We start from the raw sequence: 127180 nt of genomic DNA on the forward strand, positions 1-127180 counted from the left end.
AAAAAGTGTTTAGCACATTCTAAAATTATTTTAAAGCAGGAAACCGACCTCTTTATCTTCCTTAGGTCTCCATAAATGCAAAGCCTGGGTCAGGAGTGAGATAAGGTACATAAAAATCTGAAAAAGCAACACTAAGCCGTTTACACTCGTGTTGATCTGGCAACCTTCTCTCCTATTGCTGCTTATGTGCTAGAAAAAACAGGCTCTGGGTAGAAATTTAACTTAGAACAATGGGAAACAGGAAAACTACTGAATCTGAAAAATCATCATCTAAGAATTAAAGACTATTTAAATAACCTGGAGTGACCACTGCAAAGAAGAAAAAAGTCTGGGTCAGCAGCTGCTTCTCCACACGAATGGAACCATTCGAATTATTTGTCCCACCGACCTCAGAACAGGGACACACCACTTCACTCGCTGTCGAGCTCCTTTTCAGGGGACCGGCCTTTCTACATGAAGTTTTTATGAAGGACCCAGGTGCTCGTCCTAGAAAGTAACTTTTGAAGTTTAAGATGCAGGAACAGGTTTGAGAAAACTAGCACGAAGATCAGCTGAATTAGCTACTATTTCAGAACACGCTCTCCAACAAAAGCATCTCCAATCAAAAACCAGTTTAATGCCTCAGTTTATGCCCCCCTCCCTGACAAGTTTAAAAAAAAATCCATAACATAAAAAAAACCTTCACACCTGCGCAGCCCTCACGGAATTATCGCATGCTCACCTAACGGTGTCTGCAACCCAAAGCACAGCACGCGGGCACCGATTCTCCCTCGCCAAGATGAGAAATGCAGACACATGAATTACACCAGGGTTTTTCGTTTCTTTTTTAAAAGACTTTTCCATTTTTATAATAATTTTTTGCTACACAGGTAAGAAGATTTGTAAAATAAAATTATCAACCGAAAATACTTTTCCACAACAGCGGAGCGAGCAGTAACTGCCATGTGTGCGTATCACAGTACGTCACTATCTAGTACGAAGATGGACAATATCACAATCAAGATCAGATCCTCTCCTCTGCTTATCTGCTGGCCAACCTCATTCCACAGCAATGGAAGAGTTACCTTTGCAAACAAGTTGATAAATCAAACCTCTACAGCTTCTGAGGTCTGCATAGAAATCTCCATCCCTGCAAGACGGTAACAAGACTACTTCAGCACAGTTTCCTCAGTTGTTCAACTATTTAACACGTGGTCGCTACGATCGACACGGATTTGCACACAGGTACAGATGTCAGCACTGCAGCAGAGGGTCTACATTCGCAGGTGTCGGTCGCTTCAAGTCTCTGCTACACATGAGAAGATGGACACTGACCGATCGTCTCTGCTCTAGTTCCCTTGGAACTGAGTTAGCGCGCGGGCGGCAGGTGCGGATCACAAGCTGCTAGCAGCCTTTGAGCGTGGCGTGGAGCACACAAGGGTAATACCGATATTCCTTCACTACCTGCCTTTCCGCCCCCCACCCCAAACCAGACTTGCAAGTAGGAAAGAAGTACCTAACGCAGTAATTTAGTAAGCTAACTTTTCCAAGCCGACTCCAGACACCACCCTCCTCCAGCACAACGCACGCAGACTGGTTCTTCCCACAGCAAGACAAGACAGAGGCGTTTTCGGCAGAGGTCCATTCCTGTGGGCGCACAGCTGGCGTGCCTGCTCCTGCCCCCGTTCTTTCAAAAGGGAACTGTGGTCTGGTTCAAAGAATCTTGTCATCTTTTACCAAAGGCGAAAGCTACCCCTCCCGTCTGAGAACAATGGCTTCAATGACAGTTAAGTCCCGAAATCCAGCACGCCGGTCACTGCTTTGCCTTTTTCACAATGGTGCCGACAGCCGATATGACTGTAGTTTTGGATCCACTTGCGCTGGTTGTCACTGTGACGACACCTGGCAGCGTTGCGGTAGTGGTGAGGATGGTGGGCTGAGCTATCGTCGTTACAGGGATGGCCGAGTCCCACTTGCTCTTCCTCTTCTGGGCATCTATGAATTTGATGAGATCCAGCAAACGAGGATTAGCATTACGTTAAAGGTCATTAATCCCTTTGTAACACCCTGTCCTATCAACGGTTAATATATTACTGCTTAACTAGACAACTTTCCCTCACATTAATTTCAGAATACACTGGCAGTAAATGTTGAAGAAAAACAACTTGATAGCTCAAGAGTCAAATCCTACACCTGAACTCGAGCCAGATGGGAGGCAGGTTCGATCCGTGCCCCAAATCATGTTTAATTTTGACAGAGCACAGGGATGTCCGTTGCTCAGATACAGTCACAGGACACGCTCATCAGCCTCCAGTGCTTTTTCTCCCTTCCTCCCAGTTCAAAAGGCAGGCTGTAGGAAGGAGAACTATTTTTCAGTCTTTGCATATCTCTTGACACACATCAGCCCCAAGAACACTCTACAACCACAGGCATCAGCAGGTTTCATGACCCACTAATACATCTCTTCACTATCCTACTTGTCCTTAGCCTTTCATCCAGAAGGACAGCCAGGGGATATAAGGACTAGGGAAAAGCTAGTCTGTCAAGTCGTACTAGAAGGAACACTTTCTTGCATTCTATACACAATCACTAAGGAGCCTTCAGGGTTTCCAGGAAGCACTAATCCCAGCATTACTGCAGCTTAATAGGTGCAGTCACAACTGTTCTTTACCTCCCACAGTGGTACTGGCTGTTGTGGTCGTCGTAGAGGCGGCGCTTGTTGTCGTACCCTTCTTAGTGCCAGTCACAAATTCAATCTGGGAAGAGACAGACACACAGAAGAAAGGGGAGAAGATAAAAATGAAGCGCTAATAGACACAGTCTTTTTTTTAATCCACATCACCTCTCTATGTTTGTAAAGAGCAGCTTTAGTGTCATGTAAGAGATTGGTCTCCAAGCTGACTGTTATGCAGGAAGAAGGATGTAGACCTCAGGCCAAACCATACTGGAGTCACGATCATTAAGGATTCCTGCGACCCAGCTCCTAAGTCACATACGAAAATTGTGTTTGTTCACTGGTATAAGCATAGGAATTTTATATAGCTCGGAAAGGACAGATCCTGGTCATTAAAGATTGTATTTATACAGTTGGAAGTTCTTGTTGCTCTTCCTTTAAGAAACATGCAAGACAAGTCCCTACCTGCACAATTTACTGCGACTGCATCACAGCAGGAACCTGGCAACAAGAGCTACAACAGCACGCAGCCTCTTATTTTCAAAACTGCAGATATGGGCAAGGACGTAATCAGATACCTGGGTTATTGTGCAAAAACCAAAACAGGTAGCAAGACACAGCATGCACTACAAGAAAAAGATACCTCTATGCACTGAATATGGAAGGAGCCTTCTGCAAGGTTAGATGGCAATCTCTAACATTACACAGTTTTCTAATGCCAGCCACTGAAGGAGTGGAATAGAGACTTCCAAAGCCTGCTTGTGTTCTTTTTTGGGGGTACATAAGCTCAGTTAAAGCTACAATAGGCCCAGTGCTTCTGGAAATTAGATGCAAGAAGGCAATGTCAAGGAGAACAGAAAGCAGGTATCTCACAATGAGGTAAGGTGAGGCAATTAAGCTATAACTAGGCTATGCCACCAGGCAGAGTGTCATAGATTAAGAAGAAAAACATCTGTTCTTTATGCATTACCTCGCCCATATCTGGCTTACTGAATATCCTTTTAAGAGCTCTGTTTTAAAAACACTGACAAAATAGAAGGAAATTCAGTTGAATAAACAGCCTAGAGAAATAGACCTGTAAGGAAGGGCAAACAACTCTGTCTGTGCAGCTTGGAAAAAGCCAAGCAAGAAAAAAGGACAGAACCAGGGAAAAACCAAACAGTATCAGCACAGAGCAGTTCCTAAGAAACAGCAAAGAAACAAAATGAAATTCAGCAGGGAAGGAAACAAAAGCCCTGCATCTCAGTCTCTTCTGGTTTGGAATAGCTACCTTTGTGCGTTCCTTCTTGGCCTTCTCCAGTTTGTCCATTTCAATCTTCTGGGCTTTAGCTGAGAAAGATCAGAAGTTACAAGAAGCACTAGGAGCAGTGAAAATCCATAGTTCTCTCTCACACGCTTCCCATCACAAGCAGTCAAAAACATCAAATTGTGTACAGAAAATTGAACTGCCATGAAACTAACTACTGCTTTTTAATCAAAGCATCACTGCACTAAATTAATGATTTAAGAGATGAAAACATTGAAGAACCAGTTTAAATGAAAAGGCTTTCCACACTGATGAAGCATCAGGAACATTCAGGCACATCCAACCAGAATGAAGTCGTTAAAGAGCAGCATGGAATGACTTCTCGCTTATAAAGGAAGCGAAGACTCTAGTGCAGTTAATTAACTACAAAACACAAAGAGCTAAGTTAGGACAAAAAAAGGTTTCCTGGAATTACCTAGTGCCTCATAGTACGAATCCTCTGACCAGCCGTGAGGATCAAACATATCCTAAAGAAGCAAAAAAATGAGCCAGATTAGGACTATTTCCACATATATGTAAAACCCAGTTCAAAAATATTGTATGTGTTTCTCTTCACTGATGATATTCATTACGGATCTCTTTTTGTACCCCAGTGACACAAAGGTCACTTCAGGCCTTTTATAGGATCGTGTTCTGTTGTGAATGGAGAAACAGCTCTGAAGCCAGAAGGGTGCTGGGATAAGACATGCATTCTTCTACTGCTCAGCTTCTACCCCTCCAGGAGCTTCATGTATATCTACACACTCCAGCAGTTTTTGTTCAGCAAAGTTAGAGGCACCGGGGCTCATCACCACGTAAAACTGTTCACTTACACCCCCCTATATTCGCTTTTACCCACTCCCTTGCCAGTCAGAAGTATTGCACCTCACCTTTGGATAATTTGTACCAAGCTCATCAATTGAGCAAAACTGGATCAGCTTTTCATAGATGCTGCAAAGGAAAGACAAGAGTTCAGAACAGAGCCAGTGAGCTAGAAGTAAACGGAGCATTTCAGGTTTGTTAGCACCAAGAGGTTGTCACACCTCTTCATGCTGCAAGAGTAAAATCAGAACCTGGGAAGCTACGCTTGGTATGATGGGTGTGGCGCGCCATTAACCACATTATTTCCCACTTCCCCCAAATTAATCTCCTGGCTCCCAGAACAGACACATCATCCACAACCCAAAGCCCGTACATTTAAAATTTAACCAACACACCAACTCTAGTTGTTGCCTCACAGAACACAGGGAAGAGTTTTCCTGTTTCAGTTACAACCAAATTACGTGTTTCTCGTTTCTGTAAGCAGTAGTACTTCTTGCTCAGTATCCTGTTTCTGCTAAACTCCAACAAAGAAGAAAATTCTTGGAATTTGCTCTGTGGTGCTTTGGTCACACAGGAAAAGACGGTGGCTCACCTGGGATTGCGGAACTCCTTTTTTCTCTGAATAATATAGTTCATATCCATGCCCTCTTTTATCTTCCTCTCATATAGTTTTTGAATTTTATCCTAAGGGAGAAAGATTATGGGGTGAGTCAATATGAAAAGGAGGAACACACCAGCTGACTATCAAGCATACATGTGGAAACAAGCCAACTGAACCAGTGACTTCCTTGCAAGGATTCTGCCCCTCCCCTAAGGCCAGGCAGGCTGATTAGTACAGACAATCCCTCCTTTAAGGTCTGAAAGTATCTTCATGAACTGTCTGGATGGGTAAGGGAACTGATCTTTGTGCTTTCTGAAGGCTTCAGTAATAAGATTTGCATTTGAGGCAGCAGGGCACACTCCTCCTCCCCACTCTGTTGTTTCCCGTTACAGCTATGGCTGTAGAGAAGTAGGAGCCAGCTCTGAGAGGGACAGGAGAACCCACAGAGGTTGTCCCACAACTCACAGTGACCATCGCACCCACCTTCAGACTCAGGTGTGCACCTGAACAACAGCTGCTGGGCTACAGCGCACAGAAGTCAAGGCTGATGGCTATGCCTGGGTACCATGAGCAGAGCCAAGCTCTGCTGGAGAACTAAACCCAACGTGATCGCCAGGTATTGCTGGTGGTGTCTACTGGGAGCCAAACGCTCTGAGGAACAACGCGCTTGTGAACCCCTGCTTGGGCACAAGTGGCCAGTTCGATGCAATCAGCTTCTCTTTGCAGATCATACACAGTTATGAAGTCTACAGGTACCTTACTGAAGTCACGAGCCCCTGCAGAAGGCAACTTAACTGGCTCAGGTTGGAAACGTCAAGCAGTCTACGCTTGAAAAAGACTGAAAGATTTAAAAATAAACATGGTTTTTCTTCCTTAGCAAGGTAGCGGAAGACCTCAGGTGTATTTCTACCCTGGTGACACTGAAGGGATAGCAAAAGCGGAAACTTTCAGATGGAACATAAACTTCAGTGGTACTTTAGGAGAACAGCCTCAGTAATTCCCTCCATCTTTTCTTTTTGACACAAATTTCTCACATACAAGAGGCATACAAAGTAAGACCAGAGGCTAGGCTTTCAGGATGGGAGAGTTGAGTCAATTTTCCTTTGTTGCTTCTGGATAAGTCACTTCATGTCTCCCTCTGTACGGACAGTCAACTCAAACAGAACTGGCTATTGTCTAAGGGTTTGCTGATGTCTGAATAAGAGAGGACTGTTAAGAGCTGATACGCAACTTCTATTTCATCAACCTTAAAAAAAAAAAGGCTTCCAAGATAAATTTTCATCAGGTCCTCACAAAATTAGCAAGAAGAAATGCCACAATCTCCACATCCAGCACAGACATTGTGAGGTTTGAAGGAACAACTGCAAAAAGGTGAATTTGAGGAGTAGAAATGATTGAATAGGTGTTCCCTTTTGTCCCCTCCCCGTGGAGGTAGCAACATGGGTCACAAAATCCACAGATTTGGAACTATTCAGTTAACTTTATAATATGAAATACTCCCTTGGGCAGAATTCGAGATACAGTTTATTAGAGGAAGAATCTGACAAAAGGAAAGAGCAAATCAGCAGCAAAAAGCCTAGAACATTTTGCATCTCTAAAGAACAATCTCATCTCCTTGCTCAAAGTGCTCTAAGATGTGGTTTGACCTGCCAACAGAGGACAAGCTCTCCTTTGATTTAACATAGTAAACTGCTGTCAAAGGGGAAGAAAATCTGCTTTATTCTGTCTACTCTCTCAAGCTCTGTGCATTCCTCAGACCTAACGCACTCTAATTCATTGGTGTCAGAACAGTCAAATCCTCCTACAGCGCAAGAGGAGGAATAGGTGTGCCCAGGTACACTGTGCAGAGAAGAAAGCATGATCCGGATAGTGAGTCATTCTGAATCACCGTTGCACATTAAGAGCTTACTTTATAGAGCATCCCAGAGTGATTCTTGTTTTCCTACTTGTTTTCTGTGAGTTTTAACTGCAGTTCACAGGTTGGAAGGGACCTCAGGGATCATCTAGTCCAACCTTTCTAGGAAGAACCCAGTCTAGACAAGATGGCCCAGCACCCTGTCCAGACGACTCTTGAACGTGTCTGACGTGGCTGAGCCAACCCCTTCCTTGGGGAGATTATTCCAACGGTGACTGGCCTCAGTGTGAAAAATTCCCCTCTTGTGTCCAACCGGAATCTCCCCAACAGCAGCTTGTGTCCATCCCCCTTGTCCTCTCCATGGGACTCCGTGTAAAAAGGGAGTCTCCATCTTCTTTGTAGCTGCCCCTTAAGTACTGGTATGTGGGGATGAGATCCCCTCTGAGCCTCCTTTTCTCAAGGCTGAACAAACTCAGCTCTCCCAGCCTATCCTCGTACGGCAGCTTCCCAGTCCTCTGATCATCCTGGTGGCCCTTCTCTGGACCCCTTCCAGCCTGTCCACTCAAATGGGTGCTAGGGAAGAGCAGCCCCTGCTCTTTCATTTGCCCTCCATCAGGAGGAGGAAAACAGAGCAGAAGATTATTGCAAAGGTGGTTACTGCAATTATTTGGGCGTGCACCAGAGAAAACATGCATTTGTTTTCTTTTGCTCCCTCCAAGTTACTAGCCTCCCTCTAAATGTTTGTCATCTAGTGATATGTAGGTGGAAAAGGAATCCAGTCAATGCTGCCTCAACCATTCCAGTTAGGGGATTCTCAGGCCTAGATAGAAAAACAATGATTTGTTCTTTCCTACGGAGCTGAATTTGCTGAGGTAAGAGGATAACAGCCTTCACAGTAAACATTGCTTCTGTGTCACTGGCAGGATCGAGGGCCATTTGAAAACCTAAGTGACCCACAGAGACTGGAAAACAGCTTTAAGCTACTTTGAGATTCCTAAGCTAGAATCACTGTAAAGTCTAAAGCATTAACACTGTGCATTCATAAACTCAGTGTGGTAAAAAACCAGCTTTAATGCTGGGTTTCTGACATGTGCAAAACACCGAGCTGAGTTCCCAAATACATCCCCTTCCTACTGAATTGCAAGCCTTAAAAAAAAGGTGGACTGATACCAACCTGCAAGTGGTTAGAACATCTGCCAGGAGGCTCAGGAGGGATTTTGATCTCATCTGGAGACATGTTCCGCACTCTCTCTGAAAAAGAAGCTGTAAAGAGCAAACGGGGCATGAGTTCTTGCAATACTGAAGAGAATTTAAGCCATGCAAGTCATTAAACTTGTTTTATTTCCTTGCTAGTGCTACACTATCCTTGAGAACCGATGGGTAAAGGTAAGAGGGAACGCTGCCAGCTGGTACCTGTGGTGTTTCCAAAGTGCTGAGCATGAAGCAACTAACCTAAAGGTTAGATCCCTAGAAGAAGGATGTGATGCTTGCTTTACTGATATCTACTTTATACTGTGGCTCTGTCATATCCATGCTTAAAGCTTTATTTTCACTGCAGAATGGAAATGTGGAAAGCTAAGCTACTTCCCCCTCAGCTGCAATTGTTGTCTTAACAACATCCTCAAAGGCAAAGGATCTTCAGAGGAACAAAGGCTGGCTTGAGGAATGTATCTCTAAACACCTGCACTGCACACCACATACCAAGCCCGCCACTACTCCAGGTCTTCCATATGCACTTTAAAGCCCTGCTCTGAACAGCTCGGATAATCTGACAAAACTTCTGCCAGAATACTCTCAGAGAGAGCTGGACCGTGCACGTGGAGGATCATGGGATCAGTCTAAAGCGGCCTGGCTCATTGCCATTTTCAGGGAGGTAATCACTTTGGGTCCTATTTATTTCAAGACCTACCTACACGAACCCACATGGTTCAGGACAGGAACAACCCTCCCCAAGGCTGTCAGGAGTTAACCACAAGAAATTACATTTCATCCTTAAGTTAAGGTTTCCTTAACAGGCACTTTGATCTTTGCTTACAGAGTCAGACTCTTGCTAGAAAGAACAGCTTGTCCTGCAGGACTGAGAACAGACCAGTACAGTGCGCCAGATTTCTATAGCTGTTTGTGTTGGGATATACTGTTAGAGTACCTGATGGCCCTGTAAAGATTAGCTCGTAGAGTTATCAGCAAATGAAACTGTCGTGTTTCCCTCTATTGCTTGCTACTTTCCCACTATTATGGGAACCCCAGGCAGTTTTCTAGCCAAGTCTCGGAGCACAGATTTGTGCCACATCTAAACAGCTGGGATTCTTTTCAGCCCTAATTTGTAGAGGGAACACATCCCAGCGTTGGAGTCTGTAATGGATAAAAGAGACCTGACACCAGCACAGAAGTCGCATCAACCAGGCCATTCACGTTTGCAGCTCCTCAATTATACATTCCTCAGTAAAAGCTGCCTGAACCGCAGCTCCCGCACGCTCCAGTTCAGCTCCTTTGACTAAAGCCCAAAAAGGCCCAAAGGACAGACACCGGCATGTGAACGCAGTGTGCTCTCCTGCCTTCCAGCACAGAGCATCGGATAGCTGGGGTTACAAATAACCAACACTACCCATGTTCAGCACTACTACAGTTGCCATTTCCTTTGTAAAAATGTAAAGCGCTAAGGGCAATATCCTTTGTCCCTGCAAAGCCAGCAGGCGACCACTCGTTCTATTTGATCAAGATGTTGCTGAGGGTTAAATTCTTCGGTAGTTGCTAGTAATGAACAAAAAGTGTCCTTTGGCATTTAGTAAGAGGGTGCCTCTATGGAGGAAGGAAAGCTTGCCAGAGCCCCTACAGAAAGGCAGGCAAACTGGAGCTCCCTGACAACAAGGCAGACATTTGTTATAGGTTACAGCTGCTGGTGGGATGGGGAAACCTCTAGTTTAATTAGAGTTTCAGGAACCCAGAGAGACAGTAGCAAATAGACAGAAGTGCGCACAATAGACTGCGCACTAGGCTTTCTGGGAAAGGTGAAAGCTGATTAACGGCTTAAAAGATTCACAGCATCAGCAGAAACACTAAAAAGGAAAAAAGGCCGCCAAATCCAGACCTCGTAAGGCAAAGAAAGGACCTAAAAAAATCAAGCCTAGCTCCAGACTAGACATCCCATAGGCTCCTCAACTTCGCAGATGGCGAGATGAGCCACAGAGAAGCACCACATTTATGGGAAGGAGAAGCCTGTGCTTACATAAACTCAGGAGCTCTGGGCAAGAACTCTGGCCAGTCAGCAAGGAAGTCAAGGTCATAAGAGTATGTTCAGCAACCAATTCAAAGCTCCCTTGAAACAGAAACAACATTGGAGGCAAAACAAGACCTCCCAATGAAGCGATATATTTTGATGCATGACTTTTCAGGTTTTGGTGCTCATTTCTCTTTTGTCAAAGCCATGTGGAAACAATCGTTTATCAACAACGTACTGATGGGGGGAGGCATCTCTTAATGCCTTACAAGGAACCGGAACAAAGACCCCGTTGTCTACCGCAATCCCACCACAGCTGTACGCAGCCGAAGGCTGAGTCAGCAGCGAGGCTACGTGCACCTCGCAACCTGAGCGTAAATATTCATCATCAGTTATTTCATCATGTTGCAGCCAGACTGGGGTGCCGCGTCATTAGGAAGAAAAGGATGAGTTTAACCCCTTCAGGCTTATTTACAGTAAGGAAGCGCAAATTAGCCATGCCCTCGAGCAGTCCTCAAACTTCCTGCCCAGAGAACAGAATGGCTGATTCCACGGCCTCTTCCCACCAGCTCTTTCCCTAGAGGAAGGGGCAGCTGGGATTATCTTTCAGAATAAACCTGGAACTTGCACATATGGCCACTGGGTCCTGTAGAGAAGTTTTTGTTTTCAGAGTCCCAAGCACAGCTTTCCGCTGTCGATGCAGCGCTGAATGCAGATGGACAGCTAACAACAAGGTGTGTCCTCACAGGATACATCCAACTGCTTTGTGCATCCTGTTATTTCTGCCAAGATCAAAGTTTTACTTTTACATGAGTCATAGGTAGTGACACTGGCTGCAGTCTCTAATTGGGTCTGTGATATGCTGGCTCACAGCCTAGAGGATCTCCATGTGGGGATCTCAGGAAACTGGCTGTTGGCACAATTAATCACTATGGGCACACCCAGATTCTGGCTCACGATACAGTAAGTAAATATCTTCCCCATATCAGATATAACTAAGGCCATAAAGCAGATCCCGTGACTCAGATGGGGGTTCGGGAAAGCAGGATCCAATGCACTGCCAGGTCTGCAGCTGAGGCATCCTGCTGCTGAAGGACACCGCCACCGGCGCTTAGTCCGTGCGTTCTCCTGCCGCAAGCTGACCTAGAAGTTACCAATGTCATCAGCACAAGCAATAGGTGCTCGTAGCTTTTTGTGCAGTCAGTGCTCGCACTATGGCAAGGCAGATGTTCAGCTGCTCCCAGGCTCTCCGTAGCAGGCCAAAGCACAGCCAGCCATCAGGGTGTACCTAGCGAAGATTCACTATCTCAGTAGTCTATGGAGGATATTTGCTTGCCGGATCTTGGTGAGGCAGACAGTTAAGTGGAAGGGCTACATTTAATCTGCTTCAGTTTGAGATAGATGGGTTATCTGAGCAGTATATCCACTGGTACAAAGACACACTGCATAGCAGGAGAGAAAGTATCCCAGCGCAAACTGTGCGCTCAGTTCCTTCCAGAAGGAAACAACTGCTCACAGTCCAAAGGCTATGCTGGAGACATGGATGGGGGCACACAGGAGCTTTGTTTCCTACAGGTGGGTCAGCATTTTTTCCCAAGGCAGAGAAAACCAAAGGAATAGAGAGCTGGCGGTACCTGGACAGATTGGGGTGCGGATCACCTGAAGCCCGGTAAAGCATCCTGCCTCAGCACTCTCAGTGAATAACACTGCTCTCCAGGTAGGATTACAAACTCCTGTCCCTTTCAAGGTTCGCTTGTACGCTGTGTCTTAAGCAGCCACAAGGGATTAGCGGCAACATCAGGTGCCAGTTTGTCTATAAAGGTCACACTGTGCAAAAAACACACACAAAAACCTGGAAAGGGTAATCGGAGGGGCATGGCTCTCCGCCGGACACACGAAAACCAGCGGTGCCTGGTCTCTAAAACTACGTTCTTTGGCACTCTTATCAAGTCCCCTTGGCATAAACCAGGGTGTGTGGGTTTCTGATTTCCTGGCACTGGAACAGCCAAATCAGAGGGAAGAACTGGAGGCAACAACATGCCAGTGAGTCACCCATCCATGGAAGGACACTAGTTCCCTTTCTATTCTGTGGGCTGAGAAATGCAGAAAGAGACCTGCAACTCAGCCATATTTTCTGCTCTTATGAACACTGACTTTGTGCTTAGATATCATAAGGGCTGGGGATAACATTTCTTACAGTCCAAAAGGTAAACAACCATGCTACAAAGAACTCCAGGGCAAAAAAAATGCATCCTAAAAGCATTATTTTGCAAGGCCACATGAAACAGCAAATGCGATGCCTTGCAGCACCATGTACTCTTCAGAGTGGTACAAAAAAAACCCAAAAGGACAACTCTGATGCAGACATCTATCAAAATAAGTGTCACACATAACCTCCTCAACCACAGGGCAGTTACTGCTGAAACCTCCCTTCCCATTCTTTCAGGCTTTGATTATGCAATCACTACTTCAGCATCAGTCAGGACATCCGTGCCCGTCCCAGCTGCTCATCCCTACTCTTTCTTTGTGCCAGCTCTAGTGCTCACCTAGCATTCACTACGCAGACCAGGAATGGATCTAGCTGGAGCCCCACAGGACAGGGCGGGAAGAGCAGTGAAGGTGGATCTCAGCTGGCTCCAGCTCCCAGGCCAGCTCGAGGCACACAATGTGAGCGTGCGTCCGGGGGAGGTAAAACAAAAACGTGATTTTTGGCAGAAGCCTATATTTGTGCTGTACTTAAGCGACTGCATAACCACAGACTTTAATAAAGGTGATGCTGAACTACATAAGGTTATCTTCTGAGAAGGGCAGGCCCACAAACTTTTAATGCAAAAAGCAGTTGTGGAAAACTGCCTAAGGAAGACTTTGACTTCCACATACTGATATTAGACACAACTTTAGGTGTCCAGATTGGAGAAGTTACTTGCTTTGTCTCAGAAAATCCCACACCTTCTTCTATTCAAGAATTCCAACTCTAACCGTCCAATTTTCCAGGACGGGAGTGGTTCTCATGTTACAACAACTATAGGGCTCTTGCAGCAGTTGCTTTTCAACTAGATAAGATATGGTCTAATGCAAAAGACCTACAAAATCCAGCACGGCAGGTATTCTGACCTCTAATAATCTGGTTCTGCACAAAACTAGCCTACACGCTGCTCTGTATGTACTACTATTGGGAAAGGACATTAAAGATATATTGCAAACCTTAATCCAGGTCTTGGACTCACCAAAACTGTCCACTCACGAGTGTGCGACACTGTAGTAAGCACCCTCTGTGCAGCTTTTAAGCCTGCATTCAAGTCTGGGCTATCGTGAGCCAAGTGGGATTCAATCTTCTAATCTCCTGCGGATGGGGCAGTCCCTGGGGGAAGTGGAGACTAACAAAATTGAAACCTGAGCCTTACACCTGAACTAAGGAAGGGCTTCCCACTTTGTCACTTTACAAGGGTAGAGCTCCATCCATACGTAAAGTAGAGGGTATGAGGGCAGTTGGCTTTCAGATGTTGTTCTTTACTTTTTACCCTAAATGCTGTTGTCTCGTCTGTGTTTCTAGTGTGCATTCTTGGGGCAGATCAGTAGTTTGGAGAAAGATCTCTGCTGCATTCAGTGATGGGACTAGTTAAAGCAGTTTTGCCCTCTAAAGGCTGAAAATTCCATATAACAGTTGGGTTGGTGCAAAGCCTGGGCAGGCTGACTGAATAGGACTTAAGCCCAAAACTTCAGCGTGATGGCTGCTGTAGGAGTCAGCTCAGCATCCCAGTCTTCACTCTCTTATTTTACATTTATCACACTCCATGGCTGAAATATCATGCTTGAGCCTTGACATGCTGACTTGACAGATAACGAAGCAACTTCTAAGCTCTTTTTTTTTTTTTATGGTATCATTACATGCTACCACACAACTGTACTAGTAACCTCAGGAACAAAGGGTTAGTTCAAGACAGCCAGAGCTTCAACATAAAACACACTTTCTGTCGAGCTCCACAGAGACCACGCAGAGGACACTTTGAGCTGATGAACCTGGACTTTCCAAGCATTTTTTCCAAATCTAATAACGATGCAATGACGAAGTGAGATGTCACAAAAATCAAGTAAGTTTCAATAACCGTTAGAAAACATATGGTATGTTATGTCAACACAGCAGCTCTAAGTCACTAGAGGGTCACGTTTAAGTGGGGATATTTTAGGTATGTTTTTGAAGCCACAGAACAAAGTATCCATTATCATTCCTGGTTATAATGGCTCTCTCAGAGGTGCCTGGACAAAGCTACTGCTTTATTGTTTTTAAGCTCATCTAGAAAAACATCAACGCAGCCCTTTAGATACATCATATATTAAAAACTAGAAGGTCTAGTTTGAAAAATTATGTGACTAAATACTTCTGAGTGAACTTACCAACTAGCTCCTGAGGATCTCTCTTCTCCAGCTCTGAGAATTCCTGGGAGGAAGGGGGAAGAAACAGATTTTAGTCAAGGTATGCTTCCAATCTAAACAGCTATACTGTCTACTTGTTAGAAATTTACACATTACTTCTGAGACAAAAGGATAAAAATTAAAGAATAAAAGCAAGTAATTAGATAACAGGGCAACGTTTGTACCATGGAAAGTCCAAGCCTAACAGGATGCTCTGTTTCCTTTCAAAGCTAAATTTAATCAAAGAATTCAGGCTTTGCCTCTATGAGTCCTGGATGCTCAGCTGCTTTTGAATTCCACAAAAAAAAACTTTGGTACTTGAAGCCTTTCCTCAAAACAGATCAAACCATAGATTCTTCATTTTTGGTGACTGGACCTTGGCACCAGCCAAGAGTCAATGTTTCAGAGCACAGCTCGCTAAGTACAAGCTGGATCCAGCCCACAGAAAACTACTTAAGCCCTGGGAATGCCTACCACAGACCCGTGCAACCTGCAGTCTCTACACAGGGCCAGCAGGATGCATTCCCAGAGCAACACAAAAGCAGCTGAAACGCTCCCAGGGCCAGCGGCAGAGCAGCCCCTGATGGGCCTCTCTGTAGACACCCAGGGCTCCGCAGGGTCCCGGGCTGCAGAGGTTTGCTGTGGTGCCAGAATTCACTTCTGTAGTTGTGCCATTCAGGGCTTCAGCTGATGATCCTGCTACCAACCAAAACCAGGCAGCATGGCGGCGATGCAGACCCTGTGCTCCCATTTTGGAAGAACGCTGCCACTGTCAATTCTCTCTTGGCCGCTACTTTCCAAGAGCAACGTAGCCAATCTGCTCTACCAGAAACTCAAGGGCAACCTCGCTGCCATGCAGTGCACTGTTTGGAGATCTTTTCAATGCACCTAATCCCTCCTTAGCTATAAAAACTAAGGCCGCTTCAGTTGTGGGAGCACAGCAGATGTTTGCACCAGAGCCTGCCGAGCAGGGATGTCGGGTAGGATGAGACACGCTTCAATGCGCTTTCACCGTATTGAGACCAATGTTCAAATATTTTGGTGCTTCTGAGAGACCCCAGGAGAGTCACAAGTGATATCAAGTTCAGCACAAATAGTTTCTGAAACAGTATCAGCTGTATCCCGACATTGCCCTCTCCCCCCGCCCGCCTCCCAAAGGCCTTTTGTGACTCACTGGACTGTGCGTCCGAAATTCCTCAGTGCCTCCGAACACTGAAGCTATTCATTCAACCTGACACAGACATAATGCTGCCTCCTCGCTGCTTAGTAACCACTCTCTAAACCCCCTCCTTTACTCTGTTCCCAATCAGGTGAGAGATGCGTAAGTTGAGGAGAAATCAGCAAGGTCGCCGAGCCAGACCTGGGAACAGGCTGTGCCAAATTCACTGTGAAAACCCACCAATTTCCAGAGAAGCCAAAGACCTCTGGAAGGAGAAAAACAAATTCTTTGTGTGGCACTAACTGCTACAGGGCACTTTTTATAGCCATGCATAAAAGAAAAAAAAAAAACACCCCACTGTTTCTCCGTAAGTACACTCAGACCATAAAAAGACAAGGCTAAAGCTATTTTCAAAAAAAAAATAGAAGTACACAAAGGAGCACACATCTACGCATCTTCTTGCTGGCCAGCTGGCGAGGCCCCAGGCCCCTTTGTGAGATGAGCTGTGTGTAACAGCTCCAACCCCTCTACATTGATGCATTAATGCCTCTTCTCCCAGGGTCTTCAGAAAGAACAGCACAAGCAGAAAAAAATTAACACAGAAGCATGACATTTCAAAGCAGAAAACTTATGCCAAGAGAAAGAGCCCTCTTTGGCGAGAGCACTGGACAGGAATCCGGGGAATCTAGGCTGTTCTCCACAAACGTACACGGACACGGCATTAATGTGGTGAGCCTCAACCGCACCGACACGGCACGAAGATGGCGAGCATCGGTTTGCCACCAGGGAGGTGGGGGCAATTCTGCGGTAACAAATTGTGAGGACAAATTCATGTCAGCATGCTAACACTGCACGCGGGCTGGAGAAGCTACAGATACAAGGGAAACCTATGTCCAGGCAGCATACAGTGACTCATTAGGCAGTAAACCATGCGGTCAGAAGGCTGCTTTATTCCCTTTAGGGGGAGAACTTGCTAGATATGTAATTAAAAGTATTTCTCGCCTTGGTTTGAGACAACAAGCAAATGTTCGCTGAGGTGAAAGGAGGGTACTGCTTTTTTTCCGCCCTTGCCTGAATTACATCCTGCACTCTTACCTTTTGAAAGTTTTAAGTTGATTGAGAGGGAAGAGGAAGAGATGAGCTACGTCCCTGAGCACTTATTGATCCTTCCTCTTACCCAACACTGTATTTATTATTCCATTATCCTTCCCATCTTCTGCCCTCTTGTCCTCTCACCATCCAAGAACACAAAGGCAAGAGAAAAAAGTTCCCCCAAATGACCAATACTGCAAGCAGGCACTTAATCAACCCAGTGGCACAGTCAAATTCAGGTGCTTTAGACACACACTGTATGCCCTCAAGTAGGCTGCCCTCTTCTTTGGCCAGTTAACAGGGTTGCAAGGTTATTTGCTGTATTTCTGCAGTTTTCAGGAGCCCGTTTCCAAGTTTCCTGTAGCTGTTTGGAGCCAGCTCCAAGCGTAAGCACACAATTCCCAGGAAACAGAAACCGATATTCTGAGAGATAATTTGATAGCTGAAACCTCTCCTGTTATGTACTAGTATCATCAGTAAGTTTGCTTACCAGAAGTAAGTTTGTTCTTTAATTTGTATCCTTTGGCCCTAGAGGTAAAGCACAAGTCTGCTCTGTTTGTAACAGGCTCAATAAAGCCAGTCCTATCCATCCGCCACTGTGTATTTACCTGGCCTGATCACCCACACCCGTTTCACCACAGCCGCTCCAGCAAGTCTGGTCTCCACATCCTCAGGCCGTAGCCAAGATATCAGAAACCCTAGAGCTACACCAAGCAAAAGAAAACAAGCTCACTAACATATTATAGGCACACCTCACTGCCCAGAGGATATAGATTTTGCTTACTGATGAATTACTGCGTACCTACACCCACCGCTCTGTCATTAACAAGCTGAAGACATCAACACAGCTTTTCATTAAGCCAGGCTACTTTCAAGCCTCTTAAATGCCTTCAGAAAACAAAGGGATGACCGACTCCTCCTACAGTGCTTGTTCATATTGGCTCAGTTTACTAACACCATGGCGAGGCAAGCAGCAACAACTTGACTGAAGACATACAGTTTGGCAGATGCAAGATTTAGGAATCTCGTTCAAACCTCAGTAGATACTCAGAAGATCCAGGGACAGTCTAAAAGACCTTCAGTGCAATAATCACCCAACAAGAACTGTCCTACGCTCTCTTAAGGTAGTTTAAGTCTGGGACACATGCTGAATGCAATGAACTGATTAGAAAAGACAGCATTAAAAAAGAAAAAACAACCACCAAACAAAAAAACCCCAAACCCAGAGACCAAAACCCCACCATATTTTTTGCAGATCTAATCCAATATAACGTTGAATGAGGCAGAGAATCTCTAAGTACCGAGGTACAACAAATACTACATGGTTGCTATCTTTTCATTGTGAAATGGAAGAAATATTTACACACGGACAAGAGATCTCTACAGGAATTCAAACACATTTAATCAATGGAAAATTTGCAAGACAACTGAATTTTAAGTCGAGAATTTTCTGAAATCCATTCAGGGCAAGGTGATCCTTTTGTAGATTACAACATCATCAATACCCCCCATGCTATGTATCAGTATTTCACACAAACAGCACAAAATAAGCAGGTGAGCAGTTCCAAGCAGAGGGGATTTTGTGTCAAATCTGTTTATCTATGAAAGCTATTAGAGCCTCCAAGTATCCCAGAGCTACAGGCATCGTTTGTTGGGATCATTTCCATTCGGACCCTGATCACTGGAAAATAACCACATCAAGACTTCACTAGCTGCACCTTCCAGAACTGCCCAGGTTTCACAAGCCCGACCTCTGAAAGGCTCTACGGGAGCACCTCTGGGTTTACTTTTGCAGCCAGTCTCTCGCTACTTGCACGGTCAGCCTGGACACATCAGTTATGCTGAAAATTCTCTCTACCATCATGGAAATGCAAAACTCGGGCAGAAAAAGTGTCCTGTATTAATTCATTTTCTCCAGCCATTAAATCCCATCTAGTATTACATGATGGCCTCTAAGAGTGGTTAGACTGAGTTAAAAAAAAAAAAAGCAGTACTGTACTCTATTCCTCTCATGCACTTGGCAAGTTGACTTTCTGGCTGCTATCTGCTTTGCAGCCTAGATCTCACAAGATCAACTGTTTAAGAGCCTAAAGCCAGACGGCCTTGCTCCAACAGACCCACTGAAAGGAGTCAAGGGATGCCGTGGTGGTTCATAGCCAAGTTGGAAGAGGACTGAAAGACAGCAAGACAAGCAGGAGGCAGACTCCTTTCCCCTGATCCAGACACTAACAAAGAGCAGCCTCTGAAAAGCACAAACTGCTACAGGCAAACACAAAGTCTTAAAAAGCAACAAGGAAGAAAAAAACCAAGCTTTTGAACATCTGACTGGACACTAACATAAGTCACAATTTCTGTGCCTCTAAGAGCACAGCTCACCGATAGCAGAACACTTATTCTATCACTATTCCCGTGTGCATTCAGGAAAATTATTTCCATTTTTTCTACCTCCTTCAAGCCCTGGGCAAGACAACGCTTGATAGTTCAGTTTTCATGTACCATAATCAGTTAAAGAAGAGCAAGCCGAAGGGGGTGCGTGTGTGTGTTTGCGTACAGGCATAAGGAACGCACTGCATTTTGGCTTAAGATTTCACCTTGCTGGGATGAAATATAGACCATCTTTTCAGTCGTAGAGTGTTTCCATTCAGTTACATAAAACACAGTCTCTGCTCAGGTTCCATGGAAAATAAAAACAACCAAACACAATTCTTGGTGTGGAACAGAGATTAAAGGAAGGAAGCAAAAACAATATGAATCCGAGACTGATGAATTCAAGTTTGGAAAGGCTTGCCCAGAACAGCTTTATTTAATGGAAAGAATGGACTGACTTACAATAATGCTCGCTAAATCCTTCCTGAAACAAGATCTATAAATCCACTACAAAGCCCACATCGAACATAACTGTTGGCTTTAACTGTTGCCAAAAGGTATAATAAATTCAACCATCAATTTCTTGCAGAATGGCTGCACGGGTTAGCGCAGGTGTACTTCAACCTACACGAAGGAACGGTAGAACAGGGAGGCAGAAGAGATACAAAACCAGAAACTGATTGCTTTAAATAAGATGCAGGTTGTTGGAAGCAGAGGTTGATGCCAGATTTGTCGCCACTCAACTGTGTTCCCAGACTCGCAGCCAATTTAGCCCTACAGCTTCATTTTTCCACTGACCTCCAGTTAGTATTAAAAAAAAAAAAGTGGCTAGGAAGCTTCCACAGCACCCCTCGACAACACTTGCTTTTTTTTTTTCCTCAGAGAACACTCCTGCATTGCAGAATTTCTTCTCTTCCCCCAACTACTTCACCTGATTGCTTGCACATCAGGAAATTTAACACCGATTTAAACTGACAGCCACAAAACATGTAGGCGAGTCACATTGTTGTCATGCTAGAGGATTAGTTGGAAGATATTAATGCAGAGAATTTTTCCATGCAGCCCTTCCACTAGTAGCCAGCAGACCTGCTGCTGCAATAGTTGTTACAGTGGATTTCCCTCATCCGAGCAAGTGCCAGCAACAAGTTTTTGTAATTTCTCCTCCTCTCTACAATTCAGACTATCACCCACACTCCTAACAGACCAACAGCCTCATCTGGCTGAGCACGACGGAAAGAAATTCTATAACTTAGCATAGTCAGAAGAGTTATCTAGGCTGACAGCGATGATGGCCTCGCCCGAGCAAGCGGGTGAAAAGTTTATTCTCCAAAGACCTCTCCAAACCCTGGCTCATCTGCCTTTTTTATTTGGGGGGCCTTTTTTTTCTTTCTTTTTTCAGGAAAATGCTAGCAATTATGTTCTTGCTTTTCTACAAACATCAGAAGCGCTTATGGGAAGAGAACACCAGAAACTTCTCATTTAATACTGAAAGTGCCCAACAAGAACTATTTCATTTCTTGCTCACCAGATCTGCCTGCCGTTGGTGTGCCGCCGGGCTGAGGGCAGCAAACAGAGTGCGTGTCAAGGGTATTCAGAGTCTGAGGAACAGAAATACAGTGCTTTTATTCCTCCTTCCCCACCTTTTTTTTTTTTCTTGTGTTGTGAGAGAGGAGAATCCCAAGAGAAAGCTTGAAACAAGCCCATTTCCTACAGCCACATCCTGTTTGCCAGCTCCGATACATAACGCCAGGCAAAGTGCCCAGTACAGGATAAGAAATTTAACCAAGAAAAAAACATAGGGACCATGATCTAGATACTAAGAGAAGCACAGCAGCTCAGAAATAAGCCACCTATAGGAAAAAACTGATCCAGCCAACCTTCAGTGACCCTTATGTACAGTCTGTACAAGCCTACCTATTTTGAGATGCTATTGTCACAGAGGGAAGGAAGAAAAGTCAGGAAAGAGTCAACTCCCGAGACATTCCTGGAGCATCTTATCAAAACAAAGAATGTGTATAGCTGACACAGCCTTTTCATTTTTGAAGCTAAATTAAGTCTAAAAATCCATCTTCATTTTAATTTAATTAAAAAAACCACTGAAAAATCCCAACCAAAATCTGGCAAAACATTTCTGTGAGAAAATGCTCTAGAAGGAAAGCATTCATAGCATAAAAGCCCTTAAAAAGCTTCTCTGAAACTTGATTCCGTTCACCTGACATATGCTATCTCAATATTTGACAAAGATTATTTGTTAGAGGTAGTTTCCAGTCAAGGAACTGTGTGCCAGGACTCTCGCTTTCCAAGTGAAGGCACAGTTAATAACATCTGCCTCACGACAGCACCCTGCTCCCAAAGCTACCTGCTTCCGCTGGCTGCCTCCTCTCCCCCCGGGCTGCTAGGGGCCCCCCAAGCTTCGCATTTACAGATCACCCCGGGCACGTGCTTCACAAGACCACAGAGTACAGCCTCTCCACAGCACAGATGCCAACCAGGGCGCAGTGGTGTAAGCGCGAAACAGGCTGCACGGAGGACTGCCCAGCCGCGGGAGCACACCAGCGGCTAACGGCCGCCGCGCTCCGAGGGCGGCCAGCGGCTCAGCTCCCAGCAGTCGTCGCCCCCCGAAGCCACCACGGTCTGCAGAGACATGCCTTGCTCTGCAGAGCCCATAAATTCCGCTCTCAAGTCACTTTTGCGGCCTACAGTGAAGCAGGAATTAAGAGGTGAAATATCAGCACCACATGACAGAGCTTGAGGTGTCAAGCTGCTTTGATGACTTTTTTTTACAGACTGTTGCAGTTCAGAATCAAGTAGAAGGCAAAGCTGGGCTGTGAGAAATCCTAAGCCTCACAGCAGCAAAGGAAAGGCTCAGGAGAGCTGACAAAATTAACTTCTTGCACAAGCTTTCTTCCCCGGTATATAGTGCTAGAAATTCCCCTTCATGGTTTGGAGTAGAGGCAAAGTGTAAAAGTGAGTATTCTCACTGGGATATTGCTCCTCCATGAATGGATCCCACGGGGTTTTTGGTCCTTCTGTACCCAGAACGGGGAAGCTGGAAGAATCTATTTTCAGCTATTTGTTAGTATTTGAGGCAATCCTCCATCTGTGCTGACTGTTCAGACTCTCACTCTGACACGCACCAACATGCAAATTCATAACCGCCTATTTCAGCACAGCAGACAGAAATAATTGCAACAACAGAACTGGACTTGAAGAGCTTAGACCTTTATCAGGTGAAATATGCAAGGGGAAGCAGCTCCAGAAAGGACTTTTCTTCAAGTTTAAAACAAATAGAAAAAGCTTGGCTCCCCCTTTGGAGAAAGGCAAGCCACACCTGTGTCAATAATCTGTGGTATTTAGTACTGCAGGGAGCGAAGAGTCTGCCGCAGCATGTATGCCTGGCGGGGAGGAAGGAACAAGCATGTCCGTGGACATGCCTCATCTTCCAAACAGCTCAAGAGCTGGACTGAAGCCAGCAGCTCTGAAGCAGGTAAGCCAGTTTCAGAGACCAACAACGCTGCGATCCATCTCCCTTGCAGGCAGCCAGGGCTGGAGACACAGGAGTACACGGGGCAAGGGGCAACGTAATCAAAGATGCCCAATGCTATTTTGTTTCTTGTATGCAAAACTGTTTAACCACTGCTGATACGCTCTGGCAATAACTAAGGTCAACAACCCTGTTTCACAACAGGAAACAGATAACAGCTCTTCCAGCGTTTGAGCACTGACTGTGATAGTGCAGAGAACAGCATTAGAAGCTGAGCTAACTCTGCTGCCCCTAAAGGCTTTCTGCATGTAATGCTGACTGCTAAACTGCCAAACTCTCAGGTTCCCTCGACAGAGCGCTGGAAAACAGCATGCCAAACCTAAAACGAGGGAAAAATATGTAGAGTTGGACACACAGACACTATTTTACACGATCATATTAACAGGAAGCTGGAACACAGAAAAAGATTCATCTGAGACTGCAAGTGCTTATCACTGGCACCTTCGGGCTGTGCTCACAGGCAAAGGAATGAGTGGGAAACAAACCACTGGAGATCTAACCTTAACCCTGGAAACGCTTTGGAAGTGTTTACAGAGAGGTACAGAGCACAGCCATGCGTAGCCATTTTTAAATACAGCTGCTCTTTTGCCAGTTCTGCCCATCGGAGGCCAGTACTTGCTCAGAGAGCATCAAAAAGCCAAGGGGGGGCCAGAAAAAAAACATAATGAATTTTTTTTTTATTTCTGATGAGACATTGGGAGTGCTTTTCTGCAACACACTTACAAACCAGTTATATCCTACCAGATCCAGCCACTGCAAGGAGACTAATACACAGCCACTTCAGCCGTCGCTGTGTGCACTGGTTTTGGGTGGAACAGCAGCTTTAGTGTGTGTCCCTCAGTTCTATGACCTTTAACATTTTAAGTAGAATTTTTAAGGCTACCTCGCAACAACCAAAAGCATCAAGGGCTGGTATTTCCCAAGCAACCTTCATAATTTGCCACCGCCAAAGTAAAAGATTCAAATTGTTTTCTAAAGCTTACCAATACCAGCTTTGTACAGCTTGCTGGGTAATACCCAAACAGAGCACAGTGCTTTAATGATACAGCTTTTCCCAAACACTCTTCTTCCCCTTCTTCAGAGCAACACAGTTATACTTGAGGTGAGAGTTACTGAGCAGGTTCAGGCATCTTTTGAGAATCTGGCTTCATGAATGTATCTCAAATTTAGAAAAATTCATACACCTTATCAAAATAAGAGTTAATTACAGGGATTACATTACTTGACACACCTATTTACTGGTTCTTTGCTTTTACTTTAAATCAAGAGAAGTTTGGTGTTTAAACAAACATATTAACAGGCAGGCAAGATAAAAACCCATTGCAATCAAAAGCCTTTACCTAAGTATTAGTACACACCTACGGGTCATAACAAAATTACAGGTATGCTGGACCAATAAAAGCTAAACATAATAAAGCGTTGATGATTATCAAGAGGCAGTACTTGGACACGCTTAGAAAGAGAGTGTTCCCCTGAAAATCTGACAGCCTTCTGCTGGGTCCCGGTTTGGCTGCCCCTCCATACAATGCCACAAGGATGCAGAGGGGACCCTTAAAGCAAAACCAGAAAAGGAAAACATCAAAGTAGCCACCTGCTTTGAAAAACTGTTACCCTGTTTCAGGCATTCACTGGCCGAGGGAGCGGCAATATTTATCAGCTTTCCTGCACCAGCTAGTCCTGATACCACAATCAAGGCTCAGCAGTTAATGATTTCCCGCTGTGAAAACTCCAGTGAGCCAAACTGCAGGGCTGGGCTCTGTCCTTGATCAAGGCTTGCAACCGGTTATTCATCCAGCCCTGCAATATGAAGTACAGAACCTCTCAGGTGAGACTTGGAGTACAAGGTCAATATTTTCATTTAAGGTTCATTTTCCTTCTTCCTGCAAGGCTGGCCCATTTACTGAGCTCTGACGGCTTGTATCTCGTTACTGCATCAAGGCTGTAACCTTAGCCAGCTGCTGGCAAGAGCCCAAGCAACCTGCATTCACTGCACAGCCTGTTAACCCTCATCATTCCAAACCAACACCAGCAAAACACCAAATTTCACACCCATTTCCATGACGTCCTTTGTTTTGTACCCACAGCTCTATTTCCATTATCAGAGGAAAAAGACATAAAGAACCTGCCCAGGCTGTGGGATTCCATCTTTAACGCCACGCCTCTGCCAACAGCTTCTGTTGACCATTTCTTTTCCCTCCTAAGCAGAAGGCTTTGTTTCTGAAGTGCTTTTAAGACAGTTGCTCGTTTACAATCGGTGACTGTTCACTTAAAACCAGGGACCCCTGAAGTGGTTTTGGTCACTAACAAATACGTCCTGCTCCAGAGCCTGAGCACATCCCCCCAGAGCGAGATTTGGAAGAGCTATTAGCTTTACCTAGATTTGAATCTCCCATTTCCCATGAGTCCCTGATGCACTTCAAAATGCAGTTACAGGATGCAAGGTGTGTCACTATGCTAAAGATGAGAATCCTGCTTTCTGCTGCAAGCACACAGTGCTTGGGCCTGGTCACGGGTGCTCAGTAACAGAGGGAATCCTATGGGCCAGAAGCCTGCTCTGGAAGAACGCTTTCAGGTGATTGATCAACCAGGGCATACTCCCTGGAATCAAGACAAAATCCTGAGATAAATATAAACACCAAAGGGTGGGGGGAAAAACCATCTCCCCTTTGGGGCTATTTGAGGCACGCTCCAAATTCCACTCTCCCCACCAGTTTACCAGATGGTTTTTACATCATTCCCCACTTTCAGTCTCCTCAGTCTATACCCACAACTGACACTGACTGAGCCTTCTGGAGGTTTTGTGCCTGGTGCTACCCAAGCACAGAACAAGGCCAAATCACAGAACACACCAGCAGCAAGGGAACTCCTTCTCCACACAACCTGGCTCAGGTGTCCTGGCCAATTATTTAAGACATAATTCAAAGCAGATCGTTCACCATATGTACAAAGAGGCAAACACTTAAATGCTGAATGTATGCTCAGGGCTTGAAAAGACTATGGTTAACTGATGAATTGCAATGGTTTTACATCATTCGTGTGTTCTAAAGGATTTACCTTCTGTGTACAGTCAGTTTCAGACCCTTGAAAAGCTCCAGCCATATATAAAGAGCCCGTGATGTCTATTTAAACATGTTTCCAGGTCTGTAATATCTTACAATGAAACTGATAGAGCAAGAACAGCTACAGCACTCAGCTGGGACAAAACAAAATGAAAGTTATCCAAAAGCGTCAGCAAGTTATGATCAAGTGCCTCGATTTTTGCCACACCTTGGATTTACAGTAACTACAGCTCTTACTCACTAGTTGTCACAGATATTGCGAGCTCAAAGCAATGAGGGAGAATGAGGAGAACACTGCCACTCGGTGGAAGAGAGGGATAGGAAACATTTGCAACTGCTCCAAGTAAAACTACTTTTACAATGATGTTCCATCTCCCCCCAGTCCCGAGTGAATTTCTTAACAGCATGGCTAGTGCAGCTCCGCCAGAGCCCCAGAGAACGCCGTACGGCGGCGTGCCTGCTCTCTTACCAGCACAGCACTGGGCGGCCTTGAAGTCTGCTGTGTAGCAAAGGAGTGCTTCTACCCCTCCCCTGAGCGCCAGCTGGCCATTTAGCTAGAATTCCAAAAAACCCTAAAAGCCAGAGGAGGCTATTCCCTTCTTCACTTTTGGATGAAGATATCTAGTAAGGATGACATGGAAGTCTGAAACTGCTGACGTTCAGATTTGCCTCCCTGCTATTCTTCTCCTTGCCTTTCATGCCACGCTAGGATAGCAGGAATTATATTTTACTTTTTTTTTTTAAAGTTTCATTTACATTTTCAGTTCTTGCAGAATTCCTACTGCAGAGTGTCCCCAAAATACCAAACGAAGCCAACACTGCTCCATGGCCACGTGTAGCTCTTCAGAAGGGCAAAATGCCCCGGGCAGTAGCACATAGAACTCACTGAAGTCAAGAGGTTTTTTCAACAAGCCAACGTGAAACATCAGCAACACATTAAAGCAGCAGCCACACAATTCAGTGGTAAGATTTCTGTGAAGTGTCATTACTCAGACAAGAGCTAGCACAGCCTGATTTTGTTCCTTGTCTCTTTGCGAGTTCTTTTCTCCATCACCCTGAAGTCCTGGAGCCCCTTCAGAGGAGACAGGAGTGCATACAATAGCAACAGGGCCCTACTACAGAGGCTGTGGTGACGTACACCAAACTTCTCTTTTAAGGAAAACCCACCTATTCTTCCTTCACAGTACACATCTTGCTGGCATGCTCACCAGCCACAATGGCAAAAATTTGGAAGTAGAAAAAGAATAAAAGTAAGAGATTACCTTTTCCTCTCTTCCAAAAAAAAAAAAGGAAGAGCTTTTTTTATTTTTCTTGCAACAAGGAAAAGTGAGAATACATTCCATTTCCAAGTGCATCCTACCTGTATGCCAAAGGCATCAATGATATTTCACACACCGATGCAAGGGACTTTACTAGCTGCAGTCCAGCTGCCAAGCTTTTCAACTGTGTATCACTATAAACCCATAAAGAAGATGCTGCTATAAAACTAATTTAAGCAGAATAGGTGAACACATTCATTTGCCTTCATCTTGTCCTGTCAAAGCCCTATGCTAATTCAAATGCTCTGCAGAATTTCAGTTTGCAGCACAGTCCTCTGGTTTCCTTAGCAGAGCCTAGAGGCTGCCTGCATCCTTGGTGGAGCTACTGGATAGAACAGAGGCCCTAGCAATTGTTGTTTGCTCTGTACCCCACAAAATTGCTCATATTGCATGGGCGACTAAACTAGCATGAAAATTTTAGCACAGTTCTCTAAAATTTCAAATAGATTTGGTCTTCTGTCTGCCTCCCAGCTTTTAGCATGATGTATGTTCCTACGTGCTGTTTAAACACCTGTTTTTCAGCAGAAACAAGGTACAATCCCAATATGAAGACAACTTCAACTATTTATGAGAGTTGATCTACCTGTCGTCTGGGGATCTTTAATTTTCAATACGCCCTTTACAAAACTGCTTCATTCAGGACAGAAAGGGCTGGAGATAATCAATTCTGACACATTCCATGAACTCTAGGAGCATAAGATCATTGATTCATTAAGTTGTTCTAAATGAAGAAAGTATTCCAACTAACACCGGTCATAAGAGAATTCTATACTGAATACTGCATCTCCCAGAGCCCTGCAAAATAAGTGAGATGCTGTCAGAAAACCTACCTCAGATCTAATGCACAAGATGACCAAGTCCACAAATGCAGGTCTGGATCGTGACTCAGCCCAGAGCCTAACTGGTTAGCCACCTTTGGCAGAAGCCAGAACTGAAGTCAAAAAACCACGTTACAGCTACAAAAAGTACGAAACTAGCTACAGAAGATCACAAACGAACACCAAGCCATGCTGTTAAGACTTATTCCTCTTGTACTGAGCTTCCCCCCCCACCACCATACCACACTTCCAAATACCTTTAGGTCACCAGCCTCAGGTTTTTCAGTCTCTGAATCGTCATCTTCCTACAAGACAAGAATTTACAGGATTAAGCTTAAAGAGCAGGCTTGGCAAGTAACGGCACTTACAGCAAAGGGCTTGCATTCAGCAGCCCAGCAGTAGTCCAAGACCCTTTCCACAGAAGGTAGTTTTGCCCCACCCACTCATGACCAGTAAACAAGCCCTACAGTCAGGGAAAGAAGTGGTTGTTTGGGTTTTGGGGTACTTTTTAGGCAAAAGCATCACTTAGTAGCAGATGTTCCCCGCAAAACTCATGCAGCTCCTGAATGCTCAGAACTAGACAAAAGAAGCAACAGAACTGGGGGGGAAAAAGCATTTGTCATTTGGTAATTCTGCCTCTTCCAGTTGGCAGGGGAGCTTTTGCACTCACCCCTGTTCGGCAGCGCTCACAGAAAAAGCAGCATTTGCAAGCCCTGTTATACTCCCCAGCATACATCAGCCCCACACAGAGCACACACAGCTGGCCTGCCACCCAACCAACATGCAGGCGTGGTGAGGGTCTGCCCTAGCACCAAGCTCCAAAGATCCAGCGATGCCAGCTGACACCGCATCTTTCTCATTTGGGTAGGGCTCTCGTAGCCTCGTTTGCAGATGACGTGAGCTGGCGCAGAAGGGAACGACTGACAAATTTCACTGTTTTAAGTAACAGACTCCATTCAATTTTTATTTCTACCCAGAAATAAACTAAAGAACTGGGCAGATTTCTGCCCTGTGAGAGCTTAAAATACTGAACTCCGCCTCGTGTGAAATTCTACACTGCGCGAGAAGCAAGGTCCAGCTTTGGGCCCAACTGGTAGGGAAGCCTACTCTTCCACTACCCTGCAAGCTACTTCACTGGGGATCCTAGAGTTATCTATGTTTCTAGACTTAAATACATACTCTGGGTTCAAAACAAGGCTAAGGAGCAGAAAATATTTTTCAAGCTCATACAACTCATCAAAATGGTTTTTCTTCCAAACTTCACCACAAATTTCAACTTTGGGGGCAAAACAAGACCTCGGTGTTTTAGCTTCAAAAAAGAAAACAAAAAAAAAAGCAAGGTGATTAAATGCAGCTGAAAGGAGGAGTTTGCAACAAAACACCCACCTCAGAGTATTAGCACATGAGCAAGTTCTGACAAGGCAAGCTAGAGAATAACCACACAACAATGTCAGTATGTTTTAATTGCCTGAGCTAACATACATATCCAACAGAAGTGAGACATCAAACTCCTTCACTTCAGCTACTCTTCAGCTCACCTTTCTGAAACATGCACATATGCCAATAATTCAGTCTTAACTGTCAAAGTTTAATAACAGTAAGTTTGTAATTAGAAAAGAACCATAGTATCAAGTAACTTGGTGTTTATCACAAATGAGATTCCTCTCCCCTGCACAGTCCCACCTATATTATAAAAATAAAAGTCAGTTTCAACAAAGCAATGATGGGTTCGGTCATTCATGTCACCATTTCTGCCTTTGAAAAAATGGAGTCTGTTCAGTTAAGGTAGAAAAGCACAGAGGTGTTTAGATAAAAGCCCAGGACAACCTGAGCCCAGCTCACACTGCTCTCTAAAAACAACTTGTAACCAACAGAAGCTACTAGCACAAGCAATATCAAGGAGGCTCTGGATTCTGGTCAAAGAATACTTATTGCAAAAAACCAAGCACTGTTCTCCAGCAATAAGCCTGGAGAGAAGGCACTCTGCATAACCTGCACACATCTGTACAGTAACCGCAGGCACATGAGAGACCTACGGGCCAACACCAGAGCGATTCGCCCAACTGCCATTACTTGGACAGCAGCTTGTCCCTCCAGGTGACGGACAGCTGCAACCTGCACTGAAATAAAGTGTGTGCAATAAAGGCTACTCCATTGACCTGCCCGTTGTTGAGGCTAACTAAACACAGCTGATCTTGACACACACCTGATCTAGATCACACCTACACCTTTCTTTAAACTAAAGGGATATCATTAAAGAGGGATCTAGAAGTTTTGGATCTCAAAGGAAGAATTACTAAAGCTGTAAAAAAGCTTCAGTACTTTAGTAAAACTTTAGTTTACACTTAGTACTTTAGCCAGACGCCAGGAGCAAGTCCCAAATGCTACTGCTTGCACCTTCCCAGTTAGCAAAAGAACAAAACCAAAAGGAAGAACTAGACAAATTTCTTGTCTGCGACTTGGGAAAACAGATGGCAGAAGGAGTGTCTCAAAATAGACTGAACTAATGCACACAGAGTAGATTTCAATGAGGAAAAGTTATAGTAACATAACACTATTTCTTTCCTCTACCGTGTAGCCAAAAAACCCAAACGGGGACAAGATAACGAAAGCAAAATGTTGATGAGAAAGACAGGAGACAAGAACCTCCCTCCCCACTCCCCAAAACTTACTGGTTTGCTCTTGCAGACACAGGACAGAACTATATATCCTTTTGTGTACTACAGCCGCACTCGTGGGCAGTGAGCTACACGCCCTGCCTCATAACGTACCAATTACCTCAATATTTAGATGATATTATACACGTGCCATGCGCCTATGACAAACAATAGCCACTCACTTTGAGACAGGACACTATTACATCAAGATAACTTGATGCAGTGAGTGGGTTTAGTTACACACAAAAGAATAATTCAAGACATCACAGAACTTTATTCTTTTTCATCCTCCAGCCAACCATGCAACAGTGTGTTCGTTTTACAAGGCTCTCAGGCATGTCGACTATGCTTACAGAATAATTTTCATTTAGTGTGGCTGCTGACTCGTACCAGCCTTTTCCCATTAAAAAATTCAAGGAGCATCAACATGGTTAGTAACAAGCAACACAAGCTGCGCCAAGCCACTGAGAGGTTTCAAAGCAAATGCTTTCTACTTTAAAATGAAGCAAACAGAAGTACTTGGATAGTGCTAAAACCCACACCAGGAGTCAGATATTCCGAGTTCCAGCTTGGGCTGCCAGTCAGGGGCTTTCCTTAGAGGAAGAAAAGCCTCTGCGAGCATGGAAGGGAGTAGGGCAAGCCCTGGGAGCAGAGAAATACTTACTGACTGCCTGCTGTTCTCATCATCCTCCTCTTCATACCCGTCCTCATCCCCGTCCAGGCGGGTGAAGTCGTCGTCTCCGTACCCAACCGAGACCAGGCCTCCTTTCTCTCCTAAAGAGAAAGGGAAAGAAAACCGTGAGGCAGGAGGCGGCGGCAACGAGCGGGGCCTCCCCGCCGTGAGGGGACGGCGACCCGGCCCGGCCCGGCCCGGCGCCCTCAGGCCTCACCCGCCGCCGCTCCCCCGTCGCTCCCTGCCGCCCCGGCCTCGCTGTCCGACTCCGGGTCCGAATCCTCGGCATAAACCGCCAACGACGAGAGGACGCTACGCTTCGCGGCCGCCATCTTCCGCCTCCGCCACGGCGGGCTTCCGGCGCGCGGCGATGACGCGCGCAGCGCAGTCGCCATAGCAACGCCTCCCTTCTTCCGCCTCAAGCGGGCTCACGTTAAACCGGGAGAGGCCCGGCGAAAGGAGGGAAGCCCGCGGCAAGGCGGAGCAGGGTTCCTATGGTGGAGGAAGAGGAGGCATAAAAAGTGCGGGGCCTGCTTATAGCGGGGGTGGCTGGCCCTTTAAGAGGTGTTTCTGACGTCATCTCGCGGCGCCGCGGCAGCACCTGCCGGACCCTGACCAAGTGCGAGAGGGCGGGGGTCGGGCCGAGGAGGGGTGTGGCGGGCGGGGTGAGAAGGACCCCATCCCCCCCACCACTGTGTCGGGTCTGGGGGCAGCCAGGTCCCCTCAGCCCCACGGGGAGGCCTCAGCGGGGTCCGGCCCAGAATAGCCGATATCGGGGTCCCGTCCAGTGAGGGGCCCTGGAGAGCATCCCTTGGGGGGGGGCTAAAAAAGGGGGTGCCCCGGCAGGGCAGCCGTGGGGCAGCGGGGCGGGCGGCGGCGCCGGGGTTCAGCCTGGGCTCTGTCACTGTTCGCAGCTTCTCCAGGATGAGCGGCGAGGCTCCCCCGGGCCTGGAGGGCAGGGTCCGGACAGCGCTGCGGAAGGTCTTCGGCTTCGACTCCTTCAAGACTTCCCTGCAGGAAAGCGCGACCATGACGGTGGCAAGAGGTGAGGCTCGGCGTCGCAAGGAAGCAAACAAGCGCGTCTGGTTTTCCACCCTCCTGTGAGGGCGGTACTGCAGGAGCTGGTACCGCGCCTGCCGTGAGGAGACGCATCGCCTGGACCAGGCAGGACCACCTGGCCCTCCGAGCCCTCCTCGGTCGCTTCAGCGGTGTAGGAGCAGGAGCACGCGCTGCACGCAAGCTCTGAGCACGGCTTTGCCCTGCCTGTTCTCCTTTGCGCTTGTTTTGTAACTCCACTATTGCATCAAGCAGAAAATAGGAAACCTTGAAGTACGCTCTTGTTGGTATCTCCCCTGGAGGCATCTGCCAGCATGTTTATGGTCAGATGAGGTCAAAACTGTTCACATTTATACATTTTCAGAGCAAACCTGTCCTAGCTGTAGGTGGTGTTAGACTGAGATGATACTACTAGAAGACTTGGTTTCCTGGCAGTTTATATCTGTTCTCTGAATCACGTGGCCATTATCAGAAACATGACTTTGGGGGTATTGACGTATCCACTAACATATCGCTGTTGGTTGGACAGGCAGCTCACACATCCAGGCTGCCAACCGCCAGCTCCCCTGGCAGGTCTCACAGTGCGAATCAGAACGGTGTCAAACTCGGCCCTTGGGCTGTAGTTACAGTTTCCTGCTGCCGCCAGGAGCTGTGCAGACGTGCTGTTGACAACAGACCGGCCAAAAGCCTTGTTCGGTCAGCAGGGGGTCTCTGTTAACATCGCATGCGCTGGCATCTCCCTGACTTGAAGTGGATGCTGCTTAACGCAGCGACAGTCACTAACCGCGTGATATTATCTTTCTGGTTGAGATTTCCAACCCTTATTTCTGGATACCTTTCTGAGATAAGCTTTAAGAGGATGTGGTAAATACCTGTCATGGGGCTGGTAATTTGGTAACTGGATATCTGTAAGATGAGTGAAAGCAGCTCGTCTAGAAGAGGATTAGCGTGAACAACTTGTTTGACTTCTCTTTATCTTGGTTTCTGTGTATCTTCTCGTACTTTGGTAAGGCTGTTTCTAAATGCTTACAAAGCAATGGGAAATTCTTTGAAGGAAACCGTTGCAGGCGTGCAAAGTATTGCTACACTTTTAGAACCTAAAATGAAGTGTCTTTTTGTTGATATGCCACATGGTACACACACACGTATGCTGTTTCTCACAGATTACAAGCCTTTCAGCCCACCCCTCCAGTCAGAGCCCTGGGAACATGCCACCACTCAGTAGCCTTGAGCTTTCTTCTGTTGTCTTTGCAGGCAAGAAGGATGTCTTTGTATGCATGCCCACAGGGGCAGGGAAATCCTTGTGCTACCAGCTTCCTGCAGTTCTGTCAGTGGGCATCACCATTGTCATTTCACCTCTGATTGCACTGATTCAGGTAACTGTCTCCTGTTAGCTGTGGAAAAGCAGGCAGTGAAGGGGGTCGGGAGACTCTGGAGGCACAGCTGCGCCTTGTCTTTCTGTCCACGAGTCTCTGCCATCGGCCTGCCTCTAGTTTCTCATCCTGATGTCTCAGTGTGTTTTGCTTACCCTGGTGATAGGTGAAGAGACTGCAACTTAGCTGCAGAGCAGAGTAACTCTGGTATGATACCATGCAGTTCTCTAAAAGGAGGTGGTTCTTCTTTAAGAATAACCTGGTGGTTTTTATAACTGAGCCTTTGTCCATTTTCTCCAGTTGTCTTTTACCTCCTGTGTGCTGTACAGAAGCAGCAAAGTAGACAACCTCAAACGGACCAAACTGGATCCTTGCCCAGAAGAAAACTGCCATTTTACCCATAAAGTAATAACTCAGGGACTGATGAAGTTGCCTTTGAAGGCGCAATTTGTTCTGCACCAAAATGTGTTTTTGTTGCGGACAGCCTTTCTGTCGTGGGAAGAAGCTGGCTTAGCAGAGCTGCTCCTTGAGCGCTTTCATCTGTGAGACTTCCCCCCGCCCCCCATATTTTGCCTTTTCTACTGTTTCATCACCTGTCGGGAGAAACACCTCCTTGTAAGAGCAGCTGCAGCATTGCTTAGACTTGTGTAAAGCATCTGATTAACATTGCACGATATCTGGTGTTGTAGGCCACTGTTTTGGTTTTTGTGGTGTGTTGTTTTTTCCTATTTTACAGTCTTAATGTAATATATTTTAAGGATGAAGAGCAGGCTTGGTGATAGAAAGCTGTTACAAATAGCGAATTTGTTCCAAGGGAGAGGATTTCTAATTAAGCTCCAGCGCAGGCAGTATTTTATCAGTGAAATGGAGGTTAAGGAAGTTACCACTGTACAATTTGCAGGTGAAGCAGAATGTGTCAGAGTGACAAATAGGTTGAGATGGGCTCAGCGAGTCTCAGGGAAGAGAGCTGGAGTGAACCTGAGGCCTCTCATCAAGCCCGGGGGTGGGGTGGCTACGCCTCAAATGATCGTGATGTATTTCAGTGTAGCCAAGCTTCGAGAGCTTAGTCTGTAGTTTACCTTTGGGAAGGCTGAGTGCTGGCTTTGTGAACAGAAGAAGGTGGATATTAAATCAGTCACTGAAACCAGTTATTGAGTGAAACATTGAGATATACGTTTTTCAGGACTGTTCATATCTTCTGAAATGTTATGTGCTAGGCACGTGCAAGCGAACAGCTCAGTGTAGGGACAGGGAGGTGAATTTGTATGCCCAGGGTCCCTCTGGATGTGTCTGGACATGATGCCATGTTTTCCTCTCAGTTTTCATGGCACGATTCTCATCCAGACTTGGTTCTGCCGCAGTGGTGATTTGCCCGATTCTTGTACTTCGTCCTATCCCGGCTGTGTTTGTAACATCATGTAGCGATTTTGGAGTGAAATGCACTCTGTTGTTGTAGGGTGGTGCTATTCATTTTCCATCTGTCACAACCTGATTGTGTAAATCCTGAGACACGTTGGTGGCTTGTTTCAGCTCGCTGTGACCGTGATGAGTTATTCTGCACGGACCCCTGCTGGTGTTCCCTAGCAGCAGAAAGAATGTGAATGGACGCACGAAAATGCAGTTGGATGTTAGGGCTGGACAGATATGACAAAGGCATCTAGAGTTGAAGTTCTAAGTACCCTGACTGTAGGTGTATGTTGTCCTGAGTCTTGATCCTGGAGGTGGAAGCTGGGGCCTCACCTGGATCTCCCTATTAGTCTTTCTTGGTGATGGTGACTTTTTTATATCCATTTGCTTTTCATTTAATTTTAATATTGTACTTACTCTAGGATCAAGTGGATCACTTGCTGGCTCTGAAGATCAAAGCCTGCACTCTGAACTCCAAGCTTTCTGCCCAGGAAAAGAAGACCATCCTGGCTGACTTAGCGAGTGAGAAGCCCCAAGTGAAGCTCCTGTACATCACCCCAGAGATGGCGGCTGCTTCGTCCTTCCAACCGACGCTGAACTCTCTGGTGTCCCGAAACCTCTTGTCCTACCTGATAATTGATGAAGCGCACTGTGTCTCCCAGTGGGGACACGACTTCCGACCTGACTACCTACGGCTGGGCACCTTGCGCGCTCGCATACCCAATACACCCTGTGTTGCCTTGACTGCCACTGCCACCAAGCAGGTCCAGGAGGACATTGTGGCAGCGCTTAAGCTAAAGCAGCCGCTGTCCACGTTTAAGACTCCTTGCTTCAGGTCTAACTTGTTCTATGATGTGCAGTTCAAAGAGCTCTTGACTGATCCATACACCAACTTGAAGGATTTCTGTCTAAAGGCGCTTGAAGTGAAGAACACCACTGGGGTAGGTGTTACAGTTGGGGAAGAAAGCTAAACCGAACAAAATCTACCTTAATGGTCACTGACCTTCCAGTGGTTGGTCTGTGGCAGGGAAGGAGGAGGTCCCTGGAAAGAAAGTACTCACGTATATTCTTTTGCTCCTCTGAGAGTGCTCACATACGCTTTTTAGTTCCTCAAAAATAGGTAGAATGTGAAGGCCGTGTCCCTTTCAGAGGTGTCCTCAGAAAGGGGTTGGTCTAAAAGAAAATGGGTTAGGAATATGTGTCTAGCATTTCTGTCTTGGTTTGTCATGTCCCAGGTGCTCACTGTACGTTTGATTGCGTTCCACTCTTCTAGCGTGGCGAGGGTGAACAGAAGCGTTTGGAGTGTTGTATTGGATTTCCTGCTCTAACACTGATCCCCAAAATAACTCTCAGCAGCTCAGTTATGGCCTCTGCACCTGAGTGTATCTGTAGGGCGGAGGGAGACTGCGTCTTGCCTTGTGCCCACTGGGAGAGGATTGGGGGACTGTGTTTGGTTGATGTTAGGCCTTGTAGGACCCGTAAAGGAAGTCTTTTTGGGTCTGATATTTTTTCTGCAACAGTGTCTTTCAGTTGCTGGGGAATCAGCTTGGAGAAGAGATGAGCTTTAGGCATCCCTCTGCTCTCGCCATGCTGATGGTTGCTGCTTTGTTGATTGGCTTCAGGCAGTGTCACGGACTCTCTCTCCTGTCACCCAGGTGTACTCCGGCTGTGGCATCGTGTACTGCAGGATGAGGGATGTGTGTGACCAGCTGGCTATTGAACTGAGCTACCGAGGAGTGAAAGCCAAGGCCTATCACGCAGGTACTGGAAGCTGCATCTGCATCTCTCGGCAGCTGGTAGAGCTGAACTTTAGCACCTCTAAGGCCTGGGTTGGGGCTACCTAGAAAACAGCTTTCTAGGCATGGCCTGCAATGTGTGGGATGCTCACGCATCAGATATGTGAGGTCAGTGCAGGGCCTTCAACAGAATGGCATTCCCTTCACTCCAGAACTGTTGGTTTTGTTGGATCTTCCATGGCCTAAATATAGCAACTGCTTTTATCTCAGGAGGGATCTGAATTTTTCTCTTTGGAATAGGAACAGCTGCTGCTGACCTCTTGATCGCAGGCCAGAGAGGAGTGTGGACATCAGTCAGTTTTAGTGAGGGGGTAGACTCGCAATGGGGGAATGGAGGAGGAAGAAAATGCTCTTGTTTCTTTTCCTTTATTCTTGTTGTTGTTTCTTTCCCTCTTTTTCCCTTTCCAGGACTCAAGGCAGCGGACAGGACTTCCATCCAGAACGAATGGATGGAGGAGAAGATCCCTGTGATTGTTGCAACCATCAGTTTTGGAATGGGAGTAGACAAAGCAAACGTGAGGTGTGTGAGGCTGAGCATTGTGTGCACCAGGGCCTGAAACCTGAGCAGTGGGAAGGGAAAGCCTCAGTCTCTCTGTTACCTGATACACCTGACTCAAATGCCTCGTGAACACTTGCTAAAACCCACAAAAACAGAGCTGGAGGTTTTTTTATCTTAGAAGCAGCAACAACAAACCTGAAAGGGTTTTGTAAAGAAATTAAAAACAAGGCACCAGAGCTCCCCTTTGCCAGTCACCTTCAAAACCAAGAAAATTGGAGGAATGTTTGTTTTTTGCCACACCCTCCAGGGTTTCAAGAAGATCCATCTCAGAGCAATCACAGCTGTCCCTTTCACTTCTCTTAGTGCAAGAGTTGCTGTTAAAAAGCAGAGGGAAGAAAATCTGCACCTAAAATAATTCATACACCCTCTACTAAAATAGACAGAGCCAGATTTTTTTAGAGATCTCCTTTTGCAATGCAATGGGGAAAATAAATAGCAGTTCACAAATGGCAGTAACTATAAAAAAATACAGCTGTAGTCCAAGGACAGAAACTTTGCACGTGTTTTCAATTGCTGTTCCTCTGGGACTTTTGTCACCATAATCGCTCTGTGCTGTTAGAATCCCCGCACTGCGATATAGCTGTGCTGAGTTAGTGCTGTGAGCTGTGATCACTTCAGAGGGGGATAACTCAGGTGCAGCTCGCTCAATGCTCCACACAGACCTGATCTTTAAAATCCACATAAAGCAATTGCTCTGAACACTGGGAGAGGGGCAGGACGTCACCGAGACAATCGCATGGGTTCACAGCTGTGCCACCCTTCTGTCTGTGTCACTATGCTGACAGATAACAGGCTATTTTCCTGCTTGATGCATGTTATCCAACAGAGAAATGAGGGGTTTCCTAGGACAGCAGCAAGAATTAATGACCCGCTGAAACCGCTCTGCCCTGTTCAGGTCATTAAAAAAGGCAAAGAGTAACTGAAATGCACAGGGCTGATTGAAAGAGAAAGGTAGCTGAAACGTGCTTGTCATCTGGTTAGTTTCCAAGAGTGGAGTTAAAATGACTCTTTACAGGATGTTGTTTAGCAGTTTAAGGGACATTGACCCGAGCTCAGGCAACAAGGTGCTGCTGCTTAGCCTTCGCTCTGTGTTGGCAGAGTTCTGAGTATTCCTGCATATGTTACCGAGTAGGTAACCACAAGTTCTGGAGGTGATTCTTCTGGACAAAAGAGAAACCAGAGGCATTGTCTTTCCTTCTGATGGAATCTGCTCTTCTCTCTTCACTGCTAATTCAGTTTTGCTTGAGATTATTTACCAGTTCCTTCAGTAAACTTCCTGATGGCGAATAAATGTGTTAGGGCCCTGATGCTTCCTGCCTGGCCTGCTCCTGGAGTGTTTCTGTTTGAAGAAACATGTTTGCTTGCCTTTGTCATTTAATCTTTTGCCACACCCATATGCATCCTACCCGCCTCTGGGACACGCTGGTTTTGAGGCAGGCTGGTATTTGAAACGTTGGCACTGTTACTGTACTGTAAAATCTCAATGCAGGTGAATTGCTGAATATTCAGGTCCAAGGAGGTTTAAAGCAGCCATGCAGTGATGTGTTGAAAACCTTCCTTCAGAGATTACAGTTTAGTAATGATTCATAGTCACAGCTGCTGGCTGGGAGGGATGCCCTCATCTACAAGTGAGCTTGGTGAGACAGAATTTCCCGTGCAGACTTTGTTGGCAAAGAAGCGTCTTTTTCAAATCGAGTATTTAAAATTGTGTTCTGTAGCATTCAAATTGTGTTCCTCAAACCAAATAGGACTTTTTAATTAATACTCTATTTTACCGTAAAATCTTCCAAAATCCTTAAATCAATGTCCCTATTCCCACTCTTCACAGCTGTGCAGTTGCGTGCACGGTTGGGATACTCATGTGCCCATTTGTTTCCATCCGTGGGGTGACATCCTGCTCACGTGATGTTCAGAACATGAAAGCCATAAGAAAACAAAAAAATACATTTGTTTTCTTAGAGCTCGGCTGCTGTCCTTGTGTTTCGTGTCTTAAGAGAGCTTAAATTTCTGTGTGCAAAACCCCTTGCTCTGCTAAGCCCTCTATCTTTTATGCTTTTGTTGCCCTGTTTTTTTACTGTTGTTGATGTCCACCAACAACACAACCATGCATGTGGTGATCCGGAAACAGGCAGCCTTATGTTTCCTGTTGTCTTATCACATGCAGATTTGTTGCCCATTGGAATATTGCTAAGTCAATGGCTGGGTATTACCAAGAGTCTGGCAGAGCTGGGAGAGATGGGAAGCCATCCTGCTGCCGCCTCTATTACTCAAGGAATGACCGGGATCAAGTCAGCTTCCTGATTAAGAAGGAGCTCTCTAACATCCAGGTAAGATCTGCGGAATCGTATCCGCCTGCTTAGATAGGCTGCCTCTGCTCTGATCTGTTTGCCTCTTGCCTGCAGTGACCTCTGAATACGCAAAGGTGAAAGGAGCTTTTCTGGGTGTAGAGCTGTCTGTAGCCCTGCTTCAAGGGAGTGAAGCAGGAAGGGGAAGGGCTGCCAGACCCAGCTGCAGCTCTGTTAGAGAGGCATGGGTGAGCAGAAGCGTGGAGCAGAGACAGGGTCGTGTCTGTACCTGTCTGCTGTATTGAGCAGAAGGGTTGGATTCGGTCATCACTAGAGTTACTTTATCTGTTTATGTTTAAGCTGAAGACGACAGTTATTGTCCCCATCTACTTTCAGGAAAAAAAAGGCACCTTAAGAGAATCCGACAAAGCTGCAATGACAGCTTTTGATGCCATTGTCAACTTCTGCGAGGAGCTGGGGTGAGTGCACTTCTCTCAAACACTGGTTAATGTTGAGGAGAGCATGCCCTAACCCTTCCGAGGCACTGCTAAGATCTTGCATGTCCAGGAAAAAGAAAATACTGAATGAATCGTCTGACATTTTGCAGTCTGCACTGAGGAAGGTGTCCCTGAGACACCTCTCGCTCACTCCCACCTCTGAGTTAACTGAGATGTTGGTCTTGGAGCCTGACCAAGTGACACGGTGATGTTAAACTAACTCCTCTGGCTATGAATTTTACTATGTTCTATCTAGATGGTGGGTTAATTTAGTTGCATTGTATTTTTGTTTTGACTCTTTCCTCCTTCACTATGTCACCTCTCTTCTAAGGAGACAAAGAGACAGCCTGACCAGCATGGGCTGGAAGCATTTAGATGTAATGTTTCTCTAAATTTCAGAGGCTCCACTCTGCAAAGTACTAGGTATCCATGATTCTGATTGACCTTAGAAGGAGCTGATGGTGCTTAGAATGTTTCAGAAACGGGCACAAATGATGCTCGTGCCCACTCTAAATGCAGACTAGCAACCACAACGAACATTGTTCAGGTTTAGTTCATGACTTGTAAGCTGTAATTGTACTAATTGCTGTTCTGTGCTGGATAAGACATCAAAGCTATAATTTTGCCAGTAAGAGAGCAGTGGGTGTTCACTAAGTGCAAACGGTCAGCGTGTCTTGCTTTCAAGTCTGTGTTTTGTTCAGTTTTCACACCTGTGTCTAGGGCAACTTTTTGAGTGTGAATGTAACGTGCTTCTTTTCTGATGCCTTGGTGAGTGTGTTCCTTCCTTGTGGGCACTTCTGGTAAACAAATCCTGTTTTTACGGGGTTGCTTGGAGAAAGCCTTGCTTGTACTGAAGTATAGCACCACGCTGAGTCCTGGGGCACCTGAAGGAGCACTTCTTTGCCCAAAGCCAAGGTGATTCTAGGAAGTAGGTACTAGGAGGCTTCTTGCTATAAGAGTTATCCACTTACTTGGCTAAGCAGCTCTGCTCTTTCTGATGTGTGGTACCAGCTCACAGCAAGAGTGGCCAGATGGCTGTTGGTGTCTGGGTTTTGTATCATCAGAGAGGCAGCTGTATCTACCTCAGGAAACCTTGTCTCAGTATGAATGTCTCGGTTCCTAAGCTGGTTATCAGTAGAGTTAATTGTGACAATCATTTCTTGGAATGCACACTAGTGCCGTAAGAACTGGACTGGGATCCCTGAACTGATTTTACACAAGCCAGAAGCAGCCCCAGGATGTTCCAGGGTGGCGGCCCAGGGAGGGCATGGGTTAGGCTCCACATAACCACCCTACAGCATCTCCTCCTTCATGCGTGCTGTAGGGAGCCTGACTGCTGTCTGAAGTGAGGGCCTTCTCTAGAGCTGCACTGCAGCAGTGAGGCAGGAACTGAGCAAGGACAGAGAGAAAACACTCTCTCTTTTGCTCAGATGAATAGTAATGGAAATAGGATTTCACTGGGCACATAAAAGAGGTATTTCTGTAAGGGAATATCACTGACCTAATTAGAAATCACGTCTCCCATACTTTTTCTTCCCTCCCCCAGCTTGGTACATTCTTCTTACTGTATGTCATATGCATCCCAGAGCCACATATTGCGGCACTATTGACTGGCTTCCCTACTCCTAACTGTACAGAGACTAAGACACTATGTAAAGGAACACCCATGTTGCATTTATTTTTTACATTTTGAATTAATACAGTTCTATTCACTATCCAAACAGTGAAAGCAAACCTGAAACTCTGACCTTGCAAGGTTCTAAATAAGAACAAATAAAGACAGACTTGTACACTGGCAAGCAAGTTTTTGTACAGTATATTTAGGCTATTGTCCGAGTATGACAGGAGAGCAATGGTATAAGCTGCTTTTAGGGAATGCGTTTAGACAAAGCTTTTGCTGGTCAGAGTTTCCTGTCGCCCTTTTGCAAGATGGAGAAAGCTCCATGTAACTGCAGCAGCAGAAGACACCTTTATACGTGTTAGGTGGTGGCTTGCCACCTCTAACCAGTGGTTTTGCTTGAAAGACGAAAATCAGGTAGAGGTGAGTTGACTTTGGTATTTGGGTAGCTGTGCAGTTCCTGAATACAGATAGCCTTACATATTGAGCTTGCTGTGGACTTGCAGAACAACGTGCTGGCATTGGTGCATTGCTTGAGGCAGGAAAGTTGCATGGGGGGAAGGAGCCATCTGGGGAGAGGAGAGGAGAAAGCTTCCTGTGAGCAACACAATCAGGTTGTAGCTGGGCCGATTCTCACATAGCTGCAGGGCTCCAAGTACTGCATCTCAGCTTCGCTGTTTAGGCACCGCTCTGTTTGTGCCGTGGAGATGAGCAGCACCCGTAGATGGCAGCAAATAAGAGGAAAGCAACAAAAACAAGACAGAAGGTGCCAATCACCGCTAGCCCTCCAAGAGCCCAGTCACTTGTTACAGTCAGCCTCTTTAGGTCTTCCAGAACCGAGGATGCCTCTTGGGCTGATGACATGCTGGCTTCCACCCTGCTGGAAGTAGACAAGAACAGTATCAGGTGTTGGTGTATCCTCTCTATGCTCTGAGCCACAGTCCCACAACCAGTATAGGCATGTGCGCTCCCTGTGCCTGCAGGCATCCAAAAGGGAGAGTCACCCTGCACAGAGATGGGAGCGTAAACCAGAAGAAAGATAGCTGAGGCCAGTTTCACAATCAGATCTAGAGATGCAGAGGAAAGCTTCTGGCTTTACAAGATTTTTGGCAGTTGAGATTTATTTTGATCACAGTTTATCAATATTATTAATAATATCATATAGCGTCTCTCCCAGCATGTTCAGTATGAACGCTTCATCTCTGTCAGCCGTACAGCCTATGCATGAAAGACAAGTATTCAGTGAGAGAACTTCCTTGATACCGTTGGAAAGATCTCTGAAAAGGAGTTGGGCACTTAAACTCTGAGAACACACTGGAGACTAAATGGACGCTTATTTAAAAACAAACAACCAACTCACCAGCCCACCAACAATAAGCAAAGATCTTCATGTCTAGAATAGTCTAGTTATGTTAAAAAAGTCTCCTGTTAACAGAGTTTGCTTTAGTAGCGCTTTCTGCTACTCTGCAATGGAAGCATAAGTTTTCCTCCCGTGAAGTACTTGGTCCAGCAATAATTTAAACTGGGATCTCAGTGGGTTCTACGCGCTTGCTCTTTCACTGATACTTTGCATAATGACTTAGCAATCAGCTTTCTAAAGAATATCCAGCATCTCTTTGTGAGCATCTTGTGGTTTTACTAAAGCTTCCTTGCTCCTCAAGGGAAAGGATGGATTATATATCACACTTTCTCTCAAATATGACTGTGCAGCCATAATGCAGGAAGAGGTCTTCATTATTTTTGAAGATCTGTTTGACTTGCTGCTCCTTATGTCTGTACCCTTAACGTTGTAAGGAACAGGATTCGATGTAAAGCATGTTTCATCCCCAGCAAGTCACATTTGACTAGGAGCACAACCTCCCACTTCAGCTTGCTGAAGTTTTTGTTTCTTTCTCAGCAGCCAAATATATTCAGTTTGTGCTTTGTTTTCGGGAATGACGGCAGATCACTGTGCCCAGTCTCTATCCAGCAGGCATACAGGACATGCAAGCCTTTCTGGATAGCTTCCTTTGCCCTTAGAAAGGAGGCAGCCTACGTACTAGTTCTGTAGACCCCAAGGCAGAAACCCGGTGTGACTGTACACCCTAGAAAGTTCCCGTCTCTTTTGCTAACTGCAATTAATCTCCTGAAACAGGAGAGCTGTGTGTGATTTCATAAATACCTGAAGCTGTTGTGTTTGTAGTAGTCGCTTCTTCTGGTGCTTCCTCTGCACCCCCTCCAAGAGATCTTAGCCTGTGGTGAGGGACCCCCTTACTGTACCTGGAGACTTGCAGAGCTAGTATGGAAGTTGCCTGTTTGTACTGCAGTAAATTATTAACAGCTGACTTTCCTGCAAAGGTGTGGCTAATCTAATCAAGGGCCTTGAGCCTAGTTAGAAAGGCCTAGTTCAGCTGTCACTCAGACACTTCTTCCCCTCCATGGTTTCATCCACCTGTTCCAGCGCTTGTAAAGGCCCACTATGTTCTCTGACCGGGGAAGGCTGCGGGTTGCGGTGGAGAGAAGAGGGCTTTGTTTCCTGGATCTGCATTCTGAGCTCCTTTAGGGGACTGCAATGTCTAAAATGAGCCAGTGAACACGACTGCCCGCCAGTCCAAACTTTGTGGTGACAGTTTAGGTGGATGAACTCAATACAGAGCCTTGTACTGCTGTTAGTCACAATAAAACTGACTCCCCGTTGCCTTCCTAACTGAAGATGACCAGAGGGATGGTGCTGGAGAGAGGTGGGAGGGGAGAAGGAGGAGAGCGTGGTGTGTGAGACTGCGTGTGTGTAAAGGAAACTTGTTTTTCACAAGCCAAGCAAATCACTTTGAAACCAGAGGGTTGATGTTACAGAACAGAAGTGGTTCCATTAAGTCATCAGCAGAACTTCAACAGCTTCTGCTGGAGAGGGCGGCCTCACTGTCTCTTCTAGGTTCCTCAGGGAAATAAACTATTTCAATGCTTGTATCATCAGGACTGAAGTAACTATTCCCTTGCAGTTCCTTCTAGGCTCACTCAGGCTTTCACAACATGGACAGAAGTTGCTGTGTCTGAAGCAGCCTTGCTTTAGTCTGCGCTCTTCTGAATCTCCCTCTGCTTTTTGAAACAGAGAGGATCCATCCTCATTAGTGCTCAGGGTGTTCCAGGTCCCTTTATGTGGGTAATGATTGAAGCCAAAACCACAAAAGCTTGTGTGAGTGGTGAGCAGGGACCCAGCAGCTGGCGTGCTTCTAGTTAACGGAAACTGAAGAGCTGCAGTAAGCTGGGCGTTTGCTGGGCATCCTTCAGGCCAACCTGATCTGCTGCACGCAAGAAGGCAGCAGGCCCCACCCAGCCCGGGCAAGCGACTGGCAGATCTGAACACCGAGTATAGGAATAGTCCAGCTGAGTACAATGGTACAACATGGTACAAAGCAGAACATTAGGCCAGTGAGGTCCAGGCAAGCATGTAGAAATCAGTCCAGGGACCCTTCCTCTACATGGCAGCTGCTCCTCTGCTCCAGAAAGCCACCTGAATTCTTTAGACAATTGCTTAATTTTTCTCTCCTCTCTTATTTTAACAGTGCTGTGTTTACTCTCTGCTTCTAATTCTGGAACTTACAGTGGCAGAGATAAGACAGGAGCCATTTCTCTTGTCCCCCTGCCTGGTATCTGTCAGTGGTTTAACTTGTAACACCACTGGGAAACACATATTTGCAGCTTTTCCTGTTGAGATAAGGCCTGGCAGCTTGATCCTAGTGACAGCAACCTGTCAGTCATTGGTCTGTTTCCAGCCCGCTGAGCTTCCTCCTGAGCATTACCACAGGCTGGTTCCATGCTGCTGAAACATTTCTCAATGGGATTCTGTTCATTCCTGTAGCTGGCACTGTCTAGCGCGAGCTAGGAAAGAAAGTAAGCTCTGTTCTTTCACAGGTCTCGTGGCTTAATTTAGATACAAAAACATCTGTTGAGTCTGTCCCCTGCAAAAGCGGTTCTGAGACTTCCTATGTCACCTTGATTGTCATGTGTAAGTGGAACAAGCAAACGTGTATCTGCCAGAGAGGTTAGTGTGATGCATCTCGGGATGTTGATTAAGGTAAATTGATGCCACACTTGAGCTTAACCTACCCCAACATACTGGTTGCGAGTGAAAGCTTTGGGAGAGCAGAATGAAGGCCAGCGCTTTGTTAAGTCTTAGTGTAACTGTGCATGCAGTAGCTCATACTAGTGCAGCCTTCTGTTGGCACTTGTCAGGCTGGGGCTCAAATATTTACTCTCTAAGGCACATCCTCATCTTCTGCTAGAAAGTTTTTATTAATTTAAAAGTAACATTGGTAGTTTGAGGTTTTATTTTTCCTTCATTTTTAGACTATTCTCTGTGTTGTTGGCTGCAGATATAGTCTAATGTGCAGCAGTACAAAAATGCAAATTACCTAAATCTAGTTTCTTTGCAAAAATTAAAGCACATTAAATAAACGAGGAGCTACTGAATGTAATGTGCTTTTCGCTAATGTGGATGCAGGCATCAGAGAAAAGAGTTTTCTTTACAAAGTTTTCATATTTTTGTCCTTTCTGAAATGTGAAGAATATTTTAAAGCCCACTGTTATAAACTTGATAATTCTTTTCTCTCTGGCTAGATGTTGGCTCTGGTGTATGCCTCTGTAATCCCTTTGGCTCCTCTACGCTTAGCAGTGGAGTACAGGGGTAGAAGATGACTTACCTACACGCATGTAACTTTTTATACCTTCTCATAAAGGTGGCTGGTTTCACATCTGGGGCTGAAAGACCGACCAGTGGCTTACAGTGTTAGGTTCAGTCTGATGGTCCCCCTTTTGGCTGGCCGAGTTAGGAAAGTCATGGCCTGCACCATAGCCTTGTACTTACAAAGATTTCTGAAGTTCACCGAAGTGTAAACCAAACGTACGCAGCGGCTGCAGCATGGAAAAGGGATTTATTTGCACTTGTTAACTTCAGCCGTACAGCCCGTACTTGGCTCGGCTTTGTCACAATGCCCACCGTCAGCTGCTGCATGTACACCCCGAAGTGACGGTTGCCACGCTCTATGTCAGTCCTCTGAAATGCCTTTGTGCATGCTAATAATCATACCTCAGGCGTAACATCCACTAAAATAAACCGCACACAGTGCAGGGAGTCAGGCACGCAGGTCCCTCGAGCAAGGACAGGGATTTGTTCATCTGCCCTAACTCCTGTGCTCTGTAAGGACCGTTCACCTGCAGTAAGGAGAAAAGCACAACCACACAGCGGGTGGGGAGGGAGCACGTTTAGCAGCAGAATGATCAAATCGAGCTGTAGCATGCCTGGATCAGAAGATCCACCATTTGTTTTCAGGAGACATCTCAGCTACACGTGTCTGATGCAGGTGGCTTTTAAGAGAGCAGGTTTGGGCTTCATTCAAGATATACTGGGCACGTGGACCTCCCAGTGATGTCAGTGGGTTTTGCTAGCACCCAGCATCATCCTTCTGGATTAACCGCTTGTGAAGAGAGTGGGTGCTGCCTGGCATGTATGCGTTCTCCACTTTGGTCTGCAGCTCCGTGCTCTCAGAGGGAGTCCTTGGCTGGTTCAGCTGCAGGGCTGCCACTGGCAAAGTGGGCCTGTTTTCTCAGCAGCATGTGTCCATGCACCCCCATCCCGCCCCACCCCACCCCAGAAGAGGGAGGCAGTGATGGTAAAGTAGCGTTACCTTTCTGATCACGCCACGGAGCCCAGCAGTGGCTGTCACAGAAAGAAGGAATTGCGTGCTGTGGCTTCTGGTCCACTGAGTCATATTAATTAATATTGTTATTGCCATTTTCAGCAAGCTAGTGTTGAAAGTCATTCCCATGGGTCTGAATCATGGTGTCCATGCATGTCCCCGAGAGTAAGTTGTGTCACCTTTTGTTGCACTTCATGAATGGGCAATTGGGCGGACTTGGATCTTCCTACGTCTATGGTCAGGACGTCCGTCGCAGCTACAGCAGCTGTAGCAGCAGCAACTGCAGGCAATGATCATGAGCAGCAGAACAGTAACTGGAAAGAGAAGCAAAGGATATTGCTTTGTGATGCAGGAGCAATCCCTGGAGAGTAACCCTACATCTCCTCCAAGTTATTGGGTGAGCAGCAGAATGAACAAAGCCTGCTTTCCTCCAGATTGTTTTTATCCCTGCATCCCCACCTCCCTCCCCCTAAATTCCTGCTCCCTGGTATTAGTTGTCCATGTAATCTGGACAGTCGTTATCGGATATTTAATGATCTTAAGAGCTATGTACCAAACCAAATGAGGGCATATCTTTACCTGTCTAATGGGCTACTGCTTTGGAGACGACATACAGCCACTAAGTAGAGCTGCATGCCTGGAAGGGATGGAGACCCCACTCTCCCCACAGTTGTGTTGGAACAGCTCGAGAGAACTTGGTTAGTCAAACCAGCAGTTGCATTGCTGAAGAGTGTGTGCAGTGAACCCTTCAACGAGGACAGGTATTCATGACTGGGTTGGCTTTATTCTTTAGCTTGAGAAAATACATACTTCAAGCACAGGGTTTTGTTTCACAAAGCCGTAGGCTAACGTACTGTTCTTCTACACTAGACATAATGGTTGGTGCTGGGAAGGATATGTTAGTTTATCCAGAACAGAAAAGGATGACGCGTTTAATCCTGCAAACACATAAGAGTGCGTGAACATGCACGTGTGTTTGCATGTGTTCCTTGTAACCCTGGAGTTGGGCCGCCACGTTACCGGACCTGTGGGGAACCAGCTGTAGGTATGAAAAAAATAAAGCACCAGGTGCGTCTTTCTGAATTCCAGCCCAGGGAGGAGTGTCCAGGCTGGATACACACCCTTCCTTTTGGCCGGGAGCAGAGTGTACCTCATTGAGGGGGAGGGCCTGCCTTCCTTCCAGCTTGTTTTCCTATTGTCTAAACAAACTTCATCCCCCTTGATCAAGCAGCTCTTTGTTATTCCTTCCATGCCATCCCTACACAGAGCAGCAGGAGGCATCTTGCCATTACCAGAGGAGGACAAATAGGCTCATCTGAAGCATACTGGCTTCCACTGGACTAAGCACAGCAGTGACACTCAGAGTCTTGGACTTTAAGTATCTTCTGCGGCAGTGAGATGCCCTAACACCATTTGTCAGAAACTATCTCTGATGTATCAAAACATTGCAGCAGCTCAGGAACGCTCAAAATACTGTTGTTTAAACTAATGCTTAAATATGAGAGCTTTGGGGAAAGCTATACTGTTGCCTGGCGTGCTCTGCATGCATGTAGAGATACACACTGGGTATTAAAAAATCATCTAGAAATTAAACTGGAAAAGAACTGCCAACACCACCAACCCACCCAGAGAGACACCGGAGCAAGGTGCCCCCGGAGAAGAGACATTCTGATACCCCTTTGCCTCCAGCGAAAAACTCACCGATAAACAGAAGAACCACACAAAAGGACACAATCTCCACCGGGTCAGCCTTGGGCAGTCTCTGCAGCTTAAGGAGAAACTTCTCACCAATGGTTTGCATTTCCTTCAGAAAGCCTTCGGAAGACATTCCGGCTCAAGCTCTCCAGGCTTTATGCTGTAGAAGAACCAAACAGAGAGTAAACCTTTTCACTGACTAATGCTAAGAAGCTGCCAGCCTTCTTATAGAGCTGGTGATCACAAGCAAAACAAGTTTATCTGGTCTCAGTCCTTGTTCCCAGTAGCTAAGGTGGAGGACTATTAATTGTCTACATGTTCTGGCACTGGTTTAGTTTCTGGTTTTGAGGGTGCTTTTGTCAGCTGCACTGTTGAGCAAAGGTGAAACGGTGTTCTAAAAGGACACTTATTTCAGCAGGCATAGAGTTAGAGCTGGACAGTGTCTGCCTTTGCCTTTCACCCGATGAAAGGAATATTTTTCTTCCAGTTGTGCTAACTTGTCCTTCCAGAAAGAAATGCAGTTCTAACTCAACCTGAATTCCAAATGCTGAAGCCCAGTGGAATATAGTTTTCAGTTGTTTTACAGAGTAACACAAAGTAGACCCCTTTGAAGACTTCCTGCATTTTCAGCTACAGAAAGCCCCTTCAAAAACTAAGGCGCTTACTTCAACACCTCACTACAATACCATTAATAATGTTTTATCAACCAGTTTTACTGAAGAGCCAATGTCTGTGTTCACTAGCAACAGCTGGATACTTTTCAAGTTCTCACAGATGTCAGCAAGTTTTTATACGGTAAGCTAAATGTAGCTTTTTTTCTTCTAAGCCAGAGTCTGTTCTGATGGAGCAGTGTGTGACTTGAACAGTGGCTGCCCACCCATCCCTGCTGGTGGTAGGCAAAGCAAAAGCCTCTGGATCTCTCGGGCAGATACCTCCCTTGTGGAGCTTAATCCCTCCTGCCCTGCCCAGTAATCTTACGCTGTCTTTATTCTCAGAAAGAATGATCACCAGGAACTATTGTTACTGAGAATATTACTAGTCTACTCAGAGGCCTCAGTTTTGCCACCAATATTTGCTGTTCTTTTGCCCCGTGAGCAAAATATTGGAAGGCATTGCAACAAACAAGCTTGCGTGAGAGCTATGGAAGTTCAAATTTTGTTTCAGTCAGTAAGTGGAATAGGATGTTGTTGAGAAATATCCATAGTTTCCCCTAAAACAAGTGTTTGGACAAGTCAACACTTGGACTATAACTGTCATGTCATTATGTCAGAACGTCCTAGCTTATGTGCGTTGTAATGGTCAGCCCTGGTTTATGGGACTGGAACATTGCGATTTAATATCCTGGTCTTGGTGATACCAGAAAGCCAAGTGACCAAGGCAGTACTTCCAGAATGAGCCAGCCAGTTCATCAGTGCACATCTGGTTTGGTTACTCAAACAAATGGATGCTTGGAGTTCAGTTTTTCTAAACACACTGAGGACAGAGAGACCTTGGCTGTTTCTTTGCATGCTGCGCTTAAATACTACGGTGCCAAGTTAAATTACATTTTGTATGTTTATGCAATTCAAAAAGGGTTTTCTTTGTTCTTTTAAATCCAAGCTAAGGAATAGAAATCGGAACCAGCTGGTTTCCTAGGGATGGGGGTGGATGGAAAAATCTACATCTACAGAAAAATCTCTGTGCAACTTAGCAGGGAGGCATAGCTGTGGCCTTTTGACCTGAAAAGGTCACTTTTGAGACTAGGGTTAAATAGTTCTTTCCAGATGATTGTGTACCCCAAGCGAGCTGCTCCAGAAACGGCTGCTTTATCCTTTGCACAGTGCTGCGGGATTCTGCGTCAGCAGGTTTCCAGTTTTGTTTCCATTCCAAGGGGTGGCAGCGCAGGCAGAGGTGAAGTGATTTGTGTTTTCTGCTATTGGCTCTAGAAGAAAAACTTTTTCTAAAAAAAAAAAAAAAAAAAAGTATTTCTGGCTCTAACGTTCTGAAAATGTTTGTTCCCTTTGCATTCCCTTTGGGGGTGTTTCTGCCTGCCCAGAATCTCTCCTACTAAGGAATCTGCTGTAACCTTTCGTACCATGCTTTGGGCTGCACCAGCAGCAGGCAGTGTAAGAGCCAGGCTTCTGAAGTTTGGGTATATGGTGTAAAATTACCAATTAAGATTGTGGAACTCCACGTGGATTAGCAAAGTGCCTAGCCTAAAACGATAAGAGCTTGTGTCTCAGTAATGGACATTCCTCTGCCCCATTGGTACCTGAACCCGAGCTAGGTGAAGGAGCTTTTATTCTAAAACTTGCGAGGAATGTTGCTGGTTTACCTTGGTTTGAACTTCTTCAGGGACAAGGTTTGATGTTGGTGTTGCAGTCTCCAGCCTACCTATGAGGAAACAAATGTTTTTCCGCTCAACTGCATTTCTGACTGCAGGGCTCTCACTGCTTTGGGATTTCTGTTTGTGGAGTGTAGCAAAGGGTGAAAAACAGATCATTTCTTAAGGAAAAAAAAAAAAAAGAAGTAAAAGAAAAACTCCCCCCCAAAAGCTAGTTGTATTCGTGGACTTTTATATCTTCCGTTCAACTTGTGATGTAAAGTCCTTGGTTAGGACTAGTTCAGACTGTGATCTCTTTCCAGCTGATTCCAGCAAAACCCAGATCTTGCCCTAGAGATTAGCATAAGGGTAAGGCTAGTGCTGTGTGACTTAAGTTGTCTTATGCATCTGGCTCATCTGCCTCATGTACAACACAATGATGACATTCCTTACGAATTTCAGAGTGGAGCTGTAACAATTAATTCCTTTTTTTACTATTAGTATACTGTGTTCAAGTAAGCTCCCAGTCACCAACAGGCCAAGTGCTGCAGGATATTTGGTTGAAGCAGTGACTGTAATGATTATTATTAAAATGGGCAAGTCTTGAGAGATTTGAAACTTAAGGTTGTAGGTCTTAACTGACAGTTTACTTCCCAAGACTGGAGTGCTGTCCTAGAGCCTAGAACAGCCACCCAAGTTGGTACCTCATGGATTCTGTGGGGTTTAGGGCACAAATAATTGTTTTTCTCAGTTGGGAATTTCTCCTTGCTCATTGTCCTTCCTCAAAACCACATCCACTGAGGATGGGAACCCTCCAGAGCAGCAGAGACATGGCTGTTAGGGCAGCAAAGCTGGTGGAACACATTACAGAAGAATTGCTGAAAGACCACAGTGCAATGTAGTCGTCATAACTCATTGTCCTGACTCATGTCGTGAACTTTTGCTCCACAGCTGTAGCTAGAGGTCATATGAAGTGAAGATAGGGTGAAGAGTGGCAAGAAGAGGAGCTTGCATATAAAAAAGGTGAACACAATGCTGACATCTTGTGACAGGCAGTCTTGGAGGTTCCTCTGGGGTGAGGTGGCAGCCTGGAAGTCGTGGTTTCTGCTGTTTGCTCTTCTGGCTGTTCTTCAAAAAATAACTCATCTACCCAGTGCTGCCAGTGGGACTAGGTCATTGAATCTTTCTGCCCTCCTCTATGTTACAAGGCCTGGCAGGGGAGGGAATAAAACAAATCTTTTAATTTGGGCTTATTTGTTTTTGAGAAAAAAGAGGCCAAATCTGCCACATGCCCTGAGTTGTTAGCCTTGGATGAAAGGAGAAAGCACAGTCATAATACGGGGGGCTAACATCTGCAGGTGTGCTGCTTGGCTGCGAGGGTTAGATGGTCCTTTAAAACCAAAGAAGCATGACCTGCGTTTAGGGCTTCTGTAGATTTAGATTCCCAGAAAGCACTAATACTTTTTTAATGCAGATTCATCTTGCTGTACCCACTGAATAAAGCTGTGAAAATTGCCATAATAGCACTGAAATTATCTTTCTGAACTGTTTTAATGGACTTATGCCGTACTGGAGCACTCAGAAGCTGGCTGCTCAGCCCTTTTGAGAATAAAGCTATTAAAAGGCCTCAATCTAGACATTCAAGAGAAGAGCCTTGGTCACGGTTTCTTTGTACTGTGAACTGGCTATGTGTGGTAGCTTCCAGGCTTCAAGCAAGAAAAAGAGCTTTGGGATGACCATGTAAGGTGGGGTCCCACATCCCTCTGCCTGCCTTCAGCTAGTCAGGTTGCTATAAGTACTTTGGAAATGATGTAAATTGATTTGGGATTTTTGGTCGGTCTTTGGTTTGGAAAGCTGTATCCTATCTGTGTGTCCACACAGGTGTATCAAAAGTTGAACTGTAGGGAGTGGGTGAGCTTAAATTTGCTGCTGAGGAATGAGACACGTGTTTAGTCATAACCCTGGTGGCATTTGAGCATTCTGTTTCAGCGCAAAGAACATTAATTTGAGTTTGTGGTTTAGCCCCAGGACTGGAAGTTAGTAAAGGCGGGCAGCCTTCCTGGCCTGCCAGTGATGCTTACTGGTTGTGTGACTCGGTTAAGTCATCCCATCCCTCTGTTGGGTGACTTCATCGCTGCGAAGCAGCACAACATGTAACCACCACCAGAGGTTTGTTTGCTAATTGTTGTGTGTCCAAGTCTCTGACACGCTCTGAAGCCTTTACATAGACAGCAAGTCCCTGGGTTTTTTGCAGTTACAAAATGTAGTGGCCTTTGCTTGCTAACTGCTTGTTGCACTGCAGGCACTGAGCCTGTTTAGGATGAAAGTAGCTGAAAGCATGGCTTCTGCTCCCAGTTGCTCCTTGCCCAGTCATGCCCCACAGGGTTTATTTCTCTTGACATGCTCCCGATCCACTGGTTTTACCGTGCTCCCTCTGAGAATCTTTGCTTGTGTGGGTTTGTTGCTATCTTTTGGTGGTGCCCTGAAGCTGCCAACGCCTCTAGTCCTAACGCAGCCCGTCCCAGCAAAGGTGAGTTCCGTGTCCTCTGCTGTGCCCGCTGCCCGTAGCAGCAGTGCTCCAGAGGCCTCGCAGAGTCAGACCTGCCCGATGCGTGCGAGCAAGCAGAATGCCAGGGCACCATTCTCACTGCAACGTTGTCTTTTTCCCAAGACTGTGGCTGTGGAGAAGCAAATACTTTGTGTTCTTTCTCAGACAAGTCAAATAAGTTGGTTGAAACTGGACCAATACAGGGGTGGGAAGCCTGTATGGATTGTGGTAGCTTATTTGGCGGGAAATCTTAGGAGGCAGTCCCAGCCTCGTGGGAGGAGAGTGCTGAGCAGCTGAATGGGAGGGGTTGCTTTTTATTCTCGTCTAAAACTTCAAAATCAACTCTGACTATATTTGGCCACTTTCTTAGGAACCTGGTGGCTTGGCCGGTTTCTAAGTCTACCAGCTTTGTTCTTGGTCCCTGAAATGTGCTTCTGATTTTGTATGGGTAAGGTCTGCAGTGCTTCCTGTCCCCAAACGGTGCCGGGCCGCGAGGTGTTGTTACAGTTCAGATGCATTTTGGCAGAACATGTAATAATTCCTGTACGATTGTTTATTGTTCTAAGTTTGTAATATACTTCTGAGACGAAAAGGGCTATAGAAATGTAGTCGTATTATCAGTGCATGGTTTTCCCTCATCATTGTTAATGCAACGTTTGCTGCCATGACTGTAGTTAACCAGCCATGTGAATGTTATCTATAGTCCACAGACAAACCCTTTTTTGCTAAAACAGGAGTAAATGGAGCCAGACAGACCTATAATTTATTCCCAAGCAGATGAAAATAGTTTCCAGTATCAAGAGAGTTCAGCTTTTTAACAGCACACACCCAAACTGGTAAATTGCAGCTCAATGTCATGGAAGAAAAGCTCTGACTTTGTCAGCTGGTCGGGGAAAGAAGGCCACACATTCTTTCGTATTATAAAGCTGCCCTGACTGGGTAGCCATTTGGCTGGAATACCCTGTCATCTCCACCACCACTATTTGGAGATTGGTTTTGAGGCAGCACCATAAATGTTCCTTTCCTCCCCTACAACCTAATATTAGATTAATATAAAAAGGCACTGAATTCCCTGCTATAGCAGCCTGAGAAGCTGAGGCAGCCACTGGGGCACTGAGCTGAGCGTCTCTCCGCCTCTACAGAACGTGCTGGTTTTCTCCAGTCCGTCCCACAAACAAGTCCACAAACCCCCATGAGCTAATTCCTCACTACTAGTCCCATTTTTAAGAAGGGGGCGAACCAAAGCACAGAGCCATCCAGTGAAAGGAAAAGGTCAATTTTAAAAATAAACCTGTAGCTCTTCTACAAGAGAACTTTTTTTAGGGTTGCTGATGCTTGAATCTAGCCTGAAAGTCTATTCTAATATTAGCAAAATAACCGTTTCTCAGGAAGCTGACAGCGAGGTAGCTGTGTGCCTGTGAAAGCCATCTAAATAGTTACTGCACAAACATCCCGGGATCTCTCAGTAGTTCGGTGATCAAGGTGAAGCAGCTGGAGCCCCCTGAGAGTGCTGGAAACACCTTCTCCACCTTCCTTCAGCCACCTCTGTGTCCTGTCCTTGACTGGTCTCAGACATACAGGTCTCAGAAATGACATGCATTTTTGAGTTTTTCTGAAGTATGCTGGTCTAACCCTAGTAAAGATGGCTGTAGGAACTCAAAACTGAAGGCTACAGCAGCTGCTTCCAAGGAAGCTGTTTTGAACTTTATCAGCTGTGGTTGCGCCGGGTAGTGGTGAGAACCTGCACGGAGGCGAGGGGTGGGTGCTGCTCTCCTCACCCAGCTCTCTCACAGCCTCCTGCAGGCCCTGCCGCCCAGCGTGCAGCTCTGCTCGCCGGCCCCTGTGTGGGCCAGGGGTTTGCGTTACAGAAAGGACCTGCTCTGTCAAACTCGGTTTATTTTGCGCCTCCGCTCCCATAACCGCTTCGGCATTGCAGTCAGGCTAAGAGGCCCGTGCGCTATGACAGCTGTAACACAAGCCATGTGCTGCTTCTTTCATCCTGACATGTGTTTTGTATTGCTTCTTCCCCCCCCACCCCAACACCCCCCCCCCTGCATGTACAACACGGCTGCAGCTGGACAAGCCCCCAGCCAAACCCGTTAAGATTTTCTTTTGGCGAGGAAAACTTGGCGTGTTTTCCTACCTCCCTCACTCTCTCCCTTGCCCTCCTCCCCTCGCTCCTCCCTTCTTTTTTTTTTTTTCTTCTAAACTTTGTTTTTCCCGTACTTTATTTGACAAACCATCTTAACTGCAACAAACAACCTACAGAGACCGTTCATTAGCAGGGTGGAAACTTCCCTCCATCCCCTTTGAACCTAGGGCTAGACTGGAGGCGTGTGGCTCGTAACTGCGGCATCTTCTCACAGAGGCACTTCCAACTCCGTGTTTGTACAACACAGAAAGACCTGCCCTCCCTTCCACCTTAATGGGAATGGAGGGAAGTGGAAATACCTGATCCTTAACATTCCTCCCTACAAGCATGTGTAGGATGGGGAAGACATCTTCCTGTGACAGTTGCCTTTCTGCCTCACCCCGTACCCGTCCGTGAACATCTGACTGCCCAGGGGTCCCCGCTCAGCGCTAGGCGCTGCGAGAGCTTCCCAGCGCAGCAATCGGATGTTTGTCATGATGTTTATACGGTCGGTCTCCTTGCCAGCCCCCTCCCCACACCCAGCAGCAACCGGAGATGGGAGCACAGGTTGTGGGACACCTCTCGGTACAAAATCAAGGCTCAGTGGGTAATCTCATGTATTTGGGGAATCCTTTTCCTTCCCTTCTCGCTGCATTCAGATCTGACAGTCTTGTTACTGTAAACCACAGACCATGTATGTGTACCATGTATGTTCTCCCAGAGCAGTGGTTTCTCATGCTATTTTGAGCAGTAAACCAGCATCTGTGCCCGATACATGAGCTGATGTTTTTTTAAATGCTCTCGTTAGAAGCTGTGTAAAATCTTTCCATTTGTTTCTATTGGACACAGATGCTTAACTTGCACAGTATGCTAGTTTCCCGACCAGGGTTTGTTTTCAAGCTCTGTTTGCTTCAGGATTTGGGGGATAAAACTTAGCTCCAGCTGGGAGGAGCTCTGGAGAAACGCTGTGGCTGGTACCCACTCGGTTTCACATGTGCTCGCCTGTGCTGGCAGCTACTCGCTGATGGCACACACGCCTCTCGTACAGAGGAGCAGAGCAGCTCTTTTGTGTACGCTATATCTTAAAATACCAAGTTATCACTGTGGAGAATGCCCTGTGCTGGACCTGTTTATTACCTAAGGTCACATTCCATAACAGCAACAGCAAAATGAGCAGACAGCCTTTCTAATCAGGGAAGAAGCCACTTCCTCCTGCTCTGCTTGGCGAAGCAATGCAAGGCTGCAGGCTGGATCCTTTAGCGGTACGGCTGCAGCCCAGCCTTCTGCACTCTTACTAAAAGCTTCTTCTCTCACCACCTTTGCTCCTGAGTGCCCCTTGCAAACAAATTCCGGCTAGCAAGCTCTGCTCCGCGGCCGATTCTGCAGCTCACCGTGCAGAGCGCGACACCAGCTCCAGCTCCTCGCCAACGAGCCCGGGGTTGAGGTGCTACGCTCGACCCGCCAGCAGCAACAGCTCAGCCTTACCCCAGCCGCGCCGCAAACTCCGCTCCTCTTGGGTTTCCTTTCTGTCTTCTTAAACTTTCACGTCATCTCTCCCCTCACCCTGGCTCGCCTCTCCCTCGCTCCTCTCGGCTCCTCTCGGCTCCGCGGCTGACAGCCAGCTGGTGTCTCGGCCTTTTTTTGTTACTGGTTGTCCCGGCGATGGGGAGTTTCGTGTTACGCGGGTGCGGGGGGGGGCGGCTGGAGCCGCAGAGCCAGCGCCGGCACTTGTTGCTCGCTTCCTCTCTGCATCTCCTCCTAGAAAGGTCTTTTATCTTTTTCCCTGTAATTACAGCTTTTTCTGGAGCGGGACCCGAACCGATGCGCTCCTTGCGATAGCTCGGGTGTGCGTTAAAGCAATTAACTTGCCTTTACGCTGCCCAGTTTCCTTCCGACTCCCGGGAAAGGAGCTTTTCTCGTGGGTGCTCTCAAGAGGCAGAACCTGCCTCGGGCCGGGGCACAGGCACGGTGCCGAGGTGGGGAGTTTGCTGCCTGCCCTTGGCCAACTCATTTACTCTCCCGACAGCGTGGGGTTTGCTGCTTGTGTTGTCGGACAGCTGACACCCGCTGCCTTGTCTCAGAGGGTTGTTGAAGTTCGGCTGGTAGTACAAAGGGTCCGGCCCTTCAGATGGGCGCAAAACTGTAATTCCTCATCAACCAACAAGGAGTTTGTTCTTCTATTTCATCTTTTATTCTGATTTGCTCTTCTATTTGATAAAGCTTGTTAAATGGCCTTTGTCCAGCAACTGGCATACGCATAAATGATTTGTCCTCATATGATTTTTGTCCTTTTAATGCTTTCATTTCTTGGCTTCATTCCAAGCCTTGCTGGGTTTATTTTGGGGGGGAGCCCCCCGATGAGGCTCCGTACCCTTCTTTGGCTCATGTGAGGGAATGCTTTTTTCTGGTATGTTTTGGGAGCGGCAGAGCTTCCTGTACGATATGTGACTGTCCTTGTTCTCCGACAGTCCCATCTGTTTCTCTCAGTTGCCACCACAGGGCTCCTGTTTTACCTGGGGTACAAAAGCGAGGGGTACCAGAAGGAGGCACGGTGCGGGCAGCCGTGTGGTCAGTTTAGCACTTTCCTGAAATGTATTGCCACAGACAAAAACATGTTAATAAACCTGACTGTTATTTGCTCTTCATCCTATCCCAGGATGTAAAACCAGGGTGGGATGTCTCAAATTAAATAATTATTTTGTTTAGACGTTTTGAAAACCAGTGGTCAGCTCATACATACTCCTGCTGAAGGGTGGGGGAGGCAAATAATGCAGTTGCATATTTAAAAGATGAAAAAGTTTTAGGACATGTATAATAATACATACTACCATTAATTTATGTAAATTGGCTCTGCATCTCGCAGGCATAGGTCATGTGGCTCGGGAAGTTTTCCCACCACCTTTAATGCCTAATGAACTATGGCTCAGGACCTCTTGCTTTCAGTTAAGCATTAATCCAGTGGTTCCCCCCAGCATCCCTATTGGTACCTCTGGTTTTGGCCTTTTGACTCTAATTATAGGACTGCAATCTTAGTTCTGCAACTGAATTTCCGTTATGACCCAACTCATGAGCACCACTGGCTAAAGTGGGGCTGTGGCCCTGATTTGCGTAATTCTGCAGGAAGGTACAGGCGGTTACAGGAGGCTGGACAGAAAGGGCTTGACTTTACGAGCCTGGTGGGTTTGAAACTAGAACCGCTCTGAATTGCAGTGGCTTCAGAGCTGATCTCTGCCTCGGCAAAGCCCTCCCTTGGGGCATCTTTCCCATTTGCGTTAAGGGACAGAGGTGAGTGTGGATGTCCCCCCCCAGCATAAGCCTGTGAGTAGGCAGTGGAAGTGAGGAGAGGGCTTGACCATTACTGCATGCCTCGGTTAACTCTAATACAGATCAGTGGGTGTGAGAGAAAGAGACATGGACTAATGAGAATGCCTGCCTGTTTTCTTTTGGGGAAACAAAAAGCTGACTTGCAGCTCGCTGACATTTCTATAGTCACGTTGCATTGGCAGGACAGGCAGCACCAGTAGTTCTTTTGGAAAGGCATGACAAGGGGATCAAATGTGTTGTCCCCATCCCGGTCCCCCCACCCTTCCCCACCATGTGAAAGGAGCTCTTTGAGTGCAAGGCGAGAGTGCGTCAGTGCGGCTCTGCAGGGGGATATAAAGCCAGCTTTGTAGCAGCCCTCTCTGGGCTTTCAGTGCCCTGGACCGTGCAGCACAACCTCACCCTGTTGCAGCCCTCTTTACCTGAGCAGCCCCAGGTCCTTTGCGCTTCAGCGCACACGTTTCATTGCTCTGGCGACAGTAGTCTGGAACCTGCTGCTTTGCTGCTTCGCTCACTCTTTTGCAGGGTAAATTAACCTCCCAGGCCATGGGAATGAGTGAGCCAGCAGCTGCTGGAGACCCTTGCAGCGTCTGTTTGCGATACTTCGGTAGACATGCAGTTGTCTTTCCCCCCAGACACACGCACGCACACAAGTGAAGAGGCAAACTGCATTTGTTAGATCTCTGGCAAGTTCAGACATGCCTTAAAGGGTTTATAACGAGAATAAATGAAGTGCTCGCTCTCTTACTTTTCCCCTCTGTGACCCACTTTTCACAGATGAAGTTGGTCAGCCAACTAGGGCACTCCTTGGCAGAGAAGAAAAATCTCCACTTTGTTCTTCCTTGCAGTAAAATAATTCTCTTCTAAAATAACTCCTGTTGCTGCAGGATTTGATCTCTAAATGCCTGATGAAGTAGGTGTTTCTGTGTAGCTGGTATCAGCATTGTGATTAAGAGACAGCTGGCCACCTCTGCTGGGAAACCCAAGTTTTAAAAAGCTCCTCTAAATTCTGACCATTTTCTTAAAAAAAGATGAAGAAAAAAGTAACCGCCTGGTTATTCTTTCTAGCAAAACCCGTGTCTTCACTGTTTCAAGTTAGGGAGTGTTCTAGAAGAGAAATTACTTCCTAACGAGCCTGTCTCTGTCACCAAAAATTAGTTTACATGTCCAAAAGCATTCATGTCTGCCAGAAATCTTTGGAAGATTCCTGGAAGAAGCTAATCATCTTCACGTGGCTAGTTTGCTAAGGCTGGTAGAACTGGTTGTGCAATACTGTGTGAGCAAATGGACTGGTTTTCATGGACTCTACCCGAACTTTGGCTGCGCGCGTTAGCGGATCGAGACCCAGGCTGTATGATCTGACTAGAGCTCCCTCGTGACCTCAGTCCAGGCTGTTTCTGTGACTTAATTTACATTCCTGTTTCTTCAAATGTAGATTTGTTCACCTTCAAACTACAAACAATAAAATCCGAAGCTCTCCAATGTGAAATATGCAGAACTACTCTGAACCCTGAGGCGCAGGGATCAACAGGACCGCTCTACATATTTATCCAAGAGACATTCTGACTGGACATGGAATATATTTGGCCAGCTGCGCAGAATTCATAACTGCATATTTCATCCACGTGCCTTTTGCAGATCTCAAAGATCTGAAGGCATTTAGCGGAAGAGATTGACACCACTGTTTGTTTTACAGGTGGGGAAACGGAGGCAGAGAGACCTTAAGCAGGGTGCCAGGAACAGAACCCCAGTCCAGCTCCAGGGCTCAGCCCCTGGGATTCCTGCTGGAGTAGGCTTTCTCTGCCAAAAAAGGCTCAAGTCCTTATCAAGACACCTTGCATTTGGAGCATGAAGTTCTGGTCAATAAAAATAATTACCAGGTCATTTTCCCGTTTGTTTCCCAGATGTCGCCATGCTGCCATAGCCAAGTACTTTGGGGACGTCACCCCACCCTGTAACAAGTGCTGTGATTACTGCAAGAACCCCGGGGCAGTGAAGAGACAACTGGAGTCACTGGAGCGCTGCAGCAACACCTGGAGCAAAACCTGCATCGGGCCCACAGGTTCCTCCTGGGATAGCTATGACCCCGAGCTGTACGAAGGCGGGAGGAGAGGCTGCAGAGGTTTTAGCAGGTCTGTACTTGGTAGCTTGAACTCAGCTCATCAAAGCTCTCAGAGAGAAGAGAGCATCTCCCAGCTGCAGGCCCAGCCACTCCTATTTTCAGCACATGCTTCTGTGGGGTGGTATTTTCCTGTTAACTTCCTGGCAGCAGGAGCTGGAATTTCATTTTCCACACACTTTGGCAGCCTTGATCACATTCGTGTCCCAGAGAGCCAAAAGCTGGTTTGACTGACCTAAGAACTGCCCTGCAGAATGTAATTGGTTCAAGAAACTGGCTTGAAAGTTTTTGAAAGCGGTGAGTGAGCTTGGCCCGTTCACAGTCACAAGGATCAAAAATGTTTAAATTGAGACCAACGTGACAGCAAAGCATGACACGATCCAGAGTTCATTCCTGACTTTGCATGGCTGTCTGTGGGCCAACGGGCAGGGGGGCCACTGACAGGTCTTAGTCATCACAGGGAATGTAGTGGAGTGCCAGCGCCAGCTGCTTCGGCAGACTGCTAAACTTTAGTGTTTCCCTATCAGGCTGACAGCAAAAGGAAGATGTGCGATGGGAGACATAAATAATTCTGTAAAATGCTTGGTAGTGTGGAGATGACGACTTCTCCTCCTTGTTCTCTGGCTGAGTTGCAGCGATCGCACAGCTCTGCCAGGATGCATGTTTTGCTGCCGGTGCTGCCCGCAGAGCGCCGGCAGGATGCACGGCGCTGTCGGCTGGCCTAGCTCTCTGCCTTATCTTAAACAGCTTGAGACTGGTAGCTTTGTTCTTCAGGCAAGTCCGGCTGAGTGGGAGGAAACTGGTGTACTTGTGCCCTAAGCCTGTGTTTCGTCTCAGGGCCTGAGAGGACGCAACCGATGCTGTTGTACAACACACTGTTTGCCACTTGATTTCCTGAGCCTCTCCAAGGCTTGGTTGTAGCTTTGGCTTGGAGGTTGTAATGGTCAACAGCCTTAAAGCTCTGATTTGTGATACCTGTAAGTTTGGGCTGTGACAGCTGTGGAAGGCAGTAGACTTGGGCTACAGCTGGCGAGAATCAGCTGCTGCGTCTCAGTGTATTAGTGATGGGGATTTAATTTGATACAACAGCCTGTGCACAACTGAGCCTGAGGAATGGCTGCTTTGCCCTTTCTGCCGTCTGCTCCGAGGGCAGTAATGACTGACGGGTGGGGTACGAGACACGAGGCTCCATGGGAGGGGCTGGCAGAGCTTCTGAAATGGAGCCCTCCATTTTCAGAGCACTAGTTACGTGCTACTAGTTTGTGCTACTGCTTACAAGTTCAGGGGGTTGACAGATCCCATGAATTTTTGGAGGACGGTCGCTGCTGTCCAGGTTGAGGGATGGTAGTGAAACTAAAAGCTAGGGCTTGTTCAGAAAGGATGTGAAATACATCATCTTTTATAAATACTGGGATGGCCGAGGCTTTCCAAAGCCTGTCGCCAGGTAGTGCTGCAGCTACAGAAATGTTTGTTCCTCTTGTTTTCCTGCCCTGTCCAGGTATGATGAAGAAAGCAGTGGGAACTGGGATGAAGCCAATGAAGAGAGTCGGAAACGGGAGTGGAACAACTTCTACAAAAAGCAGATGAGCCTGCGCAAAGTGAGTTGGTGTCCCTTTGTAAGAGTCACAGGCTGTTTGCTGTGAGAGCTTGTCTTACAAACATAAAGGCTTCCTGGCACTAATGAAAGGAAATTATTGCATCTTGCTGTTGCTTGTTGTGATTTTTACTTTTGTGCCTCTGCTTTGCTGTGTTCTCCACATCTCTGGGTCAGCCCCATCATACGAAGGAACGCAGCTTATTCATGTACTAATTTCTCTGTGGTGCTAATCAAGATGATCCTGTTGTCTTTAACACTTCTGATCTTAGTCAAAACAGATTTTCCCGGTCAAACTCTTGCATATTCCTATAGCAAAGGTGAACTTTCAGCTTTGATTCTCATCCTTTGCCTCCTTTCCCCCATTTTGGTGCCTTTGCAGTACCTTTGTAACTTCAGCATTAATTTTCCCTGGAGCAGGGGTATCAGATGTGTCTTTTGTGCTTCTGGACGCAGTAATGGGTGTTGCAGGAATGGAAATGTTTGATCTTTTTTTTCTTCCAGGGCAAAGAACCAGAAAAGGAAGATTTTGTTCCTCCAAGTAAGTATCTTCTTTGGTTTATAGTGGGATTTCTTTGGGAGAAGGAATTCTTGTATTTTGCAGCTGTGTGTAATTTCTATAGCATCACCACTGGAGGTATCAATCCCTAGGCACAGAGGTTTTGGCTGTGAAAGCTTGGCTGGAGGAGGTGGATCAGACCTTAGCTTTGGTTGGGAAAAGGGTTGCATGTCTTAAGACCTGGGATTCCTTGAAAAAGGATTTCCTGAGGTGGGGAGGTTTTGGAAAGCTGTTGGTCATAAACTAGCAAAGTAGATGTTCTCATCCAGAGAGAAAAATCTCACTTCTGCTTCTGCCTACTCTTTTAGAGATTGTAGTTCCTCCAGGTAGGAAGGGTGACTGTGGTGGTCCTTGGGGCGGCTCTCTGGGGAGGAGCATGCCAAGCAGTGCTGGGCTGGCGCCCTCCCAGTGCCAGCTGAGGTGTTCTCCATCAGCCCCAGCTCTGCCATGATGCCCTTCCCCAATGTCTCTTCTGTGGTAGGTGTGGACTGCCCCTTGAAGGACGCCAGCAGCAGGAGAATCTCTAAGCTCACAGTAAAGGTAAGGAGGGCTGGTTAATGCGCAGCCTTGTTGACTTGCAAAGAACAACAAAGGTTCTGCCCGCCTTGTTCTTGCTCCTTCAGGGATGGAAGTCCGAGGGGCACTGTGACTTCTGTAGAGCATGTCTGAGTATCCCATGTTTCCTAGGGACGGGAACACTGCTTGAAGATGCTGGAAGAAGCTTTGAGCACCAATCAAAGGGTTCCAGCAGCAGGAGGAAAAGGGTATGAGATGAGGGAAAAGGGGTAGCGTATTGAGTCCCTTACCACAGGGCCTGCGCCTCCCTGAGCAACATTACCTCTCTCAGGGAATACCTTTCTAAGTTTTTTGGTCCAAGGATGTAGTTGCACCAAACAGCATCCCTCTTGTAGTGATGTTCGGGATCAGATATGAAGATTTCTGTGTCCGATTCTGCTAAATCACCTTGATTCAGCAATTCTTCCCTGTCCCACAAGATGGAGATAGTGTACTTCTCAAACTGAGCAACTGAGGACTTTGATTTAAAACTGTTTTCACCACCCTTTCTGTTCTCCAGCAATTCACCCACTGCATCCCTTAGGACTTAATTGGAAGTTATCACTTATTCTTGCACTGGAGGGAGTGAATCATGTATTTTCTTGGGAGATGCTTAAGCATTAGTGTTCCCTTTGCAGATATAGAAGTGTGTCTTGCAAGAAATCAGCCCAGCCTGTGTTACAGGTCAGACCCTGGTGCCTGTGCTGTGGAGCTGGAGTACGAAGCTTTCCGAACCAGTAAAATGGCTAACTCATACAAGGCAACTGTGCTAAAGAAGGTATGTCTGCTGTTGTTCCCTTGAATGTGCTGTGGCCTCAGCTCAAGGGGAAACAGGGTAGAGTTTGTGTGGGAAGGATGACGGAGAAGCTCTGCTTTGCCTTGGATAACTTCCAAATCTTTCTGCTTGGTTTTGTTTGCAGGAGGGCCCAGAATCATGCTGGTTTCACATCTTTGTTGGCTTTACAGGCTTTGGAAACCTACACACCAGTGCAAGCTCATCCAAATATCCTCTAGGTCTAGCAGTAAAGGGAATGGGGAGCTCCTCAGACTGTCGCTGACAATAGAGGAGCCTTGGTTTAGGTTAGCTGGTTGCACTAACTCTCTTTGAAGATGTTTCTGTTCTTGAGATATGTGTCTCCAGGGGAGATGTGTTTTGCCACTGTGGCTTTTACTGTCTATAGAGACAGGAATGCATAAAGATTTCTGGTCATTACAGCATGTTTCTATTCTCTTCAGGTAGCAGAAATCAACAAAGCCTCAAAACAAGGAGAGCTGTTCTCAGTCTTTGGGTCCAGAACTGGTGGCAGCAGCTGCTTAGAAACAAAACCTCCAGCAGAAGAGGACTTCCTCCCTGCATCCCAGGTTTACTCGGTGAGCGAGTACAGGTCGGATGAGCAAGGAGGGAATGGTGTGGTTTGTCTATCTGCTTTTTCACAGTTTTATTTTAGGTCCTTTGTGTGGCTGTAGCTGTTTATCTCTATTGGAATTGCCTTCCCTGTCTGTCCTTGGGTTTTGGAGTGAGATCAACAAGTCATGCTGGCTCCTATTAGTGAATATAATCTATGTGCAGGCCATTGTCAGAGAAGTTTTTCTCATCTTGCTCTAACCAAGCGTGCTGTCTGTTTCTTTACTGCGAGCCTGTGACTTTAACCTAATCCATTTCCCTGATGTCTCAGTTGATAGTTATGATGATGAGTCAGTTTTAGAGCCTTCCCCAGCTCACAGCTGTACACACTGGTCTATTGTATACAGAAACTTCGCTCCTTTCAGGCTTCTGCACACAGGGCTTCCTTAATGCTCTCATATCCAAAACGACTTCTTCCTTTCTCCCTAGTTCAAACCCAAGCGTGTGGGAGCAGGATTTCCAAAGAAATCCAGCTTGTTCCAGACAGCTTCAGAACTGCTGAGGATCCAGGAGAGTGATGCAAAGCCTGTCAAAAAAGTAGATTGTCCAAATGGGCAAGACAGCAGCGACTGCAGTGTGGAACTGGACACCAGAAATGCTGCTCTCCAGAAGAAAGAAATAGCAACCAAAGCAATGTGTGGGAGTGCTGGGGTGGAAGTGCTCCTTCCTGAAAAGAAGGGACAGCAACCCAGTCCAGACAAAAAGGCTGCCCTTTCAGATAGCCCTACTAAGAAGTCCAAACGTAGCAAGAAGCAGCAAAGGCTCGCAGAAGCAGCCAAAAAAGAATCACAGGATATTTCCAAATTCTTCTCCCTCCCCAAAGGTGGGTCTAAAGCCAAAAGTTGCAGCTCAGCAAAGGAAGATGGCTGTTCTGCAAGCACGCTACCTCAGGTTTCTTCTCAAAACATGTGTCGAGAGAAATCAATACCTCAGGAAAACAAAGATGTCTCTGGAGAAGATGTGTCTGGACAGTCCCAGGCAGAGAATGAAGAGCTGGGAGAGACAGAAGTAACACTGACTGAGAGGGAGGAGGATTTTAAGACCCAGCAGGCTGCTGAGTCTGAACTCTTTCAGGAAGAAATTGATGTAAAATCCAGGTAAAATCTCTACCTCTCTGCTCCCTGTGTTGCCCTGTTAATGAGCTGCAGAGCCCCACCAGCCTTGTCCTGGAAAGTGGGAATCTGTGTTAAACCTCTAGGCTGGTGAGGGAGACTCTTGCTTTACCATGGGAGAGTCTTGTGGCCACTGACAGTGAATGCAGTAATATCTTCACTGTGGAATGATTAAAATTGGCCTTCTCTCCACTCTTCCCACTAGTGTTGCTAAAAATGTCGCAGACACTGAGCTAACTCTTGTTGGGGAAGGTGAGTGTGGGAAGAGACCAGGATCAGATGAGGTAAGACTTTAATGGATGCTAATTTCCTCTTTTTCTTCTGCTCATCTTGTGCCAAGTCTCCCTCTGGGAGCGATGCTCCTGATCTGAACTTCACCTGATAGCGTTACTTGTCTGGGGAGGGCCCAGCCGCAGTTGCAGCAGCAAGAACTGTAGTTGCGTTGCACTCCTGCTGTCTCCCGGCCCGCCCTCTGGGCCAGTGCCAGCAACTCAGCCTGCAGTGGAAAGCTTCCCCTCCACTCGGCTTTGTCTCCTCTTCTCTACAACACATGTCACTGTCCCCTTGCTGCTGGCGTGCAGTGAGTCTCTCCACCCCCTCTGGGTCTGTAACTAACTATAATTAGCAAGCTGCTTTCTCGAGTCAGGGGAACAACCACAGGCCAGTGACATGCAGGACCACTGAGAAGCGAACCACGCTCACAGCCTTCCTTGCCGTTCAGTCTCTGGTTCTGCATTTGGCAGCTGAGACTGCCTGGTAGTGCAAATTTTCTCCGTGCTCTTTCAAATGGAGCCAGGAGCGTGGCACTCCTGAAGTGGTCGGTTCTCCCCGAGGGGTGTGTTCTCAGCAGACATCCTGGACATCTTTTCCTGTCAGTCTTTCCTGTATAGGATGGGGTCTAGCAAATAGCCACCCTAATAAAAGTATAGGGTAGTTCTAAATGTGGTAGTCTTGAAGGGTTTTTCTTAAAACTCCTTTGTGTGGGGAACAGTGTATTGTGTCTGCACAGCAGAATGGGTTACATAGATTCTTGCATGGTGTTTGCTGTAGCCTATAGGGTGCTGCAAAGGTTCTTGTTCTCAGAAGGTACTGGTTGATTGGAACTGTAATGCTGCTACAGGAATCGGTGGGTTTGGTTTTCTTCTGTCCCATCTCCAGGATATGGGAAGTCCTGCAACAAAGCGGCCTCGGACAGCAGCAAAATCTTCTATTCTGTCCCAGCCAGAAAGCAAAAGTGTTGGTCCAACAAAGAAGAAGGTGACTTTTGATCCAAACTTATCGCAGTTCGATGAAGGAACCAGCAAGACTGTACAGCCGGTGACCAAAGGCATGTCCCTCAAGGAAACAGCAGACATCGTCGTCAAATATTTGACCCCATTCTACAAGGGTGGCAAATTTGCTTCCAAGGTAGGGCACAGCTCAAGACCCTCTCTAGCAGAAGGAGCCTGCACCTTCCTAGTGATGTGGGGCTCTAAGAGGGGGAAGGTGATGTGGATACCGCATTTCATTTCCAAGTCACATCGTGGTATAGTGCTGTTGTAGTGGCTCTACGTGCAGCAATTCACCTCTCCCAAGAAAGGGTTTGTGTGTGATTTAGAGTGGTGTCATGTTGGTTCCACACTTGTCTGTGATTGTTCATGTTTTCACACTAAACTCTGGTGAGTTTTTACAAACTCCCACCTGTGGAACGGCAGCAGATCAGGGTCAATACTGGTGCAGTTTACTTGATGTGTTCTGCAGGGCAGCATGCGTGCGCGTGTGCTTCGCCGGCACTGCAGGGCCAGGTGTGTTTGCAGCACTCCTGAGGTCTAAATCTGTGAATGGTTTGTGCTAGAGCCAGCCTGTGCGAAGGGCCTGACAACTTGTGGAGGCAGCCTGGTGAGGTAAACCAATGTCTGCTTTCAGCTCTTTATTTCCCCCAATTCTGCAGGATCTGTTCAAGGGCTTTGCTCGGCACCTGTCTCACTTACTGACTGAGGAGCAGAACCCTGCCCGCAAGACCGGTGAGTTGGCAGCTGGGGAGAGCACTAAGAATCCTGGGTTCTTTTGATGCTAACGTCTTTAGAAGGGGCAGATGTCTTCAGTTTCGTCTCAAAGGTGGTGCCTCCTCTCTTGCAGTGAAAGAGGAAGCACAGAGACTCATCAAGGAGTTTTTCAAAACAAGGGTCAGGTGTGAGAGTGAGACAGACTGGCAGGAGCTGCAGAGCATAGAGAGCTGATCCTTGCACCGGGCTGGCTGTCTTCCTTCCTCCAGCAGTGGGACCAGGGGACCTGAAGAATTCAGCCATGGAGGGTTTCATGAAACAGCAGAAGTGGGCTTTCTTTTCCCATTGCATCTTTGCTCACTTCTGTCCTTAGCAACATGCACTTCCAGGAAACCATTTCTGTGAACTTTTGGAGGGTTACTCCAATAGCTGAGGCACGGAGGCCCTCTAGTACCTCTGGCCAAGAGGTGTAAGTGTGCAGCTGCTGTGTAGGTTAGGGGCTGCCGCCCCAGGCGTTCTGCAGTGTCTCCAACCTCTGCTCCTTGCAGCAGCCTGGGAAGGGCTCAGACTTTCCCATTGTGACTCTGCTTTGGGATGGCATCTTGCTTCCCAGATGGCTCCTTCCCTCACTCCCCCATCTCTTAGTTCTTACTTCGGTGTTACCAATAGAAGCCTTACGCTACACGTTTCCACGCTTTGCTCAGGGCTGCCAACGACCAACTTGGTGGTTGAGTTCCTGGATGGAATGTTTTCCCTTGAAGGGCAGGAGGGGAGTGTTTTGTTTTTACCACGCAGACAATGCCTACTTTCTGAAGGTGGAAGGACTTGGATTCTTTTTCTTTTAATCCAGATTTTCTTTTAACTTTCTGTAGTTCTGCCTCCCCTTTAACTTAAGCGGTGACACTCTGTCAGTATTAACTCTAGTGGTGGCACCAAGGTTGCCAACACTTTTCCAGCATTTGCTTGTAACCCCTAAAGCCATATTTGCTCCCTGTGCCTCACCCACAGTCTGCAATGCAGAGGGCGATGCTGCTGTGACAGCTAGTTAAGGTACTGCTGTGGCCCTCAGATTGACGCTGTGGTGCCTCTGCTGCTATATTTATATAAGGACCTGAACCTTAGGGTGTCAGTGGGCTTGAAATAACCTCATTCCTTGGCACAAGTCCTTTCTGTTGGGTTTTTGTTGGTGTTTGCCTTTGTTCCATGCTTATAGAGGCTGGTGGCCTCAGGGACTAGGGCTGCTAGAGGAATCTGCAGCCTCAGAGGCCATCAAACGGGCTTTTGTATCGCTGTACTCAATGGATGATTTTTTTAAAAATGTACTGAAGGGTACGTGCGGAACTGACAATAAAACTGTTACAGCTGCTGTGGACTCTTCCTGAAAGCTTTTTCTTACCCATTAATCATACAGACTGGTCTAAAATACATTAAGATGCCATCACTGAACATAGACATGCAAGCTCATTTCTTATCTGAACAGAAGGCTAATCAATGCAAGCCTGGGATGGGATGGATGGGGAAGCATGTGCCAGCAGACACCCCAGCCCCGTGTAGCTGCAGGACTGCTGCAGCTAGAACCAGAAGGAGAACCTGGAAATGTTTAACTCAAAAGTCACTTCCATCTTCAGCTTGTTCTGCTCACCAGAGGACAAAGGCCTTCTCAAAGAGCCTTTTACACAATAGAAGTATTTTTTCAGCTGTTGCCTGCTGGCTTCTATTTTACCTTCCCATTAAAAATCCTGTTTCATCAGCCACTTAAGTGGGGTTACTGTCTCTCTGCAGTCCAGTGCTTATAGAGTTCAGCTGCTGCCTGGGCAAACTGCTCAGAAATGCTTTGTCTGCTAAATCAGGGGCTTTGGGAAGGATTGGTTAAGGCATGGGGGTGTGTGACAAAGTCCTTTATCACAACACAGGGCGTGTCTAACCAGATGAGTTGTGCTTCTATGTAAGGCAGCAAAAGCTCAGAAAAAGAGAAGGGGAATAAGGGGAAGTTAGTCTTCGGAGATCTTCTCTAGTCCTTTCTTTCATGTCGCTGTGCTGCTTTACCTAGCCTTGCAGGAGCGCTGCTGGAGGAGGAGCGGGGAACACACTTCAGCTCAGACCTCACCAGCCCCAGCCTGTGGGGAAGTGCCGGACAGGGAAGATGCTGTAGCTACTGCTGGCATCAGCTCGCCCGCAAGAAGCTAGCTGTGCATCATGGCTTGCCTTGAGCACCCTCAGATCTAGCCCTTCCCCAGCCAACGGTGAAACCTTTTCCTCAAGTTTTGCCATTTACCTCCCGTGTTAGATGTAAACCGGTATCTGTCACGTCACAGCTTCAGACCAGCTCTATGTGATTATTTTATTGCAGTCTCCTAAAGTGCAGATACTTTTCAGTTCAGCAGGATAGCTGTAGCAATAAAAATAAATTAAGCATTTTTGTATAACCCAGGACACTCTCCTCTCCTCTAATACAAGTTCCCTTTGAATACGCTTTCTCCATGGGCACAAAGCCATCATTTGACAGCTGCATGGACATGACTGACTTCTTTATAGTAGAGGGAAACATATGCATGTGATTATGTCAGTAAAAAATTAATTAACACTAAACTTTCTTACCATTGCAGCTCAGCCTGTGCCCCAGCATATGTGTTAATTGTATATTAACACTGCTCTGCTTTGCAGTTAAGAGCCTTTCTGCAAGCTCCAGCTTCACAAATCCTGCTACAGGGCCCCTTGTGTATCAGTACAGAGAAGAAGCTGGCCTATGGGAACCGCCAGCAGCCAGTGCAGTCATTTCATAGCCTCAGCTTTGTGTTGTGATACACAGATCTCCAGCAAGCATCAGTCTTTGCTCATGTTAATTAATTCAGAAAAGAGAAGACCAGTCCAACACCGCATAGCTTAAAGGCAATTGCGTGCATCTGTTCGGCTGCTCTGTGCTGGACCAGGCTATGAAAAAGCAATGGTGTGGAAAGGGTGTCTGGTGCTTTGTTTAGCCAGTGCATGCATCATGTCAAGGAAGAGTACTTGGGGACTGAATGGCGGGGTCACAAGGGGTGATATTATGGCCCAGTCCATCAACAAACACTGTAGTGGCAGTCTTAGGAAGCAGCTGTCGGAGGTGTGGCTGGCCTTTGGACGAGTCCTCTCCAGGGGTCGGGGCAGGGAGCGCTGAACAAGCTCAAAGAAAGGAAAGCAGTGCTGTTTCGCTTGGTCACTCCCCTCCTCTTAGGCTTTAGTGGTGTGAGTCTGTTTTATCCAGAATGACAACAATCGTGTGATACATTTCTTTAGCCTGTCAAAACACAAATCGATATCAGTCATTCTCTGCCCCAGAAATGGCTGCTTTTCATGATTGAGTAGTCCCATAAATCACTTTCCATAATTAAATATGAGGTAGGTGCTGGGACAAAGCTGTGCTTTGGGGCCTGGGCAATGCAGTGCCCCCATCCACCTCTGGGACAGAAGAGAGCAGTCGTACTATTGCCAAGCAGAGGCTCAGCTGTGGAGGGCAGTGTCTGAATTGCCGGGAGGAAGCTGTAGGTCCAGGCTGAGCTCACCTGTGACAGTTCAAGCCACATAGTCTTGGGGCTGGCAGCTGAGCCATAGTTCAGTTCTATGCCAGGAAGCCCACCATCAGAGACAGGCTGCAGGGTTCGCATCTTCTGCAGCTCTTTCAACGGAATGATGTGGGACACCACCTGCGTAAGGAGAAAAGCCACAAAACTGTGTCCAGAGGAGGGCCACGGAGTCAGTGAGGGGTTTAGAGGAGAAACTATATGAGGAGTGGCTGAGATCACTTGTTTTGTTCAGCCTGGAGAAGATGAGGCTGAGGGCAGCCCTCATTGCGCTCTGCAGCTTCCTCCCAAGGGGAGGAGGAGCAGCAGGTGCTGATCTCTTCTCTCTGGTGACCAACACCAGGAACCGAGGGAATGGCAGGGAGATGTTCCCGGGGAGGGTTAGGCTGGGTATCAGGAAAAGGTTCTTCCCCTGGAGGGTGGTGGAGCCCTGGAACAGGCTCCCCAGGGAGGCATCACGGCACCAAGCCTGGCAATCTTGATGCACTTGGACAAGGCCCTCAGAGACAGTGTGAATTTGAGGTGTCCTGTGCAGGGACGGGAGTTGGACTCGATGGTCCTTGGGGGTCCCTTCCAAATCAGGACATTCTATGATTCTAGGGATGCTCTCTGGTGCAGTCCTTACAAATAAAACCATCTGATTCTCACCAAGGAGACTTCACCTCAAGAGCCTATTGAAAGCTGAGACAAGGACTGGCGTGCAGTGTGTACAGAATACAGGGTAAGGTCCTGCTCCCAGCATGTCCCTGGAACTTCTGCAAGATTGGGACAAACAGGAATGTGACTGACACCTAGTTTTACTGTGGTAAAACATAGTTTTACCATGATTGTTAGCATGACCACTGGACTTCGAAAAGCGCACATGGCAGTACTAACTGTCCTACCACTCTTGTCACGTGCTTTGGGCCAGGACTGCTGTTAGAGTGGCTGGGATGCAGGTAAATATAGTCGCTTCCTGCACAAGTTCTTTTAAAAGAAGCCATCAAAGTTAACATCTGATAGACTCAGGGCTCTGGCCTCTAGGGAAGAGTTGTCTAGCATACCTGGTTAATGCTATCCACCACAATGATCTTTTCTTTATTCACACCAAAGAAACAGGGCACAGGGATTGTGTCATCGCTGACTCTCTCGACAAAGTAGGTGTTGTAGCCAAAGAAAGGCAATTTCATCACATGCTCTGTAAGAAAGTAAAAGGCGGCTTTCAGGCAGCAGCTTCCAGCCAGCAATCTACTGCACCAGCCTAAGGTGGTCAAAAGCTGCAGGTGTTCCCAAGCTTTTCTACATTAAAAAGTAAGATTGACGACAACTCCCTCCCTCCCAGGCTACTGATACTCGATTCTCAGCAACCTGAATAGATGTCCCATCCTCTTCCGACCAGAAAACAGACGTGCAGCCAGAATATCAATTAAAACACAACTTGTACAGAGCTCTCAAAATCTACTGCAGACTTCTGCAAAAGAAGCGGGACTTCTGCCATCATCACCGTGTTTGAGAACAGGTGCCAGTCTGCGGGGGGAGGCTGTCAGGCATATGTCATGGCCCATTCCAGGCTCCGAGGATCCTCACCAACCTCATAAACTGTCCCAAAAGCACATTCAGAGCAGCTTCCATCATGCTTGGGATAGACAAGTCAAGCAGATCTGGCTGTCTCCTCACCTATGAGCTGGATTTTTGCATCCAGTGGCTGGAGGGGCTGCTTAGTTCTCATCAGTATGCCAACACGGTCCTGCAGAGCCTGGGGACTGATGGAGGACTGCAGGGTCTTGGGCGTGTACTCCTTCAGCTCTTCCCTGTGCCAACAAGCAGACAGTAATTCACTCCCTGCCCAACTGAAATCGAAAGGTCAGCCAGGGGGATTAAGGAGGCGATCTGGCAACAATTTTCCATTGCATGGCTGGGGGCAGGGGTGGAGGGAGAGGGGAAAAGCACAACAGGCTGTATCTGAATTGGGTGGTGTGGAAGGAAACATCAGAGACAGTGGGACCACCATTTTCCACACAGAAGGCGGCTGTGCACCACTGACTAGTGCACTGAGAGACATCCCTCCTCCTCTCTGGACACAACAGGAGCTCTGCAAGCAAGGACTGTAGCATGAAAGTAGAGCCATGAGGTGTTTCTTTCACAGGCAGTCCAGCTGAAAAACACCTTGCTCTAACTCTGTCTTGCTCCTGGGCCTCCAAAGCACTACACAGAGCAGAGTTCCCTATGCCCAGCAGGGTTATGCCATCACCCACTGCCGCTGTGAGGCGATCTGATGGAGCCATTTCATCCACTCTAAGTGCATAAGGATATGGGGAGGCAGGGGTGTGAAAATACAGCTCAGGACTGCAGGATGGAAGCTTTCTAATACCCAGGGACTTTCATTCCCATTAGGCACCTCACTACAGATTTCAAGTGCCCAAGGCTGAAAACTCTGGCACTTATGAGAAAGAATAAAGGCGCATTCATCCCAACGATAAGCTCATGCGCTTCCTTCTTGGTATTACAAACATGGCAGTCAGAAGAAACGTCCATGGCACCGTCGTGACCCTGAGCTCCGGAGGAGTCACAAAAGGAGATGTGGATCAGAGACAGTCAGCATTATGAGTGTGAACAGGCGGTAAAGTTTCTTGATCACAGGCAGGAGTCAGTCACTAAGAAGCGACATTAATTAGTAGCTTACATTCTCCAGAATTGTCCATTCCGTAATTATCCAGAGAGTACTTTCAGGCACCTACTCCCAAACCCCTGTGGTGCCAACAGCCATTAGAGACAGAGACCCACCCTGAGACAAATGTACCTGGAGGGAGCAGAGTTCTGCTGCTTTGTTTTAGCCCAGTGCTGGAGCGTTGCCAAAACTCCCACCTCCATCTCCATTTCTTTACTACGGCTCAGCAGTATCCTCCCATTCAGGTAATCCCACAGCACCTGAGAGACAGCACAGCAAAGAGCCTTTTGTTAAACCTTCCAGAAGGTACAGGCAGGTCTGGGCAGCACCAGGTTGCAGAGACCCACATCCTGCCTTGCTGGTAACATGCCCAGATCAGGCTGATAACAAGAAAGCAAAGGCTTTCTGGGCTCAGAACCGCACAAACTGCATGCAGAACTGCACAAACCATGTCTGGATCAATACAGCACCTAGGCTAGGGATACAGGCACACTGCCTTCCTTGCACCCATAGCTCCAGCTATTAGTCTTTCCCACAAACAGCATAAAAAGCCAAAGCCCTCCCGGTTCTTTTGCTCCGTGGGTCATTCCCATCGGCCTGCACACTAACCCTGCCCCTGCTAGGGAGGTTCCTGGTGTGCACTGCCTTCATTGCTTACCTGTCCATAATGAAAGTCAGTATAAATTTTGTTCTCGAAGTGCAGAGGTGTCATCCAGGTGAGCCTGCGTAAAGTCACAGTGACCAGCTTGTCCTCCAGCAGGTAATCGTGAATATACTCCTCTGATCTTATCGGCCTCACCGTATTATCTACATGTTTATGCAGAGAGAGGGTCATCACTCTTTGTGCTGAGACAGTCAGCTGAGCATCACGACCTGGGACAGGAGCCTTCCTGCACCTCTGTTCCACCCCGCCCTTATGACACCCAGCATCAGCCATTCCAGAGGGACACAGTCCCACACAGACAATCACACACCTCTTTCAGGAACAAGCAACGCAGCCCCTGAGACTGGGGGAGGTTGGGGGAGAACAAGACCCCCTGAGATGTGCCCTGGGTTAAGGCACAAGCCTTAACTCTAACACAGAGGGAAACTGCTGAAGGTGAACCTCCCCAGAGCCAGCAAGGGTGGGGGAACTATTCGAAGCAGTAGCCATGGTACTCCCAGTTGGAGAAACTGCTTTGAAGAAGAACCTAGATGCTAGTCTCTACTTGCCAAGTTTATTGCTCTCACTCCTGATGGCAAAAAAAACAAATTCCTGTGTCTCTTCCTGATCGCCTACCCCCATCTGCTCACAGATCTCCTGCAAGAGCTCCTTGGCCACCTGAATTGAGGAAAGAAGCAAATAAGTACCATGGCCAGCCGAGCCCAAACCAGCCCCAGAGCAGTTAGACACACTGGGCTTTTTAGAGGGCAGCAACATGGCTCTGGCCATTGCGCGAGGAAGCAAGCTGGGTGAGGCATCCCAGCGTTGTGCAGGCCCTGCAGAGATAGGCTGCTGTGGGGATTCCGAGGAAGCGAGTGGGAAACTGTCACAGCACTGTGGGAAGCACAGGCCAAGCCCAATGTTTTGACAGGTAAGGGAGTTCCCTGGTGTGCCTCAGAGTCCAGATCAACGAAGAAATTCAAAGCAGAAGACTCACAGTGAATGTCTTGACTCTGGTGATGTATTCTATGCCTCCAGGCATCAGTATTGCTAGCCGGCGGGCACTGCGCCCCTTCTGCAAAGGACAGTCTTAAGGCAGCAAGACATGCAGGATCCCATCAATCCCACAGTTGTTCCCTCCTCTTCCTTCCTCCTCGTCTCTGCATTCCACTACTTGCCCATAGTACCTGCCCCTTCCCTGCCCATATATCTGCGCTTCCCAGTCCCCTCACTTCCTCTCTTGGAACACTAACCGCCCCTGCAACACTGCACATGGCACCTCCTGGCAAGCCTCTGCCCTCCCTCTATTCCCAGCATCCCCAATTCTCTGCCCCTCAATACCAGCAATGCCTCTGTCTCCACAGGGGAAGGAAGGTGGCGACGACCCCCATACAAGAAATTTTTCCGCATGTTGCTCTGACAATTCTTGGCTATATCTGCAGGAAAAGGAACAAGCTTCATGTGCTGAGCCAAAGGGAGGACTCAGCATTGTCTCCTGTGGTGTTGGGACATCCTGGCTGTGTTGAATCTAACCCAAGGCTGCTGCTAGGAGAGGAAAGAGACCTGACTTTATCTCCCACTCTGCCAGGACACATCCAAATCATGAGGCTCCAGCCCCAGACAGTGTCCAGGGCAGTAGGACCACACAGGAATGACAGGATGGGAGAACTAGAACCCACTTCTCTGGGAGGATTCCAGCCCAAATACCTCACAGCTGACGACTCTGGAACACCACAGCCTGCCTTTCCCCCAGGGTCTAGCTGTCACACTGGGCCTAAGCCACAGAGCTAAGCTAACTCTCAGAGATACAATTCCACCTTGCCTGGGTGAAGATGTAACAGGAAATGACCTCTGCGAACAGGAAGACTAGCGATACAAAGCAGACTCTTGCCTGCAGGCTCAGGTCCCTCAGTACCCTGCTCATTTCTCTTGCCTAACAGGAGAAGGGAGTTTTTCTTGTTGGACCATGTACCCACCCAGATCCTGTCGTCTTTCCTTGTCCGCTGGGCCTTAGTAAAAAGGGGGCAGCTGTTTATTTTACAGGAGACAGAAACAGTCATACCATGGTGGGTGCTGGATGGATCACTGCTGGCTAGCTGCAGGAACTTGGTGGCATAGGGCATCAGAATGTTAGAAGGGAGGAAGTACCCAGTTAGCAGGCTTAGGAGCAACCAGCCACGGAGCACGCTTTCCCTGCAGGACAGAAAAAACTGTGGGCACCTTGGAACAAGATAATTCCTGCTCCAAGCAGCTCAAAGTGAGCCTCTGCCCCTCTGAACACCTATGGCAGGTGGCAGAAAATGAGGTGGCAGCCCTTGGTCAGAGGTTTCTTATGCTGAGGAAGGGATTGATTCAGTTATTCAAACAGCAGACAAAGAATGGGAACGGTTGAGGCATTCTGATGGCACTGCTGCCATATTGCAGGACAGCGTGGGGTCAAGCCAGTCCTAACTGTTGTGCCAATTCCCCAGGGCTGTGAAGAGGAAATCGAGGCTCTGAGCAGCACCGCTACTGGGAGCTTTCAGGAATGTTTACCAGTGCCCAGATATATCAGCAGCCAGAGAGACAAGGACAAACATCCATTGAAGTGAAAAAGCCAAATCCAATGACTGGCTAAGTTTCCCCAGTGCTCAGCAAAAGCCCCAGCAACTGAGCAGCTGGGGACAGTACATCACTGGGGGCAGCCTCTCCCCTGGCCCTGCTGTCTATGCAGCAAGGCAGATGGTCCCCCTCCACCTGTGCACACACAGGAGCTGACGGTGCTGGTACTCACTGATTAGGGTTCCGGGTGACCTGTTTGATGACCTGGCAGTAGACCTCATCATGCAAACTCTCCTTCTCCTTGCACAGCTGCATTCAGAGAGGAGAAGACAATGTCAGAGAGGGGATAAGAGCATCAGAGAGGCCCCAGGTCAACTATGTGCCCTTCCTCTCCCAGCTCCAGAGCTCTGCCAATGTGGCTTAAAGCTTGGGCTTTGCAGAGTCTGGTGTCTAGTGCTAGCTAGGCCCAAAGGAGAGGCAGGTTGTGCTCCCGTACAGACAGTGATGTCCAGGGAAACCATTTACATGCAACTCCTCCCCATTATGTTTTCTAATCAGCCTCTATGTTTCAGCTACTTTTCTTATACAGGAGGTTGGATTACAGCTCTCCCTGCTCTCTCCTTTCCCAGCAAGGTCTTGGGCCTACATTTCCATTGATGCTTCAGCAGCTTGCCCAGGAGAGGGTCACAAACCTGCAGGATTTCATAGATGCATTCAACCTCATTCTGGTTCTTGAGTTTTGATTGATCTCCCATTAATCGCATCAGAGCTGCAAAGCAAAGGCTAGCATTTAGGTCTAAGCAGAGGTGATCCTGCCATGGGACAGGCAGTAGACTAGAAAATGTCCTGAAAGCTTTTCTGCTCCACAGACTATTACTAGGCTTGCATTGGATGTGTGTATTGGTTGAGGTATCAGCCCAGGCAGTGTGTATTCTTGGATACTTTGCACTTGAGGCAAAATGCATTTTGCTGGACACTTTGAGCAAGGACACAGTCGGTTATTAACTGCAGAAGTGCCTCAGGAGAGGCCTTCCCCTCAGAGTTTTCACTCCTCACTCTGGGCCCTGTGATGCCCATGTATGACCACCAAAGGTATCCCACTCACCCTGCCCCAGCCTCTGCAGCGTTGTGTCCTAGGGAGGTACTTACTCTTGAAGTTCTTTGTAGCAAGCTCATTCAGCTCACCGTCAGAGTACCGGAGCAAAGACTCCTGGATTGGGACCTGCAGGGCAAGAATACAAGGGTAAGCTGGGGAAGCAGGTCACACAGAGCTGCACTGCAGGCTTCACAAAAGACAGAAGCTCCCAGTATCTTGCAGGCAGCACTGAATAACAGAGGGCACCTACTCTTCTCCAGAGACTACAGCCAAGGATCTGCCCTCTGCCCTTTTGCCACATGGGGACAAAGCTAGAGGCAATGCTGGAGCTGGGATTCTGGCTGTAGCTGTGAGGACAGACTGGGCTCACCTTGGTGTGCTGGACCAGGTCAGCTACACTCTTCTTTTCAGCAGACACCCCTTTCAGTCTCTGCCTAGAGAGAGAAAGAACACGCGATCTAAAAAATCCCCAGAAATGGCTTGGTACGGGTCAGGCTACACAGATCCTGTGTATGCCTTTTCAGGAAGGACCACAGCCTACTCACGTGGACTGAGCCTCTCGGAAGTAGGCTGTGGCGAAGTCCATCATGGTATAATGATCGCCAGCAGGGACTAACATGTTGCTGTTGGGTTCTGATGTCAGGCTGGGGACAGAACTCTGCAGGGACAAGCACCAAACCCACCCTGAAAAGTCAGCTGCGGAACTGCAGTGTGTTTTTCCCTCACCTGCCAGACCTGGGAAGGCCTCATCTGTGCTTGCCCCCCCCCACCCCAATAGTGTTTGAGTATCTCCATCTGTAAGGATTAAGCAGTCATCTTCTTCCCTCTAGCCTTGGAGGTCAGACACTAGCAGGGCCATGGACCCACCCTGGCAGCTGCCACAGAACCTGGCCATGTTCCCTAGCATTTCCTAAGAACAACTCACCTCCCTGACGGTGTTCCTGCTCTCCAGGGAACCTTTCATGCTCTTCCGTAGACCTTCACATCTGTCCATGCTGGTGCTGAGGTAATCAGGGGCTGCAGCCAATTGCACCAGGCTGGTGGGGAAAATACCAGAGCGGCCACCAGTGGAGCCAAACTGCCAGCCTGCAGAAACCGGGGAGAAAGAGTCAGGAGTCATGGCAGCTACCAAGGGAAACGAGCAGTGAGGCCATCCTACTGGCAAAGGAGAGCACCAGACCAACCAGCCTTCCCTGCATCCTAAGATAACATCCCTGTAACTATGGCACCTGGAACAGGTTCAGGCTGCAGTCAGAGAATGGCAGAGCTGAAGGCTGACTATGCTAGCCCTTAACAATCTGCTTTCCTCTGGCTTACTCAAGAGCAGCATGTAGAGCTTCTGGGCATCGTGGGTCCAGCAGGCCCTTGAACCCAGGCCCCACCTTTCCTGCCAACCTCGACAAACTCCCTTACCTGGCTCCACGCCTTGCATGGGCAGTAACTTGATGAGGTCACCCTTCTTGAAGCTAAGAAGGCTCTTGTCATCCGTGATGTAGCTGCGCAGAGCAACAACATAGTTGGTATCCTGGGGAAAAAGCGATGGGGAAGTTAAATTTCGTCCCCAGGATGTGAGGGACTTGGACCATGTCATCCCATGGACCCTCTCAGGTGCATGTGGGAAACCACCTTCACTCCCTACTACACTGCAGCTACTCCCTCACCTGCCTCAGCTCCTGGATGAAGAGTTCCACCATGGCCTTGATGCACGGAGCTTTTGGAGAGCACAGGAAAAGCTGTTCTGTCTTCAAAGAGAACTCCAGGGCATTGCTGCCCTTCAGTTCCACTGACAGCACATCTGCAAAGCTGAGAACACAGCAGCATGCTCAGGCTCCCTCTGCCAGACCTAGGGATGCAGATCGTGGGGATGGGAGCTCATTCCAAGGACTGAGAATGGAGACAGGCCTCAGCACACTCCAGAGGGCAGCCTTTCACCAGCGCTGCGTTACAACAGTAATAGCACCATAGGCTGCGCATGGCTTTCACCGTACCACTCTGAGGACCTCCCTTCTGATGACACGCATGGAGCTGACTTGTACCTAGCACTCACTTACTGTGAGCAAAGCACAAGGCAGGAAGGAAAGGGAAAGGCCAGACTCATTAGAAGGAGGGTCAGTGAGCCACAACTGGCCTAGGACAATCCTAAAGAGTACAGCACAACCGGACAGTTTTCAGCTCACCTGTTCAATCTGCCTCCTACACACTGAAAGCATCCTGCAAGTGACAAGTTACCATCCTGCAGCAACCAGTGCCCTCTTGCTCACCTGTAGCTGTGAAGAATCTTCAGGTGCTCAGGATTGTAGCCAGATGCTTTCACCACCTTCAGCAGCCGCATGCCCCGGTGAGAAACACCCAGGATCTGCACATCACTTCCATTTTCGCCCTGTAAGGGAAGCGCAGCAGAGCGCATCAAAGGCTCCATCCCACCCGGGCAGGATGCAGCAGGGGAAGAAGGTGCTACCATATGTACCATGAAGGAGGCCCTGGGCTGACAGAGGTGTCAAACCCAGCAAGGTACAGAAGGCGCAGGACGATGAATGATGTGTGACCAGGCAGGGATACAGAAAGAGATCCCAGGTGAACTACAGCCACACAGCTAAAGCAAGCCCAGGGTCTGGTGAGAAGATTAAGACTCACATGAACTGGGAAAAGGCGGGAGAAATAGTTAGCCCAGTTATCCCGAGCAGCCAGTACAATCCTCTTCTTTATCCCATCCTCCTGAATGGACTGGACGTCGTTGCCAACCCGGAACTCCACTAGGAGGGATACAAAGCAGATACTTTCTCAGTAAAACAAAGACAGCCAAGTCTTCGGCTCCCCAGGGACTCATTCCCACCAGTCCTCCTCAGTGATTACAGTGCAGCAAATGCCATGCAGAGGGCAGAGGTGAAAGGATACCATGTTACTTGCACACACCCATCTACTACTAGTTTCTCTCCCTCTCTCCATGAAGCTCCTATCAAAGGAGGCAATTGGTTTTTGAGACAAGTCAAAATCCCATCCTTGGGCTTCAGTTTCCTCTCCCCACAATAAACATATCAGAACTAAGTTTTTCTGGCTCAAAGACATTTCAGGGCGATTTTCTGGCCATTTGGAACAAACAAACATTCCCACACTGCACTACACAGCACACACAAATGTGCTTTCTTGATGCAGTGACAAACATTTCTCCTCTGTCCTAAGTCCTGCCTGAAAGGGCTTGGAGGCTGGTTTTTTGTTTCAAGCCAAAAGCTGGGATGGGCACAGGGAGGAAGGGATTGATGGGGCTGTTAATTACTTAGCAGGTCTTTCATCTTGCGCTTCTCCTCCCTGGAGATCCGAAGGCAGGAATCAGAGAAGGTGTCACGCAAGATCTGCAGAGGAAGGAAACAGAGAGGCTTCCACTGAAAAGCCACATCTGAGTGTGTTAAACAGACTGAGTTTCAGAGAGGAGTGAGCAAGGGGCTTGACTGGATGAACCTGGAGAAGAGACTAACACTGCTAGGGATGCAGAAGTGAAGGCAACTTGTGCAATGTAATTATGGAGTGTTTTTCCCCAAACAAGAGAGACAACAGGCCTTGAGTCATTCATCAGTACATACCTGTTCACACAGCAAGTTCAGATAATAAGGGTGACTGAAATTTTCTTTGGGGTAAAATACCTGCAAGGGGAGGACAAAAACAATAGTAGCGTTACAGATGTTTACAGGTATTGAAGAAGTAGCTCCCGAGGGATGTTTTGTAATCCATATGCCCTACTGCCAGAGAGGAGCGAGTCCATCTCCAAGAACGGGCAGGAAAGGGACACTGGTGAGACCATGGGACGAACCCTGGTCAGTTCAGTGCGCTCTCCAATACTTGATTTTAAACATATTTGTATATTTTAACAGGAAAGCACAAGGTAACAACAAATGCACTTTATTTGTAGATTTCTCAGTGCTTTGCAGAGGAAGGAAAGGACAGGTGGGGAAGGTGAAACACCAGAGTCAGTAAGTCAGAGTAGCACCCAGATCCCCTGCCTCCGACTCCTGTGTCAGGCAACTTCCTCCCACAACTGTCCTTGTGCTCTCATATCACACTGGGTGCCTATGACAAAAAATTATTTTCACAAAATGTGGGACCCGTTCCCTTCCCCCATAGCCAGCCCTCAGCTAACAAAGAGCTGTACCTCTTTGCGCAGAAAGATTTTCCAGGGAGGATTAACATAGGAGAAGCTGACACTGGCAGTGAGCTTGTACAGCTGGGTCTTGATACCATCATCATCTGCTATCGTTACAGTAGAGTCTGTGGGAGCAGAAAGAGCAGTGAAGAAGGGCTTTGCGGACTACAGGGTCACCTTCCCACTTGCCAAAGACCTACCAAGAGAAAGGTGAGAGTGGCCTCTGCCTGACTGAAGATTGCTGTCAAGAACCCTCTTGAAGGTCAGCAACCAACTAATATGAATGCATGCACAAAGCAGTCATCATGTGAGCACCACCATTTCTGACAGCATTTGTACTTGCTGTATTAGCCACATCAGTGCTCATAACAGAAACTCTCCAGAAACAGGGACCACACAGTGTCCCAGGCAAAATACTACCCCTGTGCTTAAGCTTGAAGACACAGTTTCAATTTATGTCATTATGAAAAGGCTGCAAAAGATTTCAAAGGGACATAAAAGTTCTCCCGAGACTACAAGGCTCTGGTAAAGGCACCTGGTGCTTGCACTGGATTTTCTCTCTGCAGGAGATCTATTAAAGACAGGCTCACACTGAAGACAACCTGGGGTAGGTTGTCTTCAAACAATTCTAAGGCATTGCTTTGCAAGGTAGGAATATCCTCATTTAAGCGCTCCCAACTTTCAAAACTTCAGAGCTCATAGACAAGAAATGTAGTAGATCCCACAGTTCAGCTGTTTCCATATTCCTATTCAAAAGCATGTAGGGACTTTTCAGGCTAATCCAGTTCCTTCAATTTTCTTTCATACAACTTCCCTAAAGATCCATTTTTTAAGAGAAAGGGAGTGAAACTGACATTCTTTTATACCAGAGAAGCTGATGCAAGTTGGAGTCCTACAGTAATGTGCTTGACTAACTGTTCCTTGCATGTTATAAAATGTGATGCTGATGAGAGTTTTAAACAGCTTGAAATACATTGATAGATGTATCCAAAATAGCAGCAAAGTATAAAATGAATTATGGCTCCAGTCCCCCACTGCAGTTCAGAGGCAAAACGTAGGACTGAATAACACTTCCGAACTCCTGCTGAGAAGCATTAGCTATGCCATTTTTCAGGTGGGCAGCATCCTAACATTCCTTATGTGGTCAGTGCCCAAGATCTCCCAGGCTCTCATTCTCTCTCTGAGAAACATTCCCTCATTCCTCAGCCTGTCTCTAACCTCCCAGAGGCTCTAGAAGGTAAAACATCTGGGTTTCCATTCCTCCCTGGTCTGAAGTCCATCTGTTGAATTGCAGCTTTGATAAAGTAATTATGCTTCAGGTAGGTAATAAAATGTATTGTGGACTGGGCCTTGATAAAGCTGTAGCCCAAAGGTCCTTCCTGGTTTTAGCTCCATTTTTCAGAGAAACCCAGCCCCTTCTTCATCATTTGTGCCTGACAACCTACGCTGTGCTGGGAAGAATGGGAAGAGTTAGAGCTGGGAAGTGTCACACTGAGTGCTGGGCCAGACTGGAACTATGGTGACAGTCCCTGATTTCACTCAGCCCACTCAGTCTTTGGCCAGCTGGCCGATGGCAGAACATGTGCTGTGACTCTCCCGGGCCACTGGGCTGATTCCGACCCCATCCCTTCCACCCCAGCCCCGCTACCAAATCCTGCTTGGGTTAAATCAATACTCACCCTTCCCTGTGGATTCCTGCCAGCCTTGGTTCCCAGGCAGGAGAGGTGAAGGCAATGGTGGGGGAAGAGGGGGAGCAGGAGGGGTCTGGGAACCTGGTGGGGTACTCTCCTGGCTGAAGGTAGACAGGAGAGGCAATTGCTCCTCTTTGATAGAGTTGGAAGCTGAGCCTGGCTTGGGCTTGAGAGGTGGAGGTGTTTTCTTCTCTTGCGGCAGGGGGGTTGGCTGCAAGACAGCAAAACCATTTGACCCAGTCACGCTCTGCATTACTGTGCTCTGTCCTGACACTCCTGTTATAAATCATCCCTAGGGCAGCAGTCCGACCCTAGAAACAAGATCTGTGTGAACAGAGGTACCAGGATTTTTAAATCAGTACATGATCTACAAACAGATGGAGACCAAGTAAACCCAGGTACAGAGAACCAAGTATCTGAGACTGAAGCCTCCAGTTGGGAAGAGATAAAAAGAGCCAAGACTTTGGTGCCAAATGTGAGGAACATGAGTTGCTTGCTTCCAGATCAGCCTTAAACATACCACAGTAGGCCTTGCTGCTCCAGAGCCTCTTCTCCAGGACCTCAAGTGACTTTACAGATGGGAACCCAGTCTAGGATGGGCAGCACCATGGTATGAGCTCACAGCTATCTAGTAACCCAACAAGAAATCATCTGGCTGCTATGGCACTACCAAATATCTCCCAACCTGTTGGAGACTGGGTATATAGGCCCTCTCTGGTGAGTTCTTTGGTGACCGGAGAGCAAAGAACTCACTGATTTGGGAGATGGGAGGTTCATCATTCCCAGCTTAGCCAGAGCCTCATTTTTGGGGTCATTCTTCTTCATAAATGGCTTGGGCACTCTCCTGCAAGAGAATGGGGAACACAGTTACAGGGGCTGCAGAGGGGTTGTGGCCACAGTGGAGCCATGTGGCAGTGCTGGGATACGGTTCCACTCATCTTCCTGCCCACTCTCTCACCTGGTAGGTTCGATAGGCTGGGGCTCGGGGGCTGGCCTGCTCTGGTACATTTTGATGATGTTGCGGATCTCCCGGCTGGGTTCAGGCCGCGACTCAGGGCCTGAAGGCTTCACTACAGGTGGCTCCTTTGCTTTTTTTGTCTGCTTTCTTGGCTTCAGCTCAGGAGGTGGCGAAGGGGAAGCAGGAGCTATTGGGGATGACAGCTTTAACCAACAGACCAGCAAAACACAGGAGAAAACCCTTTATCTCATTTGAAGCCCCCTCTCTTTCACCCCTAGGCTGACTGGCCATGGCCTTTCACTGCCTTGCTTTGGAATCACGCTTCTCAAAGCTCAGGCCTTTCTCTCTCTCTCACATCTCTTGTCAAGGTGCAGACTCCCAGAAGAGCCAGATCCTTTCCTCCTCTGGCCTGATACTCCTGGAAAGCTCCTGCTTGTCAGCCTGCCTGGGTCTCCACTGCACAGCATCTTACCTGCCTCTGTTTTAGGGCTGGGCTTCTCTTCTTTCTTCTTCTCCTCCTCCTCTTCCTTCTCCTCCTCCTGCTTTGGCTGAGGATTTGCTGGAGGGGTACAGGTTTTGGAAGGAGGCCTGACTTTCTTCACTCGGATCTGTTGCTCTCCTGCGTAGAAAGGGGAACCTGAGCTCATTAAACCCACAGCCAGAGCCTAGCACTAATGGTGTAGTTCCCACCCTTGCATCAGTCAGCAGAAGACTATGCTGTCTGGAGGCAAAGGAAGGTGTGGCAGACACAAGCCCAAAGATCTCTAGAAAACTGGCAACACAACCCCTCACAATCCAAATTGCAGTCAGCTAGGCAGACACCCAAAACTCCTGCTGCACAGAGCACCAGCAGCTCCTGCAGGGATTAGCTGGGTTCCAGACAGGTAGTCAAGAACACCTTGTTATGCGAGGGGGCTGCAGAACAAGGTGTTAGGATGAGTGAAATCCCCAAAGTGACAGATGCTCACCCATCTTCTGAAAATATTCTCTCTTCTGCTGGAAAGTTTCCCGAGGATAGTCATCATCTTCACTGCTGGAAAACTGGTCTTCTGTATAGTCATAAACCTGCAAGCAGTTCACAACATGGCTAGTTAGCACTAGCCAGTAGATTCCTCCACAATGCCCTTAAGTTCAGAGGTGATCTTCCCTCGCCAAGTCTGATCTAGAATTTCTCCCCATCTGGGATTATACCAGGAGATCTGTGTCTGACCCAAGGAATCATCAACCAAGTCCAGAGGAGGAGTATGTTAGAGGTCCAAGACAGCTTGCTGGAAGATAAAGAACTCAAAGCGATAAGTTTTCCTCTGGAAAAAAATCAGATCAGCTGGGATTTAATTGGTAACACTGCAGCCAAACCTCCACAGAGCTAATGCCACCAAGGTTTGCTCCTGTGTCTTAAAGACTCGGCAAGCAAATTTTGAAAGGCCTCAGTATCATAGGTAAGCATAGCTTTCAGCTCTCCTCTCTGCCAAACCACTGCCACACTGGAAGGGAAACAGAGCAAACACAAATCATTAAACTCAAGCCAAATTCACCACCACTGCTTGTTTCTCATACCGGTTCTTCTGCCTTAGCTGGCGGTTCTGGAGCTTTTGGTGGTGGTGCAGCATTCTGGCTGCTGTCAGGCTTCTTGGGTTTTGGGGAAGTGGCTGGGACTGGGGCTGGAGCCGAGGCTCGGTCTTGTGGTGGACTTGAGACTCTTGGCCTTGAGTTCTCAAGAGACTGTTGCCACCGCTGCTGCTGCTGCTGCTGCTGCTGCTGGGAAATGCTAATGGCTTGAAGGGTCACCTGCTGGGCCTGGAGGAAGGAATTGCAATGTCTGTGAGCTCTAGGCTACACAAAACCATCAGCGATCAGCCAGGCTGTCCAATTCTTTCACTGGTAATCACAGAGCATCTACATAGTCCACTGCAAATTTCCCAGCATTATGGACAAGGCATGCCCAGGGAGCCTGCTCCCACCAGGGCAAGTATGCAGAGCTCCTAACAACACCCTTAAGACTCACCTACCAGTGAGACAGCCTCCACGCCCTCACAAAGCTTTGTACAGAAAGCAGAATACTGCAGATCTGCATCTGTACCAAATTTCAGGTTAAAACCACATGGGAATTACAGATGAGGCTGCTTCTTGTCCCTGCTACTCACCCACCCATGGTGCCTCAGTGTCCTCATGTACACAAAGCAGCAAAAAGGGGGTTCCCAGTTTTGCAGTCTTAAATAACCCCAACCTAACCCCCAGCACATAATCACAGAGTGCTAAAGAGCAGGCCTAATGCAGGAGGGGAGCATGGCTAACCTCTTCACAGACATACACCAGTGCGTTTTTCTTCCCCAGTTCCTGAGCCCCTCCCAGCCAGTCCCTTCCACTCACCATGAGCATGGCTTGCTGGTTGATAAAGGTTTGCTGTTGTGCTGCTAACTGATTGGGATCTATAGCTGGAACCACAGGCTGGGGCATAACCATGGCTGTGGAAGACACACATGTCTGCGCACACCCACAGGCAACCATTCCCCACAGTGCCTGAGCATCAGCCCAGAGCTGAGTGTTCACTCTGCGCTCCACCTGACATTCAGATGCACAGGCTCTGTTACAACACCCACCCTTCCACCCTTTTCCCCGTATAGTTACTGAAACACTGTGTTATTACCTGGCATAGGTGCCATCCCCCCAGCCACTGGCATCATAGGCGTGGCTGCTGGCATCCCCATCATCGAAGGCATGGGCTGGTAAACTGGTGCTTGAGTCATTCCAGAGAAGCCTGGAGGCAAAAGGCCACACAAACAGTGCTTTTGGTGAATCCCAGAACAGGAAGCCCAGATCAATCCCCACAGAATGCATCACACACACTGGGTACCTCTGATTCTCTCCACATGTACCAACCACAGGGACATGTGGATGTTTTATCTCTTCACATACAGCAGGACACAGCAAAACTCAGGTGGAAAAAGGAAACCTAAGAGAAATGTGTGGCCTGCCAGACCTTACAATAGCAGGATCCAGACCCTGCTTCTGCAGTGTAGCTTAGGACACCACCATCCTTCATGGCTAAGCATATAAATAGCTCCTGCCTATGTATCATTAGAGAGGAGGGTTTCTCCTGAGGGTTGGGCAAAGATCTCTGGGATTTCTAGATCCATATTTGCAGCAGGTAGCAAGGGTGAGTGAACAACGAGCCCTGGCCTGCGTGTCTTTGTGTATCATGTGAAGGGACTGTGGGGAGAAAGGAGTTCCTCTGCTCCCAGCAGTCAAGTCCCACATGAGGCCACAAAGCAAATCCCACTGAGGGCAAAGAGCGCAGAGCAAGGGGCATGGAGTCAGTCTCAGCTAGGAGTGAGTCAGCACACAGCATAGGTCTACTGAATCATGATGTCCTCGCCAGGGAGAATGGTCCATGGGGAGATCTTCACATCCCTCACTGATGTAAGTAGCCACATGAGTAACAAACTGGCCTCAAGCCAGTGATCTGTAATAAGGGTTGTCATACCCCAGAGCCTCTACAATAGCCAAAAATAGTCCCAGTCTCGGTAATGATCTGAACAGGACATTTCCTACTTTTCTGAAACAGCCTGGGTGTGTTCCTACACATGCAGACTTCTCAGTGCCATTATATATTGGTGTTTGACTCCACCCTGCTGAAAATACCCGAGTCTTAGCTCCACAGAAATGCAGAAAAGTAAAGAATCCAAACACACAAAACAGAACCTCTACAGGGTTCAGACTTACTAACCCAAGGCATAGCTAGAGATGATGGAAAAGTCTGTAAGGAAGCAAAAAGAAAGATTAAAACCCTCCCCTAGAAAGGCAGCAACTATTTTGTGAAAGAGCAAGGTGAATAGAAGGTGAATACAGGACTTATGAGTATTGGCCTAGGGAGGAGGTGGCCCGGGTCAGAAGCAAGGTACCTGTTGCCTTGACCCCGAGACCAATGCAAGAGAGAAATTAAAAGCTGAACAAAGGTGGTACCCTTACGTAGCACCTTCCCCAAATCATCTGTCTCCCAGCACCTGGGAGTGAGGAGTGCAACTTCTAATGACCTACACTAAAGACCAATTCTCTTCATTAATCAGTTGAACCCATGCAATAATTAGCGTTTAAGGGACTCCCTGACTTGTGCTCACTGAAGCTTTTGTAGCCCCACAGGTGTTCCCAGCTGTCCCCATCTACAGACCTGTAGAAGGAAAGATTCCTCTCTGTGTGGGTCCAATCTTCCCACCCCCTTTCATGCGTCCAGTCAGACTCTCCCTGTTCTCCATATCCTGCATCAAGAAAAAACAGGGTTACCTGAGCCCAGAGAGATAGACTTCACAGAGGGCGAGCCATCCAAAGGCATATCTGAGCTGAGCAGAGGCAGAGTGAATAGGCAGCAGCATGCATGAGGGAGTCACAGGGACAGGAGAGCTGCAGAAGGAAAGTAAGAGGGAACATCAAGACACTTACTGGTACTCTGGAGCCTTGATGCAGCACAGTGCTGAAGAGATCATCCACATAGTGATCCAAGCCTACAGGGGTCCTCAGGTCACCTCTGAATCTTGAATCTAAGAGCAGAGAGAAGTCTGGTGACAAGGCAGGTAAGGAATATTGCTTCATCTCCAGTCCCTGTTGGACAGTCATGTTTTGGAGTAGGGCCCTTCCTTGCCCTACATACAGAATCACCTGCCTCCCACTCTGCTCTGATTCCCTGGCTGGGGCCCATCCGGCCCTTCCCAGTGCCATCCACAGTCCTGGGCAAGAGCTTACCTGGATGGACATTGCTGAATTCTGGAGGCATGCTAGGTGGTGGGAAGGTAGGGGCTTGGATTCCTGGAGCAGGAGGGATCCTGTAGGAGGAAAATGAGATGAGGAGAGAGAAAGATGAGCCACAGGGTGACAAGGCCACAAGTGGTGGGGCAGGAGGACTAGGTGACTTACAAATCCAGGTCAGAGTTCCGGAGGAAGCTCCTCTCCCTTTCAGAAGTGATGGGGTACTCAGCTGAGGACTGAGGGGTGTTGCTGAGGTTGCTGGTCTCCTCCATCTCTCCGATGAGGTCCAGCACGAAGTCACAGCCCAGCAGGTCCTGCCATGTGTTGCCAGTAAACATGGAGAGAGACCACCCTCGAGACTTCTTATCACAGCCCCTGGTAACAGGGAAAGAAAGGAGAGAAGAGGTATCCAGGTAGGCAGCGGAAAGAAAGGAAAACATTGCATTCAGTTTCATCTTGCCTTGTCTATCCTGGCTTAAGTTCTTAAGATTTAGGGTGTGAATCAACTATTAAGTGCCCAGGGTCAGGAAAAAATTAGAATCACTCAAGATTTGACCATTTTTTTCCCCATCTTTTCTCTGAAGCTGCTCTGACAGATCATGCCAGTGATTCCTCTGTTCCTAAAGAGGTCCACAGTTTATACACCCAGATGGAAGGGTAAAGGAGATAGCACAAGCCAGAGTGGGTAAGGAGTGGCTATTCCACATCTGACCATATAAATTCCAGACTGCAGCCTCAGCCAGTCTGAACCTTAGAACTAGTCACACCCCTAGACTTCTCCCATCCTCTGGCAGTACCTTGCATTCAGGAGCCAGCCTGCATACTGCTCCCCAGTCATCCAGGACTCCACCTCAGCTGAGAACTTCTCCTCTAGCACAGAAAAGAAAGTCATTACACACAGCCTCCCTTACAGGACCCAAAGCAACACGTAAGCTCTGCAGGGCACAGGCAAAGCCCAGCTGGAAAGGCTTAAACACTCCTGAGGGGGAGCCACAGGTGGACTGACAGCACATGGAGGGCTCACATGAGCACATTCACATCTGAAATAACTGATGGCATAAGTTGGCATTTCAAAGCTGACAGCTGAAAACCCTCACAGTGTCCTGGTTCGCTTGGACCACAACTCCACTCACCAAGGAGCCAGGGCAGGGATGTTTTGCATTCAATTCACAGAGCTTCTGAGCGATCAAGAGGCACCATAAGCCAATATTTGAGAAGGGAGGAAGGCAGAAAGTCCCTGTAACAAAGGCAGCAGTGGCTGCTGCCTGGGCTATTCAATAATGGATAATAGAAAACCAGACCCATACAGATGCACAACTAGACGGCCCTCTGTTGAGATGGGCCCAAACTCAGAAAAATCTCATCCCTCAGGCTGTGTAGCAGGTCTGAGATCATCAGGCTCAGACTTTGGGAGTCTTAAGTCTAGATTCATAAGCTTGCATCCCCCATGGTTGTACCAGCCAGAAGGAATCAGTACCCTGATCCCTCTTTACTAAGCTGAGGGAAGCATTTTCTGAATGTTGATTTCTGCGCTGGAAAAGTCCTTAGGGACTAGAAGATAGCAGAGGGGCAGAAGCACGAGTTACCGTTAAAGGTATGAACATCCAGAACCATCTTCCCTCTCCTCTGGTTTGCAGTCCACTCCAGCTGAGTGGGAGGGTAGGCCCGGGCGAATGTAGCGTCTATCTCCGTGTGCTGTGCCGCTGTCAAGATCTTGCGCTGGCAAACAGCGTTGTAGCCCTCCATGCCATGATCTGACACAAATCTAGGAAAAGATTGCCTTCACACACTGCTCATCTCTCTTAACCTTAATGAAAGTGTAGCTGGCTCTTTTCTCTTCCTTACTTCAGCAACGGTTTCTCCAGTGCTGGTGAAGGGGCAAAGCAGCTCAGCAAAGTCGCCATCAGGACCCAAGCTCGCTGGCTGTGCTCTGTGTCTGGGTTCTTCCATGTCTGGGCAACTACCTGACTGAAGATTTCATTGCGCAGAGCCACATTATTCAAACCTCTCCCAGCAATGTAGTTGCCCAGAAGCACCTCCTGCCAGCCATGGAGACTCTTATCACCAATGAACCGCAAAATCTAGAAGCATCCAGGGGGGGAAAAAAGAGAGAGCTCTAGCTGTAACCCTCTGTCCCAAACTGTGTTGTGAGGTGACAACCTGGGTTGTAGACACCAGGGTGTTTGTGAGCCTAAGGGTAGCCAACACCGGGATCAGGATTTGTTCTCAGTTTTTGTGCACGACCTGAGTCCTGGGGAATTTGGGAGGCAGTGCTCTTAGATATGGGACCCTGACTGAAAATCAGGACGACTTCAGACTCCTCTTAGTTATGCCTCTGACTCAGAATTTGTTCTTGGGCAAAATACTTCCCCTTCCATGGGCAGAGCTCAGGTACACAAGCAAGTTACCATAGGCTATTTGTTACTGTGTCTGAGCTCACAGGCTGCCTAGCTGTAAAAATACGTAAAACAAACTGATTCCTAACTCATCTTTGTGAAAAGCTCAGAAAGCCAGACATGAGAAAACACTAACAACTGAATGTTGAAAAGGCTTTGGTATAGTTAGTATTATACCAAGTAGTATGAGATGTGGTATCTCAACCAACTCACTTGAGCAATGATTCAGCTTCTTGGCTATGCATATCAATACCTTAGATGCTTTTGTAATTTGTATTCCTCACCCTTAGGTATAGAATAATTTCTTTCAGCCTCTACACTTCAATATATCATTAGATTAAATTTTTTTCTAAACTCTGCCATGGACAGCTTTGGAAAGAACATTTATGAGTGACAGCCTATGTTTTTCCACAGAGAACAACACCACTTAAAATGGTTAATGGTAGTAAATGTGTCAGAGATTCACTGAGGAAAACAGGAGATGGCAGTTGTTTAGTTCTCATGGAAATCTTTGCAGTAAAATCCCTTTGTATTACAGCCTTTGCCAAAGAAATAGCCATTTTTTAATTAGCATTATTTGATTAGCATAATTATCTTTGACCTTCATTAAAATAATAGTAGTCAGCTTAAACACAATCTTATTCACAAGATTCTGTTGAAGCTTATGCTCTTCTATAATTGGGATCATTAGGACAAACAAGAGACTGGGTTTAGCTACTACCTTTCCTAACGGGCTTATTTTAATTACCTGTAATTCTCAAAAGGATTACCAGATTTACCTAGAAATAATCTGAAGTTTCATTCTATTTTCAGAGAGTCAATATCACCATTTTTAAGAAGAAATGTATGCATCACATCCACAGAGATGAAATAACACCATCCCCCTCCCGCAAACACTAAAGAATCAGGGTGTGGTTCCAGGTGTAGCTTTCTTGATGACAAAGTCCCTGCCTTTTCCCAGCCTTTGTACAACAGTTCACTGTCCCCTGTTGTGTACTGATGCAACTGTATGCCTGAGATACAACCAAGATATTTACTATAAACCATACCATGGAAAAGATCTGGGCTAAATTAAACTTTTTTATGACTGACAGATAAGAATAAGTGCTTGGGCAGACAGAGCTCCCTTATACTATCATTGCTACTGAATCTGGAATATTGGGACACTAAGGCTTAGCGGCCTAATTCCTATATGTCCTGCCAAATACCAGGCAATTCACTTTGATCCCGTGGGTCTATGGCTGGTCTATGCCTCAGCAAGCACACAGGAACCCTAAGGGGCTGCAGGTGATCTCTGCCATCCATCATCTACATCCTGGATGACTGCCATCTGCTCCCCTACACACCATGTATTGTAAGAACAGTAGGAATCACCAGCATCTTGTTGCACAAAGGCATCAAAACATTGTCTTATGCTCACCTGTCCTTCAACAAGGACCTGGTCAAGAAAGATGTCTCTTACCAGCTTGTTGATCTCAAGCGCGCTCTCATGGTGTTCAGCATCCAGATGGGTTAAGGGGTGCTGCAGAGGCTGACCAGGGACGGGGAAATATGTATTCTACAAAGAAACAAAACGACAGAAACGTAGAGTTTGTTCCTGGTGTTACTAGAACTAGTGTGTCTCCCCAGTGGAGAAGCAATGAAGAGATATAAAATGAGTTCCCACCTCGAAGTGTGACTTAATGAAAGAGGAGAAAGGATAGCTGTTGATGGTGGGTGGGAGGGAAAGGTCATCTTTGACCTTGACTTCTGGAGGCAATCCCTCAGTTATCTGTTTGGCCTGTGCTTGGTACTGACCTGCAAGAGAAAGAGGTCTGTGTGTTGTAGCTGTTGGAAAGGCAGCTGGGACATGTCCAACTCACAGTGCAGCACGTGGCTAACATGCATCTAATCTTGCCTGAGCACCCGTACCAACCCCTTGGCTCCAGGGACACCCAGTCCACCCCTGCTGCCCTAAACCCCCAGGCAGGGACATCCTCACTTCCTTGAGACCACAAGGCCTAACTTCACGAGCGAGCTTTTACAGCTCTGATCTCTCAGACTCTTATCACCAGGTAACACCCAGAGGGCAGTCAGCACCTGGAGTTTCAGTTCTGTTAGGCAGAGTTTACAAGGCAGAAAACCTTGTAGAGCCTATGCAGAGATAGTGCTGACAGCTGCTCAGTCAAAAAGTAGATGAGAGGTCTTCATGATGAGGCACCGTATGAGGGATTTATCACAGATAATAGAGGAGCAAACATCTTCCTAAATGAAGAGATTTCTCAATGCAGCACAGATTCTGTGCGTTCTCCAAACCAGCGTGTCCCCTGATACTCTCCTCCTCCTTCCAGTTCACATCCCATCGGTTTTCATTTTCCGCAGTTTCAGTGCGGTTTGTCCCCTGAGCTCCTCTGGGTAACACTGCTCACTAGACCAGCTGATAGTCCCTAGAGGGGTATGCCATGAAGTGTGAGGTGTTTGGGAATCCAGCACAGTCTGCTCCAGTTCACAAGACTCTTCTGCCTGATTATATCTTTCACTGTATTCTCCAGAAGGCTAAAGATACAGCTGTCATTCTGTTAGCTGCTATACCAACATAAAGAGGCAAATCCTGCCTCAACCTATTTCAACGTAAATATATATTTTGTACAAAGTTACAGAGGGAGCAAAACTGCAAATAACTTAATGCTCAAGATCAGATCAACAGCTTGGGAAATTATTTAGTTAGTGGTATTTTGGTGATTTGAAAACAAAACAGAACAAAAAGCTTCCCACGCCAAGCAAAACTTTTCCCTTAATTGTTATGTTGTTACGTCGTTTCTACTTCTATTTTAAAAGAAGTTTGAACAAGTTATTTTTAATGAAAACCCAAAAACATTTCTTTGAAAGTGCCAAAATTGTAGTTTTGACTTTTTCACCTTTAATTTCCCTAAAGGTTTTTGAGTAGAAAAAACAGGTGGTTTTAAGTTCTCACACCCCAGATACCCAGCTCTGCAAGAGACCGGAGTTCATTAAAGAGTTTGCTGTCACATAGCTTTGAGCAAAAGGTTTTGCACCATCACTGTCGTCAGCTCTCTCAGCAGAGTTCAAAAGCAGAGCTGCAAAGGTAACAAAGATACTGAATTTTAATCTGGTGTTCTGCCCACTGGCCCAAATCACTTTTCCGCCCTGTCATGCTGGGAAACCATATACATGTCACCATTTGCTGTTATTATATTTACACTGCAATGATAATAAATCAAATACCAGGTGACAGAAAACAGATAGAACAAGCACATACTTAAACTGCTAGAAAATGAGGAAATAAACAGTAAAGTAAGACAGCGCAGGAGAGGAAGGGAAGGAGGGAGGATGTCTCACCTTCAGCCAACTGCAGGAGCACAGCAAGCTCTGCAGGGATCTCCAGCAGTCCCACGTCCTGTGGGGAGAGGGAACAAGTCAGTCACTGGGGTACCGGAAGTGAAACAACAAAACCCCTGAGCTGTTCTGTGGAGACTGGGTAAAGCTGCCTTTGAAAAGCTGGCCGGAACAAGGATTGAGCATCTGAGCAAAGCCCAGCAAAGCCCGTAGCTTCCCCCCACGCAACATTCGCAAACATTACAAATAGGGAAATGGCATATTAACACGGTGTATGACATGGGCCAGCAAATGAGGGAAAGGTGAGTAACTCCTAAAATATCAACTGGCACAGCAGGAAGTGACAGGAAAGTCGACTTTCTTTGACTCATCTCTCATTACTAACACGTTCGGCATATTGAGCGGAAGAGATTGCAGCTCAAGTGTAAGGGCCGTTTCCTACTATGCCTTTTTCTGCCATTTTTATTTTCCAGTATCCAAGAGTGCTACAGCATAAATAGAGACCTGATTCTGATCTTTGATGCACACCACTATTTTGGAGGTTCCTAAGGAAGCTCAGATCTGCACCTGGGTAATTCAGATGAGAATCTGGCCAGTGAGCCTTGATTTTTCACTGGTTTGTACCTTGCATTACACATGCATTTGTGCAAGGTAGGAAATAAATGAGCCGATGCAACACAGGGTGTCAGCATCAACATCTGCATATAAGGTCAGCTCAGGGCATTTCAGACAGGACTACCCAGATTAAGACTTTTGGCTCTTAACCATTAAACCCTTAGCTTTTGGGTTTTGGGGTTTTTTTAAGTTCTGCATAGTAAAGCCTCTACTCACCAGCATACTATTCTGACACCTCGCTCCACATAAACCGCTCAGCAATGCTTAAAGACAGATTCACAGCTTTTTTTGATCAGTTTGATTTTGCTCATGAGAAGATACTTTAAGTCTAGCTTTTCAATGGCATAATCAGGAAGTAGACTGCAAAATGCCACAGTCCTGGATCCACACCTGAGGAAGCAGGTGATATTGCAAGAGCATCCAGTGCTAAATATTCTTGTTTTTATTACTGAGAAATCTGCACAAAATTGTGGATTATGTCAATTCAGATTTCCTTGCTACACACATCATGGCAAATGTGAGGCTGGTCTAGACATACAAATAATAACATTACTTCACGGTGTGACATACAGTAGTTGATACATATTAAACTTGTTATGAAGCCTTTAAATACCTCCCTTCCTCTACAACATCTTCCATAACTATATTTGTGCACAACTGCCTCATTCCCACCTCTCTTGACAGAACATGATTGTCAAAAATAGTCTTCCTCCCAGCTCCAAAGAACAGGTCCAGTGCTGTGAACAAGTACGGTACTTTATGATGCCTGACTATGCCCAGAGATCGGGAAACACTGAACTAATGAAAGAGTTTGTATTAGAAGGCTCTTTATACCAGGCTAAACTGCATTCTTGCTAATAGGTTTCCAGTACACATGTGGGCTCTGTACACTCTGCAGACGTTTTGCTATTCCCCAGCCAACCTGGGCTGAGGAGGCATAAGGGAGGGAGAACAAGAAACCCTTGTTTTATCTCAAACTCTCCCAGACTGTTTGACAACTCACCATTCCTTGGCTGGGACTGTTCTCTGTGTCACCACTGGCCAGGGACCTCCTTCTTCGTTTCTTTTCCTCTAACTGCTGCTGTGAGGAGATCAAAGGGGGATGGGGAGGTGGGAAAAGATGTATATGAGGTCACTTCCAGCTACTTCTAAGGGCAGACTCCACAGATGGGCAGGAGCTGGGATCCTGCTCCAGCAGACAAAATGAGAGAACAGCTGCAGACCCTTCCTGGGACTCAATGCTGCATTGAGAAGGGGGTGCTCAAGCAAAGCCCTTAGCTTTGCTGAAACGCCACCTTCCCGGAACAACACAATTCAACACAGAGAGCCTCCACCACCTGCCCAGCATCCCTGCCACACCTTTCCTCCCTTACCTGGCATTTGATGTGCCCCAGGACAAAAGCACACAGAGGCTGTCAGAAATATTCGCCTGCCTCTTCCAGCATCAAAGAATAGGGTAACACAGCCTGAACATAGATGACAAACTTGTCCATGGAGAGTGACCCCTTTAGAGGGGATGGCAGGGACACCAAAAGCCAAACGCCCTTGCAGCTCTGCCCTTTCCCATCCATTCTATTGTTCCCCAGCCTCACCACTCACCTGACTCCTACTCCGAGATGGAAAAGGAGGGTCTGTGTCTCTCCTCCTCTCTCTCCTGTTTGTCTATGTTTCAGAACCGAGTGACTAGATGGGAGGTTATGAGGGCTGGGCTGAGAAAGACAGTAGGCATATGAAAGTCCAAAGGGCAGGGCTGTAGGGTGGGAGGAAAGGAGGAACTTTGCAGCAGGTGAACTTTGAGACCTTTATTGTTGCTACTGCTTATACAGAAACGTCAGCAAGCAAACACTGGAGGAACAGAAACAGATTCAAAAGAGCTGTGCTGTTGTGGCTACCTGGAAGAAAGAAAAGCTAGATTCTGTCCAAGTAAGAAGGGGCAGAAAAAGAAACAGAAACACACACTGCTCTGGGCATGGCATGGCAGAAGGAACCTCTGCAGTCTTCCAGCAACAACACTGACCTTAACCCTCTGCTCCATCCTTTGCTAGTCATGCCAGCAGCTGTACTGGGTCCCTCCCTCCCTCACGGTGCTGACACCTATAGGGATGTTAGCTGCACCCTAAGGAGAAATGGTCTGATCTCCTGTTTTCAATTTTCTTTTTAATAGCTTGTGCAAAATGCATTCAACCTATTTGACAGAACCATAACTCTCTCCTGCATACGATTTTCCATTTTCTCAAACCATTGCCATCCTGTTCTCACCCCAGCTATGGGCCCAGCTGAGGGCCCATAGCTGAAGGTTGAGGACTTTCGCAGCCAGAGGTAGCTGTAATGGGTCATGGAAGGATCTCTGTGGACTGAAAAAATCTTGCATTTCAGTCACCATCTGGGAAAACATTAGAAATTGAACTGGACAACTAAAAGAGCAAGATGAAAGACTCCTTAATAGCTTGAGCAGAGCAGCAGCTCTGGAGGCCACAAACGGCATAAGCTCATGTCTTGTGTGGCACAACCCAGAGAAGCTCACATACACAGACATGCAAACCACCTGCATTTGTACTACCTTTGCCAATTCTGAAATCTGTCTACAGAAAGAAGGCTCCAGTCTCTGTATTTCCTTCTTTTGACTACATTTATGTCAGCCAGAGAGCGAAGGACACCTCATTGGATTATTTCCAAGAAACTTGCTGAAGCCATCCCTGCCCTGGCCTCACCCCATCACCAGCTCTCTCTACCTGGGGCAGAAATAGCTCCTGCAGTACACCTGGTCCTGACAAGAGTGTTACCTGGCAGTGCTTTCTCCTTTGAATCAAAGATCTGGAGATTAAAATCATGGTATTAAATTGCACCAAAGTTTTCTTCAGCCTCCTGTAACGCTTCCTGGAGAGATGTGAAAAGAGAAGAATAGCTAATGAGGGAAACATCAACAAAATTTAGGCAGACAGTGGACTCATTTCAAGGGTATGGGCCAAACAGAACATTTATACAATCAGCCAGTCTGGATTTGGGCATACTGTGTTAAGCCTGGTCCTCTCTTTGATGTTTTCCCTACATCCTTTACTCTGGCTCTCACAATATCAGCCTTAGCACAGGCTAATTACAATAACAGTTTTAACAGCAGCTGTATTTCCCCTGGAACCTCTGCTCAGTGTCGGGAACTGGGCTGGGAAGTCCCTCCTCCACCATTCCAGTGACAGGACACCCCCCTGCAGAGCAGGCCAGCATGAGGAGGGGCCTGGTCAGGCACATCCCCACCTTGCTGTCCTAGGCAAGGACGAAGGGCTGTACCTTGCCTGGCCTTTGGCTCCTGACCTTGCCTGGTAACCTCGAAAGTGAGCCTGAATGATTGTGACTTTCTCCTGGAGGACACGGAGGCGTCTGCGGTGAAGGAGGCATCGGAACTTCCTTTGCAGAGTAACAATGGCCCAACTCTGCCTCTGCTTCCATCGTCTCTCCAGAAGCTGCCTGGCCTTCTCCTTCAGAAAGACCTGGGCAAAGATCAATAATAAAAGCTGCTGGGTTACCTCTTTGTAGTCTTTAAGGCTCCCTGCTAAGGATACTGCACTCCCTTAATTGGGGAGGGTGGGAGGCACAGGTACAGGTAACAGAAATAGGTGTATTTGTGGAGGACAGGGAATCAGGGAGTGATAGAGATTAGTAGGCAGGAAAGGCAGAAGCCCAGGTCTCCATCAAGGAATGCTGGGTAGACAAAGGAGTTGGCCGTGCTACTACGACAATCTGGAGCCAGAGTCTCCTGTTTCTTTATCTGAAATGCTAAAACTTCCTCCTTCATACCTGAGACAAGAATCAAAGCAAAGGGGAGGTGAAGACATGGAATGTTCTCCCCCTCCCTCCCTCTTCACTGACAGCCAGTGAATGGATGGCTGGTCCTGTGCGACTTAGACGGGATTCTCTATAGACATCACCTTTGTTAAACCAATCTGATAGAGATCTGAGGGGTTCCCCACCACATGAGACAGCACTGCCGCACAGCCTTCTCTCTCCTCCAAGCAGCTGTGCCCTTGCCCAGCCAGGAGGCCATACCTGGAAGATGACAGAAGCCACGGCTGTAACTGGAGTTCTCAGAGGAGAACAAATCACAGTGTGCTGAGAAGTTCATCCTGGCTTTGAGTGGCTGGGGAATCCCAAGCTCGTACACTACTGTACCTGGCTAGGAAGTTCTGGAATGGAAGACGGATTGGATATCCCTCCTTTCTAATGTGGATGGCCTCCAGTATCCCAGAATGCCGCAGTTGACAAGTGACATATTCCACATCAAATATATTTGACAGCTGTGAATATAAAGCAGGAGAAAAAATGTAAAACAAGAAATAAAGAAAGAATAAAGGAAACAAAGGGCAGAGAGTTTAGAAAGGGCCTCCCATTGGCCTGTCCTTGGGTTAGATCTTGCCATGATCTATGGGCGATGGGACACAAAACCCAACACATCCTTTGCCGTTCAGCTGACACTGGCTTCTTATTCTCCAGCATGTGGTCGGCTCACATGGCCACAGGGAAGGGTGAGAGACAAAGAAAGGGGAAGAAAAGTTTCAAGCTATCAAATGAAGCAAAGTCATCCATACCCCAGCTGCGAAAGGAGGGCTGCTGGAGAGGACTAGACTTCAAGGAACAGAAGGACTCCATAAGGAGCTCAGGGTGCTGCCCTACCTTTTTGGGATTAGGGGTGATGCACCGAATGAAGAAGGCATGGCTCCTGCAAAGCAGAAGGAAGAATCTTTGATCATCCTCCTCTCTGTGCTGACCTGGGAGGACTTCACACACTTCTGGGTGCAGCAATCAGCCCAGTGCAGGGATGGCACCATAACAGCATCTCTCACCTTCTCAGCTTGGCTGTGAGGTCCTGCAAAGACTGCTGGAATTTGGACACCAGTGTGGAGGCCTGAGGCTTGGGCCCTTTCCCTCTGGTGCCCAGCTCCTTTTGCTGACTATAGGCAGCTTTAGCCTTCTGGAAAATGTGAGACACCACCTGCAAAAAGAAAGAAATGACCAAAGCTCCCTCAACTACATGGAAAGAACAATCTCTTCTATGTGAAACCAGGGGCCCTGTCTCCCTTGCCCCTAGCAGTGCCAGGAACCCAGCTGCATCCTCAGACAGTCTATGAGTTTTATAAATAAAATGCATCAATTGCAGGCAAAGACAACTTGCTCAATTCCCAAATGTCCTTCAGTAGAACAAAACTCCTCATGGCTCCTCCAGGTTCTCCTGACATGAGGTTCTGCTTCTCACATGAAAGCAATGCGTGGCTCATTAGGTGTCTGCAATAGAGATCTTCATCTTGAACCACTACAGTACCTTGAGGTGACTCTGAGAAAAGATATCCAGCACCTCTGGACGCAGCTGGTCACGGTTTTTATTAACAAACTTGTGGACCTGCAGAAGCAAAGTCTGATTTAATGTGCTGTTCAGACCACCAACCAGACAGGTAAACACCCCTCTTACACACACCTTGACTTGGGGCAGACAGCTGGAGAGGTAGAACAAGGGGAAAGCCCTAGAGAGTGACGCCTGCTCTTCCTGCTGCCACCAAGAATGGAGGGGACAATGACTTCTGCATTTAGGAGGGGTTGCTCCGTTTCCCCTTCATATTGCCCAGCAGGCTTTCACCCCTCACTTTCAGCCGCAAGAGCTTTCCTGGATTTCCAGGGCTCTGAGACAAGGAATGTAGGCTGCTGTGGAGCTGAGGCCATCACCTGTTTTGCTTCTGCCCAGAGGCAGCTTAGTTGCCTCTCCTAACAAGAATCTCCTCATTTCTGATAAACAGATGCTCTAGAGGGATGTGCAGTTACAAAGAGGAGGCTCTGTTCACAGCACTCGGAGCTGGTCCATCAGGACATCCACAGCATGCTTCCAAGCTGGTCTGTTGCTCCAACTGCTCAGAGTGCCCTGCCAGCTCACCTGATAGGTGACAGGGCCTGCATAGTGCTTCACAGTGAAGACTGGCAAAGGAAGCTTGGGCTTGGCATACCAAGGGCTGTTTCCATGATGGTAATGACATTTCTGGAGGAAAGTGTGGTCAGTGGCCTGTTAAGGAGATGACAAACATGTTTCCTGCTGCTGCAACATATTCAGTAGGCTGAAAAGCCACTGTTAAACCAAAGGTAAAACATCTAATGCTTGTGCAAACAGTCCTTGTTCAATCTGTATAACTGCCTCACCATAACCATCCTGTGAAAGGGTTCCTATAAGACAATAAGAACTTCTCACCTGAGTCAGCGAAGTCTGGTCATCCAGGATACAAAAGATGCCATGGGGTTTTGCAGCAATGAAATCTAGGCATGACTCACTGTACGTCTTGGAAATAGGAATCCAAGCTAACTGCTCTTGGCTATATTCTTCCTGCATGTTAAAGACCAGCCAGTCAAATCCAGCCATGCAAACAAGAACAAATGGAGGGAGTTAACAGAGGGATTTGATTTATTAATCAGGAAGGTAATGTTTCGCTGCTGTTAGATACTTGCCTAGAATTATCTAGTTTTGCATTCTGAAACTTCTTCTAAAGCCACTAATGACTTTCCTAATTTAAGAGAGGAAGGCAGAGTGATGAAGTGAACTGTAGAAGGCAACTAGTCTCATAAATACACTTTCATCTCCAGGTGGATGAGTGGTACATAAAATGCTACAATGAAACAGGCTTTAAGAATACCAGCTGAGGTCTGGGGTCCTTGATCCTGACCAACTCACTTACAAAATCTGTAAAAGGGAGCAAGGCACTAACAAACTCCCCTTCCCTTAATTTACTATAGAATTAGTAAAAGATCTTTGGACTAGGATTCCACAGGTACTGCTTAAAAGGGCGAAGTCTATTCAGCCTCCTGCTCCCCCACTAAAGGATACTCCCCAGCTGAGGCTGCCTCAGCTCCTTCACATGTCCTGCCTTTCACCTGCTGGCATGAGTTCCATTTACCTCTTCCTGGGCGATGACAGTCTGGCTGAAAAAACTCTGGAGATGCTCATTGGCAAAGTTGATGCAGAGTTGCTCTAAGCTGTTCACACCTAGATCCTGCAAAGACAAAAAGGCATCATCACTTCCAACCCACAGCCCTCCCAGGAGGCTGTGTCTTCTTGTGAATAATGCACAGCACCAGATGGTGTGCTGATCTAAGCTGCTGGTTCAGGCAGCTTGTTCTGATCAGTGTGAATGAACCTGAGAAATTCAAATCATCTTACATCTCGTTTGCAAGCTCTCAGCCTCGTTTATTGACTAGGCAGAACAGCAAGAGACAAGACAAGCTGTGAAGAGTACAAAGAAGAGGAGACCTACTCTTGGATTCACACCCCACCCTGTATATGCTCCATTGTTTGCAGCAATCATCAGAACACACAGATTTTAACAGGAATCCTAAGCATAAAACTCACAGGCCTTGATGAGCACGTATCACTCTGAGCTCCTGCTCTGCCTGTTATTTACTTACCACAAGCCTGGAAAGCCCCCAGGAGCCCACTGGGGCAGAGATGTGGGTGTATACCTGCCACAAGGGTAACAATGCCTGACCCAGAACCCTAGATGCTACCTTAACCTCAATTTCAAAAAGCAACACCTTGCACAGCCTTCGCTTATAAATTATCTGCACTCCTATCCCTGGCCTGATCCAAAGCCTAGCGGATCAGGGAGAATCTCTTCGGAAACTTCAGCAAATTCTGGACTTGTCCCTACTCAGGCTGGGAATAACAGAAAAGTAGGATATGCTGAAGCACATGAAAAGAAATAAGTTGTAAAAGATGGTGTTAATATATTTTCAGCTTTACCAAAATCTTCAGGAACAAATGGGAACAGTTGGATTAAAAGAACATTAAAAATGTTTTTCTTACTTATGTTAGTAATAGCACCAGGAATAATTAGAATGTGATTCATTTAGAGTTAGCTTATTCAGCTAACCTCATCAGTACAGCAAATTTATACTAGGTGGGTTTTGGTCCATCAAAACAGGATGATGAGTGATGTGGCTCCCCAGGCCACTGCTGAGCAGCAAAACAGAGGCTGCAGGGAAAGGACTGTGAGCTGTTTTTCACAGAAATTTGTGTGTAAGTGAACATTCTAACAAACTTCTGGAGGTTTTGTCAAACCTTTAGGTGAGAATTGAACCATGGAGTTAAAATCCATGTGTCCTTTCAACACCACACATAACCTGGTTTGTAAACTCCAGTGCACTTGCTGAAAAGACAATTTTGATCTGTATTTAATGCAGCATATGAGCTAATTCAATGGGCCAAGGTGGCTGAAAGTGGTGGTTTTGCTCTGATTTAAAACCAAATCAGTTTACTCTTCCTTAGAATGACAGAACCAAAGCTAGTCGTGTGCACTGTCTGTGCAGCATCATACTGGTCAATTCATGCAAAGGTATCAAACATGCAAAGCTGACATGGCAGGAGCACCAGAAACTACTCTGAGACTAGGCTGTTAACTGCCTATGATTGTTAGGACTCTGCTCACACTCCGATACTATTTACAATCCACCAGTCCTATGTACCTTAGGAGTCTACCTATGCCACACAGCCACGGAAGGCTATGGGCTCCTCCAGAGAGCAATTCATAATAGGAGTCTACAGTAAAGGTGTTAAATCTCACCCTGAGCAAGCACTTCTCTACTGCCTCTGAAAAAAAGAAGTACCTCTCTGAACACAGACATCTACATTACATGGTACAATTACTGTCTCCTTTCTGAGGAAAAAACAAAACTGAAACAAACAAAAAGGAACCAAAATGACCCATCAGATATGCTTCCATTTCTGACAGTGACTGAGGAGAACCAGCACATGCACTTGCAGGCCAGAAAATATCAAAAAATATAGGAAAAGCAACCTCAAAACCATGTATGTCCACGATGCCCACGGCACAGTCCGATTCCCAGGGAGCCAACCACTCATTAATTCTCAGCAGCAGCCACTCAAAAAGCAGGTAATACAGAGTCTTGGCAATGGAGTCCCTGAGTAGGAGAGGGGGGTAAAACCAGTTACAGCAAAGACAGAACCCTTGGGTGCAACTCAGACAACAACAGAAGTCGTCACCTGGCATCGATGGCTCCTTCTACAGACAGAGGGGTGAAGATCCGATCATAAGAGGTCACCTGGATATATAAAGATTTGGAATTTACTGTTATGATCTCACAAATTCACTTTTTTTTTTATTTATCCACAAGGAAGTCAGCCTGGTTAATAAATGGAATTTTTTTTTCTATTTGGCATGAGAAGTTACCTAAGTCTCAAAGGGAAAAATTAAAAACAGAATTTTGCTGCCACATTTCAGGATGGGAGTCAGCTGGCCAAAGTGTTCAGCTTGAAGCCACCTCATGTCAGGAAAAAGCACTCCTGGACATGAGTTATTCCATCTTTACAGAGCTGCCTTGAGGTGTTCAGCTCATCCCCATTACTGATCCAGCACAGCAACCATTTTACTCCTACTGTTACCTCCCAGATTTTGGACCTTCTGAAGTGGTGGCCCTTCTGCTGACAGAGCACTGGGCTAGGGTATTCCATGCCTCAGGAGGAATGAGAAATTGCCAAAAAGGTACTCACAGTGACACGGTGAGTGACAGCACTTTGCAGGAAATCTGCTGAGACTCGTAACAAATTGGCCACAATCTGAATCTCAGTGCTGCTGGCAATGGCTGCGTGTTCATAGGATTCTTTCTAAATAATGGAGAAGAACAACAGACTCAGCTGCACACTCCACTAGTATTAATGTTCTCAACAGCACCTCAGCTGCACAGAGCTGGTCACAGCCTGGGCAAAGTGCCAGCATCCAGGTTTATTTTGGCTCCTCAAAGAGCCACCCAAGCTCTAATGACCTTTGGTTGCCTCCCAACTTCTGTCCTTGCCTAGACCAGTCTAAAGCCTAACGTCAGAAGAACAGAATAGTCTTCAAAAGATATAATCTTCAGTCAAGTATAATGTCCCCAGTCCCATCACATGGGATCACAGCAATGTTCAGCACGAATAGCCCGTTCCCAGGCCACCAAGGATTAGTGTACCTCGTAGGAGGTAAAGCAGATATTCCCCAGTTGCAGAATGGCGGCCAGGACAGCCCAGGTGGAGGTCAGCTGATCATCCGAGAGGCTGATTCCCTCCAGAGCTTGCACCAAGACTAGAAAGTCCTGACCGTCCTCCTTCCCCAGGATGTCACAGGCTCTGCCCTGAGAGAATAGGGACAGATAATGTGGTCAGCCCCTTCTTGCCCCAGCCTGGAGCTGAGCTACCAGCAGCAATCTCAGAGAAGTAGTTCAATGTTTTAAGGACTGGAGGAATCTGAAATAAAAAGACCAAAGACGCCACTAGTGGGAGCTCAGCATTCAAGACAGACCAGTCTTTTCTCTCTGGAGTTTTTGTCAGTAAGATCTCTCTTGCTCACACATGCTAAGTTTTTATTATGGTTCCCGTATAGGCACCCCAGCTACCCCTTGCTCACTACTGAAGTGCAGCTTGAGAGAAGAACAGATGCCAGAATCTACTCCCAGGTAAGTCATGTCAGAGTTGCTACCCCAAATGGTACCAGAACCTAATGTACCAAAGCAAATGGGTTTCTGTGCACCTAGAGAGCCATCCTGGTGTATAGTCTCACTCACCTCTACCACAGAGCTTCACTACAACATGGGCATATTATTCTTACTCTTGTGGTTTTCTCTACAAGAGGACACTCCTAACAACTGCCTGTGACCCTAAAGTTCAAGAAAAATCAAGTCAAGGGGATCTGTAGAACCTGTTTGTGCACTCTTTGACAAACGTTTACAGCTGATCGCCAGATTCAGATGAGGACAAGAATGAGGTCCAAGGCAGCTCTTGGGTGGCTTCTTGCCAAGACCAAGAGCCAAGAGAGATTTTAGTCAGTCTCTACTAACTTCTCTATGCATGATCTGATCTTTTTCCCTTTCTTCTCTGCAGCAAGCTGAGACACTCCTGTTAGCTACCACCCTGAGTTTAGTTTACAATACAGATCCTTTCCCAACTAGGAACATCACCCCATTAAGGGATGGGCCCTTAACTGACCCTCCATCCTTGAGTCGTTAATGATACTTGTCCATTCCTTGCCTGAAGGGAAGGTGATAACAATCATTCGTCAAGGATTCCTCACACGACCACAGCTGCTGTAAAGAGTTTGCCCGCCTGGCAAAGCTGACCCACACAGCTGAAATGGGACAGATATCGTGTTATTGCTGTGAACTCTTGTGTATGGAAAACATTCTTAAACAAAGGAAACCATGCTCCAAGATGATGGCTTGCCCTAAGTCTGGCAAACAATTTTCTAATTTAAATAGGTTGTAATCAGCAGTACATTTCAGTGGCTTAAAACTTCCACCTGTTGACTCAGTCAATGAAGCAAGTATTTTGCCGACGGTAGAAAGAAATACCCCGGGCTTTTTTTCAGTGCCACAATATATTCAAACGCAAGGAAAGACGAGGAAAGGATTTCTTCACCACAAGGTGGAGCCATGGGCCTACACGACAATTCCTTTTAAAAAAGGCTTTCTTTGGGAGCTGAAGGGGCCTGAAAGGTGAGAAAAAGATCACGTAACAGTGAAAGGTAGTCCTTCTTAGGTCAGGTATGAGAAGGAGCAGAGCAGACTTTAGCATAGTCCTGAGAGGGACACATCAGGAAGGAAGCAAAGTTATCAGGTGCCTCACTAACCAAACAGAAGTGATGTCTCAGCCATTTCACACTATCAGCTGCTGCAGAGCATCCTCGCCTCACTCACCTGATTCAGGTAATAGTAAGACTCTGCCTCTTGCAAGTATAACTCCTCTTTCTGCTCCACAGGCAGCCCAGCCAGTAGCTCATAAAACACATGGTAGTTCCTCTCACCACGGGCCTGACAGGGAACAGAGTTCATAGAGTTGACTCATATCCAGTTCCAAAATCCTACAGAATACATGCTGCCAGGAACCAAACACTCAAAGAGCAGGCCACTGAGACTCTGAGGTCAGGAAGATGAGGCCAGAAGCCACCCAAGAAGTATTTAATTTAAAAGTTTTCAGGGTTTCTCACTGACACCTTAAGAGCATTCTTTTTGAGGGCAGTCCCTTTCACATGGCTCCAGTATCTGACCTTTTCCACACTGCAGACATTAAGAAAAATTAGTTGAGGAAAGATTTAACTTCCAGTAATCCCTAATAAGTGGCTTCATTCAGACTGTTTGAGACAGAGAGACCTCCTATTTCATTCAAATAAAATAAGCAATCACCTTGTGCTATACAGAGGGGACATATTTCTTGCTAACAGAAGAAATGGGAAGCAATTCTCATACTTATTCCAATCTCTGTTATTTAATGGTAAATTTAAGATTAAATATGAATAAAGGAGAGAGGGACCCCTCTGGGAGGGAGGGGCTCATTGGTCCTCACCTGAAATACCACACGAGACTTCTCCAGCAGGTACTGGGAGATGGATGTTCCCACCACGACGCCACTAAGTGTAAGACAACAACAGATCCTGTCAGAAGGTAGTGACAGATTTTCTGTAGACCCATTTCTCTGAGGATTTAGCAGAGGGAGTTGTTGCTGAGAAACAAGGGCATGACCTGACCAACTTGCTCTGAATTTTGAAGCTTTCCAGCATTGGTGTTTTGTATCAGACAATTACAGGGAAAGCAGCTATGAAACGTACAGATTCAAGTCTCTGGGTTCTGAACAGCCTCCGGAGTACAAAGGAGCTTAGACTTGAATGATCCTCACAGAATACGTCCTGAAAATAGTCCAGGGAACATGCCACAACCCTTCCCTTCAGCCATATCTGATTGCTGTTGCATTACCACTCCCCCATCTGACCTTACCCACCCATTTCATCTGTCAGGCTGATAGCCTGTGGGGACAGGACCCACCTTTGTGTTTTGTAATTTAATTGCATCTTGCACAAAGTCATCCTGGACCAGAAGCAGAATGTCCAAGTACTACAGCAATAGTGGGCCATGCAGCCAGCAGCCTGGAGTTAAGCTACATGCAAAGACCTATAGGCCTTTAAGCCTGTCATGTGTCCCATGCAGATTAGGCAGACGTGTAATGAAGCACTGAATTAGTGGACACCTGAATATATACAGTTCATTTGAAAAGAGTCAATATGGCTTCTGTAAAAGGAGATCCTGCCTCACAAACCTCCTGGAGTCGTTTGAAGGGGATGACAAGTTTACAGGCAAGAATGATCTAAAGGATATAGCCTACATGAATATCCAAAAGGTTTTGACAAGTTGTGCAACTTTCAGGGAAACCAAGTAACCATGGCGTAAGAGGGAAAGTCCTGATGCGGGTAGGAGTAAATGGCTACTCCTCTTAACAGTGGGAGGCGATGACTGGAGTTCCACAAAGTGTCTGTGCTCTGACCTGTGAGTGTAACTCAAGGTTTAGTGAGTGACCTAAAAGAGGAGCTGCACAGCAATGTCACAAAGCTTCCTGACTGTATGCAATTATTAAAGGCAGTAAGGATGAAGGTGAACTGTGAACAAATGCAGACAGACCTTACACTGCTGAGTGAGTGAGCAAGAAAATGGCACATGAAATTCAATGTAGATAAATGCAAAGTGATGCATAAAGGCCAAAGTAATGCCAGCTTCACATAGAAACTGACAGGCTCCAAGTTAACCAATGCTGCTTAGGACTGAGACCATGGGGTTGTGATAGACAGTTCCATGAAACTATCAGCTCAGTGCTTGGCAACAGTCAAAAAAAAAAAAAAAAAAAAAAAAAAGAAACAAAACGAAACCAGAAGTTAGAAAAGAGGCAGGTTCAAAACAAAAAAGGTGTTTTTCATGGAACTGGTTAGACCTGTCAAACAGTTGCCAAAGGCTGTTGCAGAGGCATGAAGTTTATATGACTCCAAGAGGAAACTGGAAAACCACAAGAGTCTCAGAAAAACTCCTGAACTGCTGGAAACAGTTAAAAGCTAACAGAGTGTTAGAGAAAAGCATTATATGTATTTGGCCTGTTCTTACTGTTGCTCAGTGAATGCTTGTGGCCAGCATTGGAGACACAACATTGAATTAGATGGCTTCTTGGTATAAACCAGTTCAGCCATTCCTTCATTCTTAATTTATCACCCATCTTGAGAGGTGAAGCTCTATTCCTTTGTGGAGGAAACCTAAAAGCAAATAGGGTTGTAAATTCACCCTCTTCCTATCCTGATGATAACAAGAGTGTAAGGGAGGGAGGGCTATTGCATGAGCTCTAAGCACTGCTAGATATTTTGTCACCCAAGCACCCCTTGACACCTGGGAAGGACAGCATCCCAAGATGTTTCTTTAACTCACTGTTGCAGGTGGACATTCAGAAGCTTTCCAAAACGGCTTGAGTTGTCATTGAGAATGGTTCTGGCATTCCCAAAACTCTCCAGGATGGGTAGGACACTGCAGGGCTTGAAGAAAAGAGGAAGAGAACATTTCAGCAGCAGTCATGGGTTTTTAAACCCAAAAGGTTTAAAAGATTAAGTAGCTGCTAGTTTGAAAATCCCAGATAAACAGGACTTCACTGAAATAATTCCTGCCTGGGTAAAGAGTCTCTTTTTAAATTTGTCTTGGTGTCATTACGTCAAGCCATTGGTGAGTTGTTCTATGAGCTCTTTACTTTCACTGATATGACCTTTCACTTTAATTCTGCTTTGTGTTTGTTCAGATTGACCTCCCAGACACTGCTATAAGGTCTCTGAGGCAGGTGTCATTTCTCTGTTTAAACAGATACAGTGCTTTATACAGTATCAGGGCTCCCAGATACTAAAATACAGAACAACAAATACACCAGCTGTCCTCGTGTCTTTATGGGACCTTCAGCTTGAACCACAAGTCATCCAAAGTCCAGCTCAGTTAAACAGGAACAAAGAAATAACATAAACAGTATGGCCTCTTTACCCTGTCTTTGGCTTCTACTCCTTGCACAACCATCACAGCATAAAGCCAATCTCAGTTGCCTCTTACCTGTCTGATCCTGTGGCTGTCTGATCTCTGGTACAGCATGGTCAGGTACTGCACAATTGCTTTGGCAGCTTCTGTTTTACCTGATCCACTGTGTCCACTGGAGGAACAAGAAGTAAGGAAGCTGGCATGAAAGCAGAATTACTTAATTTAGATGTATCAGAGGACCCATTACAGTAAATCGGTGGAGTTGTACTGATTTACAGCAAATGAAGATCTATCACATATTGTTTGAAACACTGAGACAACTTGACAAAACAGGGCCAAATAAAACCCCACTGTGGAATGCCAAACGCCTCCTCTTCCACTCCTCCAAACTGATGCGAAGCTAAATTCAAACCATATTTGCAGAGTGAAATAAAAATCCATCTTATTCATGTTCTCTACTGACAGCCTTCATACAGGAGCCGGAAAGATAAACTTATAGACAGTGAAATATAAAGATGAAAGTCTTACATAAAGAAATTAACAAGCCTTCGGAAAAGTCCCCTTATTTCCCACCTGATGACGACACACTGCTCTTGCTCTGACGACTGCGATAGCGTGTAGGCCATTTCTGCTATGGCAAAGATGTGTCTAGATGTACAGAAAGAAAACCCCGGTTAACCGACCTCACATTTCTACCTCACAAATAGAGCACCAAAAGGTTACTTGTCAGCAATCTACATTAGAGATGGGCCAGTATCTTGGTCTGAGAAATGTCAGGAACCAGGGAAATCAGAGCTTTGTTCTTTGGTGACGTCAGGATAATACCACTGTTACAAGTTATTGAAAAGTTCTGGTTCCTCCAGGACCTTTTCAGCCTAACCTAAGTAATGCTCCATGCCAGGGTGCTTCATATAAGGGACACCAGCAGTATTATCTGCACTAGAGGAACCTGCCTACGCTTCTAGCTCTGGTAGGGCTGTGCCCATGTTAGCAGTGGGGAGCACATACTGCCAGAAGTCCTCAGTACAGTCCCAGCAGGCACTGAATTCAGGACCTTCGAGCAATACTGAAGAAACTTAACCTAAAAAGTTTAGCATTTAGCATTACAGGTCCGAGCAACCACAACTTTGCCAAATAGATTGTTCACTTCCAGTGATGCTCATCCTGCTTTATCAGACAACTGGAGGAAAATAAAATACTTTCTAGAGCACAAACTGAACAGAGTTAGGGGGTTATTTGAGAAAGAGAAACATACGGGGCATTTTTTGAGAGAGTCCCTCGGTGGTACTGGGTAGCCACATCTTCAGAGTAGATCCTGAGGTCTTTGAAAGGATTCACAGAAACCAAGATTTGCCCAATGTAGGTCTAGGACAAAAATAAGAAAGGGGGGAAAAAATCTGGTGGCTTCTTCAAATTTTCTGAATGAGGAGTGCAACTGAACACATATATTAATACAAAGATTAAAATGAACTTTAAAGGAATACTGTCTATTCTGACTATACTGGCACCTTATTCAGGGCATGGCACAATTTTTCAGTGGTCATTTTCAAAACTGTGTCATTAATATTTTGGGATAAGTGAGCACTCACTGGTCTGTGGTCATCTTCACTGGTCACTGTCTATTCCCCAAGCTTCACATGAAATTACAGGCACAGGTTTGAACACCTGAGCCAGTAAATGAAAGAGAAAACAATTACCCATCCAGAACTAGCTCTGGAACACAACACTAAAATGTTTGCAGAAACTCTGAAATTTCTTCCCAAGATCCACAATTTTAACTCAGAACTGCTTTGCTAAGACAGGAGAGTTCCACTAAGAGCAGCTGAGGCTAAAACTGAACCCAGGTATATTCATGGGTTGGCAACAATACCAAAATTAAAGTGAAATTCTGAGACTTTCAGATTTTACCACAAACATTTCATGCTACCCATTGTCTGAGCAAAAGCAGTGTGAGTATCCTTTTTATCAGTGTTCCCAGTAATGAGTGAGCTCTTGAGCTACCTGGTACATTACTAAAGCTTGATGGAATGATAGAAATTGTTTTCTCTTAAAACTCATTGTTCAGAATGAATAAGCACTGGAGAAAACAAAACAAAACAGAACACCACTACCCATACATAAATAAGATTGCGATGGAACCTCTTCTTCAGACACAGCAGAACTGAGCTCTCACAGACTTCCCTGCAAACAGAGGAAAGGACTTGTCAGCCATAAGCTTCATTCACATGTGTTAATATTAACCTTCCTGCCCTCCGAAGGATTTTGTAGGAGGCTGGGATCTGAAACTATTTACTGCCTCCATGTGGTTCCAACATGTCCAGGATTAAACACATCAGAGAATAGAGCAGCCAAAGCTGAGAATATCCAGCCTGTCCATCCCCGTGTGATCACACCTCCTTGCTCACAGCCTTTACAGCTGTTTATATCAACAGGATGGCAAGGGTAGGGGGTGCAGGACGCATGAGAAGCAGTGTTAGGTGCTTCTTTTTTGACAACAGCAGTGACCCCATGATTTAAAAGCTGTTAAAGCTGTAGGGCCCGAGTTTGCCATAGCTGAAGGCAACGGGAGTTGCTAAAGCCACAGATGCTAGTGGCAGTAGGCAACCAACACAGAAATGCGCCTTTCATCCTTCAAGTCTTCCTGACTTACCACACACTTCATGCAACAAGAATGGTATGTCGAATTCCCAGTTCTGCACCTCTGCAACACCACAGGAGTCACATCAGCCTATAAGCCTCGTTACCCCTACCCATAAAGTATATTTGGATTTTTTAGAACCCATTTCAGGACTGGGAACCATTTAACAGGAGAGTTAGAGTTCCCTGGATGCATCTGTAAGAAAGTCTGCTAACTAGGATGAGCTGCTCTCTCTGGTGTGTGACTGCAGAGATTCGGCATGTACTTCCCTGTGCAGCAGAGCCTGGGCACACACCACACACAACAGGCAGGAGTTCCCTCTGCAGCTGTGCTCCTCCCCACATGATTCAGTGTAGGTCCATAACTTAAACAGTGCAATTCAGTTACTCGGCTATGATATGCATCAAATTAATTCTATTTTCTCACATGGTAGCCAAGGATCTATAGTGTGCTTTCTGTTGTTGAGCCAACAGGAGCTTTGAAGGACAACAAGCAAGCCCCTGTGACCTTGAATTAGCTGCAGAATACCACTGAGGACACATACTCCAGTCTGGTTAGATCTTCTGTCTCCTCAATTCCTACACAGTGGTCTTCACACATGTACACCTGAAATGCATAGATATATTAGTGAAAATCAGGAGATGTTCAGCTTCATTCCAATACTGGAGACAACACTTGTACCTGTTTCTGCATGAATTCCATCTCTAGCATGTTGTCAGTGATGTCTTCTGCCTCCCACGGCTCCTTGCAGACCTTCATCACATGGCTGTTGGCCAGGTGTGGGTCCTTGTAGACGGCCCATTTGCTTAGGTTCTCAACGGTTGGTTGTGGCAGCAGCAGTTCAGAATTCAGCCACGCTGCAGGATCGCATCCCTGAGCTTGCTGCTGAGACCAGTGAACACAAGGTGTGACCATGGACCCTGCAGTCTGGAGAACACTTGAACCCTCTTTGACATCTACATCACTGGAATAATCTGATGCATGTATTGGATCCTCTTCTCGATGTGGAAGGAAGCCCTTTTCACTGTTTCTCTGAGGGCTTTGGTCCAAAGATCTGGGAAGGTCACATTTGAATCTGCAGCCCTGTTGCACAGGCATAACAGATTTTCTGGCTGATAGAAATCTCACTTCCTCTGGGAAAAAATCATTCCCAGAGCCCCTGGATAAGGAGGTTTTTGTCTTAACCATGCTGTGGACTCTGGGGAATACTACAGCAAACTTGGCATCAGCAGCATTGTTCTCATCCAAGCTAAGTAAGTACGGAAGGGAACTGGTTCCATGAAGAGGGGAATCACCAGAAGAAAAATCAATGTGTCCCACTTCCTCTGCCATTTTAGAACCATCTTTCCCCTCCACTAATGGGGGAGAAGATTCTTTGTCACTCAGCTCAGCCCTCGACAGCTGTCCAGTGGCACCAGGGAAGGTTTTGCCAGACCAACCAACCCACCCAGCAGCGCTTACAACCTGAATTGCCACTCTACTTCTGAATCCAAAAGGTTTGCTGCTCCTCTTTCTCTGCCCAAATTTCTTCAAGAGCCATCTTGAAATACCAATTGCACGTGCCACGCTCAGAAGACGAGCTTTCAGGCTTGCTTTCTTGGCAGGTTTTTGACCAAGCCAGCTGGTGACTTTTCTAAAAGCAGAATGGGTGTGCAAATACTTGGATCCTTTCCCATCATGCATATTTTCTTTTTTAGAAGGTGCCTCTGCAACTACTTCTTCTGCTTTCTCTTTTTTTGCCTCTAAAGTCTGGCTTGAGCTCAGTTTAACTTTTCCAACAACTTTTCCAACTTTCTTCTTCTTGCCAAGGAGCTGCTTATCAGATGATTTTTTTGTAATAGTGGAGCAGCTTGAAATATGTGAAAGATTCAATCTTTTCTCTCCAAAACTCTGAGTTATGTTGGATTCTTTCTGTGTACTGAGGGTTTCTAGAGTCGTGGCTTTTGAACAGATGCTTTCAACATTTTTCAGGTCAGAGTTGGTTTCCAAAGCCATCTGGACAGGATTTGTTTTACAGCTTGTTAATAGTTTGGTCTCAGCAGTTTTATGTTTCTTTTTCAGATTCAGAAGGATTTGGGATTGAGAAGAGCATTTCTTTGTAAGTATCGTCGTCATTAACTCCTGCTTGCTGCAGTCTGATGAACTGTCCCTCTGGATATGTCCTACCACTTTACTTTGTTCTGCAATCTCACACCTCCCAGATTTCTCTTTCAGTATCATCGGCTGCGTGGAGAGCAAAGGGCTATCTTCCAGCGCGCTGCCTTCATCATTCACCTTCTCTTCCTGTTCAGTTCCTTGAAGCACTTTGCTAAGGCAAATGTGGAGGTTTGCCTTCACAGCACTAGGCAGTGGCTGTTTTGTTGCATTTTCTTTTCCTTTGTCAATGCTCTCTTCAGCGCTGTTCTCCCCATTGCTGTCAGAATTATCCTGTGCCTCTTTTGATGTATCTTGAACTTTGCCATTTTCTGATATATTTTCTTTGCCTACTTCATTATTGTAATTTTCTCCATTCTTAAGGCTTTTAAGTTGGAATCCTGAGATGCTTACATCATCGTCTTCCTCACTGCTCTCAGCTAGAATAGATTTTGGTTTTCTTGCCATGTCATCTTGCTTCTTCATTTTCTCCTCTGCCTCCAACCCTGCAGAGTCAGTGCCTTCATCCTCAGATTCATTCCCTCCATCTGTGGTCACCTGCTCCCTTTGAGTTTTATTAGATGCTTCATTACCTTCATCAAGCAGTTCCTTGTAGCCTTTTTTGTCAGCCACAGGAGGATCTTCGGGCATGGCTTCCTTCTCACTGATCCCATCTTCCTCTGAAGAACTACTCGTCTCTCCACTGCTTGCAGTGCTGTACACTACAGCCTCTTTTGTACCTTTTTTATGGGTCCAATGGCCTTCACTGCTGGAGTCAGAGCAGGAGTTATCTGAGGTTTCCAGGATATTTTCTTCTGCACTTTCAGTGACAATAATCCTGGTATGTTTTCCAACTGGCTTTTTCCCAGTTCTCTCACCTTTTCCCTGTGCCATACTGCCTTGGGATTGAGAACCTGACTTCTGCTCAGAGCCTTCCTTAAAGCCATGATTCTCATTGTGCTTTTCCCTGTGCCCGGCATTGTGTGCCTTCTGCAGTGAGCCATGTTTCTGAGAGCCTTCAACACTCTGCACTGCAATTGGCTTTACAGACTCTGACTCAGTGACTTCTTCACTAACAGCAGGGTGCTTTCCACACTTCTTTTTAAAACTGTGTTTCTTGCTGTCTGTGGTGGCCTTTTCCTCCTTATCACTACTGTCCTCGCTTTCTCGTCCTGATGTCGTTCCCTGTTGCTTGCAGGCCTTTCCTTTTTTCCCCTCCAACCTGGACACTAATTGTTCTCCATATTTTCTCCCCAAACCAGATTCTCTTTTATCATTTCTCTTGTAGGGTCTTTTACCCTGGAATAACTTCTGTCCATTTTCTTTGCTTCTCTGAAACCTCTGGCTTTTTAAGGGGTCCTTTTCAAGGGTGTCGACTTGTTCAGGCAATGACCCTTTGTCCCTCAGCTGGCTTTTACTCTTATCTTCCCACCGTCTCCCACAGTGGATCTTTGAACCTCCTGGGGAGCTTGCCTTTTTGTCACAATTCAACTCTTTCTCTTTTCCAAACTTTTTGTGCCAAGTCTTGGATTGGGAAGGAGGCATTTCTCCAGCGTTCAGGAGTATGTGACGGCTTATCTCAATTCACCTCTGAAAGGAAACATTGTGCATTTTGCTGTGAAATAAGCTACAAAGAAAAGTCAGATCCTCCTAAGTGGTAATTTACCTCATTTCTATAGAACTGAACAAACGTTTGCAGAACCATACCTGTGCAGCTGAGGAGTGCCAAACTGACTGTCCTGTTCCACATTAATCTCTGGTTTATTTTGTCATGAATCATCCTAATTTTCTTTTTTTATTAGGACTCTGGTGAAAGGCCAGTCATATACAGGCAACTGAACAAAATCTGTGATTTTCTGCAGTTGACAAAGGTTTGGCCACACTGTAGTTTAAGAAAGAACAATTATTTTATTTCTGGTTTTGCTTCTCCAGTAACCTTCTTTGTGCTGAAGAAGAGAGGAACACATCTAACAATCTGCAGCAAATGAATGAACAGCAAAGAGTTAACTCAGTTTCCTAGGTATCCAGAACCACAGTTAGATCTATATGAACAACACTGGCTTGCACATTGAAAATACACAATACTGAGTAGATGCTGTATTGCTGAGTAGAACTGAAAAGACCATGACTGTACAAGCTGTACTGCAGTACTAGAATCTGTACAAGATGAACTGATATGTAGTTAGTAGAAAAGATGCAAAAATATAAACCTCACTTTTGTGTTTATTATTCTTCCCCCTTTTATTTGAGCACTTGTCTCTTAACAGGAAAATAAGTACTTGGTAAATTTAAATATACATTGTAATTACAGTTAAATAGTACCTAATTTTCCAGGGGATAACCTTTTACATTTTCTGCAGTGCAAGAGAAGGACATTCATGAACAGATCATACTCAAGATTTGACCTTTCATGAAAACAGTTTAGTCAAAATAGGAAAATATATGAGGAAAGCATCTCTCATAGCAAATCATGTCTGTCCCCAAACAGCTCTCTTGAAATCTTACTGGAGAGAAAGCTAAATAAATAAAGGAATTAATGAGGAATGGGAAAAAGAGAAAAGAAATAAAACGGTAGAAAAAGAGATATAATAGAGTGGACAAAACCAATAACAACCCAATCATGTAAATTGGTAATCTCTGCAGGAAAAGACAGCTGAAACTCGGTTAACTTTGTAGCATAAGTTTACATTTCAGAATCGCTTCTGAAGACTTAGAAAGAAAGAAAAAAACCCAGTAATCTTCTGTCAGTATTCTTTTTTTAGGATAGCTTATGTTAGTTGCCCACAGCAAAAGGATTTTAAAATTATTATAACTGATTCTACATCAGGATTTTTGTTGATACATTAACTACTTCCAAAAACACAGTGCATAAATCCTGGCGAGCATTTGTATGCCAAAGAAAACCCCTAATACAGACCTAGTGCATGTCTGTGGAATTGCCTGTGTCCGTCTTTTCTTTTAGCATGAAGGGGCTGTTTTTGAATGGTGTGTTCTGTGAACAAATGTTCGATGCGTCCCAGGATCTGGCTAAACCGAGCAAGAAGTCAGAAGCAAATACTACTCCACTCTGTAACAGCATCTCCACACAACTCCTCCTGAGTGCGCTGTTATTAGCTGACAGTCTAGGAAATGTTCGGTATTTCAAGTGTAAATTAGCATTTCTTATCTCTTTATCTTTCCTTTAATCGGAGGCAGGAAATAAAGGATGTAAAAGTACCCAAAGGAGTAGTCCTGACCTTTCAGCCTGTTGGAAAATAGCACTTCTATCCTTTCCAGGTATAAAGGTACTTTATTTTATGAGTCAACCTTTTGCTGCTTCAGACAGACCAAAATACCACTTGGGCTCCAGACTCCACTTCTACCCATTTGTCTGAATGAAGTGCTAATGGCAGGGTCTGGTTTTGATTCCCCAGACACTAAACACTTCAGGGCAAAGGTCCAAACCAGAACACAGTAAGGGCAAAACTGAAAGGAAATGATGGACCAGTGAAAGGAAAACTTGGAGGTGAAGAGAGGAGAAGAATGGGACTAAGAAAAAAAAAATTATAGCAAGAAGCCCAACAGTTGGCAACAACTTTCCAAAGAGAAAAGGTTAAAAGCCTGCTGTTAGGGCCATTTGTAGCTACCTTAGAGATTACATTAGCCAGTGATGGGTGAGGAACAAACCAGCACACAGGGCACAGGGAAATTCCATTATATATTTTGTCCTCTCACCTCTTTTTCTCTTAAACTCTTCTCTCTCTTTGCTCCTTCTTTCTCTTTCTCTGTATTTTTCAGCCAGCTCCATAGATTCTCTACAGGCAGAAGGGAAACTTCCACCCATCAGAGCCTTACAATTCCTCTCAATAGGTAACAGAAGACCTAGCAGTCAAGATCTTGTTACTAATTCCTGCTGTCATCATGACTCCACAAAGCGTTAACTTATTTATTTAAAGGCTGAAATACAGCATCTGGAAGCCTTCAGTCAGATCCTGGACTATTATGGGTTGCTGGCAACATACTCACCTGCCACACAGCTCTGAACCCTGCATCTCAGTGATCATGGTTGCAGCGTACACACTCTGACATCCATACCCAGCAGTAATTGGGACTGCAAAGACACACGAGGGCCAGCAGGGAATTCTTGAGAGATGGAATTGAGCTGGAGGATTAGCTATACTGTATGGTACAAATGTTTTCTTTCCTGTAATGAAAAGTAAACCCTTGCTGGTTATTGTGCATGCGCTACAAGCCTAGAAGAGTTCTGGCCAGGTTTGTTGAAACTTGCTTCCATCCACAGGCTTCTCCTAGCCCTAGGGTAGGGGGATGGGGGAAGAGTACACAGTGATGATTGCAATTCAGCATAAAGATTTAAATCTTTGCAGCTACTATAAAGTCTGACAAGGAATGAGAATTTTTAACATTTAATACCTCAAGAAGGCAGCCTACTCTGCTGGATGGAAATCCAACCGCTCTCCAGAATACCTTATGACTTGCTTGCAGACTAAAACTTGTCTAAGCATCCTTATAAGTTATTTAAAACAAAACAAATTAGAAAATACATTCCAGTGCTCTGGGAACAAACTGGTAAGGGACAACTCAGCGAATCAAAGTTTGCCTCACCTCAGTCACCCCAAGGAGGGCAGCAAAACCACATTTGAGATTTACACAGTCCAGGAAGGCTTGAAGCTCTACAAAAGCAGCACCCTAGGCATGTGTCAAGCACATGGGTTTATTGCAAATGTTTTTTATGCGCACTACCCATTTTGTACTCTTTTGCATGACAGAACAATCTCCCACAACTGGAAAAAACAGTATCTCCCTTTTCCCCTGTTGCAACTCTGACACTGAGCAAAAAGCTGCTGCCCTGAAAGTGCTGTTATGTACAGTTAAGGGTGCTTCAACAGTGTCTTTAGTGTTCCCTCTAAACTTGCTTTTTAACTCTGGTCTAGAGTTGACACTATCCAAAACACCTTGCACAGGTATGTTGCATAGGACAGAGCTCATCTCTTAACATCAAATCCTCTTTTTTTATCCCTTTCGCTATAATAACAGTACTCGCTCGCTATAATACGTAGGTGTCTGGTCACCTTATTTCAGCCCGCCCCCCCCCCCCCTTAATATACCAATACGAGTGGCCTAGATCTCTAAATCCTGCAACAAGAGTTTTGTTACTGAGATTAATGGCAGCTGAATTAGACCCTAAATCCTCAGTTCAGAATAGTTGTTAATATTCTGTTCTCCTGGGGGCTTAAAGTTGATGCAGCTTCTCTACAATACCAAAAGCAGTAGAAAAAAATATAAATTTAAAAGTCTGCTTTTATGTGCTACTGCTGGATAGTCATATGTTGGGAAAGCTAAAGCCTTCTGCGAAACAAAAATGCTGCAATACTTGGATGATGAGGAAAATCAGGAATATCACCCAAATTTGTAGAGAGCTTAGACACAAGACTTTGGGTTGGGTCACTGTAAAAATAGGACCCTAGTCTCTGAATCTGGGTTAGAATGTGAAAACCTAGAGTTCACAATTCTTCTGAGGCAGGGTTTTAGAGCAGATGGTTTTGTAACACCACTGTTATTACTGGGAATGGTAAGATGAATCACTGCTTATATAAACAATTCCTTTGACATCAGACCTGCTTAGATTAACTGCCCTGGACCATCTGCCTCGTGGACATGCTGCAGCAGGTGAAAGATTCACATCAGTTTTCCAACTCCCCTCGCTATACCAACTTCATCTAAACCAATACAGGAAAAAGAAAAATTCATTTTTGTTCTTCCTTTTTAGAAGAAATAAGATGACTTTACATCAGAGAAAGGAGAACCTCAGTGCTATTAAGAAACACAACATGAACCTACAGACAAAAAGAAGAGCAGATAACTCATGCTTTTAAGACCAGCAGAGAAGTGAATCTCATCTTCCCTAAACACAGTAGTTTCTCCCAGCTGATACAGAGGAAAAAGTACAATCATTAATCTTAAAGTGAAATGCTTATAACTTAATTCTTAACAGATTCTGTTTTCATTCACCCATACAAATTGCACAAGCCTCTTCTTTATCACTCTGCACAGTAACTTTTTCAACGTACCTACGCCATCCGTCCTGATTCCAGCAAGCTTCTCAATACTGCATGTCACAGGTCATATTCACATATACAGTAACACTCACACTCCTGTACCTTCTTCCCATGCAGCCTAGAGCCTGTTCCAGCATCCTCGCAAACCCGCCCAGCAGTGGAGTCTAACATCAGTTCTGGCTGGGTTGTGCTCAAACAGCAGATGATTACAGGCATAGGGAAGGAAAGCGGCATCAATAATTCAAGCTTTCTCATGGCACCTTTGAACTCTTCAATCAGCAATATCACCAGCTGGTTGGCAGAGTTTTGGATAAGAGAACAGGTGGGATTTCACCTAGGCAAGAGCTAGGCTCAGACATGGTATGTCTGGGTGCACCTCCAAAGAAAGACTGGAAAGGAGAGGTCAATTCCATTACCAAAACATGTCTGCTATAATCCAAGAGGCTACCAGACAAGGAACAGTGAATACTATCTAAATAAGAGTGAAAAGGATTAAATCATAAGCCTCTCTCTTCTGCACCCCCGGAGCCTTATTGCAGGGAGCCAAGCATGGATAGCTCAGCCTCTGCCCTCTTCTCCTTGCCAATACCAAGCCCTCTGCTGAAAACAGGAAAGCAGTTTCCAGCTCAGCACTGAAAAGACAGCAAAACTGGCACCACTTTTGTCCTCATTATGCCTAAATCTGAGTCCAAATCAGGCAGAATGACTAACTCTTCTTTCAGCTTGAATTTCCAAATAAAGCCATGCTTCCCTTTAAAGAAAGCTTTTGCAGCCAGGTCAGGGTTACTCGCAGCAGGTGATTGTGTCCATGCAACGTTGCTGTCTCACTCAGTGATGGCTTTGTCCTTCCTAGGTTTTTCTCAGGAAATCAGGTAACAGAGCAAGCACAAACGCACACTGTCTAGTCTGTTCATGCAGTCCCCCTCTGCATTTACCAGCTGTGAGGTGACAGCGTCCTTAGTGCAGGATTTAACTACTCTGAGGATGACCCTGGATCTTTAAAGCAAAGTCCCCTTCTACCCCCTGCCCCCTCCCAAAAAGGCTTTCCAGAGGAGTTGGAGAATAAACAAGGTAGACTCAGGTGTGGCCAGCAACCAGAGCAACTGACCCTAACATAAAATGTGATGAGTGCTGTTAAGATAAGATATTAGATGCTTAGCAGCATTAGTCTGGGTGGGACCTGTTCTCCTATCTCCTTCCAAGAAGCCTCGGGCTGTTATGTACTGTACCTCAAGGGCTCCTCCACTAAGAAGCAAAGATAAAAACTGGGCACTGAGCTGGGGAACTTAAGAAACATGCTTTACCTAAGCTTTCTGTCACTGGATGGTCCTCTTCTCTTAGCTTATAAGAATGAGCTGTAGAGCAACAGGTTAGTTAACTATTTCATCACATTATTTTATTCATTATTTATAAATTTATTTATAATTTATAATAATAAATTATTTACAAATAACTCTCTATCCCTCTCTGCAGAGAAGAGAGATCATTTTTGTGAAGCCCAGAATGACTGATGTCATCTGGATCATGAATTCCTTATCCAATCTTGAAAAAAAAAAAAAAGCCCTGGGGCTCTTAGCTTTAAACTGATGTGTACATGGCAGGGAGGAGAAACTTATCTGAAAACTCCAGTTTTTCACAGTTCCTGCAGAGGAAGCGGCTCTAAATGTCGCTATCAGCTGGAGCCTCTTCAAGGCTCTGTACACCCAAGGCAGAACCGGAGCCCTCCGTTTCTTTGATTTGTGAGAAGTCTCAGATGGTATGACTGGGTTTGCCTGAGGAGGATGGCCAAGATGAAGGTACTGATCATGTTCACTTTCTTATCAGACTACTGTCTGCTTTGAGCTACACTGAGATGAGAGGCTAAATTGAGTCAGTGTAAATAGTCCCTCTCCACCTTTGCTCAGTCTCAAGCCTGCTGCCTCAGCACCTCTAACCTGAATTCTCTGCACAGACTAAACATTGCATTTGTTTGCCCTTTAAAGCGCTCCTAGGAAGATGCTGGCTGTTTGTTCACATCTTTTTAGGGGAGGGGGAGATAAGCAACAAGAAAGAGGAAACATTTCCAGATTTCTGCTCCCATTCCCTGAGCAGACTGGACAGCAGAGTTTGTGGCTCAAGACTCGGGTTTAAAACCCACCTCAGCCACTGATTTACCATGTAGTTTTGCCCAAGTCATTGCTTCAGTAACAAGACAGATTCACTTCAGATAAGAGTATTAATACTGACACAGCTTGCCCTCGTGCACAGCACCCTCAGCACTGGGTACATGCAAGGACAATTAAGTCATCTTTTGAACTAAAGTCTTGTTTGCACCTTCCCGGTTTCACGGCCCTTCTCACCTCTGCTCATTTCAGCACACGGGGTTGAGGAGGCAGTGCGGGGCGGGATAGGGAGCTGGGGAGCACGCTGTCTTTGCCAGGTATGCGCTCCCCAGGGATACCAGTTCCAGTACCAAGAGCTGGCCGGCTCCTCTGACTTAAAAGCCCTTTTACCTTGGAAAGACAGCTCTGACTGGGGAATCCAGCAGCAGATGGAAGGAACAGAAGGCTTTAAAAAAGAGGCTATATTCCTTGAGGATATATTCCTTAAAAAAGAGGCTATATACAAGGCTCCCCAGTTTCCTAAAGATTCCTTAATTTATACAAAATATCAGGTCTTTTCAGCTAGCATTCAGCCATGATGATTTTAAAATGTTATTAGAGAGTGATAACACATCAGACCCACCTTCCCTCTGCAAATTCTTCTCAAGACGTCTACATAAAATGAAAACATTGATGCCATTGCAGAAAAGAGAGCTAAGGAGGTAACTCAATTAAAAAAAAATAGCTAAATCACATGAATAAAGGAGTGGAAACTGGTCATGATTGATTAGAGATATGGCACTTTGCATAAATTCATTACAGCCTTGTTTTTTTGTTGGTAGTTGGGGTATGGGGTTGGTCAATGCTGTTCCTAATTGTTTTTAAGATGAACCTTCATAAATGTATGAATAGGGTCTCCTCTTGGTTTCATTCTATAGTAAGCAGAATTGACAATCCAGTCAGGACCCTGCAGCCTATAAGGCCGGTTTAAAAATATCTTCCTCTTTTTTGTGGTTGTTTTTTTGGCTTCAGTTGCCCCCCCTCCACCCCCCCTCCTCACTATATTAATATAAAATATTTACTCTGTTCCTTCCTTATCACATGCTGCCGGATATTGGCAGAAAACATTCTCCCTTCAGCATGTAGCCCAGGCTACTGAGAGAGAACTCCTGGCCTCTCTCTGCCTCAAACCAGTAAGGCCTCTGCTTCCTTCTTCCAGCTATTTTAAGATGAACTAGAAGGTCTCCAAGGTCTTATTCCCCAGCAATAACCCGAGGAAGCCAAATAAAGTATTCATGACTGCAAGAAGAAACCAAAACAATTAAGTTACATACGTTTTAAAACAGCCTCCTTGAATATTTCAGGAGCACTTTGTTGCCCAATTGTCTGCCATTCAATGAGGCTGGATGATCCTGTTACACTGGAAGGCAGAGTCCCATGGCCTCTACCCAGAGGTCAGCCAAAACGACAGATGGACACACTCTACAGATAGCATTACACCCTACTAGAGGGGTGGACTTCATCTGGGTCTGAGCTGAAAGACTGCTCTATGCTAAGAGGCAGCCTAGGCTTCCTCCTTTTAATCCCCTGACCTACCTCTGTGGTTGGTGTCTAAAGAGAGCAAATTGAAGATGCAAGGCCAGGCAAGCCTCGACTAACTTTAATCTTTAAGATTAAAGATTTAAGAACAGGTAACAACAGTGAACAGAATAATGACAACAGCAGGAACTCTGGCATGATCAGAACTCAGCAGGCCCAAGTGACATTCTACTGCATCTTCACTGCTCTTGCCCTATGCTAGCTGGAGTATAAATAAAGAGGATGTGATCTTTGTGCTTCCATCATACTTTCTTTTTACTGGGCACACTGAGGTGCCTGGGTGGCCTCAAATAAGGAGCAGTCATTGCTCCCCTTCTCCTTTTCTGCATAGCTTGGAACTGTGGGTTTGATACAGAA

At 46.5% G+C, this 127180-nt stretch overlaps 4 protein-coding genes across 11 annotated transcripts; 1 reads left to right on the top strand and 3 right to left on the bottom strand.

Annotated features, from left to right (window-relative positions):
- Window positions 1–596: 596 nt before the first annotated feature.
- SAP30BP (SAP30 binding protein) lies at window positions 597–31944 on the bottom strand. 2 transcript variants are annotated; one of them, XM_064467334.1, is made up of 11 exons: window positions 31752–31944; window positions 31526–31635; window positions 28462–28509; window positions 14829–14871; window positions 8391–8479; window positions 5353–5444; window positions 4829–4889; window positions 4375–4426; window positions 3924–3982; window positions 2651–2735; window positions 597–1974 (listed from the first exon to the last, which is right to left on the bottom strand). In XM_064467334.1, exons 1-11 carry the CDS (start codon window positions 31927–31929, stop codon window positions 1793–1795), a joined length of 999 nt encoding a protein of 332 aa, XP_064323404.1. In that variant the 5' UTR covers window positions 31930–31944; the 3' UTR covers window positions 597–1792. The 2 variants fall into 2 exon arrangements, with proteins under 2 accessions (XP_064323404.1, XP_064323405.1); XM_064467335.1 differs by lacking the exon at window positions 28462–28509.
- An 8-nt stretch (window positions 31945–31952) lies between these two features.
- On the top strand, window positions 31953–70493 carry RECQL5 (RecQ like helicase 5). 7 transcript variants are annotated; one of them, XM_064467327.1, is made up of 20 exons: window positions 31953–32055; window positions 32449–32579; window positions 33845–33966; window positions 35793–36311; window positions 37026–37131; window positions 37575–37686; window positions 39890–40052; window positions 40407–40489; window positions 61702–61929; window positions 63415–63514; window positions 64015–64051; window positions 64551–64609; window positions 64757–64833; window positions 65309–65402; window positions 65861–65995; window positions 66459–67126; window positions 67347–67425; window positions 68192–68548; window positions 69072–69144; window positions 69260–70493. In XM_064467327.1, exons 2-20 carry the CDS (start codon window positions 32459–32461, stop codon window positions 69358–69360), a joined length of 3234 nt encoding a protein of 1077 aa, XP_064323397.1. In that variant the 5' UTR covers window positions 31953–32055; window positions 32449–32458; the 3' UTR covers window positions 69361–70493. The 7 variants fall into 7 exon arrangements, with proteins under 7 accessions (XP_064323397.1, XP_064323401.1, XP_064323396.1 ...); XM_064467331.1 differs by having other exon boundaries at window positions 68300–68548; XM_064467326.1 differs by having other exon boundaries at window positions 32021–32153.
- SMIM5 (small integral membrane protein 5) lies at window positions 47752–58999 on the bottom strand. Its single transcript, XM_064467336.1, has 3 exons — window positions 57962–58999; window positions 49502–49655; window positions 47752–48114 (listed from the first exon to the last, which is right to left on the bottom strand). The coding sequence occupies exons 2-3, from the start codon at window positions 49626–49628 to the stop codon at window positions 47993–47995; spliced, it is 249 nt and encodes an 82-aa protein (XP_064323406.1). The 5' UTR covers window positions 49629–49655; window positions 57962–58999; the 3' UTR covers window positions 47752–47992.
- Window positions 70494–71453: 960 nt separating the features above from the next.
- MYO15B (myosin XVB) lies at window positions 71454–99555 on the bottom strand. Its single transcript, XM_064467074.1, has 43 exons — window positions 99084–99555; window positions 98488–98562; window positions 96873–96930; window positions 95200–95330; window positions 94996–95091; window positions 92983–93218; window positions 92724–92902; window positions 91935–92007; window positions 91306–91512; window positions 91135–91214; window positions 90835–90932; window positions 90566–90653; window positions 89045–89155; window positions 88768–88862; window positions 87955–88194; window positions 87366–87462; window positions 86870–87016; window positions 86398–86584; window positions 86193–86283; window positions 85428–85650; window positions 83758–83873; window positions 83192–83251; window positions 82888–82963; window positions 82248–82366; window positions 81875–81993; window positions 81275–81416; window positions 81027–81138; window positions 80539–80699; window positions 80159–80271; window positions 79984–80047; window positions 79667–79739; window positions 79210–79286; window positions 78750–78826; window positions 78039–78169; window positions 77318–77412; window positions 76974–77051; window positions 76546–76654; window positions 75992–76140; window positions 75466–75593; window positions 74343–74476; window positions 73730–73863; window positions 72669–72809; window positions 71454–72403 (listed from the first exon to the last, which is right to left on the bottom strand). Exons 2-43 carry the CDS (start codon window positions 98488–98490, stop codon window positions 72344–72346), a joined length of 4908 nt encoding a protein of 1635 aa, XP_064323144.1. The 5' UTR covers window positions 98491–98562; window positions 99084–99555; the 3' UTR covers window positions 71454–72343.
- Between the last annotated feature and the right edge of the window lie 27625 nt (window positions 99556–127180).

The sequence above is a fragment of the Phalacrocorax carbo genome, chromosome 16 (genome assembly GCF_963921805.1).
Source record: "Phalacrocorax carbo chromosome 16, bPhaCar2.1, whole genome shotgun sequence".
NCBI classification, from domain to species: Eukaryota; Metazoa; Chordata; class Aves; order Suliformes; family Phalacrocoracidae; genus Phalacrocorax; species Phalacrocorax carbo.

Coding starts and splice junctions, on each gene's coding strand:
- SAP30BP (XM_064467334.1), bottom strand. CDS start 31,929: ATGGCGACTGCGCTGCGCGCGTCATCGCCGCGCGCCGGAAGCCCGCCG. Junction 31,636..31,751: donor CGACGGGGGAGCGGCGGCGG/GTGAGGCCTGAG, acceptor CTTTCTCTTTAG/GAGAGAAAGGAGGCCTGGTC. Junction 8,480..14,828: donor AGATCCTCAGGAGCTAGTTG/GTAAGTTCACTC, acceptor TGCTCTTTACAG/CTTCTTTTTCAGAGAGAGTG.
- RECQL5 (XM_064467327.1), top strand. CDS start 32,459: ATGAGCGGCGAGGCTCCCCCGGGCCTGGAGGGCAGGGTCCGGACAGCG. Junction 64,834..65,308: donor CCAGCAGCAGGAGGAAAAGG/GTATGAGATGAG, acceptor CCTGTGTTACAG/GTCAGACCCTGGTGCCTGTG. Junction 67,426..68,191: donor AGAGACCAGGATCAGATGAG/GTAAGACTTTAA, acceptor TGTTTGCTGTAG/CCTATAGGGTGCTGCAAAGG.
- SMIM5 (XM_064467336.1), bottom strand. CDS start 49,628: ATGTCTTCCGAAGGCTTTCTGAAGGAAATGCAAACCATTGGTGAGAAG. Junction 48,115..49,501: donor TGTGGTTCTTCTGTTTATCG/GTGAGTTTTTCG, acceptor TTCTCTTTCCAG/TTACTGTTCTGCTGCTCATG.
- MYO15B (XM_064467074.1), bottom strand. Junction 76,655..76,973: donor CCAGAGTCAAGACATTCACT/GTGAGTCTTCTG, acceptor TCCTCAATTCAG/GTGGCCAAGGAGCTCTTGCA. Junction 76,141..76,545: donor GAGTGAGAGCAATAAACTTG/GCAAGTAGAGAC, acceptor ATAAACATGTAG/ATAATACGGTGAGGCCGATA.